Raw genomic sequence first — 115,029 nt, forward strand, 5'->3', positions numbered from 1 at the left:
GGGGCCCTGTCAGGGTGTTAAGTCCTATGTCACAACAGTGCTCTCATACTGATAAACCTCTCTGTTCTTCAATATGGCACCCAGTGTCCTAGGCCCATTGCTGGCTCCTGTCCTGCCCCATTTGCAACATCCTGCAGTACCTCAGCATGTTATTCCTTTCCTCCCTGGAAGGCCCAGAATTCCCGTCTCAGTTATTTTCTGTTGCTATTACAAAAATACCCAAGGTTAGATAATTTATAAAGAAAAGATGTTTAGGTTGGACATGATAGCACACACCTGTAATCCCATCTACTCTGGAGATTGAGGTGCCTTTCCCTATAATCCATCCTGGTATCACCACAGTGAAAGTTCTAACAAGTGTCCCTTTACAGCATGCCAATGGTGGGGCAATCAGGTTAGCAAGCCAGCAGGAAGCCAGCTCCAAACTCCCAGTTTAGAAGAGTCAACTTCCTGAGACCATGCCCAGCACCCCATCTTGGGTCAAGATTTTTGAATGTATCAGCACCATCTGCAAGGTAGCAAAGGCAGCTGAACTGGGCAGGGGGAGGCTGAACTGAAATACAGTCACAACAGAAGCCTCAGCCAATCATACAAGCACAGAGAAACTGGAGTAGCCCTTTGGAGATGTTCCAAATTGAAAACAAAAGAGTCTGGACCTTCTTACCCCATGTTGCCCAGTCTCCAGATGTGGGCTGCCCCTGGGAAGGAGCATAACCTTGGGCAAGGCAGCCGTTTCCATGGAAGACAAGTCTCAGGTTCAGTAGCTGTCCTGAAGGGGTGTCTGATTTCAGACTCCACTATGACTGGCACCACGATCTGGTTCGATCTTCCCACTTTGGGTCTAACACAGAGAAGTTTCACAGTGGCTGTCTCAGGTTTAGACAAGCCCTGTTATTGAGTATTCCTATAATGCCACAGAGCTGCTATACAGTGGAGATGGGGAGAGAAGAACCCAGTCAGTTGATTGGGATAGGCTAAATGCAAGGAGTAAGAGGCAACTGCAAACTTTGTTATTACACAAGCAAGAGTTGAAAAGAAATCATGTAGGGGGTGAAAATATGACTAATAAAGCAGACTTAAGTTTTGTCCTACTAGAAGCCTAGGACCTTCTTAGTCCTCCAGCTGTCATCATAACATGATGTAGTCAGTAGGATGGTAATATACATAGCTTTTGAACTTGCAGATGACTCCATGTGGTTGGGCCTTGTCTTGTGTTACATAAATCTGGTTACTTACAAAAGTTATAGACCCAACCTGCAGCTTTAAAATTCATGATGAGGAAAGGTGATGGTGTCATAGGAATACATACAAAGGTAGGCAAGCATTTGTCTGTTGCATACAATGTATTTAGGTCTTCTCATAACTTAATAAGAATGTCAAAGTCCAGCTTTTCTTTCCTTAACCTTGTGAAGTTCTGCTTTTCCAAAGAAAAATGGAGCCTTCTGCATTGACTCCACAGAGCAACCAAACAGCCACGCTTGTCAGGGGCTGGTTTCTGCTTCTGGTTCTGGTCACAATCTGTGTTGTCAGGACTTGCTCAGTTAGCCTGCAGTGCTGAAATCTTCTGATTTGGTCACGTTCTGGACCACCCCCCAAACCCCAGTAGCAGCTACCATATTTGTTGTGGTTTTGTAGCAGACAGCATCTTGTTTTTTCCTACTGTAGGTTACCCCTCTCAGATTGCATTTCAGGAAACTTAGATAGCAGTGGCTCCATGAATTCTTTCTGATTTCCACTTTGAATAGGGGTCTGAAGTTACATTTTCCAACTTCCATTTAATGAATTCTGTGCACTGACTAGACCCCGTGGCTTGGCTTACTGCCACCATTCAACTGGTAACTTCTCCTTGATGCCTGAGTACAATCAGCCTCAAAGGGGCCCATACATTAAGAGGTGTATGACAGCCAGGTGTGGTGGCACATGCCTATAATCCCAGCATCTCAATAGGCTGAGGGAGAAGGATTGCACGTTTAAAGCTAATCTCAGCCATTTAGGGAGGCCCTAAACAACTTAGCAAGACCCTGTCTCAAAATAACAAATAAAAAGTGATGCAGATGTAGTTCACTGATAAAGCACCTCTAGGTTCAATCCCCAGTACCCACCCCCTGAAAAAAAAACATATAACAGGTGAAATGTCCAAAAAAGAAAATGTATCACCGCCCATTTCTTGTGCTGGCCAGGGATACCCTGGAATACACTTAAGTTCAGGCTCTTGCAAGCTTGTTCACAGGCAGCTCCCATTTTGCAATTCCCAATGGCTTTGCAGCCACATTGCCAGCTCCAGGCCTGTGTCAGTTGACTGGCTGCAAGGCAGCCTTATTGATAGTACTGCTAACAGTGGTGTGGCAGTCTAATCCCAAGGTGAAACATGAATCCCCTGACCTTGCCCTAACTTACCTTGGGCATCTCTTGAGGATGGGCAAGCTAGTAAGTCTTGCAGGGGCTGGCAGAAGTTCTGGAATGGCACAGGCTTGCACTGAGGTTCACTGAACCCCAAAGACACTTGGTGGAGGCAAGAGCTGCTCCTGGATTGGACATAAAAAAACCTCTTTGCTTTTTAAATTCAACATGTGGGGTGGCACCTAATTTCACCTTCTGGGCATTCCACCCCCTTGTGTTGACAGTGCTTCTCTTCCTTTGGGGGAAATTCCTTCTTCCCTCTGAGCTTTGGCTGGAGGGATCCTTTCCAGCATTTGTACCTCAGTTAAATATAATCTTCTTAAGAGACCTGCCCTGACTGCCTCCCATCGCTATCTTATCACCCTGCTTTGATTCCTTTTACACCTCTCTGGAATGTTTTGGGGTTGTTGTTGTTTTGTACTGGGGATTTGAATCCAGGAGTGCTATGCCACTAAGCTATACCTCTAGCCCTTTTTGAAATATGGTCTCACTAAGTCATCAATGCTAGCCTTGAACCTTCAATCCTTTTGCCTAAGCCTCCTGAGTCACTGGGACAATAGGTGTGCATCACCACGCCCAGCTTCTGGAATGATCTTGATGGCTTGTGTGTGAAGTCTCCATAGAAGACTGGAGCAAGGACCTTGACCTCCTGGATTGCTGCTATCCTCGTTACATTTCCTTTCCCTGGCAAAATGCTTTGCCACAGCAGGTGCTCCCTAACAGCTGCTGGGCAAACTGTCCTTTATGGAGCCCTCCTCCACCACCCTAAGCCTGGCTAGCAACCTGTGAGATACTGGGTGGTGGCAGAGTTGCAGAGACCTGAAACCACCTGGTCCTTGCCACTCCTGAGGTCCGACTGGTCAATACCTCCTTGACTCTGAAGTTATGCCTAACTTCCGACATGGCTGCAAAGAAGGAATTTTTAGAGCTATTAGCCACATTTCTTTTCAATTGGCTCACAACAGCCCCCCACCCCCCAAACCATTATCTAAGTTACTATGTTCAAAACCTTCATATTTAAAATAACTGCTGGGGATATAGCTCAGTTGCTAGAGTGTTTGCCTTGCATGCACAAGGCCCTGGGTTCAATCCCCAGGAGCACAAACAACAAAAACCCTGCATTCTATCTAGATGTAAGATCATCCTATCTCACAATTTACTTAACCAATCCACTATGGCAGCTGTGTAGATTATCCTACTTCTCTGCATTTATGAATAGTATTACTATGAACACCACTGTTATAAGCTTTTTTAGAAAGGTTACAGAAGGATGGCTTCTTAGAATTGGAATTGTGGGGCTAGAGAGATAGCATGAACATTTTAAGGAGCTTGATGACACTTCTTGCAAAACTTCCCACAGCAGATATTCCAGTAACCTGCTTCACCATGCAGTGGCCAGCACTGGGTTATTATTCATCTGTGTTCACCTGCCAAGCAGGATTGGTGCATACTAATTCTGGTTTGAGTTGGTTCCGCAGATGTTGTGCATTCTTAGCCAAGACTTTATGGTCAGTCTTAAGTGTTTTTCTTTTTCCTTTATTGTCCCTTACATGGCAAGGCCATAAACATGGTTTTGTGTTTGTCATGCATGTTTCCTCCCTTTCTACTATTTAATCTAGCTTTTAGGGATACTTTTCCACCCCACCTCCCTGCTCTTCTCTGTGCTTTCAGGAATGCCGGCTACTTCCAGCTTCCAGTTCCTGGTGGGTAGAGTGGGGAAGAGTGGCCACCATTCACCCCTGAGAACCAGACTCCATCATCAGATCTCCCTTCACAGCATGATGCTGGCAGGGAAGACACACGTGAGCACACTGTTCCCACGATGAAAAAGGGAAACCAAACCCTACCTAAAGAGGGACTAAGAAGGACCTGGGGAAGAAAATCTTTGAGGGTACATACCTAAGTTTTAAATAAAACATCAGACCACTAAGGACCTAAAATATTCTGAGTTATCTATTCCACCTTCCCTCACACTAGACACGGGACATGCCTGAGAGGGGAGTGACCCTGGCTTTTCTAGTGATGTTAGCTCCTGTATCCATCATCATATAACAGAAGTTACTCTGAGGCTTCAACATACCAACCCCTGTAACAATGTGCAATAAGAAAGCTAAGTTGAATCACAAAAAGAAGTCAACGAAGAATTTCTTGCTGGCTTGCCCGACAGTAAATCAAATACACAGGCAGTTTCCATACTAGCAAAATACTTTTATTATTTTTATAGTGATAAAACAAGGAAAGTAAAGGTTTCTTTTTGGTGTATACCAGAGTTAAGGGAAGTAGAAGAATAGGGAATTAACAGGATTTTTATGTACTTCTGATGACCATAAAAAGTTAACAATACCAACTGTTTGCCATAAAACTTATCATAGCTCCCCCAAAACACATATATAAAGGATCATAGTTTTAAAATCTATAAAAGTAAAAAATATACAGTCGGAAGCTCTAACGCTTATTCCATCTTCAATATAAAATTGTAAACATTTATTTACACAAAGCACATGTGTATAATGAAAGTCCGAGCACCCTTTTCTTCTGAGTCACGGCTCTGGGAAGATGGGGATGTGCACGGAAGCAGAGTCATCTCCTCCCCTGACTCCCCAAAGCCAGATTCATAAATAAAGCCATGGGCAGCTCCCAGGGGGACCCCAAGAATCACATTTTATTGCTATGACACTGCAGCAAGTGAGAAGCCCACTGTCTGTGGAGCCGGCTGAGTCTAAGGCAGAGTGCAGGGGCCGGCAAGTGCTTGGGGCACAGAGGCAGAAGGCGGGCAGCAGCTGGGGGAGACCAGGAGAGGAACAAGGATCCAAAACCAGCCTTCAGCCCTGTTTTTGGTAGAAAACCCACTGAAGTCACCCTCTTCCCCTTCAGATTGGGGAACTTGCTCAGAGGGTGGAGTCTTCACTGGCTTTATGATTCATCCCCTTAAGAGCTAAATTGAGTATCTGGGGAAGGCTGGGAGAATGGTTAAAGGGGAAATGGCCCACACACCACTGGTGGTGGCAAATGGCTATCAGAAACGAGGATCTGAGGGTCCAAGTACCCCCAGTGAAAAAGGCACTGCTGGTGCAAACTAATTACCAACCTGCGTACAACCCTTTCATCCTTCCAAAGTGATCCAGTCTGATCACAGGAGTATTCTCCTTGGCTCATATCTTCACATGATACTCCATTAATGATCTATTTTGAGACTCTAGGGAAACAAAGAGGGGGTTGTGGTTTCTCCACAGACCACTGCGTATGCCACTCTTTTCAGTGGACTCTTTTCCCTCCACCACCCTGTGTAAAGAGTTTTGCACTGCGCTCACCATCTTGCTTTCAATATGAAGAAGTGCTCTTTCTTGTTTTCCACAAACAGCCCACACACCATATTCCATTCTGTGGGCTCTCAGCTCAGTCAAGTCCATTAACTAATAGACCTTCAAAGAGAATCCACTTAAATCTTTAGAGGATGTGTTAGTGTTATAAAGCAATCTTTAAAAGTGCAAGTCATCTGATGTGGGAGTGGCAGAAGTCAGCTAAGTAGAATCCCTTCCCCTGGGCTGGCCTACAGCCTCCTTCCCCAAACCTTTATAGTGCTAGGGGTTCCCCAAGGACTTTTAATGACTCTTTCCCCCCTGCAATGTAGTAAATCACTGTTCCTATTATGGCTGGAGAGAGGAAGAAGGGGAAGCAGAAAGAAAGGTCATGGGAAAAGAAGATGGGGTAGAAAAAAGACATCTGCACACAACTGAACAATGATTATGCTCCACCATGTTAGTACAAATTGCCAGAGAAGCTGCAAAAGGTGGAGAGTCATAACACATGGGGATACTAGATCTCCGAATCTCCACCTTCAGCATTTAGCCTGGGGTCCTGGTGCCAGGATATGGAAGGAACTCCTTCCTGGGAGATTGGGGTACTCAAGAGTGACAACAAGGAAGAACAGCACTAGGAGGAGCTGCTGGGAAGACCCTCTGTGGGTAATCAGATCTGCTATCTCATGGCCTCCTGTTCCTTTTTGGCATGTGCAGTCATAGCCTGCGTTTACAGAAATAATTTTCTAGCTTCTCCTCTGAAAGCTGACAAAGAGCAGGAATAAAAACAGGCTCTTAATCAAAAGGAACCCTAGGTTTCCAACGCCTGCTTAATCAATTTAAATCATCACCTATCTAATCTGCTTAAAACCCTTTAAAATTTTTTAAAAAATCTTTTCTATGCTACAAATTGCAAATAATTCTGCTATTTGAAGTTTCAACAACAACAACAAAAACTGTCTCAGCATTGAGGCAAGTGGAGAAATCTTGGGAGTCAACATGATGGCACAGATTTTTATAAGCCTGACATTATGGGGCTTCACTGTTGCTACTGTTGTTTTTTTTTTTTTTTTTTGGTCATTTGAATAGGAAACCACCTTTAGAATCCTATCCTGCTGTCCCAACACCCGGCAGTCATGCCAGCAGAAGAGCGGGGGTCAGCCCAAAGGACTGCGACTGCTGGCCTGGGAGCCCCAAATATTCTGACCAGGGCTGGCCTTGGCCACAGCTTAGGCTATGCCTTGCAGGGTTCCCTGGGCCATGGGCTTTTGGTCCAAAGTAGTTGCTCTTTCTTGCATCTGAGAACAAAAATACAGGATGTGTGAACACTAAAAACACCATAAATTCCTCCATTAATGTGACCCTAGAAGGTCATCCAAATCATTCATCCACTCCTCGGAAGTCCTGTTTTTCAGCAGGGAGTCGATCAGGTCGGTGTGTCCAGCCACACTGGATAGCCCACTGCTGCTTGGCTGCCCACTGTAGGCAAAGGGCAGCTCCTGGCCCACGGTCCGCCCAGGGTAGGCCTGGGTGCAGTGCAGTCCGGCCCGGCTGCTCATCTGTGAGGCAGGGCTTTGGCTGAAGGCCCCTAGCTCAGGCCCTGCAGGGTTCAGGCTGGGCAAGCCCTGCTGTGGGGCCGCCTGGGGGGGTGCAGGGGCTGGGGCGTTGGTCCTTTGCTGTGTGCTCACTGCTGGCAGCATGGACCCTGCTGCAGCTGCTGAGCTCATGGGGGCCATGGGCCTGCTGGGCATTGCCTGGGAGAACTGTGGACTGGACATTTTCAGGTGGGCCTGTTGCATGTGGAAACTGGAGGCTGCAGTGAAGGGACTTACATTGCTGTTCCCTGGAGTCTGGCTGTTCAGGTTCGGCATTCCCTGATGTTGCCAGGAGGCATTTTGGCCTCCTATAGATGCTGACACCCTTGGGACTTGTGGCTTAGTTAAACCAGAGGTCAGGGTCCCCTTATTGTGTTGCTGGGAGAGACTGGAGCTCCCCAGGGAGTTCTGTCCATAAGCAGCTGAAACTGAGGTGTTCTGGGCCACGCTGGTCTGCCTTGGAATGTGGGCATGTCCATTGGTGGCCTGTGGCGGGGGCTGGGCAACCATCTGGGTTATGCCAGAGGCCATACCATAGAGACTGCTCTGAGTCATGCTCTGAGAGCCCGTGAACTGGGCCACACCCCGGTCCTGCTGGCCTGAGTTTGAGGGGAGAGAAGAAACTGAAGCATGTCCAGGGCCCATTGGCATTAGATTCCCAGGCTGAGGGAACACTCGAGGACAGCTGGAGTTGGACGAACCCAAGTTGTTCATGCCAGGCACAGTAGCAGAGGATCCTATAAAACAGAAGATTCTATCAATCAAATCAGCATTTCTTTCTTTTTTTTTTTTGGTAAAGTCAACATTTCTTGACTGCCACTGTGGAGACAACTCTAAGACTCAAGTTGTAGCCATTCAGAGGCATGAAAGACAATGTCCTAATACCAGATCTGTTGAGCACAGGTACACTGCCAAGAAGAGAATCCTGGGGGAGTCTTCAGAAAGAAGGTGACAAATACCCTGGGCTTTAGAAGTGTAGAAGTTTAGCAAATTAACAGCTTGGAGGAGAAGAACATTCCAGGCAGAGAAAAGAATGTGTACAGGCCAGAGTTATGAAAGGCAGTATAGGGACATTAAGAGGCTGGCTATGGCTGCAGCAAGGGGACAGTATCTAGATAGTTAGCAATAAGACAGAAGAGCTAGTCCAGGTCAGACTGAAAAAGCTGAGGATGGCCTGTGAAGAGCAGGCCAAACAGGAGTTGGTCTGAGACTGTGCTTTAGTTCTGCTGGAGAAATAAATGTTCAGGTCACTTTGCTGAGGTAGTGGTAATACGGAGAGGGCTCGGTAAAGTCATTTCACCAGACCCCAATGTTTAAGCCATAAAATAACAAGATGGTCAAGAAGGGAAGAGTCTAGCATGAAAACAACTATTTACTGAGCACCTAGTATGTGGCAGGTGCCATTCTGACAGGCAGCAGGGAAGGCCCCTGTCCTCAGGGAACTTGCTGTTCAGGGTTTTTAGCCTAGGTAACAGGTACATGGTAACACCATTAACCCACACAGGTTTTTTCTGGATAGGAGGATCATTATTCAGGGATTGGCCACAACTTAATACTTTCCTTTTCTTCTTTCTATTAGTACCTAAATAAAAACTGGGCCAAGGAAAAGAGGAGAGTCCATAACAGTCCATAACAATGTGAAATGGGGTTGGAGGCAGGAAACATGGACCAGACCCAGGGTTCTGAGATACCTGTGGACTCCAATCCCATGTTTTCAGTTGGCCCACACATAAAACCTCATCTGGTCTTTTTTCCAGGACACATGGATATAGTCATTTTCTCTGGCACACTTTATAGTGAGGGTCATTGACTAAGGAAAGAAGTTTCTAAGATATTGCAAGAAAAGTTAGGAAAGCAGAAATAGATCAGCTCTTACGGTCGCCTGAAACCTCTATGCACTTCTGGAGTGACAGCCCAAGAAAGTTACCCAACACATCTCAGGACAACTGCTGAGACCTCAGTATGCTTCCTACCCTTTCCTGGCTAACTCATGCAGCTGTTTTTGACACCAAAGTGAGCAAATGGGGAGAGAAAAGAAGCAAAAAGCTATAGAAGTACATTAAGTTTCTCCTTATCTAGAAAACAAGAAAGGGTTATTTTTTTGAAGAGACACCTAAAGGAAGAATTATAGAAGCCATTTCCTGTTTGTAAGATGACCTCTGAGTAGACATTATTTTCTTTCAAAGGCATTTCCAGCAATCTGCCTGGTGCTACACAGTGACTAGAGTGATAGGTCCCCTCAACAGACTAAGGCTTCCAGGAGTGAGTAAATCCATTTCAGGCAGGGAACAGGAAATCAGTACTCAACAACGATCAACAAGGAACTGAGAAGACCTGATTGGTATGCCCAAACCTGTTTCTCTCTGCATCCACTCCACCCCCTTACCTGTGAACTGTCCAACCTGCTGTGGGAAGGTGCTTTGTGTTGGGTCTTGGTACTGGGGGGGTGGGCGGGTCAAATGGCGCTGAAACTGCTGCTTCTCCTAGAAGTGCCAATAATGACAAAACAATATACAATCAGAAACAAAAACAAAAACAAACAGGAGAGTCGGGTCAGAGAAAAGCAGTGTTCAAGATTGTTATTCACAGAGGGGCTCCTGAAGGAATAATGCAGGTGAGCATTATTTGAGCATTAGGGATTGAAATCAGGGGCGTTCCACCACTGAACTATATCTCTAGTCCTTTTTTTAAAATAAGTTTTATTTTTGAAACAGGGTCTCACTCAGTTGCTGAGGCTGTCCTTGAATTTGTGATCCTAATGTCTCAGCCTCCTAAATTGCTGGGATTACAGGTATATCACTGTGTCCAGAACATCTGGGGAACTTTTAATGAATAGTATGAAATCAAAGATACAATGAGTAATGAATTAAACAACAACAACAAAAAAGGCAGGTGTATCAGTTTAGAAAAATGGAGGGTAAGTAAGGGAAATCAAAGCCATAATGAGATACTACTTCATACCACTAGGATAAAAAAAAACAGAGAACTAGGTGTGTATGTCAGTGGTAGAGTACTTGCCTAGCATGTGCAAGACCCTGGGTTCGATCTCTAACACTATGGAGGGAAAAAACAGTAAGAAAATAAAAAGCATTGGTGAGGATATAGAGAAATTTGCACTCTCATACACTACTGGTGGGAATGCAAAATGATGTGGCCACTGTGGAAAACAGTCTGGCAATTCCTCAAAAGGTAAACACAGTTACCATATGACTCAGCAATTCCACTAGTATATTCCCAAGATATTTCAAAACATGTGTGGCTGGGCACAGTGGCGCACACCTGTAACCCCAGCAGCTCAGGAGACTGAGGCAGGAGGACTGTGAATTCAAGGCCAGCCTCACCAACACTGAGGTGCTACACAACACAGTGAGACCCTGTCTTTAAATAAAATACAAAAAAAGGCCTGGGGATGAGGCTCAGTGGTTACGTGCCTCTCTGGATTTAATCTCCAGTACCAAAACAAAAAACAAAAAACCCAAATCACATGTCTGCACAAAAATTACTAAATCAATGTTTAGAGCAGTGTAATTCATAGTAGTCAACAAGCAAAAACAACCTAAATACTCATGAACAACAGATGGATGAATAAATAAAATGCAGTACAGCGATACAATGGATTATTCAGCTATAAAGAGGAATGAATGACTAATAAAAGTACCCAGTTGAATCTTGAGAGCATCTACACAAAATGCCTAGAATAGGCAAATGTGCAGAGATAGAAAGCAGATTAGACACCGTATAGGGTTGAGGAGATTGGGGAATGAAGAATGTACTCATGGACATAGGTCTTGTTTTTAGGTGAAGAAAATGTTCTTGGACTGTAGTGATGGATGCAAAATTCTGAATACATTAAAAACACTGAATTGTACAGTTTAAATGAGTGAATAATATCTTATATGAACTATATCCCAATAAAGCAATAATTTTTTTAAATGGCAGAATTGGGTCAGTGATCATTCTCAATTAGACTTCATTCCCTCGAGCCAGTTCCTGTGTACTTAAAATCATGAGAACTTTGACTTAATAACCCTTAGTGCCTGCACACTGAGCTTGGCGACTAAGCCAGTAAACTGTGCATCCTGATTCTAGAACCTCAAGGACATCTTCACTCCTCTCCCCATGTTCTGGCTGACAATAAACTACATTTACAAAGCTGGGACCCATGGTTCCTGATGAACAAGGGAGCTCGGTGACATGGCAAAATGCACTTTATACTTAAGAGTTCTAGTCATAGATTCTGCCTTCATTCATCCCAAGTGACACAAGGTAGCTTCAGACATAGGCCACCTCTGTTGGAGAAATGCCACACTCCTAGAAAGTATATTTTAAAGGACAAAGCATTCTAACACCAGGCATGCAAGCAAAACAAGGTAAGTCCACAGGTGCAAATAGAGTCTGCTTGATTTTCTTCCTCCTTTCTCTTTTTACCTGTTCTGCCAGAAGGTGCTGCTGCTGCCTCTGCAGAAACTGTTGTTGCTGCAAATGTTTTTGCTGCTGCTCCCTCTTCTGTTGGTCCAAAAGCAATTGATGCTGTTTCATTACAGCTGCCTGCTGCTGGCTGCTGAGATAGGGGGAGCTGTTGTGAGTGTTGGTCACAGACACAGCAGGTGGCTGGGTCCCCACGCTGGCAGCCTGGGCTGGCACAGGGATGCTGGAAGGGTTCTGCTCCTGTCAACACAGATGAAAAGGATAGAGTCAGGGGTGGGTGGGTGGAGTCTTCATGCTCTGATCAGTCCAGATGAGCTCCAGCTCTAGGGAGAACCTCATTCAAGGCTCACTCTCTTAAGTCAAGCCTCTGCTTCCCAGCTGACCTCCTATAAAACCTTCCAGTGGGATGCGGCAGAGACCAAAACGGATACTACCTGAGCACTTGACATGTTAGCTTGGCTCCCTACGGTTCACCAGTGGCAGAAGTGTGGTTTTACTTAAATTAAGCATATTCAAGCTCTCAAATTTCCAAGTTCCAATAAGCAATAAAGACTTATAAATGCTCACTTACCAGAACATGTGCATGAAAAGAGACCCATAATCTGAGGGAGGTTCTGTTCAACAGAAATGTTATATCCCCAGGGTGTGGACCTGGGTTTGGGGCTATCCCTGAACTGCCAGGAATCATATGTCTATCTACTTGCATATAAGCATTTTTCTGGGAAGAAACTGGTTAGCTTTTTGTCAGATACTATGCTCAAAAAATACTGTGTTATCAATGGAAACTTTAACAGATTCTCTGTTAATATATAAACCAAAAATAGGAGTCATGTCAAAGGCTACCATATTATTCCAGCATCATTACTCACATGTAGAAGAATGGGAAAACAGTACAGGAAAAAGGCAAAAAGCAATTATTATTCAAACAAATTCAACTTCTTGAGCTCCTTTGCAGTTCTTATTCGTTTGTGCATATAATCTTCCCAAGATTCTTAGATTCTGATAGTATAATTCCTTCACCCTGTCACCAGAAGCTAAAGGGCTCCTTGAGAGTACTCTGTAAGATACTTACCAGCATGTCGCTCTCCTTTTCTGAAGTTCATATGTAATAGCTATGTACTTTTTTTTTGTTTTATTGTTTTGAGATCATATCAATTTATTGTGTATGTATATACTTTTCAGAAATGAAAAGAATATAATGACAATTATTTTTAAACTTCACTTAAGTTTTCTGGTCTCTAATCTTTTGAGGATAAGACTAAGTAAGCTTCAAACTGAGAAGCAATCTCCAAAGCAGAAATGAACAATACATACAAAATATGAGATACAAGAGGGAGGGAGTCTCATGTCTTTCTTCATATCTGTCCACAGCCTTGGCCTCCAGAGTTCAAATGTAGAAGAAATATATTAAAGGCAAACTTCTTATTTTGAAATTTGGCTGGGGCCTAATGGTCAGGTTATAGATGTCTGTTTCCTCTTGAGTTGTGGGTTTAAGCACCATCATATGCATACATGTCTACATGCATTTCTGTATAACTCAATACCATCTAATAAAAAAATCCAACTTTGAATTAGTGGACATAGGGCAAACAGTAGGCAATATGTCATTGAATCCTGACATTCTCCCTATAATGGATTTATTAGTTATCTATCACTGGATAACAAGCAACTCCAAAACTTATTAACTCATGATTTATCTGAGAAACAATTCAGGCAGGGCATAGATGGGCTCCTTCTGTCTTGTGGATTAGCTGATGGTTCACAAGGAGGCTCAGTTTTAGAGGGTGATCTAGCTGTCACTAGGGCACCTTGATTCTATTCCCCTGGAAGTAGAATCTAGTAGATAACACAGGCTCATTTCCCACCTTCCAGGGCATCCCTGGGTCCTCTCTATAGCTCTTCTAGCACCTGTACCTGTTCAATTCCTAGTAATGCAAAAGAAAAAAGGGGGGAAAAAAAAAAGTGAAGCAGTTCACTTACCTGGCCAGGTTGAACTAGTGATCGGAAGGGCATATTTCCGGGCTTTGGTTTCATTGTAGTAAACAAGGAGTTCTGCTCATTATTCAGATGAGGCAGCTGCTGAGGAAGATAGGCCATCAAAGCTGGCTTGCTCTGGCCAGACCCAGGACCACCTTGCCCACAGTCCGCTTTGTAATGAGAAAGGGGTTTTGTATTGCCGTAGTCTAGCATTGAGCCTTGGTTATTCACTGAGTTCTGATTCAAGTTACCCAGTGGCTGGTGACTCAGCAGGTTCACATGGCCTGACTGGAGGTAGGCACCTCCAGGCCGAGGGGAACTCTTGTTTACACTAGGCATCATGAGCAGTTTGGAGTTGGAGAAGTCTTGCTTGTAGCTGGAAGGGCTGGCAGGTTTCTCCATGGCATAAGGGACATCTAAGGGACTGTGGGAAGGTCCCGTCTGCTGCCATGTGGACATCTGGCCTGGGGTGGATGCTGGGGTGGCCTGCTGTGGGTTCTGGAGCATTTGCTCACGCTTCTGCTTGGCAGCAATCTGCTGGAGCTGGTGGGCAGAAGACAGCTCTGAGGCCCCTCCTGGGCCCTGGCTAGGCAATACCACATTTGGAAGGGCCCTTTGTGCATTCTGGGCTTGGGCTGATGCCGGCATCAGGTTAGAACCGGGATTGTCTGCCACGGGTTGACCAGAGGTATGAAACAGGGTCTGAGGACCTCCAAGGCTGGGGGAATCTGTGCTAACAGGGGCAGATGATGGCCCCAGAAAGGTCTGTCCTGCAGACCCAGTCCTGACTTGTGGAGAGCCTAACTGTTCTTGCTCAAAGGTTGCTGGAGAGAATTCTGTCTTAATATTAATGTCTTGGGCCAAGGGGGTTTGGGTGGCAGAGGCAGAAGGCTCTGGATCTTTCTTTTCCTCAAAGTCCTCTGTAAACAGGTCCTTCATGTCTTCATCAGGCACTGACCTGTTCAGCTCCTCGATAAGCTCCTTCCACTCCTGCTCGTTAAGGTTAAGGTCAGGCATGAGGTTGCTCTGCGATATAGAACCCCCAGCCCCAGCAATCATGCAGGGCAGGTCATCAACAGGTTCCTGCTTCAGTTCTTTATTCAGGCTCAGAGGAAATGACTCACCAGGGTTGCTGCCTCCATTCAAGTGGAGGCTGGAGTCTGCAAGACACTTTTTGTTGATGGAGTCTAGCCCCAGGGAGTGCTTTCCACTGGACTGCAGGGAATCGCCCCCAGTATTGTCAGGTGGACCAAGGGGTGAGGCTGGAGGCAGCCCATTGGTAGACACAGCTATGCCCAAAGGGGCCTCCCTGCGGGTCTTCTTATGCCCAGGAAAGAGATCTCCATAGCCATTTTGTTGATCACCATTCTGAGGGGAGGCAGCACTGTCAAGATTCCTCTTCACTGTATCATGAAGATGCTGAAAACATTGGAAAAAGAAACTTAGATACCTAATAACATGTCCAAGGTTCCCTCTGCTTCCAATAGTGACTTAAACCAGCATCCCTTCAATCCTTTCCTGTGGGTGTGCACCGCCCATTTGTGGGGAACTTCCTGGCCAGTCAGAATTGGATGTCTAGTTCAGCCAGGGGAAAGCAATCCACTAAACCCTGTCTTTTTGCAGGATACAAGCCTGATGCTGCCCACTGCCACCTAGTTTGAGAGTATGTCCAAGAATAGAGCTAAGGAAAAAAGAGCCAGTGGATACATCTACATTCTTGAGGGCACCACTGGAGCCTTGAATCTTATCATACCTGAGACCAGTCATCCTCCTGGGTTTTGTACTTACATGAACCAATAAATTTCTTCTTGTGTTTAAGCTGGTTTAATTTGGATTCTGTTACTTTCAGTAGAGGAAGCCCTGGCCAGTGCTCTGGTCAAGGTGTGTGCTGTCCTCAAGTACCCTGCTTCTACTAGGTTGCATAGGCCTGCTTCTTCTTCTTCTTCTTTTTTAATTAGTACATATTAACTATACAGAATAAGTTTCATTGTGGCATACTGTACATACATATAACATCTCTGATCATTTCTATCTCCCCATTCCCCCTCTCTCCCCTCCCTTCCTCTTCTCCAATATTCACAGTCGCTTTCTTTCTTTCTCTCCCTCTCTCCCTCTCTCTCCCTACCCCCCCATCTCTCCCTCCCTCCCTCTCTCTCTTTGTTTCTTTCGTGTGCAGTACTGGGGATTGACTGAGTTATATCTTCAGCTCCTTTATAATTTTGTTTTAAGACAGGGTCTTGCTAAGTTGCCCAGGCTGGCTTTGGACTTGCCATCTCTGTCAGCCTTCTGAGTAGCTGAGATTACAGATATATGCCATCATGCCCAAAGCCCACCTGTCTTCATACCCTTCCTGGGTCTATCCCCTTTCTCCCCACTGAATTGCTCCTTTATATGTCATATAGGATTATGACCTTAAGATTCCATCCACTTTCCTCCCCATCAACTCCTAAGCATCTTCTAATCCCTTGCTCCCAATCACCACCCTTACAAACCTCATCACTTCTTACTAAGACCCTTAACTGGAACACTATCACGTCTTCTCTGGCACCATTACTTTCTGCTTCCCCATTTTCTCCTCAACTAGATTCATTCAACTAACCTTACTATGAATCTACTTGTGCCAGGGACAAGGCGCTGTGGGGAATTCAAAGACAAATACTCTTTGAATTCAAAGACAAATACTCTACTCTTCGTGAGCTTCCAGTCTTCTAGATCACAGGACATACACAGATATGACTACAGAATAAGACCAATAAGCAGTGAGGCACAGTAGTACACACCTGTAATCCCAGCTACTCAGGAGTCTGAGGCAGTGGGAAGATTGCAAGTTTGAGGCCAGCCTGGGCAATTTAGCAAGACCCTACCTCAAAGTAGGGGGTGGGAAAGGGCTGGGGAGGTAGCTCAGTGGTGAAGTAAAAATAAGGCACTATAGCAATAAGTAGCTGAGAGTTCAGGGGCAGGAATTACATGAAAAGAACATGGCAGTGGGGTGGGAAGGAGAAAGGGTGGTTACTTCCCTAGACACATCTTTAGCCATCAGGACAAACTTCTCCAAGGCCCAGGAGGTGCCTGTTCTCAGTTTCTAAAACTGTGCTGCTCCCTTCCTAGTTTAGTTTTATTATGTTTTGTTCTTCACCCTTCACCCCTAAAGTTATCCTTTCTCTCACTAACCTTAAGCATGTATGGTATATTGTTAAAAATGACCCTCGCCAGGCATAATGGTACATGCCTCAGGAGGCTGCTGAGGCAGGAGAATCATAAGTTCAAGGCCAGCCTCAACAACTTAGTGAGACCCTGTCTCAAAATAAAAAAAATTTTATGAAGGGCTGGGAATATAGCTCAGAGGCAGAACGCTTATGGGCTCAATCCCCAGTACCACCCACATAAAGGTCCCAAACAACACCCCTAACTATTATCTCTAAACAAATTCCAAGGAAGTCAGGGGTAGCATGTAGTACTTCCTCTGTTAAATTCAGTTGCAGAGAAGGGCCACAATGCCATCTCACTGGCTGTAAAAGCTAAGTGCCATCGTATTCCTGGGTATCCTGCCTGAGGGCACTAGCTCTCAGCAGCAGACCATGTGCTGGACCCCACAAAGGATAATTTTCTCAACCTCAGTTCAAGTCTAATGCTCCTATTCCTTTTTTCTTTTTTAAACCATATTAAGGTTTCCTATTTTTTAAATGTTAAAGTCGACCACACAAAACTGTGTAAATCCCAACTGAGCATCTCTCTAAATCCATATATGGGTACCTGAATTAGCCTGGAAAAAAACCTTAGGAATGCCTCACAAATGAAACTGTAGGGCAGAGGTAAGCAACACAATTCTAGGACCCAATTTAGAACAGGGCTTCTGTAACCCAAGGATGTTTGGCTGCTTTTCTTCTATGCAGGTTCCTCTGCTTCCACTGCCACCTAGGGGTGAGTGAAGGCTTCTAAAATGGATGCTTGATAAAATACACTGTTTGAAAAGTTTCTTTTGAAAAGGTATATTCATCCTCATTTAACTGGTCAAAAGAAATAAACATGAGTTGCTAATATTTCTTTTATTTCTATGTTTTCCGTTATTTTCTTTTGTTCCACAGAGGTCTAGGATGGTCTGTAAACCCTAGAGTTTAGTATTTCATCTTCCTAAGGGAAAAGATGGAAAGCTAAGGGGGTCAAGGCATTTGATGAGTCAGCTGGCTGTCCCAGATTAGAAACAGAATCCCTCTTTGCCCTAACAATTATAAAAGCTGCCACTCCCTCTTTCAAGAGCCGAATGCAAACAGCTGCAGACAAGTTCCAAAGGAACAACTCAATTTTGCAATACCCACTGCTTTTAGCCAAAGGAAACACTGGGCAGTTTTCTCAACTACTCACAAAATTTAACTGGAATGATGTAGGCGGGAATGGGGAGTGTGGAATGTGGTGGCACTGGCAGATTTTTAAGACTTGGGCATTTGCAGGAGTGTTGGATACATGAGGGCATTGTAGGGAAAGCAAAGATGAGTAAGCCCTAGAGCCTAATCTTCAGGCATTTACAATGGAATTGGGGAAACAGCCTAAACAGTTTAAAAGCTATGTAAAAGAGAGTAGATATTATAAAGCAATACAAATCTGGCTGCCCCCTATATGCTCAGAGTAAGTGGACTTTTGGGTGCTCGGCTCAGAGGCTCCTGTTCTAACTACAGAATGGTTTCAGTGGCATACAGGATTCCAGAAGGATCTAGTTCTGGGAAATGATGCCAGAAGCTTATGATCTGCTGAAGAACAGTGCATACTCATAGATGGCTATCAAGGAACAACCCCACAGGCCCAATTCCCACCCTATTCTGGGCCAGCTCTCTCATGGTGCCACCTGCCATCTTCTTTTTGCGAGAGGGGCTCTGGTATATCTGTGCTGCTCTGAATCAAGCTGAAGCAAGCCACACCTTGTGGACAACAAATCAGCATCCTGTCCTCCCGCCACACATTAGCCTTACAGTAGACAGTAAGGACCTTCCTCTAGTCTCCACTTCCTCCTTCAACCATCACTGCTGCAATCCCAGTGTGCTTTGTGGTCAAACTCACTACAAAATGACACCTACTTGCTTCCACTCTGAGTTAACAGATGGACTGCTAAAGACAGGAGTGGTTTTCTCGTATTGGTGTTCCTTATCCATTAGCAGCCAGCTGGGGAGGCCATGGTGAGGCATTTCCTGCCCCCCACCCTCCCCCAGCCCTGGAAATTCCTTTTTTTCTCCTCCAACTTCTCCTCCTCCTGTCACCCTCCTTTCAGTCAGATACCCCCAGTCTCACCCCTTGGGGCCAGCATCTCAGTCCTCTGAGGTTATGTGGTTTCTATCCCTCGCAGTTTGGGAATGGATTGGATGTGGGAAAGAAGGATGGAGTTAGGATTGCCATCTCCATGCGGGGGTGATGGTCTGCTACTTAATGATTTGACTCATTTGCTTCAATCTTTAAAGTTCTCTTTCCTCACATTTCTCTCCTACCCTCTCTTGCCTTCTACTCCTGGGGTTGTTTCCTCTGTCTCCCTCGAAAAGTCTCCCCCTTTCTTGCTCTTCAATTAACTGGAGTCCTCTCCCCTGTTCCTTCCACACACTCTCCCATGTCCTCATGTGCCTAGGACTGCAGATAATACTCAGAACAGGCCCAACTGCCCCGGGATCAAATACTGAGCCAGCCAGCCCGGGCTCCTCCAACCTCCTTTCCCATCTCCCAATCTGCACCATGCTGTCACACACCTTACAGCTGCTCAAATGTGCCCCCTCATTCCTGCTGCAGGGCCCCTGTACTTGTTCTTCTCTTTGCCAGAACACTTCTTCCCTCTGATCTTTAAAAGGATGACTCATCTGTAATTCAGGTCATTTATCTCCTCAGTCATTCCTTGATCACCTGCTCCTCCCCACAATCAAGCTCTTTCCTACTTCCTGGTTGACTTCCCCAATGGGGCACTCATCTGAATGGGCCTACCTCTCCCAAGAATGATGAGCAAAGACCCCAGGCCTAAAAAAGAGCCAACCACTCAATAAGCATTGGTGTCTGAACGTAATGTCTCTCGCCTGGAACTTCTGCAGACCTCTTAATTCCCGTCTGTCCACCTACTTAACCAGCATGCCTCTACTTGGGCGTTCACTGACAACTCAGGTGAAATCTGTCCAAAGCTGATTTCAGCTTCTCCAGTCCTATTTTCCTTTCCCTGCTCTCACAGAGAACGCCAGTACTAGCCATTTAGTCACATAAACCAAAAAAGCAGAGAGCAGTCCTTGACTCCTCCTTCTTCATTACTCCCATCCAATCAGTCCCAGGTTCTTGGCCTTTTTTCTCTTCGTTTCTTTCTTGTTTCTTTTTTTCTTTCAGTGCTGAGGATCAAACCCAGTGCCTTGCAAATACTAGGCAATCACTCTACCTCTTAGACTTTCTTGACCCCACCTACTTGTCTCCATTCACTGACACCAGTCTCTCTTGCTTGAATAATTTTAACTGCATCTAAGGTCTTCTCATAGTCCCCACCCCCATCTGTATTGCACACCATGATCAGAGTGATGGTGCTAAAGGCAAATCTGATCTCATCATCTTCCAGTGGCTCCTGGATGTCCTTGGGTTGTCACAGACTGGAGCTTGGCTCTGATGTCTTTTAGTACCATCTCTCCAACCACAACCAGGCTGCACTAACGGGCTGTCCAGGACTCCCCAGAAGTATAGGTTAAAACACATAAAATCAGAATTTTTTTTAAGTTAATTTTGGCAAGTTCAGTCTAATACCATACTTGCTTTTGCTTTGCCCATGAGTTCTACCAGTACCCTGTATGTATGGTATACTGAGAGGCCCCTCAGGAGTCCTGACTTGTTTCTGTAGGAGCATGTCATTACTTACCCAGTATACCTTGCTGACCACTCACTCCCACTTATTTATTATGATTCATTTCCAGTTAATTATTATTATAACTCATTACTCCCGTTTAATTCAGAATCTCCGTCTTTAAAACAACCCTAGAGGATGAGAACCATTATTCCTGTTTTCTAGCCAAGGAAACTCAGAAAATTACATGCAGTTTGTACATTCAGCTGTGAATATGAATCCCTTGTGACTGTTGGGGATCTGCTGCAGATCCCCCAGTCCAATCACCTATATAAAAATGAGAACTGGATCCCAATTAATCCCACACATGTGACACTGACAAAGAAGCTTGCCTCTGAAACATCAACATCTAAGTGACGTGACTCAGAGTTTCAAACTGTACAAACAAGGAGTATCCTACTATAGTGCTAAGCATGAAGAATACCATCAAGAGTCACTACCAGAAAAACAGGCTGTGCTATGATGAAATCCCACATTCCAGGGCCACAATGATTCTTTATAAGATATTAAAAGGAAAAAACAAACAAACAAAAAACCAGAGAGCCACCTATAGCCAGCTACTAAAAATTCCTACTTTTACAATATTATTTGTGTTAATATTTGGAACAGTCACTGAGTTAGAATGCAAATAACCTAGCATGGGGAGTACTAAAGATCTCTGTAGCACACACTCCTGTCACTGAATCTACTCATCACAGATATACAGAAGACGGTGAGGTCTGGATGGATGCATTTTCCAGAAAACTTTACGATTTGGTTTCTGAACATTTTCATTATCACTTAAAAAAAAAGCAAGTTTATAATGGAGATTAAACACAGAGCTGCTTTACCACTGAGCTATATCCCCAGTCCTTTTTTTAAAAATTGTTTTATTTTGAAGCAGGGTTTAAGGCATTGCTAAATTGCTGAGGTTGGCTTTATCTTCCTGTCTCCTCCAGAGTCACTGGGATTACAGGTACGCACCCCCACACCTGGCTTAAAAAAAAAAAAAAAACTTTTGATTTTGAAATAATTCTGAGTTAACAAGAAATTGCAAAGATGATAAAAAGAGGTCCTATGTATACTTCTTAGTTTTCCTCAATGTTTATATTTCACATAATTAGAGACTGGCCTTCAACTTTCAATCCTTCTGCCTTGACTTCCCCAGAAACTGAGATTACAGAACACTGCACTGGGCATGTTACCTTTTTCGGCGGGGTACTGGTGATTGAACTCAGGGGCACTCAACCACTGAGTCACATCCCCAGGCCTATTTTGTATCTTTAGAGACAGGGTCTCACTGAGTTGCTTTGCACCTCACCATTACTGAGCTGGCTTTGAACTCATGATCCTCCTGTCTCAACCTGAAGAGCCACTGGGATTACAGGCGTGCCCCACCACACCGTGGCACCTTTTTTTTTTTTTTTAATAAAAGCCTTTTTTTTTTTTCCATTGCTGGGGGTAGATACCCTGGCCATTCTAGGCAAGCCCTCTACTACTGGGTTACATCCCTAGCCCTGATAAAAGCTTTAAAGGAAAACAAAACACTAAGAAAGCAAGGCTATGTAAATATTTAACAACAATATAATCTCCTGCATGATTATAAAGCAGAGAGTTAAAATTCACTGAGAAACAAAATTGTTAACTATATTGATTCTTATACTTGGCAGAAACACATTCTCTTCATGATAGAAAAACCAATAAAGAAAACTAAATGAGGCTCATGTTGCCTAGTGGTCATGAAAACAGAGCAGGCTATCATTAACTGGATGTGTGAATTTAGTTAAGACACAATCCATTTAGGATCTGCTTTCTTGACCATGAAAATGCTTGGGTTAGATGATCTAAAGTGGATGATGGTTGGCAGGGGCTGAGGGGAGAGAAATTATTATTTAATGAATATAGAGTTTCAGTTTTGCAAGGTGTAAACACAGTTCTGGAGACAAGATAGTGGTGATAGTTGCACAACTACAATGTGAATGCACTTAATGACATTGTATTGTATCTTTAAATATGGTAAGATGGTAGATTCTATGTTTATATGTATTTTACCACAATAAACATTTTAAGGTGATTCTTCATCATCCTACATTCCTTGAGTGCTCAAATTTCCGGTCTCATCAATATCTTTTCACATTTGATCTTAGTCAAAAGGTAAGAAGCAATCTTTAATATCTTTTAAAAATGACCAAATAAGCTGGACATGATGGCACATGCCTGTAATCCCAGTGGCTCAGGAAGATTGCAAGTTCGAGGCCAGGCTCAGCAACTTAGCAATGCCTTATGCAACTTAGAGCCTGTCTCAAATAAAAAAAAAAAAAAAAAAAAGAGGGCTGGGGATGTGGCTCAGTGGTAAACCTCCCCTAGGTTAAATCCCTCAACAAAACAAAACACAAACACACACACACACACACACACACCTTTGTCATGGAAGATATCAAATATATACCAAAAGTAGACAGAATAGTATAATAAGCCCCCACATGCCCATTCACCAATTTTGACTTATTTATGCTGTAACCACTGCCTGGATTATCTAGCAATCACATCTTTTCTTCTTAAATACTTCAGCATATATCTCTAAACTATAAAAAGCTCTCTTTTTTTTTTTTTGGCAATGCTGGGAACTGAACTCAGGGCTTTGTATGCATAAGCAAACATTCTACCACTGAGCTATGTCCCCAACCCCCGAACTATAAAAAGCTTCTAAAAAAAAATAACCACATCATTACTGAATGTTAAAGAAAATCAAATTGTTTTTATAGCTGGTTTATTCAAATCAGGACCCAATATGCTACATCTGGATGATATGCTTTTTAAAAAAATATTTAATTTTTAGTTGTAGTTGGGCACAATATCTTTATTTTTTTTATTTATTTATTTTTATGTGGTGCTGAGGATCGAACCCAGGGCCTTACACGTGCTAGGTGAGCGCTCTACCGCTGAGCAACAACCTCAGCCCCGGATGATATGCTCTTAAGACCATATGTGACCCTCTCTCTTCTTCTCCTATTCTCCTTACTATTTATTTGTCTAAAAAGTTTAGTCACTTATCCTGGAGAATTTCTTACTTCTATAGTTGGCTGATTATATCCCCATGGTGTCCTTTACAAGTTCTTCTATCCCCTGTATGAGACTTGAACAGACTCAGATTGGGGGAGGAGGTATAAATACTTGTGAGTGCTCAACCACTGAGCTATATCCTTAGCCCTTTTATTTTTTATTTTTAGCCCTTCTATTGTTTATTTTTATTACTGGGGATTGAGCCCCGGGGTTCTTTACCTCTGAGCTACATCCCTAGGCCCTTTATTTATTTATTTTTATTTTGATACAGGGTCTCACTAAGTTGCCACGGTTCATCTCTAACTTAGAATCCCCCTGCCTTAGCATCCCAACTAGCTGGAATTACAGGCAGACACCACTGTGCCCAGCCAGATATGTTTTTTTTTTTTTTTTTTAATCAACTATCAATAATGAATGTGTGGTGAATAGATTTCAGGGGGAGAGAATACAGCCAAAGGGACCAAGCAGAAAACTGTTGAAATAGTTCCTATAATGAGGACCTGATTGAAACAGGTTATTTTAGAGTTAGGTAGAAGAAAATTTAGTACATATCAGTGTATCTTACAGATAAAGGCATTTCTATCTAGTCTGAATACATGGGTAAGATTTTTTTAAAAGGATGAAAATGTGGTTTTCCTTGTTGGGGAAGAGGCTGAGTTCCATTTCAATGATGAAGAAATGATTGTGGGAACCCCATTAATAGCTAGGAGGTAGTGAATAACACAGTCTATGAATTCTATGGAAAGACAGCCATCAGCAAGGCATAAAGCTGGCACCATGAGTAGATCTGATCACTCAAGAAGAGTGAAAAGCCAACCAGGGAGGAGGTGAAAAGTCCATGATGAAACAGAGCACAAGGGAAAGTTTTAGGTTAAATGCATTGGAAAGGTCAGAAAGGTAACCACTGAACATGTCCACTGGATCTGGCAATTAAGAGGTCACTGATAATGCTGCACGGACAGTTTCAGAAGAGTTACAGAATAAAACCCTTGACTTGAGAAATAACTGGAAGGTGAGTAAATAGAGACTGTGTGCTTTGTTATTTTCTAGGTTATTTTATTTTAACATTTATTTTTTAGTTATAGTTGGACACAATACCTTTATTTCACTTAATCATTTTTATGTGGTGCTGAGGATCGAAACCAGGGTCTCACATGTGTGAGGCAAGCGCTCTACCACTGAGCCACAACCCCAGCCCTCTACATTTATTTTAAAAAAGAGATAAAGTGCTGGGTATGGTGGCACATGCCTGTAATCCCACTGACTCAGGAGCCTAAGGCAGGAGGATTGCAAGTTCAAGGTCAGCCTGGGCAACTTTTTTTTTAAAATATTTATTTATTTACTTTAGTTTTAGGTGAACACAATATCCTCATTTTATTTTTATGTGGTGCTCAGAATCATTCACGCATGCTAGGCGAGTGCTCTACCTCTGAGCCATAACCACAGCCCCAGCCTGGGCAACTTAGTGAGACCCTGTCTCAAAATAAAAAATAAAAAGGCCTAGGGATGTAGCTCAGTACTACAGAGCCTCTGGGTTCAATCCCCAGTACAGCAGGGAAAGGAAAAAAGAAAAGTAATATAGTAGATTAGTGGTTGCCAAGGGCATGAAGGGAAGTGAGAAGATTGACAGGTGACAGCCAAGAGATGCAGGATTTCTTTCTAAAGTGATGAAAATATTCTATAATTGACTGCATTTATGGTTATAAAACTCTGTGAATGTACTAAAAACCACTGAATTGTATACTTTAAGTGGTAAATTGTATGACATATGAATGGTATCTCAATAAAGTCATTAATTAAAATATGAGGGGGACAGATTGGTTGGTAGTCAAATAGGGTCAAAGGAGAGATATTTTAGAATATCAGACTTGTGCTCACTTGATAACAGCAGATAATTACCGTTGATTCTATTATATCCCTCTAAAACCCTCTGGAATTCATTCTATGAATGGAATCAGGCTCCTTCTTCCATTAGGAAAAGATGTATCATAACCACCACTGAAAGTGGAACATACCATGATTTTCCCACCTTAAGTCCCAATTTGGACTTACTTAACTGAGGGACTCTGCACATAAGACCACACCCCTCCTATCCAAAGCCAAACTCTCCAACTGGGTTCACCAGGCCATCCCCACTCAGGCTCTTCCACTTCTTGTTTATTCAATCAGCATTCTTTCCTCTGTTCTCTGTTTGCCTCCCTCTTTATTATTTGTTTGTTTTCTGTAGGCATGGACAGATGCTCATAACGCCTTCCATCTTTTGACCTCATCCTACTTTATGTGCCATTTTGTATAGAATTTAGAGAGCAGATACAGCTGGATGTGGTGGTGCACACAGGAGATCACTTGAGCCCAAGTGTTAGAGGGTGGTCTAATCAACATAAGGAGACTCATCAAAAAATGGATGGTGTGACAACTGAGTCCTGGTTTGGATGCTTAACTACTGTGTGCTCACAGGCAAATTACTTAACCTCTTGAGAAGGTTTGGTTCCGCATCCAAAAAGACAGAGGGGTGGATACTAGCCACTTCAGGGAATGGTTACCACTTATTGAGCACCTGGGTAACATTCTTACTGTCCAGCTCCTCTTCCTTCCCTTTTAGAGCTTTATAAAGACAGACAGGTCTTTACTTTGTTCATATTCACCAGATGACCACCTATTTTTTTTTTTAACTGGGATTGAACCCAGGGGTGCTTTACCATGGAACTATATCCCCAATCCTTTTTATTTTTTAAGAAAAGTTCTCACCAAGTTGCCAAGGCTGGCCTCAAACTTGTGGTCCTCCTGCCTCAGCCTCCCAAGTTGCCAGGATTACAGAGAAACACCATCATGCCCAGCAACCACCTGGTTCTTAAATCTAAGGAACACTTTTCAGACTGTAATCCTTAACCTCTCAGATGATCACTCCTCTCTCTTCTAACATCTCTCTTCACTTAATGTCCACATGAACACTCCCTGTGGACTTATTCCTGACTCAAGGCCACTATTTGCAGGCAGTTCCTTTTCTTTTTCCTTTAAAAAAATATTATTTTATTTTTAAAATTTTATTCAGCAGACTGCCTCTTCTCATGGCTGACCTTAAATGATGATGCTCACCTTCATTCTTTTTCACTGATGTCATCTCCCCAGGTAACACCATCCATACTCCGGCCTTAAGATGACAACCTGGCATAGAACTGGCACTCTTTGTTTTTGGAAGAGCTGAAGGCCCTGCAGATGCTAAGCATATGCTCTATCACTAAGTTACACTCCCAGCCCAGGCACTCAAATATTCACTGAGTGAATATTTAACACATCTTTCTCTTTTGTGTCTTACCCTCTCTCCTCTGCTCTAGACTTACATGTTCAGTTGTAAATTGGGAATCTCGATGTATATGTCAGATAAGATATAATCCAAGCTGGGTTTTTCTTTCCCTAAATCCACCGCTTCATCTTGTGCTCCCTGACTAGATGCATGGTTCAATCCCTGTCCTCTCAGATGATTGGACACTGATTCTACTTTCTAAATCTCTCTCCAGTAAGAGACCTGGAGTCTTAGTTCAATTCCTCATTGTTTAAAATCTAGATCACTAAAGTAATTTCATGCTGATTTCAATTCCTCTCTGATGTAGCTCACCCTTTATGATATTATCAGAACGATCTCTATAAAACAAACATCAAACCATTTTAAATTCCTTAAATCCCCATCACTTAACAGATAAAGTTCAAATTCCTTAAACTGGCACAAAATGGTCTGTTTGCTGTGTTTCTGATTAACTACTTAATGTACTACGCTAATATTCCCTTGAGGTCCCAACTTAAACTGAACTACTTTCAGGACTGAGAATATACCCCCTATCCTGGCAACCTCTACCAATCTTATAAGACTTGGCTCAAACATCATTGCTGTCATATTTTACCCCCAGACCACTTTCTCCACACCAGCTCAAGTTTCTTGATCTTGCTGGGCACAGTAGCACACACTTGTAATCCCAGTAGCTTGGGAGGCTGAGGCAGGAGGATCGAGAGTTTAAAGCCAGCCTCAGCAAAAGTGAGTCACTGAGCAACTCAGTGAGACCCTGTCTCTAAATAAAATACAAAACAAGGCTGGGGATGTGGCTCAGTGGTTGAGTGCCCCTGAGTTCAATCCCCAGTACCAAAAAAACAAACAAACAAACAAACAAAAAAAAACAAAACAAAAAAACCCAAACCACGTGTCTGCACAACAATTAGTAAATCAATGTTCAGAGCAGTGTTTCCCAAAGTTCAACTTACATGATTCCTTTAAATTTGTCTCCTTCAACTCAGAACTTCTTAGTGCCATATCATCTCTTTCCAATCCCTCTTCTTTAAGATGAAAACATCTCTCCTTGCAAAGATTAATTCTCTTCAGTTTCATCTTTTTATTCTGTCTGGACCTGCCTCATCTGACACATTCCTCTTCAAATTCTTTCTCTCCTTACCTCAAAAATAACTTCCATCTGTTTTGCTCTAGAGCAGTGATTCTCAAATTGTGATCCCAGCCCAGCAGCATCAATCAGCATTACCTGGGAATGTATCAGCAATGCTCATTTTCAGGACTTCATGCAGATGGTTTCACTGAGTCAGAAACTCTGGGATGGATGGGGTCCAGGGAGGTTTTAAGAGTCTTTTAGGTGACTGTGATGCATGCTGAGTTTGTGAGCCATTGCTGCAGTGGATGGATCTTTCAAACTTATATTCAATTTTACATTCCAAAACACCCTGAACAAAAATGCTTCCCAAGCACATTCTGTACTTTAGCTACTTCTCTCTTACTCCCTTATCATTAGCTTTTCTAAGAGCATCAACCACTTAGTACTCTCAAGTCAGAACACTCAATGACTTCTAGAACCCCTCCAATGAGCTGTGTATCTTAAGCTCTTTAACAGACAAGAAAACTAAAACTCTTGACAGCTTAAATGACTTGTCCAAATGGATCTGTTAAGTCCAGAAATTATTCTATCATAAGAAGAAAAATTCAAATATTATCAAATGTAACACAGAGAATAATAAAAATAAAAATGTAATAAAGATATCAAGACAGATTGATTTAATAATAGAGTAATGAATACAGAAAGCAGATTGTCAGAGACCAGAGAGAAAGTGAGGGTAGGGCACCTCATATATATAACTCTCTGTAATGAGAAACGGAATCTAAAATTTAGGCAAGCAAACTATAATTGTAATGAGGGTTGTCTTTTTTTTTGTGATTATAAGTGACAGTGAGGTAAGAGTTTCAAAAATGAGAAAGGACATTAATAAGTGTGTAATAAAGTTTTAAATTCAACTTAGCAAGACCCTATCTCAAAATAAAAAATGAAAAGGGCTCGAGATATGACTCAGTGGTTAAGCACCCTTGGGTTCAATCCCCAGTACCAAAAGAAAAATAAAAAATAAAAAAATAAACAGGTAGGGGGCTGGGTTTGTAGCTCAGTGGTAGAGCACTCGCCTAGCACGTGCAAGGCCCTGGGTTTGATCTTCAGCACCACACAAAAAATAAATAAATAGATAAATAAAGGTACTGACAACTACAGCTAAAAAAAAATAAATATTTTTTAAAAAAATAAACAGGTAAAGCTGACTTTAGTAACATTTTATTTAACCCACTAACTATATTATCATTTTACAATGTAATCAATACTGAAAATTTGAAAAAAATTTTGGCACCAAGTTTTCAAAATTCAGTGTCTGTTGTATATTTCTAACAAACTCAATTTGGATTAGGCACATTTCAAGCATTTGGAAGTGTTACCTGGCTGATGGCTCCTTCATGGACAGAGTAGTTCTATAAATTAGCCTTGGATATAAGCACTGAATATACAAGAAAGTGCCCTACAATCTGCCACCTGATTTAGGGAGTAGGCCCCTTACTGCTCATAAGACCCAACACATCAGGCACCTTTGTCCCCTGCACAAACTACTTCCAGAGCAAACTTCTCATTCTCTCATTTGATTTACTCAACAGGAATCTACTGGGAGCTAACTGAGCCAGCCAGCCAGCCATTATCTAGGCCCTGGGGATATAGTGGAGAACAAAACAGACAAAAACCTTGGATCTCCTGGGACCTCCCTCTTAAGTGGGAAGTACTCCTAAGGAAATAAAGCACAGAAAGACAGGGAGTTTGTAGGATTATGATTTTTAAAAAGAATCTCAGGACAGGCCTTACAGAGTGTGTGAAGTTTGAACAAGAATGTGTAGATGTGAGGGTAAGCCACACCAACACCTACTGAAGAAGATCCAGGTGAGGCAGAGGAATGAGCCTTGCAAAGGTTGGGATGAGAGAGTGATAGGTGTTTGCCCATTAGCAAGTAGCCAGGGAGGCTGAGGCCGAGAGAAAAGGAGTGAAGAGCATCAAGACACGGTGACGGGGGGGGGGGGGGGGGAGTAGAATAGGTGTGCCAGACTACATAGGGTAAAAAAAACCTGTGCAGTGGTCTGAGCAGAGAAAGAAGACCATTCTGGGCAGAGAGTAGACTGCAGGAGGCCTAGAGCCCTCAGCGAGACCAATTAGGTGGCAGAAATCCAGGTAAAAGAAATGATGACTCAGACTGGGATGGCAGTGGCAGAGGTAAGCAGAAGTGGTCAGATTCTGGTTCTGTGTTGAAAGTTGAGCTGGCAAGACTTGCTGATGGACAAGCTGCAGGGTTGGCCTAAGGATTTCTGGGAGAACAGTATCATTGACAGACTAATGTGTCAGGGACACTAGAGTGCAGTGTGAGAGAACAGATGGCAACAGATGGCAGCAGAAAGGTCCCACTCATCTGAAGTCCTGAAGAGGCTACGAATGAATGAGGTGAAAGATGGAGATAGGCAGAGAAGTGATTTTGCCAGAAGCACAAAGAATTCTATGGGCATCCCCTGGCACTTGACAGCAGAGAGCACACAGTGCCCACTCCAAAGTTTCCTCAGTTTCCAAAGGTGACTGGAGGGTGTGCCACTGGCTCTCCCTAATGCCCACAGCTTTTTGTGCTACCCTCTATAGTGTGGCATGTAAAACACATTATACTAGTGGCCAGTCTCTGTATCTCCATCAGCTCTAAGCACAGGGTGCTCCCACATTCACCTGTTTTTCCAGCACCCAATATTGGCCTTGGCTTATCACTGTTGATCAATAAACAGACCCTGAATTCTGCCTGTTGGTTGGAACTGGCCAGTTTGTCAAACCATAAAGAACTCCATGGTTGTCTAGATCTTCTGGCAAAAGCTCATACCTGATTAACAGAGGCAATCATAGCATTAAAAACAGCAACAAAATAGATAAACACTTAGAAAGAAATCTCCTCCCACAAGAGAATATACAGGTGGCACACACTTGTAATCCCAGAGACTTGGGAGGCTGAGGCAGGAGGATCACAAGTTTGAGGCTAGCCTCAGCAATTTGTTGAGGCCCTAAGCAAGTTAGCAGGAGTCTCTCTCAAAAAGAGATAGAGAAGCCAGGCATGGTGGCTCACGCCTGTATAATCCCAGCGGCTTGGAGGCTGAGACAGGAAGATTGCAAGTTCAAAAATAGCCTCAGCAAAAAGTGAAGTGCTAAGCAACTCAATGAGACCCTGTCTCTAAATCAAATACAAAAAAGGGCTGGGGATGTGGATCAGTGGTTCAGTGCCTCTGAGTTCAATCCCAAGTACTAAAAAAAAAAAAAAAAGGCTAGGGATATGGTTCAGTGGCAAAGCACCTCTGGGCTCAAACTCTGGTACAAAAAAGAAAAGGGCTCAGTAGTAGAGTGCTTGCTGAGCATGTGTGAGACCCTGGGCTCAAGTCTCAGCACCACATATAAATAAATAAAATAAAGAGACGTTTACAACTAAAATAAGTTTATATTTAAAAAAAAAAAGAAATCTCCCACACCAAAAAGAACTATCATTTATTAAGCACCAATTTTGTGCCACACAAAACAACCCTAAGGAAGGAAATTAAAGCTTAGAAAGAGTAAGCAGAGCTAAAAGGAAGAGAATCACAAGTAATTGTAGCTCAGAAGCAATCAGAAGCAATGTCAGGGTGTGTGTGTGTGTGTGTGTGTGTGTGGTGTGAACGTGGGAGTGACAGCTGTTCACATCTTAATGATACTTAAAGGCACAGTAAAGAACATTTGAGGGAGTGTGAGCTGGCAGCACCCACCTGCAGCTTCATAGCTCCCAGGGGTAGCTCCTTGCCTGCCATACAAAAGACTGGTGTACATATATGCATATATGTATATACACATGTATACACACATGCACAAATACACATAAGTTCTTAACTCTCCACATAATGACTTTTGCAGGCTGCATGCATGGGCTCAAGTTAGACCATAAAACACATCTTAAATTTTCTCCAATAAAAATGTTCAGTTAAAGCCAGGCATGGTGGCACATGTCTGTAATCTTAGCAATCCAGAAGGCTGAGACAGAATTGCAAGTTTGAGGCCAGCCTGAGCAACTGAGATCCTGTCTCAAAATAATACTTTTTTTAAAGGGCAGGGGATGTAGCTCAGTGGTAAACTGCTCTCAGGTTCAATCCCCAGTACCATAAAAAGTAAAAAACTAAGAGGAAAAAAAAAAAAAAAAAAACAGGACTGGAGATAGCTCAATTGTAGAGCCCTTACTTAGCATGTCCTGGGTTCAATTTCCAAAACTTCAGATAAAAAAAGTTGGGATAAAAGTATAGAAAGGCTAAACTCTCTTGAGTAGAAATGGACACTTGGAGACAACTTGCAGCAGAAACTATAAGTGAATCAGTACATTAACAGTACGCCTGACACAGGTCTCCAAAGGGCTGCATGAAATACCTTTCAGATTTGGAGCTGTAAATCAGCACTAGATTTGATGTCACCTTCTCTACTGCTCTATAGGCTGCCCTGGCAAATGTCACCAGTAACATCCACCAGGTTACATGCAATTTCTCAGCAACCCCTAGATGGCAAAGGCTCTTCTGACCAGAACTCAGTTTCTAAAAATTAGAAACTCTTAATTCATCCCGAACTTCTCCTACTTCCTCCTAAACTCTTGATCAATTACCATATCCTGTTCCTTTTACCATCCAAATATCTGCGGAATCTGGCCCTTTCCTCTGTTCCCACACTGTCACTTTCTAGCTTCTTCTCCTTGTTTTGCCTATACCAATAAAACAGCATTTTAATTGGTCTTCTTGTTGACAGTCCTTCTCTACCTCCTGCATGCACTTTTCAATTGGCCCTGTAACACTACCACAGAGATTATCTAAGGTATAAATTTATTCGTGTTTTATCATTATTTAAATCCTTTAAGTGGCTCTCTATAGCACACAGAAAGAATCAAGTGCAAGTTTCTATCCATGGTATGTGATGACTGATTTTGTGTGTCCACTTGACCAGGCTGGGGGGATGGACAGCTGTTGGTCAAACATTATTGTGGGTTAATTTACATCTGAATTGCCTTCCTTAATGTGCGTGGGACTCATTTAGTCAGCTGCATACCTGAATAGACATAAATAAATAAATAAACAAACAAACAAATGAGGGAACTCTAGCAATAACTGATTTGTGCTGGGACTTTTTTTTTCCTTTTAGACTCAAACTGAAACATGGGTGCTGACTACAGATTTTGAGAATTGTCAGCCTCCATATCATGTGAGCCAACTTGTTTATTATAAGGATATACTTCTATATATATAGGCTAATTGGAGAGCTCCAATAGAGTATGCAAGGTTTTTATGATTTGGCAAGTTTACCTCTTTAAGTTTACTGCTCCACACATCCTTCTCATACTAAGTTGTCCTTTGCAATTATAGTTTTTGTTGTGAAAAGTTTCATATATACCTAAATAACAGTGAAAAGAATAACAATAAAATGATCACTTTGGACCTACTGCTAAAGCCTTAGCACTTTATCTCAGTACTTCTTCACTTTAAAAGTATGGGTCCAGGACCAGCAGAAATGGCATAATTTAGATGGTTCAAAATACTGAATCTCAGCTGGGCATAGTGGTACATGACTGTAATCCCTCCTACGTGGGAGGGTGGGCAAGAGAATCCCAAGTTTGAGGCCAGCCTAGGCATCTAAGCAAGATCTGTCTCAAAAATAAAATACAAAGGGCTGCGCATGTAGCTCAGTGGTAAAATGCTTGCTAGTTGTTGTGAGGCCCTGAGTTCAATCTCCAATACTAAAGAAGAAAAAAAAAAAAAGTTGAAGCTCAACCTTCCCCACCCCACTTAGACTACATTTAAACAAGATTTTCAGGTGACTCATGTGAATGTTAGGTCTGAGAAGCACTACTTAAAGCCCCCGAACCCGCTCTCTTCATCTTTTCCCAAAGATAACCAATGTCCTGATTTTGGGGTTAACTGCTTTTCTTTATAATTCCAACATTGTTATGTTATCTATCCCAAACAATACACTGGCTAGTTTAGAAAATAGAGGACAAGGGCACACTATGTGTGTAAGGAGAGGGCAGCTTGCCTTCTCTGATAGGCGACTCCAGAGGAGGTGAGTGGGTGGGTCTCTGGGTTGTGGCTGAATTCCACTTCTCTGGGAATTGACAAGGCCTCTTCTGGGGAAATCATCAGCAAGATCATAAGGGCATCTTGGGAAAACAGTTCAGCATAGCTGGGTGCTTGACAAGGCTGAGGTATGAAGCAGGTTCTAGATAGCAGCAGAAATATGTTCAGAGGAAGAGGGCTGCTTCATTTTTTCTACTTCTAGGTTCACCATAGTCCACCTACAGCTCTGGGAAGAAAAGCCAAGAACTTTCTTATGTGATATGAATATCCTCAGCAGAGCAGGAGGGGAGAACATCAGCACATGATCAAGACCATTCAAGTGCTGAGAACTTGCCAAACTTTCCAGGGGACTGTCTTAGGGGTTAAAAAAGATGGCTGAATGGAAGTGGGGGGCATTGGTGGTAACAATCTATCACTTGGGTCACATTGCTACAGTATGAGTCAGCTGCCCTCCACTTCTGGAGCACAGCTGTCATATTGGGATCACTTTTCCTAGTCCTCCATGAGACTCCTTGTCATTTCTTTTGTATTGCGTCTCCTGTTGCCTGTATCTTATGCCTTACTCTTGATGGATTTAGTCTTTCAATTGGTGGAGCATATTTCCCAGTACTTTTTAGAAAAAGGGTATGTGTCAGCTTAATTATTTAAATATTTAATCTTTGAAAATGACTTCCTTCAATATCCATTCTTGTTTAATAGTTTGACTAGGTACCTTTTGCACTGGAAATCTAATTTTCTATTTTCCACCTATTTTTCTTTACTATTTATTTATTTTTGGTACCAGGGATTGAACCAGGACTGCTTAGCCACTGAGTCACATCCCCAGTCTTTTTATTTATTTTGAAACAGGGTCTCACTAAGTTGCGTAGGGCCTCACTAAATTTCTCAGGCTGGCTTTGAATTTATGATCCTCCTGCCTATGATACCACTTGGGAGGCTGAGACAGGAGGATTACTTGAATTTTGAAGTTCAAGACCAGACTGAGCAACACAGTGAGGCAGTGTGGGATAGATAACATGAGGGTAGCAGAACTATAAAGACCCTCTCTGCAGCAGGGATTGGGCAGATACAAATCAGTCTGAGCACTGGCTGCCTTTGTGCTACATTTAGGCATCAGCTCATTTATCTTCTGGATAGAGTCAGCCTTGTCTGTTTAGCCTTTGAACATTTTCCTCAAGTTGTCCAGGATCTCCTTGGAGGTTCTTTGGGTCAATCTGCTTTTCGTACTTTGGCTCACAGATCTGGTTAGCTCTTTAGCTTTTTCACAGATCTCTTCCACAAGCAGGAGGGGCTCTGATACCTCATTGATGATCTTGGCCGCTATATTACCTGTGGCCCTGATGTAGTAGCAAAACAGATTCTCTATCTCTTGATTCACAGCAAAACTTTGTAAGTTATTTTTTTGGGGAGGAGAGTACCAGGGATTGAACTCAGGACACTCGACCACTGAGACACATCCCCAGATCTATTTTGTATTTTATTTAGAGACAGGCTCTCACTGAGTTGCTCAGCACCTCACTTTTTTGCTGAGGCTGGCTTTGAACTCACAATCCTCCTGCCTCAGTCTCCCTAGCCGCTGGGATTACGGAAGTGAGCCATCAAAGCCCAGCTATAAATTCTTTTTTAATGGTGGCTGGTGAAGAATGTGACATCTCTGTCTTTGAGGTCTTGGTAAAATTTCCCAGATAAGAAATACAAACTTCCGGGGCTGGGCTGTAGCTTAGTGGTAGAGCACTTGCCTTGCATGTGTGAGGCACTGGGTTTGATCCTCAGCACCACATAAAAATAAACAAATAAAATAAAGGCATTTTGTTCATCTACAACTACAAAAAAAATTTTAAAAACAACAACAAAACAAAAAAGAAATACAAACTTCCCAGTTTCCAGGCCTCAATGCCTGGCTGCCTGGCAGCACTTTGAAGAGCCAGAGTCATTTCCAGCCCATGCATGGCCTACTTCTCCTCTGCTATTCTTTTCTCTTTGCTTTTTAGATGAATTTCATTATTTGTTTCATAAATTTCATATTTTTAAAAATTTCTAAGACATTGTTCCCTGAACTTAAAAATTATTGTTCTATAAATATACTATACTGTATTCTCCTGTCAAACTAACATTTCATTGGCCAAAGCAAGTCATACACCCAAATCGAGAGACGAGAAAGTATATACTCTGCCTACTATGAAGCCATGGCAAGGGCATGGACGTATAACATGACAAAGAATGAAGAACTGAGACCAACTGATTATCCAACCCCAACACAATTAAGGGCTCTGACATTCCCAACCATTGTAAATTATTTTAGCAGCATGAAAAAGGAAAACTTAGTCAGGTGTGATGGCATACACCTGTAATCTCAGAGACGTGAATTAGAAGGAGCACAAGTTTGAGGCAAGCCTGGGCAACTTAGGGAGACCCTGTCTCAAAATAAAAAATATAAAGGACTGAGGATGTAGCTCAATGCTATAGTGAGTGCCCTCGAGTTCAATATTAAAATAAAATAAAAACAGGGCTGGGGTTGCAGCTCATCGGTTAAGCACTTGCCTCATATGCATGAGGCACTGGGTTTGATCCTCAGTACCACATTAAAAAATAAATAAATAAAACAAAGATATTGTATCCATCTACAACTAAAAAAAAAAAGTAAAACAAAAACAGTTGGGGTAGGGTCGGAGAATCAGTAGGTGAGGAGATGTAGAGTTAAAAAGTACCCTCAATAATTCTGATATATATATGTGCCCTTCTGCTACAGCAAGTATCTTGGATTAAAAATCACTGGTCTGTACCTAATAAAATATTGACCTGCAATTTATTTCTTAAAAAAAGGTATAATTTTTTAGAGTTCTTTCACAAATGTGATCTTATCTGCAGAAGCTAAATGGCACAGTGGAAAGAGCTTTGGTAATAGACTTTAGTTTGAATGCTAGTTCTATCAATTAGCTGGCAACCTTGGCAAATTAACCTATGAGTCTCAGATTACTTCCATGTAAAATTGGGCAAATAACATCTACCATGTAAGACTGCTATGAGGATTAAATAACAACAGGTATCTTTCTTTTTTGTTTTGCTGTATTTCAGACTTAACTCAGAGCCTAGCATATGTTAGGAAAACGATCTGCTACTGAGCTACATTCCCAGCCCTTCTAAAATTTTTAAAAATCTTGAGACAGGGTCTAAGTTGACAGACTTTCCTTGAACTTGTGATCCTCCTACCTCATCCTTTGGAATAGCTGGGATCACAAGCATGTACCACCATGCCTAGCTATATTCTTTCTTTGATTTGACTTCAAAATTACTCAAACCTTGGGCTGGGGATACAGCTCAATGGTAGAGTCACATGGCATGCACAAGGTCCTTGGTTGGATCCCCAGCAACACTTAAAAACTCTATATAATCTTTCTAATTTCATTAGTATACCTTAATTAATAAGCCCTCATAATATTGTTAGAACATTTTCTGGGCCCATGGTTTATAAAATAGATTCTAATTTTAAAAAAAATCTGTGGTTAAAAACATTAACATAATAGAGCTAAGGTTGTTGCTCAGTGGTAGAGCGCTTGCCTAGCACATGCGAGGCTCTGGGTTCAATCCTAAGCACCAAATAAACATAAATAAATAAAATAAAGGTATTGTGTCCAACTACAACTAAAACAAATTTTTAAAAAACCATTAACATAAAACATACCATTTTAACCCTTTAAAGTATACAATACAGTATAACTCTATATACATTGTTATTGCTAGAATTTCTTCATCCTGTAAAACTGAAACTCTATATCCACTGAACAACTCCTTTGTCCTCCCCTACCCTCAGGCCCCAGCAACCACCATTCTACTTTGTTTCTAAGAATTCTATTTTAGGTTCCTCATATAAGTGGAATCATGCATATTTGTCTTTTTCACTTAGCAAAATGGCTTCCATCATGGCATCCATGTTGTTGCATATGACAGAATTTCCTTGTTTATTAAAGGCAGAGTTAATAGTCATTTGTATATATATGCCACATTTTCTTCATTCATCTGGTGATGGAAACTTAGGTTGCTCTCACCTCCTACTAGTGTGAACAAAGCTTCAATAAATGGTTGTATAAATCAGGGTATACTATCTTACTGCTACCAATTCCACTTCTTCTTTTGTATTTTTTTCCTCTTTCCACATTTTTTGTTGGTATATTATAGTTGTACATAATAATGGAATTTGTTGTTACATATTTGTACATGCATATAACATAATGATATAATTTGGCCAATATCACTCCCCAGTACTTCCCTTCTTCCCCACCTCCCTCACCCTGGGGACTTTGCTCTAGTAATCTACCACTTCTACTTCTGAAACTGTCCTACCCTAAGACCATGTAGTTTCTGACTCCCAATTCAGGGTCCCTTCCATAATAATACTAACATTCATTCAACAGATATTTGTTTCTTGACTGCCAAATATGTGGCAGGTATTGAGCTGGGCAGACTCTTAGCCTTGCCCTCAAATTGCCAGCAGTCTAAAGTAGGGCAGCAAAACACACAATTAAAGCTCAGTGTGTGGCTGTTCTGGCAGAGGTTAAGCACCTAGTTCAGCTCCAGGAAAAGGCGTGTGAGCATGGTCCTGAATGATGAAAGATGTTGGACATGAGAGCAGGGAAAGATCGTATGTGTGAAGAAAACACCTAAGTTTAAAGTTTTAAATTCAATTTCATATATTTTTGTTGCACAGAAATATGCTAGAGTGATCAATAAACATTTTCATACATATTATGTTAAAATAAATCATATCATATGGGGTAAGTATAAAAAATTTTAGTTCCAAGAGAAAGAGGAATGATCTAAAATTTCTATTAAAAGAAAAGCATTCTTTAAATGATTGATGAAAGATAGTATATCACCAAGATATTAACTGGCTACATTTTTTTAAAAATGATAGAACTATTTTATTTTTAAATGTTAATATTTATAATTCTCTGGAAGCTACATCCCCTGCAACTATAAATAGCATTTTTAAAATTCTCTTCCCCTTTTAAAATCATTCATTCATATTAACTATAAGTAGCATTTGTAAGCCTGTGTTACATAAGTTTTTTAATCTTAGTTTCATTTATTTATTTATTTATGTTTTTGTTTGGCAGTGCTGGGGATCAAATCTAGGGTCTCACACATGCTAGACAAGCATTATACACTGGCCACACCTCAAGTCCCTTATTTTAATTTTTTTTATTGAGAGAGGGTCTCACCATTCTGCCCAAGTTGGTCTTGAACTCCTGGGCTCAAATTATCCTCCTGGCATACACTATCATACCTGGCTAAATTTATCATCACGTAAGTTTTACTTAATAAACTCAATTATGGTAATTTAGTATACAATCAGTCAACAAAATAAATGCACTACAGTCTCTGATAAGTTTTAAAACTTAGCATAAAGATTTAGATGTCAACTTAAAAACATGTGAAGGGGTTTCACAGTGTTTCAAAATTATTTAGTCTAAACACCCAATCTCAACTATGCAGGGGGGCTGGGGATATAGCTCAGTTGGTAGAGTGTTTGCCTAGCACGTATAAGGCCCTGGATTTAATCCCCAGCACCACCAGAAAAACAAAAAAAGACAAAAGAAAACAACAAAAAAAAAACAAATGAAATGCGCAAAAGGCTTTTCATGAGCTTAACCTACCTTTCCAACTTCATATTCCAGACTCTGGTTCTTTAAACCCCAAATTAAAAGAACTACTATCATAGTTTGTTTGTTTGTTTGTTTTTTGCTTAATTTCCCAAAGGAATCAAAGTTCTATTAGATGCCACTTAAGTAAGAGCTCAAATACTTAGGCATATCAGCATATTGAAGGTTTGGAAACACCCTAAAGGAAATTGTTAAAATTTATTTAGTCCAGTGTCTTCCAAACTTGTTCTACTACAGACATTCCCCCATTCCCTCCTCCCCCACCAGTGTTGGTGATCAAACCCAGCACCTCCTACATAGTAGGCAAGCACTTTACCACTAAGCTAAATGTATCTCCATCCCCTAGAACTTTTTAAATAACCTATGAAATTAGTGTTCTACAGTACCCTTTGGAAAAAGCATCTAGATAAATCTTAAGACCCATCTTAAAAATTCTTTTTTTTTTCCCCCTAGTACCAGGGATTGAACTCAGGGGCACTTAACCGCAAAGCCTTATCCCCAGCCCCCTTTTTAATATTTTGAGGCAAGTTCTTGCTTTAGGACCTCACTAAATTGCTGAGACTGGCTTTGAACTTACGATCCTCCTGCCTCAGCCTCCCTAGCCACTGGGATTACAGGCATGCACCACTGTGCCCAGCTAAAAGTCAGTTCTTAAAAAAAAAAAAAATTAGGAGCTGGGGATGTGGCTCAAGCGGTAGCGCACTCGCCTGGCATGCATGCGGCCCGGGTTCGATCCTCAGCACCACATACAAACAAAGATGTTGTGTCCGCCGAAAAATTAAAAAAAAAAAAAAATATTTAAAAAATTTCTCTCTCTCTCTCTCTCTAAAAAAAAAAAAAATTAGTTGTAGATGGACACAACACCTTTATTTTTATGTCCTGTTGAGGATTTTAAACACACATATGTGAAGTAAGTACTCCACTACTGAGTAAAACTCCAGCCCCTAAAAGTCAGTTCTTTAAAGTCTTCCAGATTTCATCTAAGAGGCATCCTTTCCCCAATATTCCCAATGTGTGCTCCCTATTATGTTCTGTGATATAGATCCATTATCTACCACAATTTCTGGCTTCCAGGAGGAGTGCAATCGAAAAGTGGAAATGAAGAAAAGGAGAAGCTAATTTCTAAATTTTTAGTTTGGATAACTGGGGTGAGGAAAATACTTAGAGGAAATAAATAAAAGATATGGTTGGAAAAAGGAAGTCCATTTCAAATATATGGGAAATCATGTGGGAATGGCCAGGAGACAGTAGGAAATATGGAATGGAAATTGGAAGAATCTTCTTGTTATAGGTGACAGATGAAACATAAAAAGAATTAATGGTACCACCCCTCCCCCCAAAAAAAAGATAGAATGAAAAAAGAAAATGATAGAGTTGTCTAGGGAATCTTAATGTTTTAAAAATGTTCAAAGAAAATTTCTTAAGCTAAAAAGCTAAGAATTCCTCTTTACTACTCATTCCCCTCTATCTTGCCACCATACCCAAGCCAAGTAGTCCAGCAACTAAGTCCTTTGATCTCTAACTTCATAAGCTGTCCAAAATCTATCTTCTTTTCTCCACTCCACAAGTACCACTAGTCCAATGTTCAGATCTCCAATAAGACCAATACAAAAACCTTAATTGCATCCACTCTTGCCCATACCAACCTCACACATGATCTTAATAAACACACCAGCTAGCACCAGAATGATCTTCAAAAACATGTCAGACATATCTTGTTTCTGCTTCAGATCCTGCTACTGCTTCCCACTGCACCTGACTTGATGGTTACTTACCCACCTCTCATGCCAGCTACCTATCAGCCATGTTGCTCCAGATTTACTGACCTACTTTCTATTCTTCATGCAAGCTCAGAAGGTTCCTTTCTCAAAGACTTTATGCTGGTGATCCTAACTGGAATGTTCTTTCTTAGGACTTTTCAGCTAACTGATGGCCTCCCATCCCTCAAGAGCATTTTAAACTGCCACTGTCAGTCACTTGGTATCAATTACTCTTTTAACTTTTGCTCAGCATCTGTAACATAAAATTAACTCTTTCATATTATTTATCTTTTTTCTCTAGAGTTTTAATTTGTCTTGCTTGCTCCTATATCCTTAGTGCCTAGAATACTCTGGCCCACAGTAGGTGCTTAAATATTTGTTGCATGAGTTAATAAGAGATAGCAGGATGGAGATTGGGGTGGGGGAGGTAGAATGAAAATCAGAAGAGAACAGCAGCTAAGAGAAGAATCTTATGAACAAGGAAGTCAAGAAGAACAATGACCAAGAAGTCACTAAATTTGGCAATTCCATCCTTGGTGTTAAGAGGGCAATTTCAGAAGGGTAGAAGCGGTAGAAGGCAGATTACAATAGGCTAATGAGTAAATGGGAAGTTCAAGTGGTAAGGGCAAAGGGAAGGAAGACTACAGAATACTATTTTGAGAGCAAGAAAACACAAAGAACTTGTCAGTATGGAGGATATTTTGTGCATGTTTTCAAGCTGAAAGGAAGGACTCAGAAGGGAAGGAGATTCTAAACATGCTAGTCTGCTAGAACAGGGTCCCAGATGTAGAAAGAAATGAGATGGGATCCTAAAGCCAAAAGAGTCATCTTAAAAAAAAAAAAAAAATCCCACATGATGACAGTACGATATCTGTTTTCATGTTCAGAAATATGTACTCTCTGGAAATAATTTATTTCTATAATTCTTATATGAGTTTAGCCTATAAAATCATTATTAAACTGTACATACATTTTAACTCTTAGAAGGTACAAACTGGAGTTCTCACAGTTAGACAGTCAGGAGGTATGCATCTTCAGGCGGTTCAAAGTGTAGAGAAGGAAGGAAAGGGAGGAATTGTGCAAATGATAAAACAACAGGCACAACAGACAATAGATGAATTTAGGTAAAGGTTATGCAATGTTTGTGGTACTATTTGTGTAGCTTTTCTCTAAGTCTGAAATTATTTATAAATAAAAGGTTAAAAAAAAAAAAGAGAGAGAAATTGCACATACTTAAACCAAGTAGGGAAAGCAAATTCCATGATGAATGGTCGGCATGCAATGGTCAAATTTCTTTGTCAACCATCACAACCACTTGGTAAGTTCCTCTCTGCTCATCAGCAGAAGTCTAACAATGGTTGATAAAGAGACTAGGACTAAACCTTTATAGCATTTTACTAAAGAAAGAAAATGCTCAAGTAAATGAAGTTATTTTCACTTACCAAATGAATGTTTGCATGAATTGGGTGGATAGTTCTCTATAACTCAGCATTCCCAATAAAAAAAGAAGTAAATCCTGTCATTAGAATACTATTTGTTTTCCAAGAGCAGAGAGTATAAAGAAAAATCTAATAGGCTCATTCCTTAATAACCAGGACAGAAAAAGTCTGAGGCACTGTTCCTGATTCATGTCTAACAGAGCAAGCAGACGGTGGTTAAGCCTTTGCTGTGTATATGTGTATGTGTGGTGTGGCGTGTGTCAGGGAGATATCCTAAGAAGAAAATACCTCAGGTGAAGGTGAACTCTTATAGTAACATCTGATCCCTTTTGAGTTACACAAAAGGTTTGCCAATTAGGTAACTATGGCTAAGAAATGACTGCCTAACAATACATAGCACTCTTAGAAAAAACTAAGAATAATATTCCTTCTGTATGGAATATTAATGAGATCAAATACACATGCAGAGTTGTCAGAAATAATAATGAGTTGGACTGGTGGTGAATGCTTATAATCCCAGCTACTGGGTAGACTGACACAGGAGGATGGCCAAGTTTGAGGCCAACCTCAGCTACTTAGTTGAGACCCTGTCTCAAAATAAAAATAAAAAAAGGACTGGGGATGTAGCTCAGAGGTAGAATGTCTCTGGGCTCAATCCCCAATACCACAAAGCAAACAAACAAACAAAAACAACACACTGACTAAGGGGCCCCTTCTCTTTTCCATCTTTCTATGCAAAGCTATGCTCTCCAAGTTAAAAGGCACAGGCAAGGGGCTGGGATTGTGACCTAGTGGTAGAGTGCTTGCCTCGCACTTGTGAGGCACTGGGTTCAATCCTCAGTACCACATTAAAAAATAAATAAATACACAAACAAAATGAAGGCATTAAAAAAAAACTTGTATTAAAAAAAATCACAGGCAAGAATTTCCTCTACCTCTTGAACTGAAGGAGCCATTAAAATGGAAAACACCACTGTTTTCTTAGTGATACTCATCTTCTGGACCCCATTTCAAGGCAAAACAGCTTAGCTATAATCACTTGGAGCCTGCAGTAAAAAGGGTCCCTTCTGCTGGCTGTGGCGGCCACACTTGTAATCCCAGGGGCTCAGAAGTCTGAGACGCGAGAATCATGAGTTCAAAGCCAGCCTCAGCAAAAGCAAGGCATAATGCAACTCAATGAGACCCTGCCTCTGAATAACACACAAAATAGGACTGGGGATGTGGGTCAGTGGTCGAGTTCCCTGAGTTCAATTCCTGGTACCAAAAAAAAACAAAAACAAAAACAAAAAAGTTCCCTTCTCCCAGAAGAGAAAAAGAAGAGCACCACCCACTGTAAAGTTTCATGAAACCCATGCATGAAGGTTTAACATGATAGGACATCAACCCAGTTCAGCATATCTGATCAGGTTCTGAAACCCAAAGGAGTTACTTGCAAGCCAGATTCAAGTCCGAAAACACTCTAAATTAATTTATCTTCAAAAACTGGTGTGTGGGGCTGGGTTGTGGCTCAGTGGTAGAGCACTTGCCTAGCATGTGTGAGGCACTGGATTTTAAATAAATAAAAGGTCAAATTTCTGACCTTTTATTTATTTAAAATAAATTTTTAAAAAATTGGTATGCACCCAGTTTCCCTCCAGGGATTCATATATATGTTTTGGAGTGTGTGTGTTTGTTTGACAGTGAGACACAAAAATTCTAAACTCTTACCATAGTCTTAAACAGATGGAATTACTATTAATACACTTTCTAGGGGGTGTTCAAAGCAACTATTTGAATGTAAAACTATGATTTTTTTATTTTCTTTCTTTCTTTTTCTTTTTTTTTTTTTTTTTTTTGGTACTGAGGATTGAACCCAGGGGTTCTTAACCACTGAGCCACATTCCTTTTTATATTTTATTTAGAAACAGGGTCTCACTGAGTTGCTAAGTGCCATGCTAAGTTGCTGAGGCTAGCTTTGAACTCCAGTTCTGCCTTTCTCAGCCTTCTGAACTGCTAGGATTACAGGCATGCACCACCTTACCCAGCCTTTCTCGCACGTGATTGGGCACCTCCCTGATTGGGTGTGAGGCGTTCTGGCTAGACTATGTAGGAACTAATCTCCACCCTCTCTAGGTGAGAGAGCCCATCCATGTGAGGGTGTGACTGACCACTGACCCTAAGACCAATCACTGACACTGACCTTGGAATGCTGTCCCCCTTGACCTTCATTGGATGGAATTTCCCCCTGAATTTCTTGTTCCCCAATAAAAGGCCACTCTCTGGCATGCCCTGCTTCTCTCTCTCTCCTGTTAGTCCTGAGTAAGCCTCGCTGCCCCACGGGTGGCTCAAGGCAGGAGCCAGAGGGGGGGGGCCGTCTCAGACCTGGTCAAAGAAAAAGGTAAATTGAGTTTGTGTGTTTATTTTGATCTCACTAGTTAACTTCTATGCTAAGAACCTCTAGTATGAAGCTAGTGTGCTAGTCGCGCGGTTGACAAAACTATGATTTTTTTTAATAAGCTTTCATTATTACTTCATTTGGAATGATCACCCATTATTCCTAAAAATCTCAAGAATTATTAGAAAAGATGGCTCATGAATTTAAGCTATTTTGTTCATTTGAAGTTAGAGTACTATAGAAATAGCACCAAGTCTAATAGTAAGTCACTCTACAAACACATGCTGAGAACACATGCTGAGGGTCTAAGATATGTACAGGACTGACCCCCTCTGCCTCCAAGAACTTACAGTCTAGTTGGCAAGATATAATATGTCACTAAAGTGATATGTGACTAGTGCAAATAAATAACTTAGATAATATATTTCCTAAAAGTATTGAAAGCAGATTCTGACTGCTGTGAGTTAGGGTGGTCAGAAACTAGCTTTAAAGGAAAGGAAGGAGGTGAGCAGGATGGCAGGCTTCTGAATGGTATTGAAGAAGGTCCTGCACTCAGACTTTCAGTTTTCTAAATACTTTCATATCCATACTCATTTATTTTGAATTTATATTTGAATTTAACAATAACCCTTATTAAAAAGCCCAGCATACTTCCAATTTACAGGCAAGAAAAAAAGGATGAGACCACTCAATAGTCAATACAATAAGCAATGAAACCTGGGTTTTAATCAAGATATTCTGTCTTTAAGTCCAGCAGTAGAGGTTAGTGTGGGAGAGAATGGGACAGTAACTTAACCAGAACAGAGGATCTGTAGGGAACTTGTAAAGATTGGTGGGGTCAAACTGGTGCCAAAGAAATTGAACTTCATTCCTTCAAGCAATAAAAAGGTTGTAGCATTTAGAGAGAAAGGAAAAAAAGACTAAAAGTTGAAAGACCTAATAGTTAGGAAAGAGTAATAATACTATACCCCAGGTGAGAGATAATAAAACACAATTGCTTTAAACTTTAAACTACAAAAAAACCCATAAAAACAATTAAAAAAATTCTGAAGGATAAATTGTAGATTATAATACCTACTGAGAACACAAAGGGTATGACAATTTGCCAACAACTATCTAATATCATCAGAAATATTAAACAACCCTTGTAAGTTAAAATTGGAATTGTCGACAACTTTCAGGAATTTCTAGTCCACAAATTTCGGTGTTCCTATACAAGGACTACTTTCATGGAATCCAATGAACAGCACTATGATTTTACTAAGGTTTTCAATGACTTTTTGATTTTCCATGCAGAAGCAGTTAGATTTGGTCAAATGAAGGTTGACTCATTTCCATGTTAAAGCCCTTGACCCTGCTTATAGCACAGGACTTTGCAAAGAGCAAAGACCCAATCAACATTTGTAGAATAAATGAAGCTAGGCCTACTGTACAAGAGTTCTTTACATCACAAGCAGCTCGAATGCTAGTCTGTTCCCAAATAAATTTCTCAGTATTTCGGAATCAAGTCCGGAAGAAAATCTTCCAGCTAACGTTCTTCAGCCTTCCCAGCCCAGGCCTCCTGCAAAGTCCTCCAGTAATGTTTTCCAAAGTAATGCCACAGTGCCATTTCCCGAAGATGACAACTGCATAGTTCCCTGCCATGTTATCCTCCCTGGAGCCAAACCCAGGAGTTGCGGGCGCACGGGGAAGTTTCCCAGAGGCCCGATCTGCGCCCAGAGAAGTATTTTCGGGAGAAGGAGCTGCCATCGAAACCAGTGCCTGCCCTACTCACCGCGACCGGACGGCCGTGCTCGGGGCCGTCGGCAGCGTCCAGGCGCTGGGCCGGGGCTGGTGCGGCTGGCGCCGGGGCCGGAGCGGGCGCCGTGGCTGGCGCCGTGGCCGGCGGCTGCCGGTGCTTGCCGGCACGCTTGGCCTTGGCCTGGATGCAGCGCTGGTGCAGGGCGAAGGTGTGCTGGCGCTCGAGCTCCAGGCGCTCGGGCGACACGGCCTCGTAACGGGCCTCGCAGGTGCTGTGGTGGCGCCGGCACAGCTCTATGCGCCGGCGGAGGCGCTCCATGACCGCGCTGTGCCGTGGCAGCGCGAACTCCGCCATGGGGCAAGTGGGCAGCACCATGGGCCGCGGGCTGCACGGGCCAGGCACGGGGCCGGGCCTCTCGGGGCCGGCTGGCACTGTGGGCTTCGCTCTCCGGTACGCCTCACGGCCGCGCCATGCCCCCACGGGCCGCGGAGCGGACTCGCGCGCGGCGGCGGATCTTCCTTCTGCTCCGCTCTGCCCAACCCCGGACCGGCCTTCGCTGCCCACCTCAGGCCTTGGCCTGTCCCCTCCGGCCCGGCCCCATTGTTTTCCGCGCCGCCGCCGCCGCCATCTTAAAATTGTTTTCGGGGCTCTAGGAAGAGGGCGGGGTCCCGGCCGGCGACCTCTCGCGTCACGGGCGATGAACAGGAACTCCGACCAATCAAAGGAGGAAGAACCGGCCGCCGAAGGGCGTGGGGATGAGAACGTAATAGGTGCTCTTGGTCTCCAGAGCGGTATTTAAAAGGAACTCTCAAGTGAGGGGCCAGGGGTACCCCCGGGGAGGGCCGCAGCCCTGAGACGGGTCTGCTATGACTGACAGGAACCCAAACTGGAGGAGACAGGTATCCTGAACACCGCCTCCTGAAGGTAGGCCCTTCCGGGTCCCCCGAGAAAAGCGGGGTAAATCCGACAAGGGCTTAACTACCTAGACCCAGATGTCTACCTGGCACTACTGCGCTTCATTTTCTTCTTTTTGAATTCGGTTTCATAAACTCAAAGAAGCCACGCTATTTCAACGAAAGCCGTTTTTCTTTGACCTCATTACTTATATCCAACCGTAATTGGCCAGAATTATCCACCAGTTAGCTGGTAGAGATTTCCTTCTGCACCATTCTGAAACATTGGGACTGTAAATTTCGGCTTAAGAAGTTTCCTTTACAGAGCAGAAGAAAGAGGATGTAGGCTCACGTCCAGCTCCATTATTGGGGACTGGAATTGCAAAGGATTAGTTCAATACACAGGGAGCTTGGACTGCGAAGTTCCACTCTTAAAAGATAGTTAGGTTATAGTGAGGCACTCAACAAAATGGAACCACCATTTGGGCTCCAGTAATCTTAACTAGTAGGCAAAGGGAGAGTGGCTACTGTAAAGCAGTGGGGGAAGGAAACGGGAACGTTGAAAAGTTAATTCTACAACCTAATTTGTGTGTGGGACCAAGATATTAGAACACGTAATGATAGTGGCACCCCAATTACTAAAAAGGTTACATAGGAGATGCTAGGAGGCTGTAAATTGGAAGACACCATTAACAGCTCAAACATTTATTATTTTCATCTTGTTTGCCCTAATGGGGATTCAACCCAGGTCCTCCAGCGCTCTACCACTGGAGCTACATCCCTATCCCCCAAACGGCTTCTTAAAAAAAAAAAAAAAAAAGCAACTAGGAGCACTGCTTATTTTTTGATACTTTAGTAAGCAAATCTAAAAGCTTAATAAGCACATTAAGTATTTTCTAAAGTTATGCCAAGAGTATTTTAACTATGGAGTCTGATTCTGAAGAACGATTATTTTCTAATAAAAATTTAAGTTTAACGGGCCCCCATAAATCTTAAAAGATTATCTATAAATTACCAGTAGCACCGCCTCCTTTTACAACAGAAACTACTGAACCACAATTGAAGAGGCAAGAGCTAAATAAAAATAAGATTGGATCAAATTCATAATTATTTCACTGTTCATAACAATTTCCATATATTAGCAAATTCCCACATAGTAACCAATGAAAGAACAATTAACCCACTACTGAAACAGGTTATTATGAAGAAGTTGAGTCAAAAGCAGACACTTAACACAGGGACTTTAATGTAACACCATTTAGTAACATGACAGTTTGAAAAAGGTGAAGAGTACTTTGTGGATAAGAAAAATGGAGGAATACATCTGATAGAGTGGGCAGTTTACAACAATGGGACGGGTAACCAGAAAATCCAAATATAAGTGCCTTTTTAAGAGCTGAAAACTGTTGGTCATTCATTAATGTGCCAGACATTCAACCAGGAAGCTGCACCTTCAAAAACTGAAGGGGGGGGGACAAAAGGAATTTTGAAGAAATTTTGCTGAATAATCCTGTAATGGCAATCAACACTAACGATTTAAACCTGTCATTTTTTAGCTCAGTGGGAAGAAGGAAGTAGGCATGAAATACAATGTCAATAGAGAATGAAGGTGGCAGATTTCTGGAAATCCAATGATCCCCACTCATTTACTGCAAGGAGAAATCTGCAGACATATTTTCAGGTCTTGCTAAGTAACTGTTTATTTGAACTCAATACATTTGGGAAAGTCTGCTACATAGCTAAGGTCACCGTGACCAAAGAACAACAGATAAGAAGGTAAAGCACTCAACAGGAAGAAAAATGCATCCCACCCTCAAAAGAATTTAAGTGAATCACTGTGTATATGGGGGGTGGGGGATAAAGTAAATGGATACAACCTTCCTCTTTTACAAATATAGTTCCTCCCCAACATCTCCCTAATATAAACACTGTGGAGTGTTTATATAGTGTTTATATATTCAGTGCAAAGAACAGTATCATCAGTATGACTGAAACACTTCTGAAGAATAAAGCTGAAACATCTTTCTGAATACATTTCAGTGTGGTGTAATGGTGATATTATTGTACCATAGTGATGGGGGAGAGGCTCTGATAGCACCCATCTGCATTCCACATGGAAAAAAAAAACACCTAAATTCACTTTTCAAAAAAATTCTTCAAGCCACATTAAAAAAAAAAAAAAAAATTGAACAGGGCTGTTTTATTATGTAATGTAAGACAACCGTTACATGAATTGAAAATGAAAACTTAAAATATTCCACAAAAATCAGGTAACTCATGCTATATATCACTCCTCCCATAAATACTTTTAGCCTGTGTTCAAATTACACTCAATTCGGTGTTGGCCTGCCTTTGGATTTGACTTTTAAAATCTTTACACAGAGTAAAAGACATGGATAAAAATAAGTTTGTATTCTATCCTGTACTTTGACCCTGGAAAGGTGTGAGTCTGCTTACATTAAAAAAAAAAAAAAAAAAAAAAAAATACACTTAATCACAATAAAGCTTAACACTATGCAGAGCTTTATAATAATTTTCAGCAACGGACCGCAAGCTGCTCTGTGAAGAAACTGCATAGCAGAGGAGAAAGCTGGGAATTAGGGGAAATAGGTAAGGAAAACAGTGTCAACACAGTGGAACAAGTGATGGAAAGAAACATCTACTTTGGAGCCCACATACCCTGCCAGAGTTCCTTAAAAGCCACCTGCTCCAAAAGGCAGGAGCCCAGAGACTCCCTGTGTGTGCAGTACGAATGCCCAAGTGTTGCATTTAAGCCACCTCCTCCACTAACTGCAAAGCTGTCTGGGAACTGAGCAGTTCCAAGGGCAACAGAACACATGCACTTTATGGTCTACCCAACATCAAGTGAAAGGCTTTTTTTTTTTTTTTTTTCTTTTTGTATGACTATTTTTAATACAACTTAAATGGAATCTTTATATAAATTTGGGCTTCCATCCAATCCCTCTCTTCAATTTCCTTAGGAGGAATTAAGTAATGGAAGCAAGCAACACAAAATTATAACCACAAATGACTGCACTTTAAACATGATTATCAATTTTAAGGGACAGAGACACTTGAATGTTTTATAATACCAAACTTTAAAAAAAAAAATTTTGTTACAAAAAAATGCAATCCATCCCCATAGCATTTCTAAATGTTGGTGTTATTTCTAAATGGACAAATTAATATATTAAATTAAGCCAACATTTTAGACTGACAAAGTTCTATCATTCTATTTTTAAAAAGCTGTTTTAAAACAAAACAAACAAAAAAATACAAGTTAGTTGCTTCATGTTACATTTCACAACCATTATGTTAAATGTTTTCTTTTCTACAGAAACAGGGTCCTTTATGTCACAACTGCAAGTATTTACTGCTAGATGTTTAAAATTACATGAACTAGTGTTCGGTTGGAACCTGTTGATGGTGATGTCTTGAGGTTTTCTGAGTTTCAACCTAAGGTATGCCAGGTCCTCTCCTAGGACCACACTTGCAAGGGAAGGGGAGGGAGAGAAAAATCACATATCAAGTTCTTAAGATTGGTTCACTCTCTTCGTGGCTTTCTGTTTCTTGGCGATCTGTTCAAAATTTCATCCTCCTATTAGTTAAGAAGAAAAGAAATTCACTATAATTAACACATTTAAAAAGAAATACAAATGTTCATTACATTTTCAAGATTAGCAAGACTAATTTTGTAGCCCATTTTAGGTTTAGAAGAAAATGCACCAAAAAAAACACTGACTGCCCAGGTGAGATTACATATATTCTACCTTTGTCTAATTTACCCCCCCAAAAAAGGTACTTTTCTCAAACAAACCCATAAACATTTTCTGTAAAATGGATCAAACATTGTGCTTTTACATGTTATGTTCCTTAACCCTAAGCACTTAGTCCCATTTTGAGGATGAGAATCCTAGGATTCAGAAGAAAACTGAAGATAATCACAGTAGGTTACAAGTCCGGTGATCTTTCTATTCTAAAACTACTGCCTTGCACACCTGTAATCCCAGTGACTGGGGAGGCCGAGGCAGGAGGACTGCAAGTTTAAGGCCAACATCAGCAATTTAGTAAGACCTAGCTAAAATACAAAAGGACTGAGGATGTGGCTCAGTGGTTAATTTGACTCCTGGTTAAATTCCCCATACCAAAAGCACAAACAAAAACAAACTACTGCCTTTCCCAAATTATACCAGCAACTTTTCATCACAGTTTGGGAGCTATAAAAAATTTTGTGAGACATGGTCCCTACCTTTAAGACCTTAAGCATTCTAGTTGAGACAAAACATAGTCATTAAAAATACAAAAAAAGGGCTGGGGTTGTAGCTCAGTGGTAGAGGACTCACCTAGCATGTGCCGGGGAGGGGGGACCCTGGGTTCAATCCTCAGCACCACATAAAAATGGATAAATAAAAGTATTGTGTCCAACTACAACTAAAAAATAAATATTAAAAAAAAAATACAGGGTTGTAGCTCGGTGATAGAGAGCTTGCCTAGTGTGTGAGGCACTGGGTTTGATCCTCAGCACATCTAAAAATAAAAGTATTGTGTCCATCTAAAACTAAAAACATTTTTTAAAAATTATATACACATATATACATATGTGTGTGTATACACACACACACAAACAAAATATAAATAGCATTGTTCTTCAGAAACAAAAGGAAGGCAGAGATGTGACAGCTAAAAAAATAAGCGGAGTTGGGTTTGGCTCAATGGACCAGACTCAAACACAAGAGATCTTGGAGAAAGGACACTATAAGCAAAGATGTAGTAACAGAGACTATTCTCTGTTACTCCATATATCCAATCTACTACAAAATCCAAAATCCCAAGTAGTTTACACCTTCTGTCATCCTGGCTCAAAGCCACTGCAGCTTTCCAAGATGATTATGGGGGCTTCTTAACAGGTCTCTGATTTCTCTACTCTAGAGAAAACGTCCACAATGGCTGCCCATTTCACTAAAAGGAAAAGCCAAGGGGCCGGGGTAATGGCTCAGTGGTACAGCACTCGCCTACCCCAGGTGAGGCACTGGGTTCAATCCTCAGCACAATATAAAGATAAATAAATGAAGGTATACTGTCCATCTAAAACTTAAAAATACTTTAAAAAAAAGAAAAGCCAAGTTCATAATGGCCTATAAGGCCCCACATTATTTGTAACCTTCCTTAACTCCTTTTCTCCACTCCTTCTTTAACTACTGGCTATTCTTATCTTTTGGACTACAGCTGTAGCCTTGGTACCGGACATTCTCTCTAGAATGCCCTTCTCACTGACATCCTCACAGAACAGTCCTTCATCTCTGTCAAGTCTCTGCTCAAATGTCGTCTTTCCAATGACAAGCCATTGGCTTCCAGAACTTCTACTACCTTTTTCTATCTTAATTTTTCACAGTCCTTCATCTCTGTCAAGTCTCTGCTCAAATGTCATCTTTCCAATGACAAGCCATTGCTTCCAGAACTTCTACTACCTTTTTCTATCTTAATTTTTCATAGCTTATCTAATACACTGTTATTTACTTCCTTCTAATGTCTACTGCTTATTGTCTATTTCCCCCAACCAGAATTTAAGCTCCTCAAAGTCAAGGTTATCTTTGTCTGATTCACTGACAATGCCTGGCACAAGAGACATTCAATAAGTATGTTAAATGAATTAATTGACTAAACCATGGACAACAGAAGGGGAAAGTTTAGAATGCAGTGATTTGTGCAAAAAATACTTGTGAGGGCCCAGTGAAGAGAGGGACAAGAAGACAGAAATGTTAAAATAACTTGAAGTTTCCACCTTAGAAAGCATTTTATTATTTTTTCCTTACAAACTTCTACTTATTTCAAAAAACCATTTTCAGCACAGAAAAATACTCGAGATTCAGACAGAGCTTGATGTTTACCTGTGCCACTCAAAATCTCACTTTAACAAAATTGGCTATAACAGAATTTTGCTGTCACAGCCATTGTAAAGTACCTAATATTCCTTTTATTTAAATGTAACTTCAACTTAGTTGCTTAAAATACAAAAAGTATTAACCCGTACTTTTACCTCTGCTTTAGGTTTTCTATCTTCCTCCTCTTGACTGACAGTGCCCCCATCTTCTTCAGCATCACTTTTTTGTTTTTCTTCTAAGATATAAGTTAGAGTAAAACAACTGAGCAAATTCTTATATTTGATTCTGGTAATTAAAATAATTAGCATTACCTAAAGCAAATTTTACTGAAATTTATTTGTCAGGGTTTGAAACATCTTTCTTTGTTTAGAGCAACATTCTTGGAGGTTACTTCTTACCAAGTTTCTCTTCACCTTCCTCCTCTTCATCTCCTTTTTCCTTCTCCTCCTCCTTCTCTTCTTCTTTCACATCTGGTTGAGGAGCATCAGTCTTCTTGTACTCCATAGCACTGGACTGTTTCTGAAATATTCGCCAGAGTACAACAACTTTCACATTTTCATGTACTACATTACCATGTAATTACTGAATGCCTACAGGCAAAGTTCTGTACCAGACTGTATACAGGGACAGATATACAGACACAAGAAAGATGTAATTTCTACCCTGAAGAGCTTTATCTTCAGTGTTTTTGTATGGTTTAAGGTAAAAGAAAACAGTAAGAACAAAAGGTCAGGTAGGAAACTTACAGGTCTACTTTGTCAAGTAAACTCAGGCACAGATATGCAGAACAGAGGTGGTATATAAGCTAGAAACAATTTGGGATCCAGCTATAAAGTGTGATGTATGTGAGGTAAAGCATAATCTTAGAAGAACCAGAGGGCATGCAACAAGGGTTAAGAAAGAAAACCTCACATGACTGTAGTATTCCCACATGTATTATTTTGAAAAGTGGGGACAGTGAGGAAGCAATGAATAATGATAAATCAAAGGCAAAATTAAGGTGGTCAAGAATGGAAATAGCAATACCAGGAGAAAAAGCTGGTTTGGGCCCAGATGGCTGATTTTAATAAGTTGTTCTTTTTCTTTCTTAAAAAAAAAATCTGCTGCCAAGTACTAAAAAAGTAATTCAGTGGACTAAATACTGGCAACTAAAGGACTATAAATCCTACCCCTATCTGGGCACAATAAATGGTCACTGAGGTGTAGTGAATAAGGTTCAGAAGTCAACTCAAAATGTGGAGCTGCTACAAAGAAAATCTCAAGCCAATATATCATACTTATTTTTAACATCCTAAGTGCTCTTTCTAAAAATGATTCCTAAAAAACAACTCCTACCTTTCCAGAACAGCAGAAGAGGATGACAAGGAACACAGGAAGAGCTACAGTCAAAATGTAGACCACCCAGAGCCATGGGCGCTCCTCAGCTGCCTCAAGCATCTGCCCCACTACACCTGGCTGAAAAACAAAACAGCAATGATGGGAAGTTCTGGCTTCTGACACCAAATACAAATGCAGTCTGCACTATTTGTTCCACTGTTCAGTTATGGCACGGCACTACTTAGGCTCGTCCTTTTTCAAGGGTGCAAGCCAAGTTGCTCATATAATATAAAAAGGAAATTAGAGAAAAGTCTCCATTTTTCTGTTCTCCTTATCATCCCAGTGACTTCACTTTCATCGGTACAAAAACTGGTGGGAGGGTAGTACTGGGGATTTAACCAAGGGGCCCTTTAACACTGAGGTACATCCCCCAGCCCACCACCCACTCTTCCTTAAATTTTGAGACAGGGTCTCACTAAGTTGCTGAGGTTGGCTTTGAATTTGTGATCCTAATGTCTCAGCCTCCTAAATTGCTGGAATTACAGTCACATACAACTGCACCCAGCAAAAATTCGGCTTCTTAAATACCTGCGAAAGGTTCCCTTAACATTATCGACCAGTGTTAAAGAATGTCTTATCTAAGTATCTCTAGTTCTCCAATTCCCAGTTCAGAGACATGACTAATTACCTGATAATCCATGTGTGGGATAAACCAAAAATTCAACATTTTGAGAGTGAATTAAAACATACCTTAAATGGCAAAATTTGATAGACACATACAAATTAAAAAACATACCTTGCACATAACACAATTAGACTCTAAAGCCACTATATTAAACTAATAAAATCATGTCTAAACGTCCAATATTTTGTTTTAAGCAGGCATACAGCTAATACTTTTTTAGGACGATATTCTTAAATAAGGGAAAAGACAGACACTAAATGCTAGCTTTTTACAAAACAATTAGTTACCTACAATAACATAAATGCACAAGAAATCGCAAGCACACACCTCAGCAGCTCCGTCGGCTGCTTTCTTCAGGCCCCATCCATCATTGGCCCAATCATCAACTACTCTTCGATCCCCACTAATGATGAAGTTGTCAAAAAAAATGTCAGAAGTCATGGACCACAGCTCCAAACCAATAGCACTAAAAGGAGTCATTTTGAAAGGCTCCAGATCTTCAAAGAAATCAGGATTTGGTATTTTCCGAGGTTTCCAGATTCCCTTAAAAACAAAACAACAAAAATGTTTCAAAAAATTATTTCCAATAATGACCAACAAAAAAACAACTAAGATAAATTCTGCATTATCAACAGCAGGAAGAAAACAATGAATGCTACTGATGGTTTTTTTCTGGACTTAACTAAATTGCTCAGTCTGGCTTTCAACTTGCAATCCTCCTGCCTCAGCCTCCCAAGTCACTAGGATTACAGTTGTGCACCACCACACCTTCTGGTGGGAGTGGGAGCATCAGCACAAACTTATTCAGTAGTGATGGAAAATAAAATGTAAATGATCATCAACCAGTAATTCACGTCTAAGTTAACTACCTAGAAAAATACTTGCTACATAAACCCAGACATCTACAGGAATGATTACTGCTACACTTACCTAAAAGCAAAAATTGCAAATCACCTAAATGGCCAACAACAAAAGAGCTAAGAGGCAATTTCGGAGTGCAATTTTAATATCTTAACTGTCCAAGTGCACAATTAAAAAATACATTTTACCACAGAAAAATATACATCTAGAACATGTATCTAGATATACCTAACACCTTATTTTTACACCTTACACTTTATAAATTTGATGGAATGGAAATGACTTATCATGAAGAGTCCAAGGATTTTAATGTGTACATTATTACAGTAAGCTTGGAATTTCATAACTTCACAATATATATATTTTCATATAAGCCTCAGTCTTTCTATGGGTGTAGAGGTATTAAAGCCATGCCATAAGCTGATTTGACACGATCAAGGTACCAATTCCCTGATCACAGTCCTCTGTCCACCATGTAATAGATCACAAATCTTGAGATCTGTCTGGATCCTAGGACTGAAGGACTCTGCCACCTAACAGCAGGGTGCCCAAACCACAGATTTTCCATTTCCCTTTTGTTCTTAAATTTAAGTTATAAAACAAGTATTGAAAGCTTTCCTCTCCAGTTTCTAAGTTTATCTTTGCAACACTTAACTCATTCAGTTCCCTATCAATTAATAAAGCTACTTTCTGCTCTTAATTCAACAGCTTGTATGTATATAATGATCAACCTGGCAGCCTCACTACACAAAAAACATTTACCTGAATACAAACAGATTAATGAGAGCAACTCAACCTTCTGGAGACACAAACCTGGTAGTTAGGATTATCAATCATGGGAGGCTTCCATTTGCCCTTATAATTGGGGTTGTCAATCATTGGTCGCTGCCAGACACCACACCCAGAGGCTGACTCACATTTAGGGTTGGCAATCTGAGGAGCCTCCCATTCTCCATCCATGTCCTCATCCCTATGAAGACATAAACAACAAATTACAAATGGGTTCTAGGATGCAAACCTATGAATATCCCACCAGCCCAGTGCTCCCCTGAGATCCTGCTGGAATGTTTCCACAGTCATGCTACAGAAAACCATCTTCTCTTGTTTTAATTTCCAGTAAGAGCAGCTTTGATAACAGATGCATTTTTAAAAAAATGATGATGAAGTATAATTAAATTTATTGCATTCTCCCCTTAGGAATGGGCACTTGGCAGTATTTAAGCTTTACTTTAGTAAAAATTCAGGTAACTAAAAAAATTAACTCAAACTAGGTGAAGGGCACACACCTATAATGCCAGCTACTCAGAAGGCTAAGGAAGAATAATTTCAAGTTCAAAGCCAGCCTCAGCAACTTAAGGAGACCCTGTCCCATGATAAAAAAAAGTTTTAAAGGTTGAGGATGTAATTCAGAGGTAGAGTACTTGCCAAGCATGAATGAAACCCTGGTTTAATCCCCAGTATCATAAAAAATAAAATAAAAAACAAATACATAGAAAATTATCTTAAACTCTTACCAATCCTCTGGTTTCTCTGCATCTGGATCAGGTATATATTCAGGTTCATCATCTAACCACCCTTCAGGTTTTGTGGCCTCTTCATCTGGTATTTTAGCAGGGGCATCTTCATCCCTTAAACACAAAAGAAAATTCATATTAGGACAACACTGTCCAGAGAATCACAGTAGTTCCAGTTTGTGAAACTGAAACAGCATTCTGAAAATATTTAGGCCTTAAATGCCAACATTTTAAATAATTTCTCCTAGCAAACATTTGTAAACATGTTACCTTTTATAAAGGCCCAATATCCAAAATAAACTCTTAGAACTCAATGAGAAGATAACTCAATTTAAGAAAACCAGACTAAGTAGAATGAAAAAAAATTAAAGGAAAAAAGAAAACCAGCAAATAATTTAAGTAGACATTTCTTCAAAGAAAATATTTAAGTAATCAATAAGCATATGAAAAGATGCTCATCATTAAACATCAGGGAAATGCAAATCAAAACCACAATAAGATACCATATCACACATACTAGAGTGGCTATAATAATAAAGAATGATAAAGCTGGGTGTGGTGGTGTACACCTGTAATCCCACTTACTTGAGAGGCTGAGGCTGGAAGGTCACAAGTTCTAGGCTAGTTTCAGTCACTTAGCAAGACACTCAACAACTTAATAAGACCCTAGCAAACATTTTTAAATGTTTTGTCTAAAAAGAAAGGGTTTTTAATATTTTTTTTAGTTGTAGTGGACACAATACCTTTATCTTATTTATTCATATGTGGTACTAAGGATTGAACCCAACACACATGCTAGGCAGGTGTTCAACGTTTGAACCACAACCACAGTCCCCAGATTATTTGTTTTTAAACGTTAGTTTCAAATCAGTACTGTGAGAATCTCAAGACTCAACATAATAATTATGGTATAATGAATGGTGCATTAAGAATTGAAATGCAAAAATAAATAAATAATTTTTTAAAAAGACTCAATATAATAGTCACCTGATCTTTTCAATCTTAACATTCACCCCCTCCCACCTCCAAAACAGAACAGCTAGTTAAGAAATATAATACTGAATAAGGCTGAATCCAAACCTTATGTTCACCATATATATAAACTAACCATTTATACTAGTGTACTATAAAAGTTCAGGAACATGTATCTTAATATTCAAGGAGAAAAAAAGGTCAACTAGAATTTAATTGCTATGCACAGGAAGATACTTTTACAAATGGTAAAAACAGTTTTATTATTTCTTTGTTCCCTTTCTGACATTTCTGAAAGTCCCTGTATTAAGTTCATATGTGGTCACACAGGAGAGCTTGACCCTGCTTGTCTTCATTTTTCATCAGTCTGCAATTTTCACACTACACAAAAGGCAATATGATAACTTATTTTCCTTCATGTATATCAAGCTCACTCATGCTCCTCTACCTTCTGCAATAATGACATTCTTCAACCAGAAATGCCCTTTCCCATCTTTATCATTTAGTTAACTCCCACTCTGTCCTCAGGTCACAATTTGCTTTGCCCTGCTCAGAGAAACCATGCCTAGGTTAGCTGTATCTGACTCCCTGGTCACCTTGTTCTCAGACCACTTTCCAACTAAAATTCAGCATTTCAGGACTACACTTTTAAATATGAATTAAAAGCACTGGCAGGGCTAGGGGTACAGCTCACTGACAGAGCACGCACTTAGCATATGCAAGGCTCTGGGTTCAATCCCTAGTACCAAATAAAAGTAAAACAAAGCAGCACTGGAATGGCTACACCAGGAGATTGCCACAAACCAATCTTGTCACCACAGGTAAACTATATCATCAATCAAGAATTTTGTGGATGGGGCTGGGGTTGTGGCTCAGCACTCGCCTAGCACATGCAAGGCCCTGGGTTCAATCCTCAGCACCACATAAAAATAAATAAATAAAGGTATTGTGTCCAACTATAACTAAAAAATTAAAAAAAAAAAAAAAGAATTTTGTGGTTGATAAAATGATATCAAACAATCTAGATTATCACTAAGACCCCTTTTTCAGCTATAATAATCTACATTTTTTTAATGCAGATTAGATTGCATAATAGAGTATTTAAATGATCAGATCTCACTCGACCAACATTTGGTTATTCAAATCACATGAAATATATAAAATGTTCCCTTACAATCAAAGACAGGTCTCCAAGACTCACCAGTCATCTGGCTTCACAGCATCAGGATCTGGGATTTTGGGTCTTTCATCCCAGTCCTCAGGTTTCCGGTCTTCTGGGTCCTCAATTTCTCGTGAAGGATTTACAGACGGAGTCATGTCATTCAGCAGATTTCCACTATTCACAACAGACTGGTCAACTAGCATTTCAAAACTATTATCTGGATTCAAGACTGCAAAAAAGGTTAAATGAAGTTAAAAATAGTTTACTTCCAAGTTAAAAATATTTACTTCCAAGCTCCTTTCCCCACAACACAAAAGATTATGACTAACTAGAAGTACCAACATGAGAGCATGGAGGAAAGACCTTAGGCATTTGGGTCAGAACATGGTCAACAATGCCTGGCTCATGGGGCCCAGAGCATTGTAACTGTTCTTGACCTGCAAAATGTAAATGCTATTTCCTCAGGTTTCTAAGAATCATCACAAATGATAGTTAAAATTTCTTCTTTTGTGGGGGGGCTGGCAGTGGGGGGTGCTAGGGATTGAACTCAGGGGCACTCACCCACTGAGTCACATTCCCAGCCCTTTTTAAAATTTTATTTAGAGACAGGGTCTCATTGAGTTGCTTAGCACCTTGCTGTTGCCAAGGCTGGCTTTGAACTCCTCCTATCTCAGCCTCCCCCAGCCGCTGAGATTACAGGCATGTGTCACCATGCCCAGCCTGTAGTTAAAATTTCTGGGGCTGGGGTTGTAGCTCAGTGGTAGAGCGCTTGCCTAGCATGTATGAGGCACTGGTTCAATCCCTGGCACCACATAAAAATAAACAAATAAAATAAAGGTATTATGTCCTTCTACAACTAAAAAAGAATATTTAAAAATAGTTAAAATTTGGGGCTGGGGTTGTGGCTCAGTGGTAGGACGCTTGCCTAGCATGTGTGAGGCATTAGGTTCGATTCTCAGCACCACATATAAACAAATAAATAATAAATAAAGGTCCATCAATAACTAATAAAAAATTTTTTTAAAAAGTTAAAACTTCTAACACCAAAAAAGACTTCATTTATGGACACTAAAAACCTACATAAACTAATGTGATTATTGGTCTAACATGAATGTACATACCAATCAGCAGGCAAGTAAATTGATTTTCATTCATTTGTTTGCTTTTTGTACAGTATTAGAGATGGAACTGGTGACTCAAGCATGCTACCCATGTATTCCGCACTGCAGTACATGCACAGACCCTACAGATATACTTCTGAAGTTCAGTGGAGAATGAATACACAATTTTTAATCCAAAAAGGCATCTGTTTGTTGTTACTGTTTTCTTGCAGTGCAATGGTCAGTCTCAGGTTGCAAATATGATAAGGTGGCATTCTACTACTGAGCTACACCCCCAGGCCCATAATGGCATCTCAACTGTAATTTATGCTAAAGCCTGTATCCCTCACACAAATCTCTAACAGACAACTGACATTTACTGTTGGGAAAAAATTCTTACTCTTGTGTAATTAAGTAAGAAAGTTAAATATGTGCATGTTTACACACATATGAAGAAACATTATCCTAATATTGATTTTTCAGATAATTTTAGGTGTCTTTTGTTTGCTTATTTATATCTTCTGAATTTCTATATCCTGAATGTATATTCCATTAGTAATAAAAAAAGGTTATTTGCTGGGAGCGTTGGCGTATGCCTATAATTCTAGCAGCTCAGGAGGCTGAGGCAGGAAGATCACAAGTTCAAAGCCAGCCTCTCTACCTTGTGAGGCCCTAAGCAACTCATGAGACCCTGTCTGTAAATAAAATATAGAAAAGGGTTGAGGATATGGCTCTGTGGTTAAGCGCCCTTGGGTTCAATTCCTGATACCAAAAAAAAAAAAAAAATGGTCATTTATATTCTTTAGGAAAAGAGCATATCTATATATGATCTCAATCCCCCAAGAAAGGGTTCATTTAAACAAACAAACCAAAAAGTATCCCAATATCCAAACAATTAACCTTAATTGCCCAGGTACTGAAACATCCACAGAAAGTTCCACATAAAGACAATTTTGAAGCCAGGTTCATGGCACAGGCCAGTCATCCCAGCAGGACCGCTCAAGTTCAAGGTCATACTAAACAATTTAATAGACTCTCAGCGACTTTGCAAGACTTGTTTCAAATAAAAAAGGACTGATGATGTAGCTCAGTGGTAAAGTGCCCCTAGTACCAAATATAAAAAAGACAATTTCAAAAAATGTTATATACATTTCTACTGCACATCCTAATATTCAACATTTTCTCAACGAAAAACTAAAAGAAGCAGAATGAGAGGCTCAAGGAAGAAATTAATAAGGGGACTTTCTTTTTCTTTTTTAGGTACTGAGGATTGAATCCAGGGGTATTTTACCACTGGGCTATATCCTAGTACTTTTTTTATTTTGAGACCGAGTCTTGCTTATACTGGCCTTGAACTTAAAATCCTCTTGCCTTAACCTCTGGAGGTGCTGGGATCATAGACTTGAACCACCACACCCAACTAAAAAAAGCATTTTTGTTCATTTGTTTTACAGTGATGAAGATGGAAACCTGTACCTCATGTATGCTAGGCAAGCATTCTACCACTGAGCCACATTCCTAACCCTTAAAGAATATTAAAATTGTTTCAAATTTTAGTCTTCAGGCAACCTGTGGAAAAGAAGCTTTCTTTCAGAGTTGACCAATTAAGCTCCTAGCAGTAAGTAAAAAACACCAATCTCATTTGCAAGCTTGAATATTCTCCAGATGACCAACATGAATGTCTTAAAACCCCAAAATACTAATTTTTCTTACTTAATGTATAAAGATGTGTTTTCTTATCAGTAAAATAGGTCTTCAGATCTGCATCTGGTCTCTTAGCGTGCTTTTCTTCATATACACCCGTCTTAGGGTTTTTGTGGCGAAAGATGAAGTGTAATTTATAATCCTCTCCACATTTATCTGGACCAAACATAATTGTATAGGGGGTCTTGTCGTGGAACTGATCCTTCAGAAACAAAAACAGATTATTTTAAGTAACTCTAGTCTAAGTGTTCAAAAGCAACCTTTCAAAAAAGTGTGTATTTCCTCTTATAAAACTCTCAAGCTAAATTAGTGACAGTTAAATGAATAACCAACCAATCATCAGCAAATTTGTGCTTAAGAAAAAAGTAATACATATAACTAGCTACTGTTTCATTCATAAAACAAAGAAATAAGCTAGCTTAAAATTAAAAATCACAGTATCAAAACCAGAAATGAGAAAAAGTTGGTAATAGAGCTTTAAAAGTCAAATTTCAAATGAAAACTAATTAGTATAAAAGACAATACTGTCAGCTAGGCGCAGTGGTGCACACCTGTAATCCCAGCAGCTAGTTTAAAGCCAGCCTCAACAAAAGCGAGACACTAGTGAGACCCCCATCTCTAAACAAAAGTACAAAATAGGGCTGGGAATGTGACTCAGTGGTTGAGTGCCCCTGAGTTCAATCAATCCCTAGTACCCTCCCACCTCCAAAAATATGATCAACCCACCAAAAGATTTCAACAGCAGGTCTTTATTTTCACGGGTCTTTCAAAAAATTTTTTTCTTTTCTCTAAAATTCTTCTTTAAAAACTTGTGGGTGGCTAGCTACATAAACAAATAGAAGTACCTACCAAGTTGAGTTCTGGTGTTTTGGAAAGCAGTTTCACATAAGCACCTCCACATTCTATTCCATTTTGGAAATTAACCTCATACCTAATTTCAGAGAGAAAAGCAGAAAATTCTATGGCATTTTCTAAGATCGAATCTCATAATTTCTTTTCCCCCCCACTCCTGATTATACGTTTATCTTTTAAAAAGGATTCCATCTTCTATTGATTTTGGATGGCTACACAATCCTACAAAAATAAATATGCTAATTAAAAGTAAACCTTGCAGATTCCCAATAAATAGTTTGTGCAAAATCTAGATGTTCATTTACTATCAATAGGATGAACAGCCAGTTTGTAACAAAATAATTTGTTGGGCAGGAAAAAAATAATAATAATTTCAAGATGCTAAATTCTAAATTCACCCAAAAAAGAAATCTATTGTAATTTATATAATCTCTCTCTCCTTCTCACACACACACACACATACATTTACTTAGAGTTATAGTTTCATAATACCTTCTGAGATTACCCTTCTAAAAAGTTTTTCTTTTTCTTTTCTTTTCTTTTTTTTTTCTTTGGGTAGTACTGGGGATTGAACCCAGTGCCTCTTGTAAGTGAGCTACACCCCCAGTGCTCTAGAAAGCTTTTACCAAACATGCATTTCACTTACTGAACAATGAGAGGCTTGGTATCAAATAGGAAGGGTTTGCTCAATTTAGCAGAGATGGCATGGTGCTTGGCTCGAGACATCAATACAAGTCCTTTATCACCCGGAAGCTTTGTTTCCTTCATTTCATCTACCTCCCACTTTCCTAGAAGAAAACACACACAAAAAAAAGAGCTCTCCACTCCTTAACTATATCTTTTAAAAAAAAAAAAAAAAAAAATATATATATATATATATATATATATATATATATATATTTTAGTTTTTAGGTGGATACAATATCTTTATTTTTTATTTTTATGTGGTGTTGGGGATCGAACCCAGCGCCCCACGCATGCCAGGAAAGCGCACTACTGCTTGAGCCACATCTTCAGCCCAATTGATTGGAGATATATATATATATATATATTTTTTTTTTTTTTTAAATGTGTTGTTGAGGATCTAACCCCTGTGCATGCTAGGTGAGTGCTCTACCGCTGAGCCACAACCCCAGCCCTAAATATATCTTTTAAGGTCTTCTAAATGATAACAAACTAAACTCCAAGTTGTATAAGTCTATCATACTGACAAATTTTAACACATTCCACTTATCTATGAGAGTTGGGCCATTAATTTAGGCACATGAATATTTGACAAATAATAGGACATGACTTTTAAAAAGTCAGCAGCATATTCATTATATCACTGCCTAGGAAAGACCTTCCATTTCTAACATACAGAAGCATATGTAATAAATAGTTCTATCACTCCATCACATATAAAGCATCACACAAAGATGGCACAACTCTCAAGGAAAAACAACTTGTTGTTGTTTGTGGTGCTGGGGATGGAACCCAGGACTTGGCATGTGACAGGCAAGTGTTCTACCTCTGAGCTAAACCCCCAGCCCACCAAGGAAAAATCTGAAAACATATCTCCTTTTATTTTTATTTTATTTTTTTTCAAGGGCTGGAAAAAACCCAGGACCTTGTGCATGCTAGGCAAGGACTCTTCCACGAAGCTTTACCCTAACCTCAACCTCTCCTTCTAAATCGTTTTTTTTTTTTCATTGTCTTAATCACTATTAAGAAATTCCATGGAGATTATATTAAATCTGCTATTATATCTAGACCAAAAGGAATTCTCACCATCATATTTGGCAATTTCATCATCAGTGTCATCTTTCTTGGCTTTGGATAAAATCCACCTGTAATTAAGACAAACCCCAAAATTATGATCAAATGATAGCTATTTGTTAAGAGAAACGATATAGGATAGAGGGGAAAAGGGAAAGGAATGAAAGCAAGAACTACAAGCTTCAAAAGAATACTTTCCTAAATGGACTCAAAAACTGAAAATATAAAGGCTAGATATTTCCATTATATAAAATGTTATCCAAAAGGGAACCATTATTCCCTCTTATTTACATCATGTTCAACTCCCTAGGAGCTTCCTAGCGGAAAAAAAAAAAAAACAAAATGTACCTACCCTGACAGAGAGCCTCTGTCAAAGGAATCAGCAAAATAAACTTCTCCTGTTGGAACTGGAGCTTTGTAGGTGACCTGTGTTAAACAGAAGAATAGATAAAAACCTGAAAATTTTGGCAACTTTTTCTTGGTGGAATTTATTTCACTGTTTTGATTGTCACAAAACTGTCATAGGAAGAAGTCTTGAACTTCAATCCACATAGATCTTTGGAAAGAAATAACAAAGGTTGCCAGAGAGATTAATAAAAAGTTGGCAACCTTTGCTTTTCCTTTAAAAAAGATACAAATTTATCAATTTTTTTCCCTTTAAACAGTGCTGGCTAGGAATTAAACATAGGGCCCTTTTTGTTAGGTAAGTGCTCTACTACTGAGTTATACCCCAGCCACTATCTTCAAAATTTTATTATCAAGAGATAAAAGGCCAGGTACAGTGATACACGCCTGTAATCCCAGGAGCTCAGGAGGTTGAGACAGGAGGATTGCAAATTCTAGGCCAGCCTCAGCAACTCAATGAGACTCTGTCTCAAAATTAAAAAGGGCTGGGAATGTGGCTCTGTGATAAAGCACCTTTGGGTTCAATCCCCAGTACAAAGAGAGAGAGACAGAGAGAGAGAGAGAGAGAGAGATAAAAGGAATATAGATTCAAAAACTACTTCAAACCTTTGGAGATGGAGGCATACTGGTATCTGATTTTGAGTCTTCTACCTCTTCAATGACATCATCAAGGTCATCCTCAATATCAATCATATCATCTTCATGCCCATCATGAGCCTGAACAACAGTAGCTCCAAGGACCAGAAACATACATAATAACCACTTCCCTTCCATGATCTATATAGAGAGTAAAATAAATTCAATGTGTTAACTTCTCTTGTTTAAAATTAACACTTTCAAATCAAAGAACTAAAAAGAATTTTACTGTATTTTATCCTAAAAGCAAGGACAAAAGTAAACCCAGAGAGATTAAGGGGTTTTCCTAAAATTAGTTAAAAGATTCAATTTTAAGCTAGGCACAGTGATGGACACCAGTATCTCAGGAGGTTGAGTCAGGATGATCACAAGTTCAAAGCCAACCTTGGGCTGGGAAGAGTGCTTGCCTTGCATGCCTAAGGCCCTGAGTTCAGTCCCCAGCACCACAAAAAAAAAAAAAAAAGGCCGGACTCAGCAACTTAGTGAAACCCTGTCTCAAATAATAAAGAGCCAGGGATGTATATCAGTGGTAAATCGCCCCTCGGTTAAATCCCAGTACCCCCAAAATAAATTGACTAAAAGACTCAAGAACAAAAATATTATACCAAAAATGAGCTACTTTTAACTCTTATTTTCTAAGCACTTATATATTATATTAGACTTTATATCAGACTTATGGGTGGTTAGGTGGGCCTCCTCTCCAAAGAGCCTTGATCTAAAGAAATAATAACTGAGCCACATGGGTAGTTTTTTTTGTTTTGGGGCCTGAGAAGGCAGAGTGAAGATGAAGAAGCTGGGGAAGAAACAAATTTTTGTAAGTGCAACACCATGTGCTCTCAACATATGGCACAGAGTATCCTTTTTTCCTTGTTTCAAATTAACACTGGTCTTTCCCTTTCATTACCAGGACATTTACTGGTATCCTACATTACTAAGGGTTCAATGTTTCCTCTCTGAGGCCATTCGATACCCAGATGATAGCCTCATCACCCCCAAAATCTTGAGTCCCTGTTTGCAAAAATCTCTATGCCTAGCAATCAGAACCCTCTCCCTTAGGCCGTTCCCCCAAAATCCTCCTTTCATCCTAGAGAAGACGTTTCCCACTTCCCTTATGTTTACCAACATTCATTATTTGCTCCCTTAATGTGCATTTAAGTAAAGCTAAAATGCACCATGTATTATTTTCCTATTAATTTTTCCTCATGACAAAATCTGTGGATTTCTGTTCACCTTTCTCTCAGGCTCCTTGCAGTGCTCCAAAATCAGCACAAGAGTCCTGGTTTCAGATAAAAATCCTATGATAAAAACATTGTTGGGCGGAGGATTTAATTCAATTGTAAAGCCCTTGCCTAGCATGTTCAAAGCCACTGGTTCAATCACCAGTCCTGGGTGGAGGAACAGGACAACACTGTTACAAGAACACTGGATTTGAAAAATTCTTTAAATTTTTTTTTTTGGGGGGGGTGTTACTGGGGATTGAACTGAGGGATGTGAGCCACATCCCCAGCCCTATTTTGTATTTTATTTAGAGACAGGGTCTCACTGAGTTGCTTAGCACCTGGCTTTTGCTGAGGCTGGCTTTGAACTCATGATCCTCCTGTCTCAGCCTTCTAAGTTGCTGGGATTACAGGTGTGCACCACCATGCCTGGCCTAAAATGTTTTTTAATCCAGGAATATCATATAAAAATAATCCAACAAGTGTTGACAGTGATGTAGAGAAGTTGGAATCCTGATGCACCGTGAATGGGACTGTAAAATGGTACAACTGCTATGGGAAACAGATTCCATATGATCCAGCAACCCCATTCTGCAGTGTGTGGCCAAAATAATTGAAAGCAGGATCTCACAGAGGTATTTACATACCCACACCCATGTTCATAGCAGCACTATTCACAATAGCTAAGAAGTGAAAGCAACCAAATCTATGGATGTCAATCAATGGATGAATGTGGCATACAGATATAATGGAAGACTATTCGACCTTAAAACAAAATCCTGTCATATGTCAGCACATGGATACTTATTGAAGATATCACGCTAAGTAAAATAAAAGTTACAAAAGGACACATTAGAGTTCCCCAGCCCGAGAGAACGAGCGCGGCTGCGGCGGCACCGGGAGCCGCCGAGTGCCCCTCCCCGCCCCCCTGGACCCCCACCCACCCACCCGCCGGTGGCCCGCGCCCAGCTCGCAGCTCCGCGCCACCGCGGCCATTCTCACCTGGCGGCGCCGCCCGGCCACAGCCACAGCCCCTGCGCCCACGACGACAGCCGCAGCGACCGCGACGGGGGACGCTGCTGAGTCGAAGAGAACTCAGCCTGGCCACCGGACCTACTTACTCGCCTTGCTGATTGTCTATTTTTATAAGAGTTTACGACTTTTCTAAAACTTTTGTAAACAAAGGAACTTTTTTAAAAAAAGACGTCTTGAATATATATTTAATCCAAAGAAGAAGAATCTCGGGCAATTGGGTTGTTTCTTTTTTCTTTCTTTTTTTTTTTTCTTTTTGGTTTTTGGCTCCGTTTCTAAGGTGTTTTTTTTTTACCCCCCTCTTGACTTTGGGGTTCGGATACCCCAGCTGCTTCGGGCACCCGAGGACCTTCTGGGCCCCACATTAATGAGGCAGCCACCTGGCGAGTCTGACATGGCTGTCAGCGACGCGCTGCTCCCGTCCTTCTCCACGTTCGCGTCCGGCCCGGCGGGAAGGGAGAAGACACTGCGTCCAGCAGGTGCCCCGAATAACCGCTGGCGGGAGGAGCTCTCCCACATGAAGCGACTTCCCCCGGTGCTTCCCGGTCGCCCCTACGACCTGGCGGCGGCGACCGTGGCCCCAGACCTGGAGAGTGGCGGAGCCAGCGCTGCGTGCGGTGGTAGCAACCCGGCCCTTCTACCCCGAAGGGAGGCGGAGGAGTTCAACGATCTCCTGGACCTAGACTTTATTCTCTCCAACTCATTGTCCCACCAGGAGTCGGTGGCCGCCACCGTGTCCTCGTCGGCGTCAGTCTCATCCTCTTCATCCCCATCGAGTAGCGGCCCTGCCAGCGCGCCCTCCACCTGCAGCTTCAGTTATCCGATCCGGGCCGGGGGTGACCCGGGTGTGACGCCAGGCGGCACCAGCGGCGGCCTCCTCTATGGCCGGGAGTCAGCGCCGCCTCCCACGGCTCCCTTCAACCTGGCGGACATCAACGATGTGAGCCCTTCGGGCGGCTTTGTGGCGGAGCTCCTGCGACCCGAATTGGACCCAGTATACATTCCGCCGCAGCAACCGCAGCCGCCAGGTGGCGGGCTGATGGGCAAGTTTGTGCTGAAGGCATCGCTGAGCGCCCCTGGCAGCGAGTACAGCAGCCCGTCGGTCATCAGTGTTAGCAAAGGCAGCCCTGATGGCAGCCACCCGGTGGTGGTAGCGCCCTACAGCAGTGGGCCGCCTCGCATGTGCCCCAAGATCAAGCAGGAGGCGGTTTCCTCGTGCACAGTCGGTCGACCCCTAGAGGCCCACTTGGGCGCTGGACCCCCGCTCAGCAATGGGCACCGGCCTAGCGCGCATGACTTCTCCCTGGGGCGGCAGCTCCCCAGCAGGACTACCCTGACCCTGAGTCCCGAGGAACTGCTGAGCAACCGGGACTGTCACTCTGCCTTGACACTTCCCCCAGGATTCCATCCCCATCCGGGACCGAACTATCCACCCTTCCTGTCCGACCAGATGCAGCCACAGGTCCCACCGCTCCACTACCAAGAGCTCATGCCACCTGGTTCCTGCCTGCCAGAGGAACCCAAGCCAAAGAGGGGAAGAAAGTCTTGGCCCCGGAAAAGGACCGCCACTCACACTTGCGATTATGCCGGCTGCGGCAAAACCTATACAAAGAGTTCTCATCTCAAGGCACACCTGCGAACCCACACAGGTGAGAAACCTTACCACTGTGACTGGGATGGCTGCGGGTGGAAATTTGCCCGCTCTGATGAACTGACCAGGCACTACCGCAAACACACCGGGCACCGCCCGTTCCAGTGCCAGAAGTGCGACCGGGCCTTTTCCAGGTCGGACCACCTGGCCTTACACATGAAGAGGCACTTTTAAATCCCAAATAGTGGATATGACCCACACTGCCAGAAGAGAATTCAGTATTTTTTTTTTAACCTTTCACACCTGTCTTCCCACGGGGGGAGGAGCCCAGCTGACAAGCACTACAATCTTGGTCAAGTTCCCCAGGAGTCAGCTTGTGAAGGAACGGATGATCAGTAGAAAGGAGGAATGAAAAAGACAAATCAAAGAACTGACGGGGTCTGTGACTGGATCTTCTATCATTCCAATTCTCAATCCAACTTGAACATGCCTGGACTTACAGAATGCCAAGGGGTGACTGGAAGTTTGGATATCAGGGTATAAATTAGATCCGAGAGTTGTGGGTGGGGGGAGGGAAGACCAGAATTCCCTTGAATTGTGTTTCCATGCAATATTAAGCATAAAGATCACCTTGTATTCTCTTTGCCTTCTAAAAGCCATTATTATGATGTTAGAAGAAGAGGAAGAAATTCAGGTACAGAAAAATGTGTTTTTTAATAGCCTACGCGATGGTGCTTGGTGAGTCTTGGTTCTAAAGGTACCAAATGAGGAAGCCAAAGTTCTCAAACTGCTGCATACTTTGACAAGGAAAATCTATTTTTGTCTTCCGATCTACATGTATGACCTAAGTCAGGTAAATACGCCTGGTTTACTTCTTTTACATTTTTTATGCAGACAGTCTGTTATGCACTGTGGTTTCAGATGTGCAATAATTTGTACAATGGTTTATTCCCAAGTATGCCTTAAGCAGAACAAATGTGTTTTTTTCTATATAGTTCCTTGCCTTAATAAATACGTAATATAAATTTAAGCAAACTTCTATTTTGTATATTTGTAAACTACAAAGTAAAAAAAATGAACATTTTGTGGAGTTTGTATTTTGCATACTCAAGGTGAGAATTAAGTTTTAAATAAACCTATAATATTTTATCTGAAAAAAAAAACAAAAGGACACATTATGCATGATTCCAATTTACATGCGGTTTCTAAAGCAGTCAAAATTCAAAGGCACAGAAAGTAGAATTGTAGCCAACGGGCTAGGGGGAAAGAGCAATGAAGAGATTTTTATTTATCTGCTGGCTGGTACAGGGATTAAACTCAGAGGCATTTAACCACTGAGCCACATCCCCATCCCTTTTTATTTTTAAATTTATGATAGGGTCTCACTAAATTGCTTCTACCATGCTAAATTGCTAAGGCGGGCCTCAAACTTTCAATCCTCTTGTTTCAGCCTCCTTTTTTTTTTTTTTTTAATAAGAATAGTTTCAATTCTGCAAGATGATAAAGTTCTGAAGATGTTTCACAATAGCATAAATATGCTTAACACTACTGAACTATATATTTAAAATTGATTAAGAAAGGAAATTTGCACCTGTAATCCCAGCAGCTTTGGAGGCCGAGGCAAGGAGGACCCAGAGTTCAAAGCCAGCCTCAGCAAAAGCAAGGCACTAAGCAACTCAGTGAGACCCTGTCTCTAAATAAAAAATATAAAACAGGGCCAGGGATGTGGCTCAGTGGTCCAGTACCCATGAAATAAAAAGAAAGGAAATTTGGTGATATTTTACAATATTTGGTTACAATAATCATAACTTTGTAAAACAGGGCTGGGGGTATAGCGGCAGAATATGCTTTAGCATTCAGAAGGCCTTAGGCTCAATCCCCAGCATCCCTGTTCTCTAAAACGTAAAACAAAATTTGTTGAAGAGTAGTAGTACTTAATTAAAGCACAAAACCAATGGATTAAATAGGACTAGGTTTTGGTATCAGAACATTGTTTCTGCTGGAAAAGTAAACAGTCCAATGGGCTAGTAACTTACCTTTAAAAAGGTAGGATTTCTTTTTCTCAACATTTTTTAATTTGTTGATATACTGTTGTTACTATGACTGAGTTGTATAACCCACCACCACGAAATTCATATTATGATGCTTCAACTCCCTATGACTATATTTGGAAACAGGGCCTTTAAGGAGGTAATTAAGGTTAAATGAGGTCATAAGGGATCAATAGTGCTGGTGTCCATGTAAGAGGAAGTAGCAACAGGAGCACACACCACAGAAAAAAGGCCAAGAGAAAACAGAGGGAAAAGAGGGTCACCTGCAGGCTAAGGCAAGTTAGGAAGGACCTCACAAGAAAGTAATCCTGACAGAACCTTTGTCTCTAATAACCTCTAGCTTCCAGAGCCCTCAGAAAATAAATTTCTATTGTTACTGAGATAATTGTCTTTAGGTTTTTAGGTATAATGAAGTAGGGCAGTACATCTCAAACTTGAACATATATCAACATCATGGGAGGGGAGTTGTGTATTAAAATCTAGACTGCTGACACATGTGATGGTAAACACGTGTAATCCCGCTTCTTTGGAATCTTAAAAGACAGGAGAATCCCAAGTTCTAGGCCAGTCTGGATAACTGAGCAAAAACTCTGTCTCAAAAAATTAAAAAGAGCTGGGGATATAGCTCAGTGGTACAGTGCCCCTGGATTCAATCCCCAGTATAGAATAAGCAGACACCCCAAAGATTGCTGGGCTCATCCCTAAATTTGTTTCCACAGGGCAGGGCAGGGCAAGGCAGGGAAGGCAAAGTTAGGCCTGATTCAATGGGACTTTAGGTTAAGAGGATGCTGAGGATACTGGTCCAGAAACCACACTTTGAAAATCATGAATTAGGCTTATGAATAATCTATTTATACTACATTCCAATTTACAAATGGATTTTCACATACATTATTTTATGTAAACTTTCTATGAGGTATTCCTCTCATTTTCTTTTACACACTAGGAACTAATAAGACTTAGTGAAGGGCTGGGGATGTGGCTCAAGCGGTAGTGCGCTCGCCTGGCATGCGCGCGACCCGGGTTCGATCCTCAGCACCACATACAAACAAAGATGTTGTGTCCGCCGAAAACTAAAAAAAAATAAATATTTAAAAAAAAAAAAAAAGACTTAGTGAAAACCTACTCATTTTGACAATAAATAAACAAGATTCAAAGAAACCAACCCTCCTCCCCCGACTGAAACCCTAAACATGTTACCATGTAGTTTCACACTGAGGTAGTATGACAAGAGACAAAAGACAGGAAAGAGCAGCAAAGGGAATGATCCAGAACAGAGACATTTTGGCAGGGTTTAATAAGGGAATATGTGACTATAGAACAACTGGCCCAGGTTAGGAGACCATGAAAACTGGTGTTATTGGAGGGCAGGGGGGTGTTACTGAGTAGGGAAAGCAAAGCTATCTGTCTTGTTGGGAACGAGTAGATATTTCAAATAAACTACAGGGAATGCATTTATCTTTCACCACCATTTCCCCTGCTCCCTGAGTTGTAGAACCTGATTTTCTACAAAACAAGAAAGAGGTATTTGGGCACTCATCTGTTCCGTTCACATTATCCAAGGGTTTGTGAAAGCTCACAGTTCAAAATTATTGAACTGTGCCATGTCAGTTCTCACACTGGTACACTAAGGAGTCTCAGTCACTGCAAGCTTTACATATGCTATTTTAACTATAATCTACTAATACTCCCAACATAATGCTAGTTATTGGGTCTATTCTAGTTCTAAAAAGCCACTATTAAGCTGACTTAAATTTTCCAAATATTGGGCTGGGGATGTGGCTCAAGCGGTAGCGCGCTTGCCTGGCATGCATGCGTCCCGGGTTCGATCCTCAGCACCACATACAAACAAAGATGTTGTGTCCGCCAAAAACTAAAAAATAAATGTTAAAATTCTCTCTCTCTCTCAAAAAAAAAAAAATTTCCAAATATTGTTAGACATATGTTCACATTTGCCAACAATTCAAGATAATATACTTTAAGGTGATGTTAATTTTCTACTTCATTAATGAGAATCGGACATTAGCAAGAAACACCTTCCCTTCAGTCTCCCTATATACACTTCTCATACCAAATGTGATCCCAGAGGTTACACCTATATTGACCAATTGAGCAGATACACAAAAAGGATGTTGTAACTACTATGCTTTCTAGAGGAAAATAGGAGGAAATTTAGGCGATTATGGTTTTGACAATAAGTTTCTCATACAACATCAAAGATATGGCATATGAAAAAATGGTAAGTTGAACTGAAATAAAAAATTTCTCTCCTATGAAAACACAAGAATCAAAAGAGAATTAAAAATTGCCAACTAGAAAAAATTATTTGCAAAATATGCATCTAATGAAGGACTTGTTCTATTTTTCGTACTAGGTATTGAACTCAGGTATGTTTTACCACTGAGCTACATCCTTAGCCCTTTTAATTTTTTGAGACAGGAACTCATTAAGCCTAAGTTGCTATGGCTGGCCTCCAATTTACTACCTCCTGCCTCAGCCTCCCAAGTCTCTGGATGTACGCATGCACCTCTGCACCCAGTTTGAAGGACCTGTTTTAAAGCATATGAAGAACTCAAACTCAGCAATAATAACCAAATATAAAACTGCAAAAGCTGGAGAATTAGGTCAGCAATAGACATGCTTAGCACTTTCTTGACCCTGGGTTCCATCACTAGCACACAAAACACTGAGCAAAAGACCTGGACATCTACTCAAATACATACTGATAACAAATAAGCATAGGAAAAGACCATCAACATCATTTTTTTATTATGGAACTTCACAATAAAATAACAATGTTGAACGGGCCGGAATTTTAGCCTACGTGAGGCACTGGGTTCAACCCTCAGCACTACTTAAAAATAAATAAACAAAATAAAGACATTGTGTACATCTACAACTAAAAAAAAAAAAAAAAAATTAAATAACAATGTGTTACCACTATCAGCTATTAGAATGGCTATAAATTCCCCCCAAAATGGCAAGGATGTGAAGCAATAAGAACTTTCATTGATTGCCGGTGAAACTAAAAAATAGTAAAGCCAACTTGGAAAATTATTTGCAAGCAACCATAATGTTCAACAGATTAACCAATTGAAAGAAATGAGCACTCAAGCCACAAAAAGACATGGATGAATCTTAAATGATTATTGTTAACTATAAAAATCCTATCTGAAAGAGTGATAGACATGTTTTAAAACTCCAATTATATGACATTCTGGAAAAGATATTAACTATAGACAATAAAACTACCAGTTGTTAGCTGGTGCAGCAGTGGACGTCTGTGATCTTACCTACTCAGGAGATTGAGGCAGGATTTCAAGTTTAAGGCCAGCCTGGGCAACTTTGTGAGACCTGGTCTCAAAATAAAATTTTAAAAGAGCTAAGGATCTAAGTTGTTGCAAGGGGTTTAGGGGAGAGTTAGGTTGAATGGGTAAAGCACATGTTTTCTTTTAGGCAATGAAAGTATTCTTAAAGATATTACAATTACAGCTACACTGACACAGCATTTGTCAAAACCCATAAAACATTATAGTAGAAAGAATGAATTTTAATGTATTTAGGATGTCAGGTGATACGAAGACAGCATGCAAACAAAATTCAACAGAACAATCTACCTTATTACAAATCCATGAAACCTTACTAGGGAAAAGGTGCTCAGTAGAACTAGAGTACACAAAAAAAGTACTGTTCTGGGGCTGGGATTGTGGCTCAGTAGTAGTACGCTTGCCTAGCATGTGTGAGGCACTGGGTTCAATTCTAGCCACCACCTAAAAATAAATAAATAAAATAAAGGCATTGTGTTCATCTATAAGTAAAAATTTTAAAAAAAGTACTGTGCTAATCAATAAGCCCATTTTACATGAGTAGGTGCATTAATAATTCTGACACTGTTATATATGTAATTGAAAAATTAAGCGTATTCGCAGTAGATGGTGGAAGCCACTTTTTCACTGTTAAGACTTAGAATTTATCCAGGCACAGTGGCACATGCCTGTAACCCAATGGCCTTGGAGGCTGAGGCAGAGGAGGACTAAAAGGAGTTCGAAACCCACCTCAACAGGGGCTGGGTTTGTAGCTCAGTGGCAGAATGCTTGCCTTACACTTATGACGCACTGGGTTCAATCCTCAGCACCACATAATAAATAAATAAATACAACAGAGGTATTGTGTCCATCTACAACTAAAACTATTAAAAGAAAAAAAAAAAAAGAGGGGCTGGGGTTGTGGCTCCGTGGTACAGCGCTCGCCTTGCACGTGTACAGCTCTGGGTTTGATCCTCAGCACCACAAAAAAATGAATAAATAAAATAGAGGTATTGTGTCCAACTACAACTAAAAAAGAAAAGAAAGAAACCAGCCTCAGCAACTTAGTGAGGGCCTAAGCTATCTCTAAATAAAATATAAAAAAGGGCTGGAGATGTGGCTCAGTGGTTAAATGCCCCTGAGTTTAATCCCTGGTATCAGGAAAAAAAAAAGGGGGGGGGGGGAATTTAAAGATTAAGTAAGGGGAGGTGACTAGAGGAATTCATATGGAAATGGAAAGAATTAAAGACATCAGTATGAAAACATGTTTAGCTTAATATACAGAGGGTTACATATAGAAATATTTACAAATGATGTATATCAGTTAGGATGCACACATATCTCCTTGCTGTCAGCTAAAAGGGCCTGCAAAAATGAAGAAACCTACCTTCTAAAACCATAAAACACTTTGTTGTTGTCACCAACAGTTTCTAAGATTACCGGAAAGAAATACAACAAGTAGCTCAGGAACAGAGTAATGTTTTTAAAAACAAAAAGCACAGTCTTCCTATCCCAAAGGACACAGACAGCAAGTGTCCCTAACTCTGCAAAACTCAGCAAGTTTTCAGGGAATACAGGAATTACTTTTAAGATGAATTAACCAGGGGTTGGGATTGTAGCTCAGTGGTAGAGCACTTGTTTAGCATGTGTGAAGCCCTGGGTTTGATCCTCAGCACCACATAAAACTAAATAAATAAAATAAAAATAAAGGTATTGTGTCCACTTACAACTAAAAATATTTAAAAAAAAAAAAAAGATGAATTAACCTTTTCCTCTAAAGAAACATATTTCCTACAATTATTTTTTTTTTTTGGTGGGGGGAAGAAGGTGCAAGGCGGGGGTGGGGGGTAGGATGGAGGGTACTGGGGACTGAACTCGGGGGCACTCTTTTGCTGAGGCTGGCTTTGAACTCACGATCCTCCTACCTCAGCCTCCCTAGCCACTGGGATTACAGGCATGTGGCCCTGAGCCCAGCTACATTTCCTGTAATTCAACTTCATAGAACACTCTAAGGCAAAGTTTCTTACATTCCTGAATGCCATTTTTGCAGTTTCCCTCATAATTTTATTAAAAACCAAAACATTTTTTAGTTGGAGACAGATACAATACTTTTATTTATTTTATGTGGTACTGAGGATCAAATCCAGTGTCTTAGACATGCCAGGCAAGCAGTCCACCACAGAGCAACAACCCCAGTTCCTCATAATTTTATTTAATGCTTGAAACCCACCACTTTCTTCATTTACTGGTTTTCTGTCAGGAGTCACCCTCCTCACAACACACACTTAAAACTGTAAGTTTGCAGGGCTGGGTTTGTGGTTCAGCGGTACAGCTGATCGCCTAGCATGTGTGAGACCCTGGGTTCAATCCTCAGCACCACACAAAAATAAATATATAGATAGGTGAAGTATTGTGTCCAACTACAACTAAAAGATAAATTATTGGGCTGGGGATGTGGCTCAAGCGGTAGCACGCTCGCCTGGCATGCATGCGGCCCGGGTTCGATCCTCAGCACCACATAAAAAAAACAACAACGATGTTGTGTCCGCCAAAAACTGAAAAATAAATATTAAAATTCTCTCTCCTCTCTCTCTCTTTAAAAAAATAAAAATAAAATAAAATAAAAGATACATTATTATAAGTTTGTAAACTCAAACTCTCTATAGCAGAGTCCCACTGAGCTAAGAAGCAACTGCTAGGTGGCTATAACTAATTATTAGGCTACTAATTAAAAGTGCTACACAACTGTCTTACAATGTGTCCATTTAAATTCTGTCTTGTAAAATTACAAATTACATTTATAGGCCTGGACCTTCAGAGAACTAGCAATTAAATATCAAAACTACAAATGAAAATCTTTTAACATCTGAGTCCATTGTTTTCTCTAGAAAACAGCTTTAAGTTATATGTGAATGTGAGTATTGTCTTATGATATCCCTTAATGTAAGCAAAGTTAATAAAAACAATACTATGGCCGGCGTGATGCATACCTGTAATCCCAGAGACTCAGGAGGTTGAGGAAGGAGGATAGCAAGTTCAAAGCCAGCCTCAGCAACTTAGTGGGGCTCTAAGCAACTTAGGGCTGGGGACATAGCCCAGTGGTTAAGCACCCCTGGGTTCAAAGCTGGTACCAAAAAAAAAAAAAAAAAAACCTTATGGTATATTTTCATTCTACACAGAACACCACCAAAAAGAATAAAATTTCAAAACTCAATTACTGATGTGATAAAATTGGTTATAGCCCCCCCACCTACACACACATACAAACTAGTAAAATCTGAATAAAGTATTACTAGATCAGTGAAGATAGTTCTTTAGATCTGGTCAAAGTTGTCTAGAAACCAGGTTGAAATTAACTTGGTTCTCTATATAAACTACAGCAAGACTCAGATATGTGATAAGAAACATAAGTCTGGTGAGATAGTCTTTCTCAATTAAGAAGGATTGGGGTGATGCGGATATAGGGGATTAGGTCTGTGGTAAGTACTAGTTTCTGGTCCCCAGTACTACGTAAAAGAAAGAAAAGAAAAGAAAGAAAAAGAAGGGCCTAAGGGATGGAAAGTGTAGTTTAGTGGTAGAATGCTTGACTACCATGTTTGAGGTCCTGGGTTCTATTTCCAACACCAGAAAAAAAGTGTGGGGAGGGGTTGGTAATCAAACAATTATCTACCTATACCCAGGTCAAAGCCTATCCTCTGTAATGATATAAACAAATATGAACAAATGTACACAAAGCCAAGAAAATAAAGCACATTTATAAGACAAAGATTTTTGGTTTGCTTCCCAGTTTCCCAAAGGCAAAGCAAAAAGGCCCAACTCTCAAATTATTAGGGTCAGAAGGAACCTTCAAAAGCACTTAATCCACTCACATTTAATATTTCATTTCACTTTTAACTTTTAGAAGAGTGAATTTATTTTTATAGAAATGGAAGTTGCCTATTTAAAAACTGAAATTCAGAAAATTAATTCCTCATACATAAGGCAGCAGCATATGTGGCAGAATAACCTGTCAAGTCAGAGAAGCCTGAATTCCAGTCTCTCCTGATTCTCTGTATGGCTTCCTTGGGCTTATTTAACTTCCAGAAGTCCTCCTTTCCCTATTTTAGATGTGTGTTTAAACTACTTGCTCAACAGCTTGCTGTGAAAATATGAAAATATAATTCATCTATCAGTCAGGTACACTTTATAGGCATATTCAAATGTCCTGGTCTTCAAAACACAACATGTACATCAGATGACTAAATTTTAAATTCTCATATATTATTTTTTTTCCCTTCCAGCGCTGGGAATTGAACACAGGAAATGCTAGGCAAGTGCTCTGCTACCGAGCTACACCTCCAACCACTAAATTCTCATTTGACCAAAACATCTAATATGGCTAGAGGATTCTACATAACAAGCTATATTAATTGTAAACTTGCTTTCTTGCAACTACATTATGTGATTTCTTCAACTCTTACATCCAACAGTGTATAAGATATAAACTTCCATGTTCATCTTTTTTCCTTATCCTTAAATTACTTTTAATGAAACCCCTTAAATTATTTTTTGTAAATTACAATACTGTTCTCAGCACAATTTTTGAAAGTCCATGTTATTTTCTATACATTTACATGAGACTTCAACTAACACAAGTTTGTTTGTTTGTTTTCTATTTTTTGGCATAATGGGGATTGAACCCAGAGCCTCACTCATGCTAGACAAGCGCTCTACCACTGAGCTATATCCCCAGCCCTTTGTAAACGGATAGGGCCTTACTAAATTGCTGAGGCGGACCTCAAATTTACAATCCTCCTGCCTCAGTCTACCAAACAGCTGGGATTATGGGCATGTGCCACCACACTTGGCATAAACATCCTATTTTTTAACAAAAGCAGATTTACTCTATAACATTTCAGCAAATCCTGACAATATTTAGGTCAACTTTAAAAATGGGAAAACACTTAGCAGAAATATTAAATTTGTCAAAAGGCAGAAATAAGGGTCCATTTGGACTGGGCTGTGGCTCAGTGGCAGAGAGCTTGCCTCGCATACGTGAGGCACTGGGTTCGATCCTCAGCATCACATAAAAAAATAAAGATATTGTGTCCATGTATAACTAAAAAAAAATTTTTAAATAAGGGTCCATTCAACAACAAAAAAACCTTTAAAACAAATTGGAACAAAGTATTTTTAAGCTTATTGCCAATTTTATGTTTTATCTTTCCAAATAAAGAGATTCTTTTATCTTTTGACTCTAAATCAGGCTGGCAAAGTTCCTGTTTATTCCTAGTTTGTTAAGTGTTTATCATGAAAGGATATTTTTTCTCTAAGATGAACAGTTTCTGTCCTTTATTAATGTGATATGTTACATTCATTTTTATATGTTGAACCAACCTTGCCTTCCTGGGATAAATTCCAATTGGTCATAGTATATAATCCTTTTTATACAATACTGCATGCTGCTGGTTTCAGTTTACTAACATTTTACTGAAGATTTCTGCATCTGTTTTCAGAAGAGATAGTGGTCTGTTTTCTTGTAAAGTCTCTTATTTTGGTATCAGGTTAGTACTGGCTTCACAGAATGAGCTAGAAACCCTTGAAGAATCTGTAAACTATTTTTAATTTAAAAGTATTTGCTAAAATTTATTTGTGAGCCACTTGGTTTGGGGCTTTTCTTTATTAGACTTTCTTTCTTAAAAGAAGAAATTTCCAACCCAGGTGCTGTGGCATATGCCTATAGTCCCAACTACTCAGCAGTCTGAGGCACAAGGATCACTTGCACCCAGGAATTTGAGATCAGCATAGACAACCACAACAAAACCTACTTCTCTCTCCCTCCCACCCGCTCCGTACTCACAAAGAAAAAAAAAAAGAAATTTCCATTCTAACTTCTTTAATCTATGAAAAATTAAAAAGAGGAACAGAAAAAAATGACCTCATGTTCTTGATTGTTTTAAAAAAACATTGATTTTAAAAATAGGCAGTGTATAAATAAAAAGAGGGAGTCTTTCTTTCATATAAGCTATTAATTCATCTAGTATGCCCTCTTAAAATTTTAAGTCTTATTTGTGAGGTTAGACAGCTTAAGTAATCTACTAATATTCGAAAACAGAAACATCATACTCAATAAGGTCCATTCAGAAAAACCCAAGAGGTTCTATTATCCCCATTTTACATGTAATGAAATTAAAACCAAAAGAAATTACTTAATCTGTCTACAGTCACAGCTAGACACATGTTCATAAGCAAAAATTCAAGTCACAATCCCTGGATTGCTATTTAAAAACTTGTCACCTTGAGTAAAATTACTAAGCTCAGGGCCTCAGTTTCTTCATCTCTAAAACGACAGTAACAACACTATGTATAAAACAAAATACATGTAAAAGTACTTATGATAGTGTCTGGTTTACCGCATCTGCTCAAGATTAACAGTAATTTTTGCTATTACTAAATATTTCTCTTAACAGTTTTTAAAATTTAATGGTTACAAAACTGAATTTTAAGGCAAATACTGTAAAAATCTTAGATTGGAAAGGAACGACCCAAAAGAAATTTATTTTTTATTTTTTATTTTTAGTTGTAGTTGGACACAATATTTTATTTATTTTTATGTGGTGCTGAGGATCGAACCCAGCATCTCTCACATGCTAGGCAAGCGCTCTACTGCTGAGCCACAACCCCAGCGCCCTCCCAAAAGGAATTTGATTCCAATCACAGATGAACATTTTGCTACTAGTATCATATTTTCCACTATATTTTGAACCTGCAGATTTTACTACTTCAATCTAGTCAAAAATGAAAACATTCAAGGAAGGGAAATACATAAAACTCAGACTGGTCTTTATTGTAAATGCCTGTCTATTTAAAAAATAGATGAAATAGGCATGGGGGTAAAGGTCTGTAACCCCACCAACTGAGGATAAGGCAAAAGGCTCTCAAGTTCAAAACCAACCTCAGTGAGACCTTGTCTCAAAATTAAAAAAGGGCCAGGCACAATGGCACATGCTTGTAATGCCAGCAGCTCAGGAGGCTGAGGCAAGAGGATCCAGAGTTCAATGTCAGCCTCAGCAACTTTGTGAGGCCCTAAGCACCTCAGCAAGACCCTGTCTCTAAATATTAAAAAGGGCTGGAGATGCGGCTCAATGATTAAGAGCCCCTGGGTTCAATCCCAGGTACCCAAAAAGTTTTTAAAATAAAGAGGGACTGGGGATGTGGCTTAGTGGTTAAGTCAATCCCAGGTACCAAAAATAAATAAATAAATAGAAATAAATGCAGCTGGATGTGATAGCACATTCCTACAGTCCTAGTAACTTGAAGGCTAAGGTAAGGTCCAGAGGTTTCAGACCAGCCTGTGTAAATACAAAGAGACTCACCTCAAAAATAAAATAGATCTATACTGCCTCATTTACATTTTTGGATTTTGTTTTTCATTAACAAGAACATCAGAACTGATTTTTCCATAGCACTTTTTAAAATTTTTTTTAATTTTAAATATTTAGTTGTAGCTGGACACAATGCCTAAATTTTTTTGTGTGATGCTGAGGATTGAACCCAGTGCCTCCCACATGCTAGGCAAGTGCTCTACCACTGAACTACAACCCCAGCTCCTCCACAGCACTTTTTTTCCTATTAACTAAATAGGTTTAAGATGTGACCAATAATATATGCTAAAGATCCTCTAAATTATTTTTCTTTATTCTCAAATATTTTTTACAGTCCACAGTTAAGCTTAATTTACAAGTGCATTTATTGGAGCTGGGAATGTGGCTCAGTGGGGGAAAAAAAAAAGTACATTTGTTGTTATAACACAGCATTCAACCAGCACTTTCCTGGTAATTTTTTTTTTTTTAATGTGGTGCCTCACACATGCTAGGCATGCACTCTACCACTGAGCCACAGCCACAGCCCTCCTGAAGTTTTGCAATAAGCTAACTATCTAGGTTAGAACTTAGGTACTTTCATTATTTCCTAGGAATTATTATGAACTGCCAATTCTGTCTAATTCATTATACTTTTCAAAATAGTTTTATATTCACCAGCTTATTGCCCCCTAAAGGTGAGGTATCCAGGAGACCCTCTCTCCCACTTTGAAGAGGTGGAAACTAAAGAGTTACATATGCTAGTTATCATACTGGCCTCAGAATTCAAGTCTAAGAAACTTGCTTAAGCTTACCAAGTGCTACTTTATTCCCTTAGGCTATCTTGCAGGGCAAGTGAACTCTGTAACTAAAAGGATGCAATGGTGTGATTGCCAAAACTGTCACAGTGCTCTTAAAAGATAATAAGCTAATTGAACTGTAGAGTTAAGATAGTAAGGTGGAGAAGGAGAGGCTAACACCCATTTTCAGATAAGCATGAAAATTTCTGTTGTGTTATTCACTCCAATACACAGTTCACTAGGGCCTTCTCATGATCAGTGACCTGGCTAGTTTGTGTACCCAGGCTGATGGAAAGGAGAATTCCCACATGGCTTTTTTTTTTTTTTCTCTAAACAGAAGGTTTTTAAAATCTTCCCTTATGAAAATTTTTTTTTAATTCTTCCCTTTAAAAAAAATTAAGCAAAAAACCTTCCATTTCCTAAATTAGAGGTAAAGAAACTTAACTATGGTTCACCTTTGTCCTCTCAACCTTTTAATATTCAGCTCAGTTTAACCTCCCTCAACTAGCAATAGCTTTTGTCATGGCAACACAGGGTCCAGTTTCTTCTTCCCATCAACATAAATGTGACTTCAGGCCCTGAGAAACAGGACCAACAAAGACATCCTATAGGATGTCAGTTAAGTGGACCAAAGCATTTAGACTATAATGGTTTACTGCAATAGTTATTGATCAAGCAGTTACTACATATGACTTTCCTGCATAAGCATTTTAATTCAATCTTCATAAGTCTATAAGGTATTACTTAATAATCTATTACTGGGGTGTGGGACACAAAGGTAAAAGCCCAAATTCGCACAGCAACAAATGGCAGATGAAGTGCTTGAACCAGGGCCTTTATCTTAGCAGTCAATTAAAATCCCAACAGGACCATTAAACTAATCGCATGACCTTGGACCAGTCACTTCAAGCCTCTAACGCCTCAGTTTCCTCCACTGTAAAGCGAAGTGTGCTATGCTAGGTGAGATTTGGGTTGTTTTCCTGCTTTTAATGTCGGGTGGAATCTCCGACTGAATTACTCCCCACCCCCCGAGTAAGTGCTGTAATGGCTAAGCCTGAAGTTTTCCAACCACTGCGCGTTCTAGTACATTCTCCTTCCTCTTCAGGGTGCTAGGGTCCCGTTTTCGTTTAGAGGTCTTATTACAAATTCTGAACCTGCAATAGTAATTCTACATATCTTCTCTTAGTCTAATTCATCTTTCCCTGCTACTTAGGGGAACCCACTAGGCCCGATCCTCCCGGGGACCACCGGATTACTCGGCCCACCTCGAAACTGCCCAGGCAGCCAGTAATAGGCCTAAGAATGCCCTGGAAGCAAAGCCATAAGAACAAGTTCGCCTTCTCAAAGGTCAAGGGAGGCCCAGGGCACCTGCCACGCCTCCCGACCCCGGTGGCGCGGCCTGGGCCTGGTTCCCCAACTCAAGGGGCCGGGTTCAGGCCTCACCCCTCCTGGCCGGCGAGTTCGCCGGAGCCTGGGCCCTCGAAAAGCCAGCCCAATCCCTGGCCGCTGGCCACGCCCGACCCCTTTGGTCGCGGTGAAGCGTTCCCAGGCCCCCCGAGGTCCTCACAGGCCGGAGGACGCGTGCAGGCCTCCAGTCTCACCTCGAGCCTCCCGGGGACCACCGGCAGTGCCTGCGCCTTCTCCCACCCGCACACCTGGCCCCGAGCTGCAGTGAAGACAGCGGCGGAGGCGGCCCGACCGTCACGTGCTGCAGAACCAAAAGGCCTCGGCTGCCGCTGCCGCGCGACCGAGCCCCACCGCACGAAACCCAGCCCTGGGCCCGCCCCTCGATTCTGAGTAGCTATGACTAGCACTAAGTCCCGCCCCACCTCGCAAGCTCCTAGCTTCGGTTGGTCGCTGTGATCATCGCTCTACTTACCTTTCCATACGCCCCCTAGGGCTATTCTTCGTGGAGTGTGAGGATTGGCCGAGAGTGAGGCAGGAAGTGGTTGTTGGTTGGACAGGAGGCAAGAAGCAGGGCGGTAATCGGGGTCGCGCGCGTCCTGAGGCGCGGAGGGGTCGGCTGGCGTTCCCGCGCTCTGTTGCCCTGGTGCCTTAGTGGGCGCACCGCCCGCCTTTACAATCCAACGAAAAGTTATACCCCCTGGGTTCCTGACCCTGGGACGGGTATCCAGTGCCCTTCCCTGAAGGGGTGCATGGCAGCTGATACAACGGGTGGGAAGTGGGATCGGCCGTCATGAAGGGTAATTTGCTTGTGCAGAGAGTGCAGGCCCCGACGGGTCGCGGGCGGATCCCGGCACCGGCTGCTTTACCCTGCCGAGAGTACGCTGCGCGGCGCTACGTGGGCCGGCGCCACCGTTCCTGCAGAGTCATCGCTCTGTGCCCCGGAGCCTGTAGCCTAATAGTTACCCAATATAAAACAGTCCAGAATAATATAATCAGAGGTTATTTCAGTTTTCCATTTGTGATGATTCCTAAAGTGAGATTAAAGGGCTGGAATATGGCTCAGGAGTAGAGCACTTCCCTCGCACGCGTGAGGCCCTGGGTTGGATCCTCACCACCACGTAAAAAAATAAAAATAAAGTTATGTGTCCATCTACAACTAAATATATTTTGTAAAAAATAAAATGATTGAATGTAAGAGTCTAGCGATAATAAGACGGCAGGATTGAGAAAAGGATGGTGCAATGGGAAGACTTAAAATACGCCAGTTTTTGAAAACCGCTCTTAGCACATTTTCCGTTTTCAATATGCTGAGATCCTCAAAAAAATGGAAGTAACTCTGAGTTTTGGTTTATTCGTTTTGTTTTTTGGGGTTGTTTTGTTTTTGTTTTTGTAGGGCCTGGTCTCTGTCCTCCATTTGTTTGGAGACCCAAAGACGTGAATACTAAGGTGGGAAAAAAAATAGTTATTTGGTATATCACCTATATATAGCCAATTTTATTCCCTCCTACGTGGAAAGAGGGAAAAAAAAAGTTAGGATTTAATATTTGCCTCAGGTTAGTAAATTCCAATGCTCAACCCCTAAGTTTGTGTAAGAGCATTTTGCTTTCCTTATTTAACTAGAGAAGTGGGTATTCAAAATAGAATAAAATTCTGAAGACAGGTGTAAAGGCCCCATATGTAGTAATCATAGCTGCCCTGCAGGCTGAGGCGGGAGGATGGCTTGCACCTTGGAGTTCTAGGCCAATCTGGGCAACAAAAAGAGACTCTGTCTTCAAATAAATGAAAAAAGCTGAGGATGTAGCTCAGTGGTAGTGTGTCCCTAGATTCAATCCTGGTACCACTAATAATCATAGTAAATAATAACAACAAAAGGGGCTGGGGAATTAGCTAGCTGGTAGGGCCCTTGCAGAACATGCAAAAGGCTCTGGATTCAATCCCCAGCATTTGCGGGGGGGGGGGGGGGGGGGTGGGGGGTGGGGGGGGGGGGGGTGGAGTTAAGGGAATGTATGTGAGCTAAGCTAGCAAAGGTATAACTGTTAAAAGATGATGGTACTGAAGAGAATTTAGTAGGGTTCTGAAAGAACAACTGTTTCCATGTTGGTTGGACTTAGTGGGATATGCAGGATTTCCATAGGTGGAGAGTTGGAGGAAGGCTTCTTTTTTTATTATTATTTTTTAGTTGTGGTTGGACACAATACCTTTATTTTATTTTTTTTTAATGTGGTGCTAAGGATGAACCTAGGGCCTCACATGTACTAGGCCTATGCTCTACCACTGAGCTTCAACCCCAGGCCCTGGAGGAAGGCTTCTTTAAATAATATGAATGCAGGAAAATAGGCCTGCTGTGTTTGGGGACATCATGTATAGACTTTTGGCTGGAGAAGTGTGTCATGAACATGAGTGATGGGAGATGGGCTCCAGAGTTGGTTTGGGATTAGGCCTTAAAAGCCTAGCCAGAAGCCAGGCGCAGTGGTGCACCCTGTAATCCCAGCAGCTCAGGAGACTGAGGCAGGAGGATGCAAGTTCAAAGCCAGCCTCAGCAAAAGCGAGGCACTAAGCAACTCAGTGAGACCCTGTCTCTAAATAAAATACAAAATAGGTTTGGAGATGTGGCTCAGTGTCAAGTGCCCCTGAGTTCAATCCCTGGTACCCCGCTTTTCCAAAAAAAAAAAAAAAAAAAGACTAGCCAGAGAATTTGTAGGGACATATGTTGGATTTTAGACTTGGATCATGATTTAGATGTTTATGTTAATACCATTCCAGGAAGGTCTGAAAACAGCTTTGAGAACAGTTAGGAAGCTACGTCTTGAAGTTGATAAAAAGGGCAGAACTGGAGAGTGTCAGGGCATACAAAACAAACCAATAAATGTTGATACTAGAAAATGGTCCGTTGGACTCAGGAGGCTATGGAAAGATGCTAACATTAAGGGTTTGAGACTGGATGAGGAGGTGAAAATGTAGAGCTCCAACAAAAAGGCAATCCAAGCATGGCTGATCCTGGGCTGTCCCCTAAACACAGGACTGGATGTGGAGGTTTTTCAGCTCACATATAATGTTTTTCAAAGGAGGAAGTTAAGGAAAAAACCCTGAAGAATGGGGTCTTTTCTTGATAATCCAAAGGTACTTTGAGGTATTAGAGTATCTTACTAAAAGAAATAACCATTATCGTTCTTAGATGTAGAAGGAATGGGAAACTGAATTGAATGTGTTCTTTTGTTTTTTGTTTTTTTAGCAGCACTGGACCATCGAACACAAGAGAGCTTTTATTTTAAGACAGGGTTGTTGAGACTGGCCTCAAATTTATGATCCTCCTGCCTCAGCCTCCTGGGTCACAAACATATTCTGACTTTATAGTATAACTTGGAAAATGGTTTTTGAAATAAATTATTTATATCCATTTTAAAATTCTCATGTCCTTGATCCAGAAATTCCATCTTGGCTGTCTATTAATAATTGAAAAAATATATCCACTACATTTACTATGCTTAATGTAAAAATGCTGGGCATAGTGGTGCATATCTGTAATCCTGATGACTTGAGAGTCTGAGACAGGAGGATCAAAAGCTAGAGGCCAGCCTGAACAACTTAGCCTTGTCTCAAAATAAAAAATAAGACAGGAGGACTGGGGTTGTGGCTCAGTAGTAGAGCGCTCGCCTCGCACCTGTTAGACCCTGGGTTCGATCCTCAGCACCACATGAAAATAAACAAAATAAATAAATAATATTTAAAAAAGAAAGAATGAAAGACAGGAGATGTAGCTCAAAAGTAGAGCATCCCAGGTTCAATCCCCAGTAAAAAAAAAATTATAGTACCAATATCCTGGACATAACTTACCATGATAGATAAATGACTAGATAAAATATAGGCCATCTTTATAATTGTTTTGCACTGTTGGAAAGCATCAGGTGTGCACCTGTGTGTTCTGATATACAGTGATCAGTGAGATTTATTATAATGTAAAAAAGCTCTGCATATTAGTATGCTTCCTTTCACGTGGAAAACATACATGAATTGTCATAAACTTGGACTAATAAGCTCACTGGAAAGATGCACAAGAAACTAACAGTGGCCGATGCTAGAAAGGGAGACTGAGACTCTAGAAATAGAAAGTTTATTTTAATATATAACATGCATATATTTTTTCAGTAAAGAATCAATTTCAGCCTTTATGCTTAGTGTTTTTGTTTTAAAGACAGAATTTTGAAAATGACTACACAAAATTCTTGATCCATGTGTGAGACAATGAAAGAAAGCTTAGAGGTAAAATGATTGGGTTATGAGAGCCTTAACCTAATCATGTGTTAAACCCCTGGTAGAGAATAGCTGAATGGTGACTTTAGGTTGGTAGGATATGGCTAAAGGAGGTGGGCCACTGGGGGCTTGTCTTTGGTAACATATATTTTGTAAGCTGAGCTTAGTCTCTCTCTTTGCTTCCTGGTGCCACATTCCCCACTGCTTTCCTCTGCCACACACTTCTACCTTGATGTTCTGTATCACTGTGTGCCCCAAGGAATGGAGCTGGCCATCTATGAGCCATAGACATGAGCCCCCAAATAAACTTTTCCTCTTTAAAATTGTTCTTGTCAGGCATTTTGGTCACAGCAAGTAGAAAAACTGACTAAAATAGAAAAGAAAGAATTAAGTATATTGGGACAGCAAAGTAGCCAAGGAAAGGAAAAGGAGTTCCACCTGGCTTTATGCCACCTTGAGCTGAGAATTGCAATAGAGGTTGCCCTTCCTTTCAAGGCCACCTGATATCTGCTCCCTCTTCCTCCCTTCCCTTGTTAGTCACACTCACTCACTATTCTACATGGCTTAAGATGCCTGCCAGCTCTCCTGTACACACTGCCCCTCCTCAGGTCCCAGGCCAACTGGAGTTTTCTATATACTGAGAACTAATATGTCCCCAAACTCTTTCAGTTGTGGAATCTCCTCTCAAAATGTTCAGATGCATTAGGTAAGCTATCCATTTTGTCCTCTGGTTGAGGATTATCACAGAGTATTTATCTTCTTTTTATAGTTTGCACTTTAGCCCCTTATTCTGGATTTGGATCTCCTGATGTTATGATTTGGATATGTGATGTCCTCCCAAAAGCTCATGTGTGAGAAATGCAATAACGTTCAGAAATGAAATGATTAGATTATGAGAGTTGTAACCTAATGAGTGGATTAATGTACGTGAATGGTTAACTGGGTGGTAAATGTAGGCAGGTAGGGTGTGGCCAGAGGAAGTAGGTCACTGGGGGCATAACTTTGGTATTTATATTTTATCACTGGTGAGCAGAGCCCTCTCTTCTTCCTGGTTGTCATGAACTGAATAGCCGTCCTCCACCATGTCCTTCCTTCATGACATTCTCCCTCACCTTCGCCCAGAGCAATGGAGTCAGCCAACCATGGAACCTCTGAAACCCTGAGCCAAAATAAACCTTTCCCCTTCTAAGTTGTTCTTGTCTAGTTTTTTGGTCACAGGGATGAAAAGATGACTGATACACCTGATTACTCAACCTCTCCACCCACATTTTAAGATAACAATTTTGAGCTGGGCACAGTGGGACATGCCTGTGATCCCAGCTACTCAGGAGACTGAGGCAGAAGGATAACAAGCTGGAGACCAGCCTCAGCAACTTAGTGAGAACCTGACTCAAAATAAAGGACTGGGGGGCTGGGGATGTGGCTCAAGCGGTAGCGCGCTCGCCTGGCATGCGTGCGGCCCGGGTTCCATCCTCAGCACCACATACAAACAAAGATGTTGTATCCGCCGAAAACTAAAAAATAAATATTTAAAAAAAATTTCTCTCTCTCTCTCTCTCTCTCTCTCTCTCTCTCTTTAAAAAAATAAATAAATAAAGGACTGGAGTCAGTTGCATTGGCACACACCTGTAATCCCAGTGGCTCACAAGTTCAAAGCTAGCTTCAACAACTTAGTTTGGCCTGGTATCAAAAAAAAAAAAAAAGGGGCTGGGGTTGTGGCTCAGCGGTAGAGCGCTCGCCTAGCATGCCCAGGGCCCTGGGTTCGATCCTCAGCACCACAGAAAACTAAATGTTTGGAATAAATGTATTGTGTTCAACTGCAACTAAAAAAAAAAATAAATATTAAAAAAAAAAAAAGACTGGGGGTATAGCTCAGTGGTACTAGCACTAGGAGAACAAAAAAAAATTTTGTTGTACAGTTCCATGATTTTGAAAAATATACAGCTATACCATGTAGCCATTATCATTATGCAGATATACAATATTTATATTGCCTCAAAAGATTTTCTCTGAAGTTCTTTATTTCCAAGATACCAAATTTATATATGGTGTTTTCTCATGACCAATGGTGATATCCTTTTTACTGACACTACTTTTGTAAGCTCAACTTAATTCTGACACTAACTACCCAGAATTGGCATCAGACTCCAAAGGCTGAAAGGTTCAGTCAGCTACAAACATGGTGCTGATGCTGGGCTAACTACAAATCTGGGGGTTCTTATAAGTTTCTCTCAGGTTCCATAATTTGCTAAATAAAATGAGTCATAGAATTCAGCAACTCAGAACTTTAAGTTTACTGGTTCATTTTATGTATATATTTGGGGAAGGAGGGGGTAGTGGGGTGCTTTACTGAGCTACATCCTATCTCTTTTCTGAGATAGGGTCTTGCTGAGTTGCCAAGGGTCTCACCAAGTTGCTGACGCTGGCCTCAAACTTGCCATCTCTGCCTCACCCTCCCAGTGCCAGCATGCCCAGTCTTTACTGGATCCTTATAAAGAATATAACCTAGGAACAGACTAATGGAAGAGATGTACAAGGGCAAGGGTGGTTCCCACAGTCTGGCTGGGCACAAATAACAGAGCCGCCAGAAAGCACTTGTATGTTCAAACAGGAAACTTTATTGCCTGAACTCCACCAGAACTCCACGCACCCTTCCTGGGAACTCACCCAGCCTCCACCGGGCTCCGCGCACTCACTCGGAACCCCGCGAGAACTCAACTGGGAACTGGAACTCCAAAGTAGCGGGCGCCCGAGGCAGCAAGAGCTGCCCTATTGCCGGACAGCAAAGGTCTACATACAACTGAATACACAGCTTAACATAACCATCATCATCTCAATGGCTCGCTGGCCTCACCTCTCAACCACTCCCTTCTGGCAAAATGCCATGCGTCATCCCTACTCAGCTGTGCCCCTCAACAGGTGGTGTGCCACTTTCCTGGTACCTCACCTGCTGACCAACCCAGAAGCACTCCAAATTCCATCAGTTTAGAGGTTTTAATGGAGGTTTCATTTTGTATGTATGGTTGATTAAATCATTAGCCATAGGTAACTGAACTTACCTCCCCTTCCTCCAGGGTGAGGATTGAAATTTCCAACCCTCTATTTATATGTTTAGTTCCTTTGATCATCAGCCCCTATCTTGAATCTGTCTGGGGGCTACCTATACCCACCTCACTGGCATAAATATGGTTGAAAGGGGCTCATTATGCATAACAAAAGAAACTATCACTCAGAAGACTGTTAAGAGTTTTTAGGAACTCTGTTCTAGAACTCAGAAACCAAAAATAACTTTTATTGTATTTACACCCATTCCAATCAATCCCTACAAATAGGCTTAGGCAAAAGGCTTACTTGAGATAAGCCTTTTCGCAGCAGAATATAACAGACTCTAGTATGGCAATATGTAAAACAGTGGCTGTGTAACCGATGTGATTCTGCAATCTGTATACGGGGTAAAAATGGGAGTTCATAACCCACTTGAATCAAAGTGTGAAATATGATATGTCAAGAACTATGTAATGTTTTGAACAACCAACAATAAAAATTTAAAAATAAATAAATAAATAAATAAATAATTTAACAAAAAAAAAAAAAAGAGAGATAAGCCTTTTCTTTCTAGGGCTTCATAGAAATGGAATTTCACAGATATAATAGTCATCTCTTGCCCAAGTTTTGGGTTTGCCAGAGGTTTCAGTTACCCTTGGCCAACTTTGCTCCAAAAATAGTACATGGAAAATTCCAGAAATAAAAATTCATGAGATTTAAATAACTTATATTACAATATGTTGTCAAAATTATTTTATTTTATTATTAATGTTGGTAATCTCTCATTGTGCCTAATTTATAAATTAAATTTTATTGTATATGTTTAAGGAAAAAACAAAGTGATGGTGATAAACCCGATCTGATTTATTTATTTGTTTATTTAAAAATATTTTTTTAAAAATATTTTAAAAAAATATTTTTAAAATATTCTCTGTTGTAGACAGAGACAATATCTTTATTTTGTTTATTTAGTTTTTTATGTGGTGCTGAGGATCAAACCCAGTGCCTCACGCATGCTAGGCAAGCACTCTACCACTGAGCCACAACCCCAGCCCCCCTCATCTGATTTATTATATGATCATTTTGTGTGACCATATAATGACTATGATTCTAGGTTATCTTGATCCACCTGAAAAATGACAATACATGTAGTGTAATAACTTGAAAATAATCAATGTTAAGTTATAGACTTGCTTAAAGAACATGTAACTAAAATAGGTAAATTTTGTTACTACCAGTTGCCATTAAATGTATTGTAAAATTAAAATAAATAAATAAAAAATAAAAAGGGCCAGGATGTAGCTCAGTGGTTAAGCACCCGTCAGTTAAATCCCCTGTACCAAAACAAACATAATCAAAGTCTCAAAAGTCAAATCGAGATTACTATGAGGAAAAACAAGATTTTTCTTCCTTTGTAATTGAGTATTGCTCTTGGTTGTTAGGAGAGGGGACCCTGACACTAGCCAGTGTGGCACAAATGCCTGTGGTGTGGAAAACTGGAAAAATAACTTTTAGTTCCTCTTCTTATTTCCTCACTGATGTGAGGTTGAATTTTATGTCATTAGACTCAGACCTATTGGGACCTGGCAGTCCCTTCTTCATGGGTTCTGAATCTATTATTTTCAGTAATGACACGGATGTGGAGTCTCTCAAAGGAGCTAGGGAACAACTATTTTTTGTTTGTTTTAAATTGTGAATCTAAATTCTGCAGTTTTCATTAAATTTCCTCAAAATCTAGGTCTGTTTATGAATAAGGTTAACATGTGAAATGGGAATCACCCATCATCTCTATTAACTTTTCCTGTCCAAATCATCAAATGACTTCCTTGAGTTTTTTTGGCCGTCTATGGAAATAAGGGAAACTGAAAGTTCTTGTATATTATTCCTGGTGATTGTCTATGACTTGCCTGAAATATCATGGTTGTCAGTACATATTAATTTTAATAACAGATAATTTGGAGAGAGAATATATCACTCACTGGTTTGTTTTAAATATCCCTGGGCTTTGATTCCTTCTCCATCAGACAACTTTCTGAGGGCTCCTAAGCATTCTGATGATTAGAGAGTTTTGAGCAATAAGCATGGAAACTGACTTTTTTTTTACTGTTGGGGGAGGCAGTCCTGGGGATTACTTCACACATGCTAGGCAAGTGTTCTACCACTGCACTACATCCCCATATCTTTTGATTTTTTTTATTTTGAGACAGGGTCTCACTGAATTCCTAAGCTGGCTTTGGACTTGCAATCTTCCTGCTTTAGCATCTGGAGTAACTGAGATCATAGATGTGTACCATTGCACCCAGTTTGACATTCTAATTCTAAAATTTATTTGGAAATACAAATGACCTAGAAGGTCAAATATTGTTGGAAGATTTCACTACCAGATGTAAGACTTACTGTAATTGATAAATTGGATAATTGAGAAATGAGCCAGGCACAGTGGTGTACACCTGTAATCCCAGTGGCTCCGGAGGCCGAGGAAGGAGGATTTTGAGTTCAAAGCCAGTCTCAGCAACAGGGAGGCGATAAGAGACTCAGTGACAGCCTGTCTCCAAAGAAAATACAAAATAGGACTGGGGATGTGGCTCAGTGGTCGAGTGCCCCTGAGTTCAATCCCCAGTTTCAAAATAATAACAACAACAACAACAACAACAACAATAATAATAATAAAATGACACTGGGGGAAAAAATAGATAGAGACCAATGAAAAGAATTAGAGTTGGGCACTGGGGCACATGCCTGTAATCCCAGCAGCTTGGGAGGCTGAGACAGGAGGATCGCAATTTCAAAGCTTCAGCAGAAAGCAAGGTGCTAAGCAACTCAATGAGATCCTGTATCTAAATAAAATACAAAATACGGCTGCGGATGTGGCTCAGTGGTTAAGTACCCCTGAGTTCAATCCCCAGTACCAGAAAAAAAAATAAAGAATTAGAGAACATAGCCTGGCACAGTGGCACACACCTGTAGTCCCAGCTACTCAGGAAGTTGAGGCAGGAGGATTGCTTGAGCCAGGAATTCAAGACCAGCCAGGGCAACATAGAAAGACCCTGTCTTGGGGAAGTAATAAAAAAGCACAGAAGGAGATCCACATATACACAGCCACATGATGAACAATGAAGACCCATAGCAGTACAGAACAGAAACTTTCTTTCACTCTTGTTGGGGATGAAGTACAACCATTTTGAACAGTTTGGCAGCTTCAGCCAGATATGATGACACACACCTGTAATGCCAGTTACTCTGGAGGCTTAAGTGGGAATATCATCTGAGCCCAAGAGTTTGAGACCAGCTTGGGTAACATGGAAAGGACCCCATTTCAAAAAGAAAGAAATGAGCTGGGGATGTAGCTCAATGGTAGAGTACTTACTTCACATGTGTGAAGCCCTGGGTTCAATCTCCAGCACCACAAAACAACAACAACAGCAGCAAATTCTGGCAGCCTCACAAAAAGGTAAACATATACCTGCTATATGACCCAGCCATTCCACTTCTAGGTATTAATTCAAAAGTCATGAAAGATTATGTCCACACAAAGACATACAGACATGTATATGTGCTTTATTTATAATTGCCCCCAAACTGGAAATAATTCAAATTTCCAGAAACAAGTGAATGGAAAAGCAAATTGCATGGTATATCAATACAATGGAATGCTATTCACTAATTTAAAAAGAATGGATTGTTAATTGAACAACATAGATAAACCTTAATTATGCTGCAAGAAGTGAGTGCACACACACACAGACACACATTAAAAAAAGAGTACATATTGAATACTTGCCATTTATATAAAATTCTAGAAAATGCAAACTATAATGATGGGGTCACAGAAAACTTTTGGGAGGTAAGGGAACCTTCTTTATAATTGATTTTGGAGATGTCACAAATTATCAAAACATATCAAATTGTATATGATAAATATGCATAGTTTATTATGTCAATTATACCTCAGTTAAACTGTTAAAGAGGTGGGCACAGTAGCACATGCCTGTTATCCCAGCTCCTCAGGAGGCTGAGACAGAAGGATCACTTGAGCTCAGGAGTTTGAGGCCAGCTTGGGCAACTCAGCCAGAACCTGCTTCAAAATAAAAACAAAAGAACTGATAATGAAAAAGGTTCCCAGGAAGTGGTGCTACCATCTCACTCTGCCTCTCTTGGGAGGTCCCCTGGAATTGGGCCCGATCCCTCCTAGGGCCATGCAGAAGGGCAGATTAACTGGCAGGCCCAGGAAGAGGTCCTTGAAATTGATAAAGCCAAGTAGAGGTGATGGCAGTCAATTGGTGGGCTTGGCAAGTAGGGCTGTCGTCATTTCCTTCCACAGTCTCAAAACATGGCAACTGTCCTTCAGATATGCCCAGCTCCTTACTTCCTCAAGCCCCCAGATTATCAAAAGGTGGGGGTCCCCTCATCATTCAAATCATTCAGGTCTGAGCATGAATGTTAAGTGCCTTCTCTAAGTATCATGTCCAAATTAGTTCCTACCCTTCACCCTGTCCTCAAGTCAATTTCGACATTTCCGTTTTACTTTCTTCATCTTAAATATCACAATCAGAAATTCTTGTCCATTTAGTAATTTCCTTTCCTTTTCGTTGTCTATTATTTTCCTCCTTCTTTTATGCTGTTGGTGCTTCAACCAGGTCTCTATTACTGGTAGTATGCCCATCCCATAGGTACTTTAAGTTTCAGGTGATAACTCATGATTGTCCCTGCTAATAACTGAAATGTGGGAAGGGAAGTGGGGTGAATATGCTAGACCAGCTCCCTTTCCTTCAGGAAGCTTAACTCCGATGTAATTTGTCCTCTGAGTTCCCAATGAGAAATGAGATTGAAGCTAGTCTCCACTTAAGACCACCCTTTTTTTTGTACTGGGGATCAAATCCCAGGTGCACTCTATCACTCAACTACGTCCCCAGTTTCTCTGTCTCTGTCCCTTTGTCTCTCTCTTTCTTGAGATAGGTTTTTGCTAAATTGCTGAAGCTGGCCTTGAATTTGCAATCCTCCTGCCTCAGCCTCCCAAGTCAATGGGATTACACGCCTATGCTACTGTGCCTAGCTGAAGATCTCACTCTTTTTTTATATACCTTTATTTTATTTGTTTTTTTTTTATTTGTTTTTTTTTTATGTGGTGCTGAGGATCGAACCCAGTGCCTCACACATGCCAGATGAGCACTCTACCACTGAGCCACAACCCTAGCCCAAGATCATACTCTTAACTTTTTTCTTTGCCCTGCCCTGCCTTCCTCACTCCCTTCTCCTGAGAGCATTTCCCCCATAAATCACTTGGAGAAGAACTCTCATCATTGATTGCTTCTAGAGAATGACACCCATGTCAGCTGACTGTCTTTACTCCCTGTATTAATCTGTTTTCTGTTGCTATAACAAAATACCTGAAATTGGGTTCTTTTACACACACACACACACATACACACATATAATGTATATATAAAGCATATGTGTGTATGTGTGTGTGTGTGTTATTTATGAGGTGCAGAGGATCGAACCCAGTGCCACACATGTGTTAGGCAAGCACTCTACCACTGAGCCACAGCCCTAGCCCAAGACTGAGTGCTTTATAAAGGAAATTTATTTAGCTAACAGTTTTAGAAGTCTAAGAATATGATGTCATCATCTGCTGACTCCAGTGAAATCTTTCTGGAGCATCATATCATGGTGATATTATAGCATAAGTGAGAGGGAGAGATCACATGGCAAAACAGGAAGCCAGGGCACAGGGAAGGACCAATGTTACTCTTTTTATAACAACCCTTTCTCACAGGAACTCACTAATTCCCCCAAACCAGCATTAACCCCTTGGAAGGACAGTATCCCCAATGACCTAATTATCTTCCAATAGGCCCCTTCTCTTAAAGGTTCCACCAGAGGTTGAGGGTATAGCCCAGTGGTAGAGTACACATTTATCATGCGCAAGGCCCTGGGTTCAATCCCCAGCACCACTCCTTCTCCAAAAATCATTTCTACTGCCTCTTATATTGCCACACAGGAGACCAAGCTTCCAACACATGAATCCTTGGGGGATAAGCCACATCTAAACCACAGCAGTCGATTAGAACAAATTCCTCTCAGTCTATGCATATGACCCCCTCCCACCCACCCTGCTGGTTAAATAGCAGAATATATTTACTTCCCTAGAAGAGTGCCTAGAACACAGTAAGTGCTCAATAAATTAACCAAATGAATGTAGGGGCAAGCCCAGGATCTTTTATAACTCAGCTGTCAGCAATGCCCCAGCCTGGAGTCATTGTGAGTCATAGCTGGTAAAGAGGAGCTAAGTGGTTCAGAGATGAGACCAGGCCTGGGACAGCAGCTTGGCACCTCCAGCACATCTTTCAGGTGAGACACAACATGTAGCAAAGATTACTGGGAAAGGGACCTCTGGAGAGTTGTAACAAGGGTGGATCTGGAAGTGGGCTCTCCTAGATGGTCTCCTTGAACCAGATTCAGGGGAGGTATCGTCCACCTCTTAGCTCTATGTGATAAATAAGTGTGTAGAATTAATGAAGGCAAGACAGAGGGAAATCTGCCCCAGTTAGTCCTCTTTTCTCCCTCCACGAGAAGAGGAATTTTAAAACACAAAACACATATCCCTTTCTCACATAATAGAATCAGCACTTACTGGGGAAAAAGAGCCAGGTAGAATGGGACTTATCTGTTTTGTTATCTGAACTTTAGATTCCTTGAGGAAGTAGTCTGCTTAGTACAAAAGTCACTTCTAGTGTGCACAGCCATTACCTTGAAATCAGAGCATAGATCTAGGCAAAGGCACTCGTCCCAGGATGTCACTGAGCATACTGTATTGTGATCTATGTGGATATCTCTTTCTGGCTGCACCAGGAGTTTATTAAAAGCAGGCACAGTCTGTGCTAGTATCCCCTGCCCAGACCAAGGTTTGGCACATAGCAGGTGCCAGTTCAAGGTTGAAAGACAAGGGCAGTAATGGTGTGGGTTATGTCAGACATCTCATCAGATACTTTGCAGAATCCAAATCCTGGCTTTGTAATCCTTTAGCAGTTCCCTCTTACCTAGGGTAAGTAAATCGCTAAGCCTGCCTGTATGTCACCTCAAGTGCCCTGGTTTGCCGCAGTCCGGCTGCAGCAAAATAACCGGGGGGTGACGAACAACTTGTGAACGTTGATACAGCAGGAGTAGGAGCCGTTTATTGCAGGACAGGAGCAGTATTTATACATTCCACACAGCTTATCTAATTAGCATAAACTAGATACATCAGTCAACCAATAAGGAATCTCTACACTTAATGGCTCGCTTTTGTTACTTCTCAAACCACTCCCTCTGGCATTTTGCCAGGCACCATCCAGACTTGTTTACGAACTCTAACATTCCCCTGGCAAAATGCCAGGTGTTATTTTGACTTGTTTACAGACTCTAACACTGGTTTAGCTTCTTCTGCTGGTGCCAGAATCAATCCTACCCAACCTCTTCCACACATTTGCAACATGAAAGGCTTGCCCCTCTCTTCACTTTTTCTACAAGCTCTCAATCTATTCATTCCCATCCCTCCTGGAAAAGTTCTGTTCCTCCATTAAGTACCTACTGGTCTCGCTATCATTCCTTCCTCTTCCACCCATGACCTCTTCCAGATGCAACTCAGAGAACAGGGCCCTAGACCTTCATGTACATGTCTATACCCAGGGCCTGACACCCAAGAGTGGTCTTTGGGGGAAGTGGTTTCTGTGAGCCTGTGCGTAGTGCGATTGTACAAGGATGAGCTCTTCAGTGACCCGCAACTGGTTAGCCCAAAAAGCAAGCCATAAGCTAATCCAAGTCCATCAGCTTCGCGGTTTGCAAGCCTGTACCAACCAGGCGGTTCACCCAGGTATTTGTACCCAACAGTGCCCCTGGCTCGCCTTCATCATTCAGGACACCAGGGCTCCGGAGGCAAGGGGGCAGCACCGGTTGCCATTACCCTGCGGCCACCTGTGCGCTCAGGCGAGAAGCCTGCCCACCCCTCACTCTGGCTGCCTTCGAGTGCCTGGCTAGGAGCCATACCAGCAGCTTTTGGGAGCTGCTGCGGCAATTCTGGGCCGATCATTTCTCGCGGCGCTTCTCACCACGGCGGCCGCCGCTGCGCCACAACTCCTCCATGTCCACCTTCTATCTGTTGGACCACCGGACGCGCCAGGCTGAGCTGGGCCTCAGCTACGGTGAGCCGCGCACACGCCTCAACAACCAGGCCTTCGTGTTCCGCAGCGGCCGGTGGAGAGCAGAGGGCCAGCAGCCGCGGTCACGGCCGCCGAAGTCCTCGCCAACCATCTCAGGCTGGAAACCACAGGTACAGCGAGTCAAAACCCAGATGCTGTTGGAGGAGAACAACTACCTGAAGCTGCAGCAAGAACTACTCATGGACATGCTGACTGAGACCACGGCGCGCATGCACCTGCTGGAAAAGCTCAACCCTGAGAACAGTCAGGCGCGCGCCTGGCAGAGAAAGATGCGGAAGCGTGAAGCCGCCGGCGGCGTGCTCATGATCAAACCGCGCGCTTCGGAGTCGCGGTGATGCAATAAAGCTCCGAGCAGCGCACGCGCGCCTGGCCCCTCGCCTTTAACCCGGGCTGGATTTGTGGAACCGCTGGGTTAGGGGTGGGTTGCATGCTCTCAGGGGCTGCCACTCTGTGCTAGGTGTGGACTGATGACGTTGACCTAAGCAGTCCGCCTCGGGAGCTTGAGATAGGACAGCAAGGAAGAATCTGTGTGTGCGGCCCTCCAGATCCTGGAGTGGGAGCCTGGTTTGCTGCAAGCAGTTCCGGGGTGGGGTGGGGCAAATGGCAGGTAATGGCATTCTAGGTCACCAAAGAACCGGGGGCGAAGTCCGGAAGGCAAAGGAGTCGCGGCGCTCTGGGAATGCAGGGTGCAGTGTGATGATGCCCAGGGTGAAGAGGTGGGTAGGGTTGAGGATTAGAGACTGCAATTTGACCCTAGAGATACAGGAGAGATACAGGCTGGGAATCTAGGTAAGTACCTTATCCCTGAGAGAAGCTTTGGCCCTTCCTGTTCTCACCTGCCTGTTTGGCCTTTTGGAGAATCGTACCTCCAAAATAGGCCTTTTTCCTCTTTTCTAGAATAAGGAGGTTTTTTTCAACCCGTACTTTGAAAAACAAAATGCATTTGTTGCCAACATTTCAGAATTTGAAATTCCAGATTTCTGGCCCAGCACAGTGTTCCAACCTCTAATTCCAACTACTAGGTAGGCCAAGGCAGGAGGATTGCAAGTTTGAGGTCAGCCTCAACAATTTAGCAAGACCCTAGCAACTTGGTGAGACACTGTCTCAAAATAAAAAGCAAAAAATGGCTGGGAATGTAGCTCAGTGATAAAGTGCCCCTGGGTTCAATCCCCAGTACCAAAATTAAATAAATAAAAGTAAATTTAAAAAAAAGTAAAACCGAGCTCGGTGGCATAGGACTGTAATTCCAGTGACTGGGGAGGTTGAAGCAGGAGGATGGCAAGTCAGAGTTCAGCCTCTGCAACTTAGCATGACCCTATCTCAAGACAAAAACTAAAAGTGCTGGGGATGTAGCTCAATGGCAATGTGTCCCTGTGTTCAATCTCTAGTACCTAAAATAGAAATAAATAAAAGATAAATATAGGAAAGCAAATGAGGAGGGAATCAGAACTATGTACTAGAAAAAATTCAAGTACAAAAAGATATCAGTAATGGAGAAAATATACTAGGTGAAGGAAGGCAGATGCAAAGGACCATATATGGTATGATTCCATTTATATAAATATCCTGAATAGGTATATCCATGAAGACAGAAAGCCATTTAGTGGTTACCAAGGGGTGGGAAAAGGGAGTTACTAATTAATGGGATTTCCTTTTGGGGTGATGAATGATGCTTTGGAACTACAATGGTGATGATTGCACAACATGTGACTAAAAGCCAGTAAATTATATACTTTAAAATGGTGAATTTTATCACAATAATAAAAAAAAAAAAATCAGTGGCACAGGTCTGTAATCCCAGAGGCTAAGGCAGGAGTATTACAAGTTCGAGGCCAGTACTCAGCAACTTAGTGAGACCCTGTCTCAAAATAAAAAATAGAAAAGGTCTGGAGATGTGGCTCAGTGGTTAAGCATCCCTGGGTTCAGTCCCAGGTACCAATGTTGCAGGAATCAGACTGGTCAAGAAGCGGCAAACGGCACTTGGAGAGTGGGAGAAGTGAGATTTTATTTTTATACTGGCAGGCCCAGAGATCAAACTCCAAATTCTGAGCCCCCATTCCCAGTTTCTCACAACATTTATAGGCAATCTGGTGCCATAAAATTTCTAGTTTACATGATAGAAGGCCCTGCAGGGGGTTTCTAGTGGGAAGCCTGTTTATAGAAGCAGAAAGTGATAAGGGCTAAAACTGGCTCTTTTCACAGGCCTCTGATAAATCTCTAGCCTTGTGCCCAAAGCCTGAACAGGGGCGTTTACACTTCAAAGCGTGTAGTTAGATCCTAGAGGTAGTTATTCACAATCCAAAAGGTAGAGGCCTATGGTTAATTAGGATTCCTGAAGAAGGGCTGACAGAAAGGGGAAGAGAACTCACCCTTTTCCTGGGCACTAGTTTTTCATAATAGTGGTTTTATAATTTCATTTTACAACCAGGCCTGATTTTACCATCCATTACACAAAAAAAAAAAAAAAAAAGAAGAAGAAGAAGAAAGAAAGGAAAGGAAAAAAAAAACAGAAAAAGAGGAAGGTGCTAGCATAAAAACATATGGCACGGTTAAATAACAAAAATATAACTAGGTTATGATTGCTGTATGTATATAGGTGACTCTAAGACCAGTGTGATTCTGCAATCTGTACAATTAGAAAAATGAGAAATTATACCCCAGTGATTCAAGTGTATGAATTGCCAAGATCATTGTAATATCATGAATAGCTAATATAAATAAATAAATTTTAAAAATATAGCTAGGCATAAATATCTACAGATTGCTTTGGCTAACAGTCCTAGGATAGAGAAAATTATCCTGCCACACCGGCAGGGAGCCCCCCACAGCCCTGCAGCAGTGCCCAGTTCAAGGAGAGGCAATCAAGAGGATGATGGCAAGATATTTTGAGATATCTTTGTTCTTTCTGTTCTGGAATTTCACTCCCTGGCCCTACCCGCTGTCTGTAGCAGCCAAGTTCATTGCTCCAGGGGAGGGAAGTGCCAGAGAAGAAAGGAGAAACAAAGGACTTGGCTTACATCTCCTACAGCCCAGAACCCTCTGGGCACAGAGCTTTGCAAAAGTTATATTTGGGTGTGAGGTAGGAGGTCAAAAAGCCTGTGGGTTTGTCCACAGTGAGAGGAAAGATGAAAGAAAACAAGTGTAGACACCCGGTAAGTCTGCCATCTTGTGTGTGTGTGTGTGTGTGTGTGTGTGTAGGGGGGTATCCTTTCTTGATTCCACTTCCTCTTCCAGCTACTGCCTCATTTCTTTGCTCCCTTTTATAACTAAACTCCAAAAAATTGCTTGGATTCACTGTCTCCAATTTCTCCCTCCCCGTTTGCTCTTAAGCCCCCTCAACTTCGGATTTCTCACTTCCTATTTTCTCCCCAACCTACTTTTGTCAGGGATACTGTACAACCTCCTTGTGATTATTAAGTCCTTTGGCCAGTTTTCTGGTCTCATCTTACCGCATCAGCAGCGTTTCATACTGTGATGGCAAAACCAGACATGGTTGTGAAATGAAATGATAAAAAACGGTATGGTAAGAGGGGGCTGGGGTTGTGGCTCCTTGGTAGAGCCCTTGCCTAGCAAGTGTGAGGCCCTGGGTTCTATCCTCAGCACCATATAAAAATAAATAAAAGAAAAGAAAAACGTTATAAGAAAACAAGGCCTGGGGAAAGGGTCAGTTCCCCTCTCTTTGCCTTTCTCTAGGGAGCCTAATTAACCGCAGGTCCTTATCTTTTGGATCGTAAATAACTGCCCTGGCAGTCTGAATACTCCCTCTTGAAATGTAACAGACGTCTGTGAAAAGAGCCATTACTTATCTGTTTCTGTAAGCATGCCTTATGTTAGAGACCCTTGCACAAAGGAAAAAAGCTCCAATGATAGAACAAGTCTAAGGTGATGCCAAAGAACCTATAAATTTTGTGAAAAACTGTGGATCAGAGCTCAGAATTTGGAGTTTTGTTTTCCTCTGAGCTGCCTGGTGTAAAACAATGTTTGGAGTTCCCCTCCTCTCTGAGTGCTGTTTGCTGCTTCTTGATCAGTCTGTTTCCCCCAACAATACAGTTAACCACCCCTCCTCATCCTCAAAACACTTGGATTCTAGATCATCCTGTTCTCCTTCCCAGGATACCTCCAGCCCCAATGCTCTTCTCATGCCACTTCAGCCTGAAAGTTGCACCTACTCAGTGTCTTGCTGATTTCACTCTCATTTTTTTTTCAGGGATGTGCTTGAATACCAACTCTTCAATGAAGTGTTCCCCAATGACTTGATGAAAGTATGCCTTCTTCCCAGCCCTAACCAATTTATCTCCCTTTCCTGCTAAACCCTAACCTTTTCTGTTTTGAAGTACTGAGGATTGAACCTGGTGACACTCTACCACTGAGCCACATTTCTCCCTTTTAAAAAAATATTAATATATATATTTAATATGGTGCTGGGAATTAGAACCCAGGGCCTTATGCATGCGAGGCAAGCACTCTACCAACTGAGCTATATCTTCAGCTCTCCCTAGCCCTTTTTATATTTTATTTAGAGACAGAGTCTCACTGAGTTGCTTAGGGGCTCATTAAGTTGCTGAGGCTGGCTTTGAACTCAGGATTTTCCTGCCTCAGCCTCCCAAGTTGCTGGGTTGAAGGCATGTGCCACTGTGCCTGCCCCTCCCCACACCCAGCCCTTTTTATTTTTTATGTTAAGATAGTGTCTTGCTGGGCTGGGGATGTGGCTCAAGCGGTAGCGCGCTGGCCTGGCATGCATGCGGCCCGGGTTCGATCCTCAGCACAACATACGAACAAAGATGTTGTGCCCGCCGAAAACTAAAAAATAAATATTAAAAAAAATTCTCTCTCTCTCTCTCTCTCTCTAAAAAAAAAGATAATGTCTTGCTAAAATTACAGAGACTAGCCTCAAATTTGCAATCCTCCTGCCTCAATTTCCTGAGTCCCTAAGATTACAAGCGCATGCCAACATGCCCAGCCATCTATCATCATTTGACAGGCTACCTATTTTATGTATTTTCAGTCTCTTCCAACTGAAATAAGCTCCAGAGGGCTTTTCATTCTATTTTCTTCCTGCATTTCAGTGTAAAGAAGTGCTTAATACTTGTTAGGCCCTCCCCCAAATATTTCTAGAATGAACAAAAGGTCCATGAGAAACAGGTACTTGAATCCCAGGAGAGCAGATAGTATATGACGTTTGCCTTTGCCCCAGATTTCTGAGCCCCTAGGAGTGAGGAAAGTTATTACAGGTTCTCTGGGAATGTCTGATTATGTCTGATCAGCCCTCTTCTGACATTAACAGCAGCTATGGTGCATGGTCTACATATTGTCAGTGCCTCATTTCAAGTGCCTGCCTTGGGTTTCTCTGCCTCTTGGCTTCAGAGCTTTCTTAGTTTCAGGAGATTGTTTAACTCATGGACATAGCCTCTTAGGAGAATTACTGTAACTGCACAAGGTTCGATTCACTGCCACCCAATAGTCAATGAATTGAGAAGTAGAATATGGAGAAAGAAAGAACTTTGCTAGCAATGAGCTAGCATTACTGGAAGATGGTTCGTTCTCGCTCTCAATGAGCATCTTACGCCTTGCTCTAAGAGAGAATCTTTCATATGATTTTTCAAGGGAAAGAATATGGGTCTCAGACAGGTGGGTGCCTCCTTTGTCCAGTGTTTTGAAAAGTAGTCTTTTCTCGGGCTGGGGATGTGGCTCAAGCGGTAGCGCGCTCGCCTGGCATGCGTGCGGCCCGGGTTGCACCACATACAAAACAGAGATGTTGTGTCCGCTGATAACTAAAAAGTAAATATTAAAAAAAAATTAAAAAAAAAAGAAAAGTTGTCTTTTCTCAAGTGTGGGGGTATTGCAGTCTAGTGGATCTAAAAACATAATGATCAAAGTTTCTGTGCTGATTAAAGTGACTTTGCTGGCTTTTGTTGTTGTCAGCATTTCTGGCAAGTATCCTTCCAGGTGTGACCTTCTCCTGTAACTTGGGACTAGTGCTGGGAAGGGAGGCTTGTGCACGCCTAGCTAACTTTATTGTGAAATTAATTATAAAAAGATCAGGCAGAAGCAAAGAGAAAATTCTGATGACTGGGTCTGGATGGTGGGGGGAGGCTTATATGTTCTTTTTAGTGCTTTATGGGGTGACCTTCAACCAGTAGGGGACAGAAGCCAAAAAAATACTTTATTAAATTTTCATCCTAACCTGTGTCACTCTTTTCATTTTCACCAGTTTCCTGGAATCTACTAACAAGCTGCACCCAAATTCTAGGCTTAAACTTTGCTTTTGGGGGAACTCAAACTAAAAGGCACTTGTGTAAGTAGCACTAAAAGGCAATGCAAGGGATAAGAATCCAGAATTGGATACTTACTATTCCAAAGGCAATAAAGAAGGGCCTGAGGCATAGCTCAGGGCTGGAGGTCTTGCCCAGCATGTGGGAGGCCCTGGGTTCAGTCCCAGCACCTCAGAAAAATAAAATAGGGACTAGAAAACTCATAAGATCTATGCCTAGTACTGTCCCATGTAAATCTGCACACATGTGGGACAGGATGAACACAGAAACCTGGTAACCACCAAAAGAGAAAGGAATCTCATCTGGGTCTGGTGGCTCACACCTGTAATCCCAACAACTAGGAGAGGCTGAGACAGGAGGATCACAAATTCAAGACCAGCCTCAGAATTTAGCAAGAATCTGACTCAAAATAAAAAATTTAAAAAGGGGCTGGGGGCTCTGGAGTTGTGGTTCAGTGGTAGAGTGCTTGCCTAGCATGTGTGAGGCATTGAGTTCAATTCTCAGTACCATATATAAATAAATAAAAATAAAGGTGCATTGACAACTAAAAGTTGGGGGGGGGGGCGGTTGGAGATGTACCTCAGTAGTAGAGCACCCCCTTAGGTTCAGTTGAGATAAACAGCACACTCCTTGCTATCTATATACTATGCAAGAGCACACTAGAACTTCTTGCTTCTAACTGCAACTTAGTACCCATTGCCCACCCTTTCCCCATCCCTCCTCCCCACCCTCCCCAGCCTTTGGTAATCACCATGTTACTCTCAACTTCTAGAGATCAATTTTTTTAGATTTCACATTTGAGTGAGATCATGCAGTGCTTGTCTTTTTGTGCCTGGCTCATTTCACTTAATGATTGCCAGTTTGATTGGTATTGTTGCAAATGACAGAATTTCATTATTTTTATGGCTGAATATTATTCCATTGTGTATACGTACCACCATTTATTTATCCATTAATCTGTAGTGGAAATCAGAGTTGCTTGTATACCTTTTCACTGTTGTAATACTGACATGAACATGAGTATACAAATATCTCTTCAAGATTCCACTCCTAAAAGGTTGAATCTGTATATAGAAGTGCAATTGTTGGATTACATGGTAATTCTATGTTAAAATGTTTGAAGAACCTCCAGACTCTTTTCTGTGGTGACCGAACCACTGCACATCCCTAATAGTGTCCAAGGGTTCCAATTTCTCCACATTCTCACAAGTGCTTATTATTTTCTGTTTATTAGTAGTAGCCATCTGAATGGGTGTGAGGTGGTATCTCACTGTGGTTGTACATATAATTTTATATATATATATATATATATATATATATATATGTTGTAGATGGACACAATATCTTTATTTTCTTTCTTTATTTTTCATGTGGTGCTGAGGATCAAACCCAATGCCTCACTCATGCAAGGCAAGTGCCCTACCACTGAGCTACAACCCCAGCCCCTGTGGCTGTGTTTTTCCTGCCTTTTTTAAAAATATGTTTTTAGTTGTCAATGGACCTTTATTTTTTTATATGCAGTGTCAAAAACTGAACCCAGTGCCTCACATATGCTAGGCAGGCGCTCTACCACTGAATCCTTGTTTTTTCTGTCTTTTGCTAATAGAATCAATACTGCAATGAAAGCCTTATGCACAAAGTAGGATGCTCAAAATTGCTCCTAATAAGAGAAATGCAAAATTAAAATACACTATTAGTTCTCACCTGTCAATTAGCAAACACCCAAGAGTTTGCAAAATTCTCCAATAGCAAGCATGTGGGGGAGCAGGCACTCACACAAATTGCTGGGGGAAATACAAAACAGTAGATGACTGTGTGAGGAGATCTGATACCAGGTAGCAAAATTACATGTACTTTTACTTTTTTTTTTTTTTTTTGGTACTGGGGATTGAACCCAGGTGTACTTAACCACTGAGCCCATCCTCAGCCCTTTTTATTTTTTATTTTGAGATAGGGTCTCGATAAGTTGCTTAGGGTCTGGCTAAGCTGCTGAAGCTAGCTTTGAATTTGCCATCCTCCTGCCTCATCTTCCTGAGCCGCTGGGGTTACAGGTGTGCACACTGTGCCCAGCTACTTTTACCTTTTGACAGAGGAATTCTACTTCCCAGAACGTATCCCAAACACACATCAATTTTCCCCTATTATCAATGTCCTGAAATGAAGAGTTTAGTAGTACTTGTGGGTGGTTTCCTTTAGGGTCCCTTCCTACAGGTGGGATTCTGAGGTCATTATGCCGGTCCCCTACTGTGCTGTTCTTTAGACCCTTTCTCTTCTCTCCAACACTCTTCCCTAACTTGTGACTGTCCCTCCCAACCCTGGTTCATTCTGCTCATTTGGTAGGTACTTTTAGAGATTCTCTTCATTGAAAAACTCTTGTAGGTGGAAAGGTGGTGCACGCCTATAATCCCAGAGGCTCAGAGGTTGAGGCAGGATGATCACAAATTCAAAGCCAGTCTCAGCAACTTAGCCAGGCCTAAGCAACTTAGTGAGAACCTGTCTCAAAATAAAAAATAAAAAGGGCTGGGGATGTGGTTCAGTGGTAAAGCACCCCTGGGTTCAATCCTTGGTATAAAACAAACAAAAAAACTATTGTAAGTTGAAAATGCATGTATTACATCTAACCTACATAGCTTAGCCTAGCCTACCTTAGATGTGTTCAGAACATTTGCATTATTAGGAAACTCATCTAACACAAAGCCTATTTTATAACGAAGTGTAGAATATCTCCTGTAATTTACTAAATACAGCACTAAAAGTGAAAAATACAATTTTGTATGTGTACATACTATAGAGTATTAGTTATTTGCTCTCATGATAGTGTGGCTGACTGCAGCTCACTTCCACTGAGCAGCATCAAAGAGAGTATTGTATTGGACAAGTGTGGTAGTACATGCCTATAATCCCAGTGACTTGGGAGGCTGAGACAGGAGGATTGCAAGTTTAAAGACAACCTAAGCAACTTAGCAAGACTCTGTCTCAAAGTAAAAAAATAAAAAAGGGCTGGGGATGTAGCTCATTAGTTAAAGAGCTCCTGGGTTCATTCCCTGGCACCAAAAAAGTAAATAAATAAATAAATAAATAAATGAGAGAGAGAGAGTATCATACTGCATAAATTCAAAATTTGAAGTACAGATTCCATTGAATACATGTAGTTTTTGAACTATTGTAAAGTTGAAAAATTGTAAGTTGAAGTGGCTAGGGTGTTGCTCAGTAGTAGAACACATATTTAGCATGTGCAAGGCCCTGGATTTGATCCCCAGCACAACATGAGAAAATAAAAAGAAAAATCATAAGTCAGACCATCATAGGTTGAGGACTATCTATATACTCCAGCCTTTATTTGATGACCAGTCTGTGTAGGCTTCAGTCAGCTTTGCACAGGTGCAACTTGATAGACTCTCCCCTCAGACCTATGAGGGAGATGAACAGTCAGTGAATAAATTCCTCCTCTCTTGCTATGGGAGGATGATTCCGAGACACATTATATATATATTGCCCCCAAATGACCTTGGGACTGATCAGTCATTGCTGTAAAGAGACTACCTTGGTAAGGTGGAGTTGTGTTTGTTCCTTCTTCTTCTCCTGGTCACTTCCAGTGTCCTTCATTCCTGGAATCTCCTAAATCTGCACAGGCTCTACTTTCAGCAAAAGCCAGGACAAGTCAGATACAGAACACAGAGAAGGTGCCCTTGATAGAAATAATACAAGCTTGTAAATGTAAATGGTATACTTCATATTTAAAGAGGAAGGTTTCAAATTGAAGGCAAAAGTCCTTATCATGCTTCCATGAAACGTCACAGAGGGAACCAGTGATAGTATTTTTCAATCACTTTCAATGCACAAACAAGGAAAGAACTTCTCTGAGGCTAATCACCTTTGCAGGCCCAGCCTTCTCCAGCGTTTGGGCGGAGCACGGAGATCACGCGCCCCCTGCTGGTCACACAGATCTCCAGCCACTCTACTTTCGTGCTCCTTTGGGCAAGAAGGCCTTGATGCTGTCTGGAGTGGTAGAAGCGGCGGCTGGATACCATTATGGTTTGGAGTCCACTTCCGCTCTGCCTGGTCGCTGGACCTCTGACTGTGTGCTCTCTGAGCCTCTTTCTTGGAAATTTTGGATTGCTGGGAAGCACCACGAGACACAGATGGTGAAGCACCTAGCAAAGCAGTAAGGCCCTGAAATAGTGACACCAGTTTGCATGACTGAACTGGCTACCCTTTCTTTTCTCTCCAACACCTTTCACTAACTTGTGACTGTCCCTCTGAACACTGGCTCATTCTGCTCAGTTGGTAGGCACGCCTACCCTACTCCCTCTCTCACATCATTGTTCTTAACCTTATCCTGCCTTTGGGTCTGCTGTAGGCTTTCCTTTATCTTTCATACTTGCCCAGGGTCAAAGGAAAGTCTTACATTACTGAGACTCATTTGACTCAGTAAAAATTCAACTCTATTTTTTTTCTTTTTGTGGTGTTGGGGATTGAACACAGGGTCTTGTGCCTGCGAGGCAAGCACTCTACCAAACAAGCTATATCCCCAGTCCATAGTAAAAATTCAACTCTAAAATAATTATGTCAATTCCAGGACGAAAAGACTAGGTCTAGTCAGTTGACAAACACCTCTGAATGGAACCCAGGGTGGAAAGGTATGGAAAATGAGAAAGGCAAAGGTTTTGATGTAGTTTGGTTATCATTGACAAGGCCAGATTCTCAGGAGGCAATGCCATCATCTCCCGGCTAATTGATTGGGTGAATATTGACTAAGGTAAGCAGTTCAAAGGCTAAATGAAGCTTAGCTGGACAGCCAAGCAGTTGCTCTATTTTTACTGCAGGACACATTTCCTCTTGAATGACACTCCACCTAGAGTGGTCATTTCTGTTGTTCCTTGGTATTTCCTGTTCTTCTTCTAGATCCATGAGGAAAGTTTTAATTTCTTGGCCTCTTGAGGAAAGATTCAGCCATGTGACTTATTTGGTTAATGAACTTGTCAGAAGTGATTGTACGTCATAAGCAAAAGTTTGTAAGTATCACAATGATTGTTCCTGATGGTGGAGACTCTATCAGCCCCTGTAATATGAGCAGTGAGAAATAAATGTTATCATGTTATGTTATTGTGATTTAGGTTTGTTATTGCAGCAATCCTAACTCATCCTGACTAACACATCCTAAATCCTTTCTGAGAAGTCAGGGTATATAGGTTGAGTATCCCTTACCCCAAATTTTTGGGACCAGAAATGCTTTGGATTTTAGAGTATTCTAGATTTTTAGAATTTTTGCATACATGCAATGAGATATCTTGGGGAATGTGACCCCAGGATTTTTATTCTTTTTTTCCCCCGGATCTGGGAATCAACTCCAGAGCCTCACTCAAGCTAAGCAAGTACTCTACTATTGACCCACATCCTCAAGCACTGGGACCCAAGTCTAAACATGAAATTCATTTACATGTCATCTTATATACATAACCTGAAGGTCATTTTATACAGTATTTTTAGTGCACCTGCATTTTGATGTTTTGAACCATCATATGAGGTCAGGTGTTAAATTTCCCATTTATGGCTTCATTACAGTACTTCAGAAAGTTTTGGATTCTGGAGCACTCAGATTTCAGATTTTTGAATTAAGGATATTCAACCTATACTAGCAAACTAAGCAGGCAAGTAAGCAGATTATTTCCCTTGAGACTGTGAACCCTAGCTGGGCATCATGATGCATACTTATAATCCAAATTACTTGGGAGGCTAAGGGAGGAGGATCATTAATTCAAAGTCAGCCTCAGCAAATTAGTGAAGACCTAAAGCAACTCAGTGAGACCCTGTCTTTAAACAAAATATAAAAGGTCTGGAAGTGTGGCTCAGTGATTAAGTGCCCCTAAATTCAATCCCTGGTACCAAAGAAACAAACAAACAAACAAAACTTAGGCCCTAGGTATCTGAAAAGGGAGGGCTGGAGTTGTGGCTTAGTGGCAGAACACTTGCCTAGCCTGTGTGAGGCACTGGGTTCTATCCTTAGCACTGCATAAAAATCAACAAATAAAATTAAGGTATGCTATCCATCTACAACTACAAAAGAAAAATTTTAAATGACATTGACTCTTTAAAAAAATGAAAAAGGATGGGGTTGTAACTCAGTGATAATGCACCCCTGGTCCAATTCCCAAGTAGGAGGAAGAGAAGGAGGAGGAGAGACATTTACTTAGTTTATAGTTCTGAAGTGAAAGCTGGGAAGTTTACCAGCACAGTGCCAGCCTCTGCTCGGCATCTGGCAGCCAGTTATGATCTTCCTGCATCATAACATAGTGGAGGACATCACACCTAAGGCAAGGCAAGTTTCCTAGATGAGAGCTGGCTTTTATAACAAAATCACTCCTGCAATAATCCATTAATCCATGAAATGGTTAATTCCTTCATGAATCTTCATGACCCAAACCTCCCAATGTCCCACCTCTCAATATTGACGCACTGGAGGCCAACTTTTCATTTACACAAGAATTTTGGTAGACGCATACATACCATAGCATCTGCCACAAGAACTCTGACTTTGTTTGGGTTCACTTAAAGAAGGTGTTCCTCATTCTAGTTCAGGCATAGTCCTGACTTGTTTAAGCCAATCACTGTAAGCCCATTTTCCTCACTTCAGTTGACTGAGGTTGAGTTTGTGAACAAGCTCTGACCATGTGCTATGTGTGGTGGCATATGCCTGTAATCCTAGTGGCTCAGGAGGCTGAGGCAGGAGGATCAAGGGTTCAAATTCAGCCTTGGCAAAAGCAAGGTGCTAAGCAACTCACGAGAACTTGTCTCTAAATAAAATACAAAAAAGGGCTGGGGATGTGGCTCAGTGGTCAAGTGCCCCTGAGTTCAATCCTTGGTACCACCCCCACCCCCCAAAAAAAGTTCTGACCATGGAGACACAGGGATATTTGTCATGAGGCTTGTACTTAAAAAGAAACACAGACGAATAAACTGAATTTGTCATATAAACCTTCCCCCAAAGAAAAATCCAGGCCCAGATTGTTTCATTAACAAATTTAACAAATATTCAGTGAGGAAATAAACACCAAGCTCATACACACACTTTGAGAAAATAGTGGAAGAGCTCCTTTTATGAGGACAGCTTAATTTAAGATAAAAACCTGTCAAAGCTGGGTGTTGTGGGTCATGCATGCAATCCCCATGGCTTACAGGGCTGGGATTGTGGCTCAGTGGCAGAGTGCTTGCCTTGCACATGTGAGGCACTGGGTTCTATCCTCAGCACCACATAAAAACAAATAAAACAAAATAAGGCTGTTGTGTCCATCTACAAATAAGAAAAAAATAATAAAATAAAAAAGAAAATTACAGACCAAGAGTCTTTTTGAGTATAAACATAAATATCTTTTTGTGGGTGTGGGTGTGGGTATGTGGTGCTGGGGATCAAATCTAGTCCATGTTATGTAAGTGCTACACCACTCAGCCACACTCTCAGCCCTAGCTTAAACATCCTTAATTAAATGTCAGCAAATCAAATCTAAGAGTATACAAGAAGATAATACATCATGACCAAATAGGCTTTATCTTAGGAATACAAAGTTTTTTGCTATGGGGCTTAGGCTGTAGCTCATTGGGTTTGATCCTCAGCACCACATAAAAATAAGTATATTGTGTCCATAAACAACTGAAAAATATTTTTTAAAAAGTTTGTACTATGGTTTGAATGTGTCCTGCAAAGCTCATGTGTTGAAAACTTAATCTCCAATGTAATAGTGAGGAGTTAAACCATTAGGAGGAGAT

General features: G+C 41.1%; 4 protein-coding genes across 4 annotated transcripts; 2 read left to right on the plus strand and 2 right to left on the minus strand.

Annotated features, from left to right (window-relative positions):
- Positions 1-4,587: 4,587 nt before the first annotated feature.
- On the minus strand, positions 4,588-47,670 carry Maml1 (mastermind like transcriptional coactivator 1). The gene is made up of 5 exons (XM_046457121.2): positions 47,049-47,670; positions 13,703-15,118; positions 11,723-11,962; positions 9,681-9,777; positions 4,588-8,031 (listed from the first exon to the last, which is right to left on the minus strand). The coding sequence occupies exons 1-5, from the start codon at positions 47,388-47,390 to the stop codon at positions 7,052-7,054; spliced, it is 3,075 nt and encodes a 1,024-aa protein (XP_046313077.1). The 5' UTR covers positions 47,391-47,670; the 3' UTR covers positions 4,588-7,051.
- A 1,462-nt stretch (positions 47,671-49,132) lies between these two features.
- On the minus strand, positions 49,133-85,856 carry Canx (calnexin). The gene is made up of 15 exons (XM_046457123.2): positions 85,694-85,856; positions 66,727-66,897; positions 66,068-66,141; positions 65,728-65,786; positions 64,604-64,745; positions 63,955-64,036; positions 63,115-63,307; positions 60,341-60,530; positions 58,168-58,281; positions 57,467-57,623; positions 56,120-56,335; positions 55,126-55,245; positions 54,189-54,309; positions 53,946-54,025; positions 49,133-51,506 (listed from the first exon to the last, which is right to left on the minus strand). Exons 2-15 carry the CDS (start codon positions 66,892-66,894, stop codon positions 51,453-51,455), a joined length of 1,770 nt encoding a protein of 589 aa, XP_046313079.1. The 5' UTR covers positions 66,895-66,897; positions 85,694-85,856; the 3' UTR covers positions 49,133-51,452.
- Positions 69,108-71,741, plus strand: LOC124101241 (Krueppel-like factor 4). The gene has a single exon (XM_046457124.2). The coding sequence runs from the start codon at positions 69,373-69,375 to the stop codon at positions 70,828-70,830; it is 1,458 nt and encodes a 485-aa protein (XP_046313080.1). The 5' UTR covers positions 69,108-69,372; the 3' UTR covers positions 70,831-71,741.
- Positions 85,857-100,535: 14,679 nt separating the features above from the next.
- On the plus strand, positions 100,536-101,372 carry Cby3 (chibby family member 3). Its single transcript, XM_046457117.2, has 2 exons — positions 100,536-100,561; positions 100,761-101,372. Exons 1-2 carry the CDS (start codon positions 100,536-100,538, stop codon positions 101,326-101,328), a joined length of 594 nt encoding a protein of 197 aa, XP_046313073.1. The 3' UTR covers positions 101,329-101,372.
- The last annotated feature ends 13,657 nt before the right edge of the window (positions 101,373-115,029 follow it).

The sequence above is a fragment of the Marmota monax genome, unplaced genomic scaffold (assembly GCF_021218885.2).
Source record: "Marmota monax isolate L192 unplaced genomic scaffold, Marmota_monax_Labrador192_F-V1.1 WCK01_AAM20220418_F8-fsc00263, whole genome shotgun sequence".
NCBI lineage: Eukaryota > Metazoa > Chordata > Mammalia > Rodentia > Sciuridae > Marmota > Marmota monax.

Excerpts from the sequence above, each read along its gene's own strand:
- LOC124101241 (XM_046457124.2), top strand. The coding sequence starts at position 69,373 with ATGAGGCAGCCACCTGGCGAGTCTGACATGGCTGTCAGCGACGCGCTG.
- Maml1 (XM_046457121.2), bottom strand. The coding sequence starts at position 47,390 with ATGGTGCTGCCCACTTGCCCCATGGCGGAGTTCGCGCTGCCACGGCAC. Across the intron at positions 15,119-47,048 it reads AGCACGGCCGTCCGGTCGCG|CATCTTCATGATACAGTGAA; the intron begins GTGAGTAGGGCA and ends CAATGTTTTCAG. Across the intron at positions 11,963-13,702 it reads CACTAGTTCAACCTGGCCAG|GAGCAGAACCCTTCCAGCAT; the intron begins GTAAGTGAACTG and ends CTGTGTTGACAG.
- Cby3 (XM_046457117.2), top strand. The coding sequence starts at position 100,536 with ATGAGCTCTTCAGTGACCCGCAACTG. Across the intron at positions 100,562-100,760 it reads TCTTCAGTGACCCGCAACTG|GCGAGAAGCCTGCCCACCCC; the intron begins GTTAGCCCAAAA and ends CTGTGCGCTCAG.
- Canx (XM_046457123.2), bottom strand. The coding sequence starts at position 66,894 with ATGGAAGGGAAGTGGTTATTATGTATGTTTCTGGTCCTTGGAGCTACT. Across the intron at positions 54,310-55,125 it reads TCTTCTGCTGTTCTGGAAAG|AAACAGTCCAGTGCTATGGA; the intron begins GTAGGAGTTGTT and ends CGAATATTTCAG. Across the intron at positions 51,507-53,945 it reads ATAGAAAACCTAAAGCAGAG|GAGGATGAAATTTTGAACAG; the intron begins GTAAAAGTACGG and ends CTTAACTAATAG.